Consider the following 144,179-nt stretch of genomic DNA (forward strand, 5'->3'; position numbering starts at 1 on the left):
TTTTGCCTGGGGGAAGTCAGTGTTACAAAAGGGAAGGGTGCACCTAGTGAAGGGGGACCGTGAACCTGTATGTTTTTATTGTGAACATACTCTTTTTGTGCTTTATGTGGGTCGCCGTGACAACAGCGTTTGTTTGTAGTGGCGCGCGCAGTGCAGCGGGCCTGTTGACAATAATGAAATCTCCAGCCGCCTGAGTAGGACAGGGAGCTGTGAGAAGTGTCTCGTGAAAAAAAAAAAAAAAAATTCAGCGAAGCCGAGAATCCGAACTCGGGTCTCTGTAGCGAGAATCTCAGAATCCACCACTGACCACAGGGGGGATTGACAGAGAAGAGCTCTTATATCTTTTGCAGTGAGAGATAACAGTTTCAGCGTGGTTGATTCCTGGCATGAAAACTTCGCTGTTGTTTCTGAATCACGGAGAAGGTTCTGCGTGATGAACAGAATGTAAGTGAGCGGTAGCTCTCTTGTGTCGTAAAGAGAGATAGCCGCGCAAACATCCACCCGCGCGCTTCTTCTGTCGAAGCTCGACGAGGGGAGAACACGTGGGAGCGCGAGAGGCGGTTTGCCGTCCAAAAGGGCAGGCCCAGGCCTATGACGCACTTTGAGTCCCCGTGCATCCGCACGTGGCACAAGATGAATGAGGTATTTGAAACAACGCCTCGTACACTTTAACAAAGAATATACAATAGAAAGGATATAGCGTCGTCGTCGGATAGCCACAAATGAGACGGCGTCAGGAGAAAACGGCTGAGAAGGCGTAGTCTGCTGAGATGATGCTCGCTAAGGCTGAAGGGCTTGTTCAACGGTGAAAGGCTTAGTAAAACAGTCAGAGACATGAAGTTGTCGCTGAAGGAGTAAAATCTGCTATAATGGCGAGTTTGGGGGAATATTATAGGTTATGGCCACACCCCCCTTGGCGTGCTCTGACGTGTAATGACACAGGGCTAGCTCATTGGTCGCACGTCAGAGGCGCCCGCGCCATTGGATGTGCAATTGCCGCAGCACAGCCTATGAGTGAGCCAGACGCTCAATGTGCTAGCTGTGCAGCTGCAAGTGCGTTTTACACAAAAGCTTCAGTAAATCGAGGAAAAGGAGTTTCCCCCCACTGCGTATTGCTACGCAATACGAAGTGACCGTTCGAAAGGGAACACAAATGAACCAACCTGACTACATGAAGTTAGACCAGTGAGAGTAATGTTAGTGGTTACATCAAGTAGAAATTTTGACTTTTTTTCCCACATTAATAGTGTATTTTACGTCTAGAGGGACGCATGTGTCACAGTCACCTGTCAGTCACTCTCTGCACTACATGTCCCATCATCCTCTCCGGCTCACACCTGCACTCACTCCACCATTACCCGCACCTGCCAGCGATCATCATCGTCAACACTGTTCAGCTGTTGTCACCCAATTCTTCCCCAATTCATCTGTATATTTAAGTTCCTCTCTGTCAAGTGTTCATCGTCGGTTATTGTTTGTATTTGATACACACTTTCGTATGTTGGCTAATAATCGTGTTCGGAATAAATCCTCTTATTATTTGTATCTTCGTTGCATTCTTCGGCCTTTTGCGAACCAAGCATTACAGCATGCAAATCTGAAATTTTGCTTGGAAAATTTTATTTATCGTGCAATTTATACGCAAAAAATAGTTTTTACAGGCATGATACACAGTTTTCACATGCATATGCACTTTATGTTGTGTAATACGCACGTACCCCAAACCACTAATCATACCCAAGAGGTTTACAGTGCGTACAGTTACAGTCACGTAAAAACTATTTTTTGCGTATAAAATGCACGCATTTTCATGAGATCGTGTTGGCTAGTCATACAATACAGAAAAAGCTGACACACTAAAATAACATAATCATAATAATAATGCTATAAAATGTACTTACCTCACTGTATTTAATGATCATGCTGAACTTGCATAATTTTAACCCTTTGGCCACCAAAACTTAAAACTATATTGCTGATTTTCTAATTTTTTTAATGTGCAAGTTATTTGTAATTCCTTTGCAATTCAAGAAAGGATATTTACATGTCAAAATACAGTGAAAATCAGTATTAACACAATGTATTAGATGCAATACATCACCTGAGGGATTATGCGCTGCTTGTGTGATGTAGTTTATCAGCTTTTTCAATCCCAGTTCATTTCTGTTTATGTTAAAAAATAGGTTTATTTGCTCCTATGATCTATGCTGTTAAGAATCACATGGTATTTTCATCTGGCTATATGATTCAGAACATTTTCATTTAGTTTTTTTAATAAATCCAGCATTGTTGATTTGTGAGTATGAGTTGCACTGATCACCTTACGAGATCGAGTTTAAAGTATATGTTGAGATGGTGGGATGATATCACAATCATTATTCAGGTAACCAACCATTTCTAGGAGATTATTAATACTGTAGAAAACAGTGCAATTTAATTAATTAATTTATTTATTTTTGTCCAGGACAAAAAAAAGACAGTTGCACAATGAACATCTCGAAGGAAGCTGCAACACTTCTCACACATGAAGAGTGTAACTTAATTGAACAGCCTGAACATAAAATTCCAACCTGTAACCTTGCAATAAATACTATCAATGTCCTGTTTGGTCTTCCTACACACTCCTGTATTTTGTGGCTTATTGCCATACGAGCAGAAGAGGAATTGCATCCGAAATGGTAACCTTCCTCTGATTGGGTAAGAAAAATATTCCTCCATCTCGCCTTGAAAAACTCTCCTTTCATATTTATAATTTTTTACCAACATTTTGATAAAAAAAAAAGATGAAAAATCTTTTAAAGATGGCGCCGGTGTGTGTGGCTAGCCGTCTACTACCTGTTCTGTTTGTCTTTATTTTGTTCGTCTCACTCCTGGTCCAGGATGTTACTGCTATCTTGGTTTACGAACGACAAATTCTCATAAATATCAAAATTACTGTGGATATACTGGCGGGTAAAGAACGGGGAGAATCGTTTTCATACCGTCCTCCAGACCTGTCTGCTGTACCATTGTCGCTGCATCGGCTCCCCTGTGCTCTTCCATTGAAGAAGCGTAGAAGAAGACGTGGGAAACGAGGCGGGCTTTCTGTCAAACTTAAGGCAAAACTGTTGATGGTGTCTAGGACCAATTTCGACCGTCATGACTTAAATGGCGCGTGGGACGATCATCTTTTCATTCATAGGCGCTCATTGGAGCCAGCATATATATCGCTTCGGCAGATTGTTCTGAAAATCTTCACCAAACAACAACTTGTACAAAAGATGCCATATAGTAGGGGTGTAGATCTCCGTAACCTTCGACTATTGTGTCGTGCATTACAACCGGCAGGCGACTCTATATTAATCAAAATGGCACTGGTTAATGCGAGATCGCTTTGCAATAAGACGTTTATCCTGAAAGATTTCTTTACATCGAAACTCAACGTATCTCCTCAGTCTAGGGGTAGGAAGGATTAAAACAGAAAATAATAGGAAAAGACGAAAGCGTTCCTTTCATTTTCTTTATTACTCCTTCCTACATCTAGACTGGAGAGTAACGTAATAAAATGGGGGCTCGACCGGGATCACCAACTGATTGAATGCCATCTCATAGTCCTTAGCAGAGCCTGAGAAAAAGAAAAACGGGAAAAAAGCAGAGCAAAATAATATAAAAAAACACCCCCAACTTTATATACTTGTCCGATCACTGCGGTTTTGCTAAGTAAGGCATGCTCCTGGATCAACATATTTTGTTGATCCTGGATCAACATTCTTGTCCAAAAATGTAGTGCACTGTAAAAAAAAATATGCCTCTCCAACATAAACATTTCTAGTGACCCGTTGCACCCAAAATTTTTAGTTGGCCCAATTTAAGTTGCGGAAAACAACTTTTTTGTGTTGTGCTGACTACCCCTGCATGTAGACTGAACTTGAAATAGAATGTTGTATCAATTAAATATTTTCTGTTGACTAAACATAGCTTGTTGGGTTCGGCCAACTAAAGTTAAGTTTCTAAACTACATCCAATAAGTTCAGCCAACTAAAGTGGTGTTTTGAAAATCAAAATTTTAAGCCACCATTATGGTGATCGGTGTTTGCTTTAGTTGGGCTCATCACCCTTAAACTGTTAACATTAAATTTTGTTTGGCAGTTGTATCTGAGTTATAACTGCCAGATGATCAAAGAGAAAAGATGATCTGACGGTCTTGGTTATGTTAACAGTTTAAGGGTCACGAGCAGCATGATAGTTCGAAACAAGTACCTGAAATATCTACACATACTTAACTCTAGGTACTCCACAGTTAAATGCAATTGCTAACATCATCAACACTAGAATTGCCATGACGGTCATTTTGACCATTTTGAATTTTATATCTGCAATAACTTTGTTGAAAAAATAAATAAAATCCTGCTGGTACCTGACTTTTCCTAAAAGTGTCTGTATTTTCATTTAAAATGTTTTTCATATAAATTACACATAAGGCAAAAAAAAAAAATTAAAATATTTACCTATTTCGGCCATAGACGGTCATATTGACCACACTGAATTTTGCAACATTCGTTTTGTTACATTTCCAGCGGTTGACCTTTGTCTCTCTCACTGTCAACAGAATATCTAAATAAGATACTTTTAGTTGTTATTATCTTGTTCTGAGTTATGTTGAATGGATATGAAAATATAGCCTATCTGTTGTGAATATGCGATAATTACGGTAGGCTACTAATGAAATTATTATTTATAAATGTATAATTAAACTTGTTTAAATGAACAGTTTGGTGTTGTTTTGTTTTTAAAATATATCATAATACAATAAATGCATTAATCTCTCAATTGGGTATTTATAGAGTTATAGAGTTTGGAATCTAGTGGTCAAAATGACCGCTTGTGGCAGTTCTAGTAGTTATAGAATTCTGGCACTTCTAGTGTTAATATTATCTTAAAAACATTTATCACCGCTTATCAAGCAAACAAAAATACTAACTTACACAAACAAACACTTACTCTTTGTAGTGCTTCAAACACAGACAAGTGGAGTATTTTGCAATGAAAAGTGAACAAAAGAAGTAGAAAAGTTAAAATTAAGATAGTACTTGTCTGCAGGCTACAATTTGTATCTAATGCTTAGAAAAAACAAATACCATTACATCATATTCCCCAGCAGTTACAAGTATATATTTTAATGAAACATGGTGCATTCTGGTGTTTCCATAAATGTATTTGAATGGAAAATATGGATTAGATTACATGCCAATTATTTGCATACAATATGAGGACAATTTGCATTGATTTATACACAAATATTTTGATTCTTACCAAGAGATGGCTATCTCATATTTGCGTATTAGGTTTTTATGTGTATTAATACAAAAACGTGTCTTCAGATGTCGAAACATGTATTTATAATATGAAAAATATGGATTACACAATGACTTAAATTGAATGCCAATTATTTGTATGCACGAATATGAAACAATATGAGGACGATTTGCATTGTTTTGTATACAAATTATATGATTGTTACTAAGAGAGGGCTATCTCATATTTAATCTCATATTTGCATTTTAGGTTTTTTACATGTCATGTCTTTTTTTAAGTCATACATATATATTCGATGTGACAGTTGTGAAATCAGTCAACAAATCAACACAGGGATTGAGGCTGATCCAGACAGAGTATTCAATCTTCAGGTGACACTCTTTTTTTCCCCTGAACAATATATTATAATGTCACTGTGATTACTAGACTGAAAGATTTGAAGATGAATGAGTATGTAAAATAAGTTGTGACTACGGGGTAGCTCAATTTGTTTCGAAGGGATGAATCCGAATGAAATATGACAGAAAATAATTTGTTTTACTATGCAAACAAAGTCTAACGTGCACTATTAAAAATAAATGTTCCAAAAATGATGCCATAGAATAATTAGGATAATTAATAATTAGATGCCAATAGAATTTTTTTACTCAAAGAAAATTTCTCTTTGTGTGAAGAAAATTTTAAAAATCTAAAGAACATTTTTCCAAAATAAAGTACCTCTTTTTGGTTCCATGGATGTTAAAGGTTTTTCATGGAACCATCAATGCCCATAAAGAAGCTTTATTATTAAGAGTGCAGAATCCCAGTTTTAAGTAATTTACTATTGAGATGTAGACTTATGTTGTTTGCAGTACAAAATAGTTAATGTACAATAATGTTCTCTTCCCATAGGTCACAGTTTTATTTCTGATGTTATACAAGCTTCTAATCTGAGAAAATAAACGAAAGGAGATGAATAACTTGACAGTGAACTTCACATCTGCAGCATCTATGAACTCCACAACTCAACAATCACTTAACATTATGGAAATTGTTTTGTACAGTTTTAATTTCCTGGTTGGTCTTCCTACACACTCCTGCATTATATGGCTCATCGTCACAGGAAAAGGAAGTGGAGTTGCGTCAGAGTTCTTCAACCTCAGTCTCTCTGTTTGTGAGATTGGTACCTGTCTGAATTGTTTGTTCTTCATACTGTCAAACTGGTTTCCAAGTATTTCGCCATTAGCAATATTTTTTGTAGGACTAGGCATCACTGGTCGACCTCTGTTTCAGTGTATGATCTCTTTTGAGCGTTACCTGGCAGTGGTTCGTCCTGTAACCTTTCTGAAGTTCAAACCTCTCAGATATAAAGTGGTTTGCTCCTTTGCTGTTTGGATAGTCACTTTTGGCTCCTGTTCAGTCTGCATGATCACAATGTTATCTAACTTGTATACATACACGTGGTTCTTCTTGATGCAGCTTCTATTATATATCTCCATCCAGTTGTTCTGCTGTTTGACTGTTCTCAGAGCTCTGAAGCAGTCAGGACCAGGAGAGAAAGGGAGAGAAAAAGAGGAGGAAAATCAAGTTAAAAGACGAGCATTTTATCTCATTCTAATAATTACTCTGAACATGTTTGTAATTTATCTCCCATTTGTTATCGCTGGCTTATTTACCCTTGTGGCCCAAATGTTTATTCAAATACTATGGAATATTGGTTTCTTTTTTTTTGCACTGGCTGGTTTTTTACAGCCTGTTCTTTATCTTTACCGGTTTGGAAAACTATCCTGCCTTTGTTCTCCATAAAGCCATAATTATGATATTTTTTGTTACTAAATATTATTTTAAATATTATGAACAAGCACGTTTGTTATGATCTGCAGTCAGGCCTATGTTTTATTTAAAGGTTATAACAATGTGTGCAGCGCCTATATACATAAAATAGAGAAGAGAATTTATTAAGAGAAGCAGTTTATGTCATTTAATTATAGTTTGTGATGTTATTTGTTTGGTGGTCTATTTCATTTATAATTTCTGACACTAACTTTTTTTTATTTCAAGTTCTTCCATATGCATTAATAAAACTAAATGTTAACCACTTATTAATGTTATGTGGGAATTATGTGTGTGGAAATTTAAACCCAACATTAAAATAGTTTTTTGTTTAACCATAAGCCAAATGCAGAGTGAGGACAAGATTGAAATCATTCTTAACAGCCAGTATGCATTTTGGTTTTGTTATTACGACAATATTCTGATTCAAAAATTAATATAGCAGTGATAAATGGCAACATATAAGACTGTATTTCCCCACACCCCCAAAGTGCCCTTCTTAGCGAGTATAGGCCATAGAGATCCTCAATAAAAAAAAAATTGTTCCTTTATAAGTAACCACTTCGATTTAAAACAATGTAAGGGAATATAAGACGACGGAATGTTTTACTCGCGTAAAGATGTGATGATGTAAAAATAAAAGCTGATCTCGACTGCGATGCTGAATAACTCAACTCAATATTTATCGGTGTCCCTCATATCTGCCAGGTTGAGCCAAATGTGGACATCACCTGACCAACGGAACGTGCGGTTTCCTTTGTTGCCCGAGGTCAGTTGCCGCACGGAGCTCCCGGGTCAGAACCACCCTCGTGCATGTCCAGGAGCGCCTGAGCCTGGTGGACCTGCAGAAGCGCCATGGCATGGAGGGCAGAAGCAGCCTGTCCACAGGCTCTGTAAGCCTTCGCCGTGAGACTGGAAAAAAACTTACATGCCTTGGACTGGAGTCGTGGATTGCACCGCCAGGAGGAAGCGGACGCTGGACACAGTTGCATCGCAATGGCACGCTTCACTGGCGGGACATCCACATACCCCTTAGCCGCTCCGCCATCAAGGGTGGCAAGGAGGATGGAGCCACAAGGACGGCTTCTGGCACTATACGGTGCAGTCCATGTCCTATTGAGCTCCTCATGCACCTCCAGGAAGAATGGCACCGGGGCGGCGCGCTGAGAACCAGCACGGCCAGAGCCGGATTATCCATAAGGGCACTTGGCCCAGTGCCCAGGGGCACCCACCATTCACAACCACTAGGGGGGCCTCACATGACACAAGCCTTAAACATATTTTTCGTAAAATGTTGTATTATTAACTTGAAATTCTTAAAAGACCACACATGTCTCGTTTATGAACACTAATTTAACAATAATAATAATAATACATTATAAATAAATAAAGATTACATGACCACTATCACTCCCCCCTCCCCAATCTGTCAGAGTTGAGTTGGTCCACAAAAAGTACGCAAGTGTCATTTTTTAACAGCTACAGAAAATGAATCTAAATCCAAAATGGACAGACTCAATTGAGTGGTTTTGCAAAAAGAAAGTTAAAGAAAGACAAGGATGCAAGACGTTTAGTTACAATTCAAAATGTTCCAGGGATCGAAAGTTTTGTTTGTGAGAACATCACAATTTTTTTGTGCGAACATCACAGGAATTGCGATCACTAGCAGCGCTGAGTCTGACGAAGCCGGAGCTAACTGTGGAGACGGTAACAAAGAAATTGACTTTTGGGATGTAGTTGACACCTTTGCTTGCGCAAAATCAAGGAAGAAGGAGTTCTGCTAAACTTCATACATGAAAACGTTTTACCAGATTTAGTGCTACACTTATTGTCTCTTATTTGTTTCCCACTAAATAATGTTTTTTTCACAAAATGTTCAGATTTTATACAATTATTATGCACTTGTGATTTTTCTAAATTTTACTGCTGAGTTACCCTCTAATCTAGTTTACAATAGAAGTTGTCATAGATTATGATTATATATTTTTTTTGATTTGTTGTTTTTCTTTATAATGAAGTTGTCTGTAGTATGTAGATTGTGTTTAAAACACAAAAGAGTGATTATCAGTTCAACACGCAGAGTTATAGAAATTCGACTTAATTTTTTTTTTTAAACTGCACAGGTAAAATTATTAGCTATAACACTACGGAGGCCATAATATGTCTGACTCATGGCTGAATTTAAGTTTCTCCAGCTCTTTGGAGGGGTCCTTTTGAGGTATAGTGTATAGGCACCACACTGTCTTAATACGGCCCTGAGCACGGCTGCCCCGAGAAACCAGTCATCCTACTGAGAAGGTTCGGAAGATGATGGAGGATTAGCGGCCCGGGAAAGCATAGCCGCCACTTTCTGGATCGGACTTGGGCAGCACTACACTCCCCGAAGGCAGTAACGCAGCCGAATCCTCATCTCCAGAGGACAGAAGCTCCCCCTTCGACTGTGACTGACATCTGATAGTCAGGAAGAGCCCCAAAAGACATGACTGGTCATCAATGAGAAGGACCAGCATGCTCCTTTGGAGGCTCCGCCGGTGGCAGCGTTTGTGAGGCGTGAGGGGTCCACGGAGATTGCCTCAGAGGGGGAGCCCTCACGGTAAACCTCAGATCACCCTGGCTAAGTGCCGAAGTAGGCCTATTCTGAGGTCCAGAATAAGCACTAGATCGGGGCATAGGCGAGGGGACTGTACCTCCCTTGAGGTAAGTGAGTCTTGATCTTAACAGTGCCATAGTCACATTCCCGCAAGGGGAACATGAACTATTCACAAAAGCTGCCTCTGCGCACTGAATGCCCAAACACGAGAGGCAACTATTGTGGCCATCGGCTGGCGCCAGGGAACGACCCCATCCAGAAACGCACAAGTGGAATGACATCCTGAAAAGGACGCAAAAAAGTTGAAAACAAAAAAGAGAAAATAAAACTCTTTCCGCGCTTAGGCACCCAGGGGAAGCCGCGGCTATAATGAGTATAAACTCAGGAACGCCCACCGAACCGACACACATACACAGTGTAATGCTGTGAAAACAGCAGTTGTGAGCTGTAATACTCGTGGCCACCGCTGATCTTGCCCTCAAACCAACGATGGAACAGAGTTGAGATGAGTTTTACAACCTGCAGAGTCTCTTCTTGCAGCACTCGGGAAGTCAAATAACCTCTCGGCTCCGAAGTGAAAGACAATGTGTGCGTGCGCCCGCTTCCTGTTTATACCCACGCTGCAGGGGCGGGGTGCGTGACGCGATTCACGCACGCCAATGTTCATTGGCTAGTTCTGTAGGCACTCAAAGATAGGGCTCCCTGAAGTGATCCCAATTACGTTGTCACGTTGACATAACGTTGAGCGTGAGCAACTGATAGGGAACTATATCTAAGTATCTAACTATATCTATATCTAACTATAACTAAGAAAGACTATATCCCTATCAGTAAATAAGCATAGCATCGGCACAGTATCAAAAAACATTTTCAATTTCATTTAAATAAAAATGCATAGGCATGACATTATGTATGCCTTTTTTAACCTTCTGTAAAAGTAAAGGTAACACCTTTTTTTCCAGTGTCATTGTTACATAGAGTATGTTACATGTATGGTTACTATAGTAATAATGGTAACACTTTATTTTACAGTGTCCTTGTTACATATGTTACATGTAATTACCATAGTAATAACAGTAAATTATGCCTAATTACATGCAATTTAACTATAAATTATAACTCTTATTTGTTTCATTCTGGCTGGTTTTGTGCAACCTGTTCTTTATCTGCACAGGGTTGGGAAACTCTTCTGCCTCTGTTCTTGTCAAAGCAGATGTTTCAGACACATTCAGTCACTGAATCTATTAGTAATTTATATACACACTAATGTGCTGCTGTGTATACTGTATATGTAGAGCCAGCTGATCATAACAGAAAAATAACCTCATAAAAGGTGATCAGAACAAATACATGAATTATGAAATTTGTAGAATCTAAATGTATTCAACACTGTGGTGTTCAAGCTTTCTTAAAAGAAATGTGTAAAGTCTGTCATTGCAGATAAATTAAGGTGGTTTATGATTTATGGGTATTGGGTTGCATTTGTTATAATTTAAAATTATTTTTGTTTGTGTAAACTTCTTTTCTGTTTTATTATTTATTATTACTTAATGTATGAACCTTTAGTGAGGCAGCTGTTTATGAACTTTTTGAATTGGTATTCTCATATTTTGTAATTTAATGTAATATTTTGGTGTACTTGTTTAAGTTAAAGATAAATCACATTAAAGTGAAGTCAGTTTTTGTTGTTTTTGTATTGATTCAGTCCCGTTTTTACATTTATTTGCATAATGTCTGAAACCTTTTTTTTTATTTATCATCCTATCCCACAAGATGATTTGCATTAATGTAAATAGGCTCTGCCCTTCGGAATGTGGGCATAGGCCTTGTCCCAAATGGAAACATAAGCCCTCACTATCTTCCTCCAAGTCCACACTTTCGTGATGCAATGCCACTTTGACTGTTGGGCAGAAGTCTGCTGTGGAATTCGCTTCAGTATGGGCACTTCTGAAACCTAAAATGGGACAAATGGGACAACTTACAGTCTTGTGGAATTAAGGTTGTAAGTCCACAAGACTGCAATAGTGATCCTCACCTTTGAATGAACTCTCCTAATGCCAGGAAGTTAGAATTGCTTTGATATGTGATGATGTAAAAATACTGAGTTTTATGAACCGGTTCTTTAAAGCATTTGAATGAACTAAATGAATCAGACTTCCCATCACTGCGGATGCATCTGAAATTGCATAATCTCTGAGTATGTAGGCTTACAAAATATGTATTATATGTCAGCAAAAAAATATAAGTTGTATGGCTGCATTCGAAATTGCATACCTCTATTAATACCCACACAATGTTCAAGACAAGAAATAAGGATATCATGATTAGCCGTAAAGGCTGCACTCAAATCCAATAGCAGAAGTACTAGTTCCCAGTATCAACAGATAATAAAATGTAATTTGATCCTCTTAAAAGAGCCTAATAAGATTTCTTCTTGTATAAAAATTTGGTAAATATATACATACAAATATAAATAAACAATTTCAGTGGTTTGGTGTGGCATAGTGAAGTACGTCACTACCCTGAAGGAGGGAACGGAGGACGTAGTCGACGTCGACTGAATTGGGATCACGCTAGGGAGCCTATCATATTCGATTACTATTGAACGAGCCAATGGAATTTGGCGTGCGTGATTTGCATCACACACTCCGCCCCGCGGCGCGGGTATAAATATGGAAGTGGATGCACGCAGTAGTTGCTTTTCGCTGAGGAGCCGAGAGTAACCCGGGGTCAGCGGTGGTCCAGCGGTAGTGGCAAGGGGACTACGTCCACCGTTCCCTCCTTCAGGGAACGGTGGGTTGCATACGCAACCAGGACGTTCCCTTTCAGTCGATAACGTCAGACGTAGTCGACGTCGACTGAATTGGGATCACCCTTTGAACACGCCACTAACGCTGCCACCTTCCAGTGCCTAAACCAAAGCCTCCTGATGCCCCCGCAAATTCAAGGCGGGGAAGGACAGGGCTTAGGCCAGGGAAGTCACTGCTGTTCCTACAGGACCACTGGGAAAGCGTTCCCTGTACATTGGAAGGAAGGGACGCTGCGGAAGCCACATCCAACCCAGAGGGAGGTAACGTGGAGAATACACATATGAACTGGGCGGAAACCGGGCAGTCTAACATATGGAATGTCACTGGGGTGGCTCCAGCCTAAGACGGGGGAGACACACACCGGACAGTGACGGCAGAGAGACTCTGCTGAGGGAAGACACGGGCTCGCCGCAGGGAGCCGTATCGTGGAAGAATACACATATGGGGTCGCCGTAGGGACCGCAACATATGGACCCAGCCTAACACAGGTTCCACACTGCTTTCGAGTGGTAGGCCTAACACCAGACGTTCCGCACGTCCGACGTCGGAGGGGTGTGGAGGAACTCAACAGGGTTCAATTTAAGGGAACTCAACTGGAGTAGAAAGGCGCACGTATCCAGTCCATAGGAGGGGAATGGCGCAGCAAGCCGACACTTGAACCGGGCTCACGGTGAAACTGGCTTCATGAGAAGGGAGCCCACGGGAAGCAGCGGTTCAACTAGGTGTCGTCCAGCCCCCAACTCTAGAATCTGTTTAGCAAAGCATATCGTCAACGCCCAGGCGGAGCACTTTACACTCATCATAGAGGAGCTCAGCACCTAAGTGGACATGTTGCATCTCGGATGTTTACCGAAATGAAGGCAAGCACTAAGTGCAACTTTGCATGGAAACAGCCTTCCCTCTCTGCTGAATTCCAACAGATATTTGAAGAGCTGGTCTGAGGTCTATGGCTTGCGTTCTGTACACGTCCAAGCGAACGGACAGAGAAGCCAGGGCTGGATCTGCCTCCTCCAGGGCAGCGCTTGCAGGCTCACCACCTGCTCTTATTACGGGAGAGGTAGGAACCTTGGGCACAATCCGAGCCGGGGTCTCAGCTTGTGAGAGTTAGCCGGCCCAGACTCCAGGCACAATACGTTGACCGAAAGCGAGCAAGTCCCTACCCTCTAGTAGAGACCACGCGAGCAGGAGAACTGATATAACAGAATTTTTAACTCACTGCCTGCAGTGGCTCAGGGGCGGTCTCTGCAGTGCAGTCGCACCAGGGACAAGGCCCAAGAGGATAAAGAGGGACACAAGGATTTACAAGACCTTGCTCCTCAGGAACCTGACGATCAGAACGTGCTTCTGCACACTTCTGCAACACGATGAGCGTCGTTTAAACACCGAGGCAACATCATTTTGAGGGTGAAGGAAAACAGCCTACTGCAACCCATTTTGCAAGAAAGAGAGCACTGAAGTGATCGAAAGCTTTCAGGATCTCCTCTGGAGAGAAGACGCACTCAACGACTAGGTTCCACTTCTAAAGGCGTAAGCACGCTACCCATTTCTAGGGGGTGCTCGCAGAAGTGATGGTAACTATCACATGTCCCTGTGATAGCCACCTGAACCTCCGCGTTCAGATGTAAGACCGCCCGGACTTTCCAGGGGGAAGAACGCGGGTGCCATCGTGCCCTGTCCCTGAAAGAGTTTTCAGGGGAAGTCAGGAAGGCTGTCAATGGGAACCAGGTCTAGTTGGGCCAAAAGGGGCAACTATGAAGACCTGTTCCTCTCCTGACTTAGCACGTAGGTGCAAGCGACGGGCGCAAAAAGACAGGAACGTTGCTCAACACAACATGTGAAGATCACTGGGCTTCAGGAGCATCTTCTGCTCAGCACTTGAGTGTGACAAGTTCACTGAGCTTCAGGAGCATTCCTGCTCAACACCTGAGTGTGATAAACTCACTGAGCTTCAGGAGCATTTCTGCTCAACACTTGAGTGCGAAGAACTTCACTGAGCACCAGGAGCATTTCTGCTCAGCACTTGAGTGTTTCAAGTTCACTGAGCTTCAGGAGCATTCCTGCTCAACACCGGAGTGTGATAGACTCACTGAGCTTCAGGAGCATTTCTGCTCAACACTTGAGTGTGAAGAACTTCACTGAGCACCAGGAGCATTTCTGCTCAGCACTGCGTGTGACGAATTCACTGAGCTACAGGAGCATTTCTGCTCAACACCTGAGTGTGATGAACTCACTGAGCTACAGGAGCATTGCTGCTCAACACCTGAGTGAGATGAACTTCACTGAGTTTCATGAGCAGTTCTGCTCAACATGAAGTGTGATGATTTCACTGACTTGAGCAGGCGCAAGGCGACCATGAGTCGCAGTCACTTTTAGAAGGCTCACTGGGGTTAAACGCATTTCTGCGGGCCCCTGGGGCAGCTGAGACCCAGTGTTTGTCCAAGGGTAGTCCGCTCGGTTTAGACAAACACTGGCGGAAAGATGAAACCGGGGGGCAACTGAGCGGCCCCGGAATGCTCATGACCCAGCTGGACCCAGGGGATGGAGTCTCCACTTGCCCTGGCTATAACTGTCGTGAGGCTCGATGGCGGCACGATTGAGTAAAGCAGGAGGAGTGGAACAAAGCGTCCTCAGAAGCTTCTGACTCCAAGGAGGAGGTGACGGGTGAGTTGTGACATGCAGGGGAAGCTTGCACAACGGTCGCAATGTCTAACAACTCGAGGCACGAATGCCCGTGTAGTCGGGGGTCGCCCAGGCCCCCGTTAGAACACACCCTTTGTACATGGCCCCTCTGTTGAAGAGGGTTTGGCAGCAGACCGGTATGAACTATAGTCACACAGGGTGAGCTGCTCTGCCACGGTCACCTCGGGACTCGAACATGAAGCTAGCGCTGAAGCGGTCACATATGGAGGAAGCCAAACGCTGCGACTACCATATACCCCAGGAGCCTCTGAAAGTTCTTTCAGTGGGACCCTTTCTCACTTCAACACCAGCTGAACACATTCTCATTGGAGAGACGTGTTAGACCGAGTCCCTCTCCAAAACTGAAAAAGAGATACTCAGCCCGTGGGCGAGATTACTCTCTTCCAGTTGACCTGAAGACCCCACGGGCTCTGGAACACTCGAGGGGAAGGACACTGTACTGATACTCCACCCTTTTTTTCTTACACGCCACACACAGGATGGCCTGCGGTGCGGAAGGTAGAGATCTAAAGCACATGTCTTTCAGGTCGGAGCTGCAGACCAATCTTGGGCCAAGATGGTCACGACCCACACCTAGTAGCACGAAGAACAAGTTCCCAACTGGCCCTCGTACCGGCTGGAGGAGCGGCTATATCAAATCCTTCGCCAGCAGGATAAGATAAGCACGCACAAGTCAGGAGCACTGCTCCACACTCGGTGCGATGAATATCACTGAATTTTCAGGAGCACGTCTGCTCAACACCTAATGTGATGATTATCACTGACTTGAGCGGGGTAGCCGAGCCTGGGGTGGGGCAGCAAAGTAGAGATAGTGGTGTTAGTGTGCAGTGCAACACTTACCTGTCTCCACTAGCGGCAGGGGGACGTGAGAAGGCGGATGACCGGGTCCTCGAACGCCCCAAGCTGCCTGTTGGCGACCAAGGGAAGCTGGGGGATGTAAGGCTATTACAGGGTCACACCGCCAGACTGGTCCACTTGGGACTCAGGAACATAAAATTTGCTCTTTTTCTGAATATGTGGGTACCGCTGACCCCATTTTTATAGGGGCCAGCGGCGGAACAGACACACACATAACAAAAAACTCCAGCCGGCCCTCCAACCAGCCAGAGGGAGTGGATCAGCGACCACTCCACGAGCAACTCCTCCATCCCTGAGAGCCCGTCCAGGTTCAGCGTTTCCTTTTGCGCTGATGCTTACCACCTGGCTTGGCAGCGCCTGGAGCAGGCTGGGCGCCCCTTCCGCGGCCGGCTCCACGCCGGTACCTGGGTGAAGGCTGCTGCGATGGTCCGGCGGGAGCTGAGGCGGCTGCGGGCGGACGCCCTCGGCGACGAACAGGCGGAGGATCTGACCTCGGCGGGCGGGTGAAGGCAGCAGCGTCCCTCCGAGGCAGGATGTGCCGGATGGCCTCCGTCTGTTTCTGAGCTGTAGAGAACTGTTGGGCAAAGTTCTCCACAGCGTCGCTGAATAACCCAACCTGGGAAATGGGAGAGTCCAGGAACCGAACCTTGTCCGCTTCGCTCATATTGGCCAGGTTGAGCCAGAGATGGCGCTCCTGGACCACAAGTGTGGACATCGCCGAACCGAAGCGGCTTGCCCACTAGCTTTGTAAGCCTTGCCCGTAAGAGCGGACGAGAACTTACAGGCTTTAGAGGGGTGACGAGGATCACCTCTCCAGGAAGCGGCCGCCGTTGGGCATAACTGCATCGCAACGGCCCGCTCCACCGGAGGGATAGCCTCGTAACCCTTCACCGCTCCCCCATCAAGGGTAGTGAGGGGGGAGGAGCTACTCAGGCGGTTTCTGGCAGAGATAGGTGCCGTCCATGCCCTCGTAAGCTCCTCATGCACTTCAGGAAAGAAAGGAACCGGGGCGGCGGACTGAGAACCAGTACGGCCCGCCCCGATATACCAATCATCCAACCGAGACGGCTCGGGACACGGTGGAGGGTTCCACACGAGCCCTACCGCCTCGGCGGCCTTTTTCAGCATAGCTGACATTTCTGGATCTGGCTCGGGCAACACTGGTCTCCCGGAGGGAGGCAGTGCAGCCGAGTCGTCATCTCCAGAGTTCAGCTCCCCCTCCGATGCCGCGATCGACATCGTATCCCCTGGAGGGGCCCCAAATGACACGGCTGGCCTGTCCATTACAGAGGGACCAGCGGGATCAATGGGGAGCTCCACCGGTTGCAGTGTGAAAGAGGAGTGAGGGACCCACGGGGCCTGGCCGGGCAGATTACCCCTCACTGTGATCCTCAGATCACCCAGCTTGGACGGCACCCCAGTCTTTCTCTGGGAAGGTAACCCAGAGGAAGAACAAGGGCGGGGCCCAGAGGTGGGGACTGCACCAACGCTTTTGACGAAAGCGAGTCTAGATCTCAACACCGAGATGGTCATGTTCCCGCAGTGAGAACATGACTCATCCACGAAAGCTGCCTCGGCATGCTGTAAGCCCAAACATGCGACACAACTTTCGTGACCGTCAGAGGGGGATAGTGCCAGACCGCAACCAGAAACGCACGGATGGAATGGCATCTTGAAAAAGACGCACTCACACCCGTGTTGCTCTTTTAGGAAATGGGACCGTCACCAGTGCCGGAGCACACAGGGAATGACCGCGGCAAACACTGAATAGTCTTTCAACCAACAGTGAAAGCACTCACTTCTCGCCCTCTAACCAAACGTCAACACACAAACAAACAATAGAAATTTGATGCTGTTAAAACAGCAGTTGAGAGCTGAGAAGCTCGCGATCACCGCTGCACCACGCTGTAGAACACCAACACTGGAGAGGTCTTCCCGTAAGAACACCGACACACTCGCTCGTTGAATACATCAGCACTCTTCAGAGACATCAAAGACGAACGGCTCCAAAGCGAAAGGCAACTACTGCGTGCATCCACTTCCGTATTTATACCCGCGCCGCGGGGGCGGAGTGTGTGATGCAAATCACGCATGCCAAATTCCATTGGCTCGTTCAATAGTAATCGAAGATGATAGGCTCCCTAGCGTGATCCCAATTCAGTCGACGTCGACTACGTCTGACGTTATCGACTGAAAGGGAACCCCAAAAGGTTCCTCCAGGCACATTTTATTTTTACAGTGTATACCTGTTGCTCCTTTGCATCCCACACTGTAAAAATAAAAGGTGCCTGGAGGAACCTTTTGGGGTTCTTCACTTTGCCACACTGGCGGAACCGTCTATAGATCCTCTAGGCACCCTTTAAAAAGGGGCGGTTTTCTGAGGAAAGGTACTGTGTGGACCGCTTTGGGTGCCTCCAGGAACCCAATTTCAATTTGTTTTATTTAATTTCATGTTGTTACTATGGTTACCATTAACTTCTATTATATTAAACAAACAGAACCAAATACAAAATAAGAATTGTTTATTACATAGTTTAGATCCATTTTAATACATACACTTTCATGCACTTGGGAAAGAAAAGCTAATAGATTAATATCAATGAATACACAAAACAAAAACAGTATAATACATAAGCAACATGAATTATCAACCATGTACTGTATATACAATTAGGCTATACAAGAAAAGACATCTCAACAAAATGCATAGAAACACATGTGTTCCATGTAATAAATCTTTTTTTTCTAATCTAATTTTGACTAATTAAAAATGTCCATCTTCACTTAACTTTAAAACATTTGTGTTTCAGTCCGCTTGTTACATCTGACGTCACTGTTTCCAAGTCCAAAAGCTCTATCAGATACCAAAAACAAACAGTGCTATACACTGATTGTGCTGTAATATTCTTGAAAATTATGATCCTAACTTTTATCTCTATACCGAAATCTCAGATGGTTAGTTATTCAGCTATTTTGAATTATAAAATGTTGAAGTCTGGGATGCCGTGAGACTGGAGACTGTAATATACACTATGGCTTTTGAAAAGCTTAAATGTGTGACTTGAATCAACAGTGTTAAAGGGATAGTTCACCCAAAAATAAAAATTCTGTCAGTAATTACTCACCCTCATGTTGTTCTAACCCCGTAAGACCTTCGTTCATCTTCGGAACACTTAAGATATTTTTGATTAAATGAGAGCTGGATCACTCCTCCATTGGCTTATAAGGGAATGAAACTTGCCGGCCCGAAAAGTTATTAAAGACATGGTTAAAATAGTCCATAACTAGTGACTACAGTGGCTCAATCTTAAATTTAGCAAGCGAAGAGAATACTTTTTGTGCGCAAAAATAACCAAAATAACGCCTTTATTCCAACTATTCATTTCCTTCTCTGTGGGCATCTAGTCAGTCCATGTAGTGTATTAGCGTAGTGCTACGTGACACGTAGGTTCACTATTGGCCGACACTGGTCATGTGTGTGATGCGTGTGACGTACAACACAGAAGTATTACGCTATTACACTAGTGAACTGACTCGAGGCCCACAGAGAAGGAAATTGATAGTTGAAATAAAGTTAATTTTTGTTATTTTTGTTATTTTTGTTATTTTTGCACACAAAAAGTATTCTCGTCGCTTGATAAACTTAAGATTGAGCCACTGTAGTCAATTGGACTATTTTAACAATGTATTTAATAACTGTTCGGGGCCGGCAAGTTTCAATCCCTTAGAAGCCTATGGACTAGTATGGAGGAGTGATCCAGCTCTCAGATTTAATCAAAAATATCTTAATTCGTGTTCCGAAGATGAACGAAAGTCTTACGGGGTTGGAACAATAAGAGGGTGAGTAATTACTGACAGAATTTTCATTTTTGGGTGAACTATCCCTTTAACAGTCCAAATTCTACAAATACACGAACATTCATGGGCTGAACATTTATTCTGACCATTTTGTTGTGGGTTTATTTAGCTAAACTGACCAACTCACTAAAGCCTATATGAATTAATAACAGGTTTAACTTTAGTTACTGTATGTCCTGTCTAAAACGTTCATTTTATGAAAAACAGAGGCAGAAGAGTTTGCCAACCCTGTGCAGATAAAGAACAGGTTGCACAAATCCAGCCAGAATGAAACAACTAAGACTAAGAAACCAGATCAGTGAAACTCCTTGCTGTTTTTGCTGTTGCAGAATAGTGAGGAAACCAGTGAAAATAAAAGGTGCAAACATGACAACCAAGGTAACAGTAGTTATTAGAATGAGATGAAATGCTTTTCTCTTCATGTGGTTTTCCTCCTCTCTCCCCCCCCCTTTCCCTCCTGGTCCTGACTGTTTCAGAGCTCTGAGAACAGTTACAAGACAAAACAACTGGATGGAGATATAGATTAGGAACTGCAGCGAGAAGAACCATGTAAATGCCTTCAGATTAGATAATGTTAGTATGATCAGGGAGACCAAACAGGATCCAAGTGTGGTTATCCAGACCGCAGTGCAGCAGATCACTCTATATCTGAGAGGTTTGAACTTCAGAAAGGTTACAGGATGAACCACTGCAAGGTAGCGCTCCATACACATTAGACACTGAAACAGAGGACGACCAGTGATGCCTATTCCTTGCAAAAAATGTTGTACTATCTCTACATTTAGGAATATTTGAAAAATATAAATTAAAAAAATCAGACAATAAATGATCTCACAAACTGTGAGATTGACATTGAAGATTTCTAAAGGAATTCTTTTTCCTCGTGCAATAAGCCACAAAACATAGGAGTGAGTAGGAACCCCGAACAGTAGACAAAAACATAGCAAACCAGTCCTGAAACCCATCAGTATCAAAGGTCCTTGTATTATGGTGGAAGGATGAACCTCAGTTGAGTTGAAATTCTCAGTGGAGATGTTCATGCTCAGTGCCTCTCTAATCAATAAATAATCATGCAATTGCAATCTACAGAGGAGACACAGAGAAAACTATAATAGTTCTGTTACTATCAAACTAACTATAAACTATAACTATATAGATGAGATGATAAAGGGTGTGACTGAATGAATCATATCACAGTAATTCAATCACACCCATCATCATGAGTTTGTGTATACAATTAGTGTACAAGAAGATTACAATATCAGTACATTTTATTTAAGAAATATCTCTATTCCCAATATTAATGCATTAATGAAGGCATTTCAATAATGTGTTAATTCTGAATGGTGAAACAAATCACCAAACCAAGCAAATCAAGCAGACACATCTTAACTAGTCCAAATCTAAACTACCTTAAAACTCTTGGATAACCACAATGTATACTAAAATATTTACCATAGATAATGACAAACCAAAAGGAGTTTGTTACCTGAAGTCGTCACCCCAGACATCCACGCCTGCACATCTGTTCTGTAGAATGACTGAAGATATAATAGCATGGTTACATAAACACCTCACATGTGGCATGCAAATAATCAAGATATATAAACAAAATACTCAAAAAGACTAATAGCATTCTGAAAACAGACTCTCCTGGAAAACCTTTAAAAAACAATGCCCTGGTTTCGGGGCTAAGATTAAGCCAGGTTAGGCCTTAGTATTATTAGGACATTAGCTTTTAAAAACGTGTCTTAGAAAAGAAAAAAAACATTACTGGTGTGAGACAAAACAATGGCGCTGACATATGTTTAGAAATGTCAATACAAGTTGATTTCAGTTAACCTCAGTTAACCAAGTTATCTGCAACCTCTGGGGTCTAAGGTGTTTTGGGGGTCTTGAGATGTTTTGACATACCCTGACATTTGTGATTTTTTTCAGTAGCTTATAAACATATTAATGGCCAAGTTTTAATTTCACTCTATTCAGCACAAACAGGGCTGCCATAATATGTGAGCAACATGTATGTACATGTTTGTATTTTTGAGAGAATAATGTTTATTCATTGTATTTGAAAAAACTAAAAATTAAAGTTTCTGAAATAAGGCCACAAAACACATACTAAATATGTGTCCACAAGACTTTTGACTAATGGATGTTGTCGCCTAGAGTTGTTGCTTCAAATTTATGTGAAAATCAGTTCCTGTTCAAATAGGCTTTATCGGACCATCTACAGAATTGGTTCAAAGTTAGAGTTGGAAACACCTTGAAAAAAATTGTCTTTTTCCACAAATTTTGTATACATGCATTCAAATTCTCATACTGTATTTTCAGAAAGTTTTGGAATATTTATATATTTAGACTTCTCACTGGCACATGTAAAAATGAGCACATCCTCACCCAGTCTTGCTCTCTTTGCTTTTGTGGCCGGTGTGTTTTAGAAAAGAGTTTAAGATTTTACTCTTTGTTTTTAAGGTTTTAAATGGGTTGGCGCCTTCTTATTTATCTGAAAATGTGACTGTTAACATTTCTGCTAGATGTTCAAGGTCATCAAATCAGAATATGTTGAAGGTTCCCAGATCACGGTTAAAAAGAAAGGGAGGCCGGGCTTTTGGCCATAGTTGGCCCCAAATTGTGGAATAGTCATTCTTTATCTATAAGGGTAATTGCTACAGAATCTCTGTTTAAGACAAAACTCAAAACATACATTTTAGAGAAGGCTTATAATATGAGTCTTTTTGAGCTTGTTTTTTTTCTGTATGCAAATGTCTTTGTATGTTATTTTATTGTTTTGATTGATGTTGTTTTTACAACTTTTGTTCAACAAATATGGTTAGCGACAGTTGTTTAATTGTGCTATATAAATAAACGTTTTTAAAAAAAACTACATTACCAGAAAGGAAAAAAACACTTTAAATGTTGGAATGGCTTTTCTGGAATTCTAATATATTTATGTTTGTGCCTTATGCTAATTTGCATGTCACATGTGAAGTGTTTATATAACCATGCTCTTATATCTTTAATCACTGTGCAGAGCTGTCTTGAGTGACTTCACACTGCAGGTAACACACTCTTTAAATCTCGATTCACGAGTTCACACTTACATATAATTTTAAGGGAGTAAGATTTAATGTGTATTTGGCGTGCTGTCCGGAGGGAGGGCTCCGAGCTTGGAATTCAGCCCGAACCCAGAGTACTCCCCCCGCATGTAAGTGTTTTAGAACTAGGAGTGTGGAGAAGGGGTGGTGGGGGGATGCTGCAAACTGTCAATGGATTGAGGTAAGACTGGTGAGTCTGTATGTACCCTCTTATCATTGATTGCTGAGTGCTGTCCAGTCGTGTTAATTATCTGAACGTGCTCCTCCCGAACTTAGTTAATAAAACTTCATTTAGTTTAGATTGATGAGAAAATGTGTCTGAGTCTGATTTGTTTGACCATTCAGATTTAACAGTGAAATTCATTAATAGAAGTAAAATAAAAATAAAATTATGAGGGTTTTTAAGAACCTGAGCCTCTAACACATAATCATAGCCCTTGACATCTTTCTTGAATAAAATGTGCTGACATATACTCTCAAATGAACACATTATATACACAATGTAGATGGGTGTGACTGAATGAGTGTGATATTATTCATTCAATATCGCCCTTTATCATCTCGTCTGACACTTTTCTCTCTGTCTCCTTTGTAGATTACAAATGCACAATCATTTATTGATTAGAGAGGCACTGAGCATGAACATCTCCACTGAGAACTTCAACTCAACTGAGGTTCATCCTTCCACCATAATACAAGAATCTTTGATACTGACGGGTTTCAGGATTGGTTTGCTTGGCTTTAATCTACTGTTCGGGGTTCCTACTCACTCCTATGTTTTGTTGCTTATTGCACGGAGAAGAAGAATTCCTTCAGAAATCTTCAATGTCAATCTCACAGTTTGCGAGATAATTTACTCTTTTGTTTTTCTTAAACAAATATTACCAAGTCTAGAGTTAATATATCCGTTTTTACAAGGACTAGGTATCACTGGTCGTCCTCTGTTTCATTGTCTGATGTGTGTTGAGCGTTACCTGGCAGTGGTTCATCCTGTTACCTTTCTGAAGTACAAACCTCTCAGATATAGAGTGATCTGCTGCACTGCGGTCTGGATAACCACACTTGGATCCTGTTCGGCTGCTACGACCATACAAATATTATCTAATCAGAAGACATATATATGGTTCTTCTCGCTGCAGTTCCTCCTCTTCCTTTCCATCCAGTTGTTTTGTCTTGTGGCTGTTCTCAGAGCTCTGAAACAGTCAGGACCAGGAGAGAGAGGCAGAGAGAGAGAGGAGGAAAACCACATGAAGAAAAGAGCATTTCATCTCATTCTAATAACTACTGTTACCTTGGTTGTCATGTTTGTACCTTTTGTTATCACTGGATTCCTGACTGTTCTGCAACAACAAGAACCGCAAAGAGTTTCACTGATCTGGTTTCTTGGTCCTTGTTGTTTCATTCTGGCTGGTTTTGTGCAACCTGTTCTTTATCTGCACAGGGTTGGGGAGCTCTTCTGTCTCTGTTCTTCATAAAGTGAAAAAATTTATGTTTTATACAGAACATTCTGTCATTGAACCTATTATTAATTAATATATTATAGTGAGTTGGTCATTTTAGCTAAATTAACCCAAAACAAAATGGTCAGAATTAATGTTCAGCTTTTGAATGTTCATCTATTTGTACAATTTGGACTGTTAAGTATATGCACTTTTAAAACCTGAGGGTGTCCAAGCCTTAATTTACACTCTGTCTGTGTGAAAATAAAATTGTGACAATATAATCTGTTACTGAGAATAAGTGAAGTCATCCATTGGTTTATAGAATTAAGTTTGCATGTTTTGTTTTAAAATCAAGGTTTGTGTAAAACTTTTTTTAATGTTTTTTTTTAATCAGAAAATACATATACAAACAAACTGTGTTGTTCATATTACATATTACAATACTTTTGTGTAATGGCAGTTTAGTGATAGCCTTAGTTGTTCTGTCCAATCTATCATATGTTGCTGCTTCATTAAAAAGTTGCGCTTAAAATTTTAAAATAAATGTCTTTTAATTATATAGTATATATTTTGTCTGTATATTGTTTTACAAAGTGAGGAAAATAATGTTTAAAGGGTCATTCCACCAGTGGAGAAATGAATATGTATTGAAAGTGGGTCATATATGTAGTAGAATAGTATCATAAATTTCTAATTTGGGACCTTCTTGGCCGATAAAAGGCAGAAAATGACTTTTTAGTGCTTGTGGATTGTAGACAACAATCCCCATAGTGCATTGCAATGCTCAGCTCCGCAGACCACTCCCACTACAGTAGCTAGCTTAACTGCAAGATATTTGTGCAATGAACCTGCCACGTTAGCGTGTTAACAAAATGAAAATAAACTTACTTTACAGAAAGACGACCATTTGACCCTGTAGGCTTTGGCTGACGTTGCCAGTTGACGTTAGGTATTCTAAAGTAGGTCTCCAGGACGCCGCTATCCATATGGGGTGCGAAACTCGGGTGAGCAACAACACACACGTCCGTGTCATCCTCCGATTCCGTAGCACCGCTGGAATTCTCGGCAGCAGACAGACTCTTGTTCTGTGTCCATTGGCGCACAGTGAGAGCACAGGCACCTCCAATCTGCCCCAGCTCGAGCCATTGCGGGCTCCTCGTCCTCGTCTCGTCAGCTGTGGTGACAGCAGCTTCAGTCGCCCCCTGTTCCTCCATAGACCTCAGCTGCTCGTCGCTATACTGTGGCTCATAAAGGCAGCCACGAACATCCGTTTCTACCATAACTTCGTCAAAATCCAGATCCTCCATAATGCATCCGTCTGCGTATTCAGTACCTTCGTCCATATTTTCAAAAAGTTTCTGCCGGTGAAATCAAACGCACCGGCACTGATCTGTGATAGGTCTGTTAGCGCATTAGGTCCAACCCCCTATGGGCGGGTTTGAAAGGGTGGGAACTAGTGCTTGTAGTCTTCACAGAAATCCACCCCTTTTACACTTCCTCCTACAATGACGTAAAATGACGATTTTTGCGTCATTGTAGGAGGAAGTGAAAAAGGTAAATAGAGGATTTCTCTCGTCTCAGGGGAAAATGAAAGAGTGTTGCACGACCATTCAATAGTATGACTGGATTTCTAACAATGGAAATCTTAATGCAAATGGGTGGAGTGACCCTTTAAGTCAGGCTTGATGCCTTTAACAAAATAATAATCACAGTCTCTTCCCCACAGTGAGGCATACAGATACAGTTTATTAGGTAATTCGGCACTGCCTTCATCTGGTGAAGAAAGTTTCCCAAGTTGAACGTGCCCACCTGGGTGGTGAGCTCCTCCTAAGTGAGTGTATTGCTCCCTCCTAGGCATTGACACAGAGTGCCTGGCTGAACAGATGACAAATAGAGTTGGGGGCTGGGCGACACTTATCATGATCACTAGAGGAAAACTAGCCTATATATGCCGAACTGCTGCTTCCCGTGGGCTCCCTTCACATGAAGCCAGTTTCACTGTAAGCCCGGTTCGAACTGTCAGCTTGCTGCGCTATTCCCCTCGGGAATGGATACGTGCACAATTCTTGCTCCAGTGAGTTCCCCTTATTAGCCGAACCCTGTCGAGTTCCTCCATACTGAAGGCTTGGGGTCAGAATGCCTTGTCTCTTCAATTATATCTATATATTCTTTTGAGTTTGCCTTCTTTAGTAAAGTTATGAATCAAGTATATGCATGATCATATAATCAATTTTACCTTCTTTGAATACTGAAACATACTTTGAATCATATGTTTGATGTAAATGTTTAACCATTTTCTTTTAGGTACATTCCAATGTCTCTATTTGCCTGCACACAGGCTGGAATTCTTTGGGGATATCTTATCTTGTGAGATTCAAAGCATAAGTGTCCTCGAGTATAAGCACCTCGAGTATATGTTCCAGATGTGCCCCAGGCTGTGCCCCTGCCTTCGTCTTCGGGCAGGAAATACAGAATCCACTACCCTCGGTTCACTTTATAAATATTTGCTTGCTGGGCTGTTAATAAATACATGCTTTGGTTACATAATTTTATCTCCCGAGACTTTCTGGTAGAAATGTATGTTCTGTGTTTTGTAGATGGATTTCAAAGCTGTATTTCACATAAAACACCAAATATGTAGCAATGTCATCATATATTGCTTCATATTAATTCAAAAATTTTCTTTTTTGTCTAAATGCAGTTTATTAACCACATTCATTTCTGAAAAGAAGACCAATTATAGAACATAAACTAAATACGGATTCATATTTATTAAACATTTGTTCTATTTTATTTCTATATTTTTAAAATATATATATTTCAAGGTAATCTTTGTTGTATGGTGAGGTTAATTTACTGGTGTTGTGAAACTGCTGCTATGAGGTGAACTTTACAGTATGAAAAAAAATATTGTGTGCTGCTCAAGCGCTAGTTGAAAATAAATTAAATTTTTGTAGGTTCATCTTTATTGTTTGACATTCAGCTCATACATGTTTTACATGTCCGAAAAGAACCTTGGACCGATTTCATTTCATTTCATGCCACAAGATGATTTTCATTTATGTAAATATGTAACAGAAACTTTCAAATGTGAATTTTCCACATTTACAGTATGTAAACTGTATAGGTTTGTCTATTCTATACAAATATTTTAACTATTTGTTTTTTTATGTAATATGTAGCACATAATATCCTCGTGACAGCATGTATAAATATCCAAGGCAGTTTAGAGATTTATGACGATCCAGAAAGACAAGAATCACTCTTCAGGTGAAATCCTTTTTAAAGGATTAAAATTTAATATTTTAATATATATTTATATTATTTATATTGTTTTTCCTACATGAATAATATGGGCCTATAAGTGTATCTGTGTTTAGCAGTCAGACTATTATAATTGTATGCAAGATTGGATTAGCTATTAAAATGGGTTTAAGATTTATTTGTTACAGAACATTTATCATTGTTTTATCCACAAATTATGTTGTTATTATATTTGACATCCAAGGCACTGCCATTATTTGGAGAGTGAGCTTTATATTTGTTTGAGAATTATAATAATTTGAACTCAGCTGAAAATGCCATGCTTTTCCATGAAACTAAGCAATGAATCTTATAATTGTATTATATTTCAAATAGTGGAGTTTTTTTTTTTTTTATCATACTTCATGGTATTTACTATCTAATTTTTTTTAAATGTGAGATACGTTCATGCACACTATAGTTTGTTTCTTTCATTGATGGCTGTGATTTGGCTGATATTTTGATTGTTTCATCCAGTTGTCAGAGCAGATGAATGACTCCAATGGAAACTCCACCTCACCTGAGGTTCAATACAGCAACATCACAACACAAACATCCTCATCAATGGATGGTCTGAGGATTATTGTGCTATGCTTTAATCTATTCACCGGTGTTCCTATATACTCCTATGTTATATGGCTTATTATCAGGGGAAGAAATGGAGTTGCATCAGAATTTTTCAACTTCAATCTCAATGTTTGTGAGATATTTTTCTCTCTGTCTTCTTTGGCCTTTCTGCTGTCAGAAAAAAATATTTTTTTTCTGACAATACAGAGACTTTCACTTGGACTAGCCATCACCATTCGCCCTCTGTTTCAGTGTCTGATCTGTGTTGAGCGTTACCTGGCAGTGGTTCATCCTGTAACCTTTCTGAAGTACAAGTCATTTAGATATACATTTGTCTGTTCTGTTGTTGTCTGGCTTTTGGGTGTTGGCTCCTGTTTGTCCTCTATGTTTATCTTTCTCTCAAACAACGTTTATACATTTACATGGTTTGTCCTTTTGCAGTTCCTCCTCTTTCTCTTTATCCAGTTGTTCTGCTGTTTGGCTGTTCTCAGAGCTCTGAAGCAGTCAGGACCAGGAGAGAGAGTGAGAGAGAGAGAAGAGGAAAACCACACGAAGAGAAGAGCGTTTTATCTTATTTTGATAACTACTGTGACAATGGTAATCATATATGCCCCTTTCATCATCTCATCAATCCTCTGTATTCTGATGCAAGAAGATTTTTTAGTTGTCTCGCCCATTAGTTTTGCTTTTTTTATTCTGGGTGGTTTTGTGCTGCCTATTCTGTATCTGCACCGTTCTGGGAAACTCTCCCACCTCTGTTAATCGCATGCAACAGTTTGTATTTTGCATTTATTGTATTTGCTTATTTATTGTTGTTAACCTTTATTTCTGGATATTAAATAGGTATGCTTATTTCAATCTGAATAATGGAGCCTTTAATCCCAGATTGGTTGTCATTCCATTAGAACAAAGCCCATACATTTGAATTAGATTGAATTAATGAGTTTAAAAGACAAGAGGTATTGATGTAAAGCTCCAAAACAGCATTATACGTTTACAAAGTAGCAGATAACAGTTTTCAGATTCCGGTTGTCTTAATGGTGACTTTCACAAAAGTTACAACTGCAGAGTCAGATATATGGACTGTGGCCCTGTTTACACCTGGTATTAAAATGTGTTTTGGTCGATTGTATCACATGACGAGGGAGACACATTCCTGTTTACACATGGTATTTCAATCCGTCTATTTTGTCCACTTTTAACCTGAATGTTGTTTCAACTCCAAAATACATCCTGAAACAACTGCACTAGATTTTCATGGGCTTTACTCCGTGTAGCTATTACAAGGTGTGTGTAAAGGTGATTAAAGCAAGTGCAAGATCAGTACGTCTTGTTGGTTTCATGCTATGGTGATTCAGCAGATATATCAAGAACAGAAAAGTTAAAAAAATCACCTTAGTCTACTAATAAAGTATTAACATTGAAGGTGTGAATGAAAAAAAAAGTGAGTGCATTCAGACAGTTGCCTTTGTAGTGTTTGATGTTTAAAAATAATTAGAAAATTAGCAATCTGGCAATTTACCAATTTAATAATAAATTAAAAAGGAGTTTATACTTACATAATATTATGCTGTACCCATATAATTGGACAAGCGGTTTGGAAAATGGAATGATTCAGCTGTGTAAATCATTTTCTGGCAAAATGCTGGAATTCATTTGGAGCGACGTCACAGTGCATTATGGATATTCTCCAAGCTGCATTCCGATTTTTTTTGTAGGCCTACTTTTCAATCAGAAGGTTGCGTCCTAGTGAATCCAACTCAGTCCTTCTCAGCTTTAATAGCTTGAATGAGACGTATAATGCGCATGGCTACAGTTAACTAATTTATTAGTTTCTCATTTTCACACAATCAGTTCTCTAATATAATATGACACTCAAACAAACCATCACAAGTCTTTTTAACTGGATGTCCGCTCATGCATAATATTTGCCTATTTATTGCTGCATTCATTGCCAACACATTCAGTATGGTGGAATCTGGACTCTGAACTGCATTGTTCATCTTACAAGGCAGAGTTTGAAGATTTGATCCATGAAAACTCAGGTAACTATTTTGATGAATTAAATGTTTTGAAAACATGTCTTAAATGTGTAGATGCTGTTTATTATATCTTATTACAAGGTGGTAAAAGCAAAATCCTGACAGTATGTTTATAAATATATAGTCGATTGCTTTTCAGGAGTTTTTGAAAGAGACTCGTGTTATAATGGTAATCGCAGGTACAGATGGGAAAGCCACTAAAATGAACATATTTAAGATCTTGTTTGTTTATTATTTATTGAACATGGCGATATTAACAATAGAGGAGGTTCAAACTGCTTGATCAGGGTATATTTTAATATGCATAACCCTACTTTATTGCAAGTCCATCATCTCTGTTAATTGTGGTTTATTGCTAACTTGCACTCCCAGGATACATATTGTAATAACCCAGTGTTGGTTTGCGTTACTATGCGACTTATGTTCCTATGTGCATCAGACATGTTTTTACAGAAAATAGTAATGTACATTGTGAGAATAACTGCTCTACAGTATATGATTATTTTCTTTCGTTAATTCATTTTTTCACCACATCACATGAATCTGAACCTGTCTCTGAAAGAAAAGGTTTGATGAACATGACTGTGACTATTCTTGACAGTCCAAGTTTATGTTTTGTGCAGGTTCAAACGCAATCAGTAACAAGATGAACATCACAATGGAAACCGAAGAAACTCCACCATGTAACACAACAAGTATGCAGGGAGCTAAATTGCTGACCTATGACGCTGTGATATATGCCATCCAATTTCTGTTTGGTCTTCCTACACACTCCTACATTGTATGGCTCATTGTCACAGGAAAAGGAACAGGAATAGCATCTGAATTCTTCACTCTGAACATCTCCGTTTGTGAGATTATGTTATGTCTGCGCTCATTGTCTGCTTCAATGCTCAAAATATTTCCAAGTCTCTGGAACTTTGTGGTGTTCTTATCAGGATTTGTCATCACCGGTCGTTTCTTTCATTGTATGATGTGTGTTGAGCGTTACCTGGCAGTGGTTCATCCTGTAACCTTTCTGAAGTTCAAACCTCTCAGATACAAAGTTGCATGTTCCATTTTGACCTGGCTTATGATTGCTATCTATTGTGTGTTTTCTCTGCTTATACGCAACTGTTTTATGCAGATTTTTACATACCTTTAAATAATACAGTTCTTCTTCTTCATCTCCATAAACCTGTTCTGCTGTGTGGCTGTTCTCAGAGCTCTGAAGCAGTCAGGACCAGGAGAGAGAGGGAGAGAGAGAGAGGAGGACAACCACATGAAGAGAAGAGCATTTCATCTCATTCTAATAACTACTGGGATTTTATTACTCATGCATGTTCCGAGTTTATTTGTGGCTTTACAACATATCCTGCCAATACAGAGAATTCCAGAACTGGATTCATTGAGTCTCACATCTTTCTTGCTCCCTGGTTTGGTGCATCCTTTTCTCTACATTCACAGAGTTGGCAAACTGCCCTTCTGTAGGTCTCTGTAATTGACATAACCCTGGTCATTTATTACGTTACTTATTTAAACAGAACTGCACAAAATGTGGTTGGTGGGTAACAGATGTAATGTCATGTTCATAGTTTGTTCTTCTCAATAAAACAAAAGTCCTATGCACGGATTTCCATGGAGCTGCCATGAATGTCAATCTTCCTTCTATGATATAAATGCTGAAATGAATATGCAAAAACACAAACAAACAGAAAATATGAGAAGCAAGTTTTAATTTATAAGATTTTTTTTTTTGCACTGAAAGACATGCATAGATTTCTTTAATACACAACCATATCAGGACACTATAGCTTTTTATAAAGTAAACAAATAGATGAATAAGCGAGTACACTCTTAGAAAAAAAAAAAAAACGTTTCAGTGGGGTTCTATATAAATGAAACACCCATACTTGGGATTTGTCCTATGCATATAACCCATCTAACACACATTAGGAGCAGTGAACACACACAAACTGCAAACCATGGACACACATACCAAGAGAGTCAGTATTTAGAATCGAACCCGCAACCGGGTTGTTAGTCTGACTCTCTAACCATTAGGCCACGACTGCCCACAAAGTGACGGCCCTTCGCCCAAACAGGGACTTGAACCCTGGATCCTCAAAATAAGCACAACCTTATCCTGTGGCATGCACTGCTGGGATATGAACCCAGCAGTGAACCCTAGGGTTCTCTACTTATTTTTAAACAAATCTTTTATGCCAAAAAGGTTCTATAATAATGCTTCATATTTTTTTTTCTAGTGATGCAGTTTATTTATGAGCTGCTTAATTCATAAAAATGTAATTAAAATAAAAAATTATAATAAAAAAAATATTATTTCAAACTAAATCCATAAAATGACTCCATTATGGTAACCCCTTTAAAGTTCTACATAGAACGTCCTGGTTGCGTATGCAACCCACCGTTCCCTGAAGGAGGGAACGGAGGACGTAGTCGACGCGACTGAAATGGGATCACGCTAGGGAGCCTATCATCTTCGATTACTATTGAACGAGCCAATGGAATTTGGCGTGCGTGATTTGCATAACACACTCCGCCCCCGCGGCGCGGGTATAAATACGGAAGTGGATGCACGCACCAGTTGCTTTTCGCTGAGGAGCCGAGAGTAACCCGGGGTCAGCGGTGGTCCAGCGGTAGTGGCAAGGGGACTACGTCCTCCGTTCCCTCCTTCAGGGAACGGTGGGTTGCATACGCAACCAGGACGTTCCCTTTCAGTCGATAACGTCGGACGTAGTCGACGCGACTGAAATGGGATAAACCATTGAACACGCCACTAACGCTGCCACCTTCCAGTGCCTAAACCAAAGCCTCCTGATGCCCCCGCAAACTTAAGGCGGGGAAGGACAGGGCTTAGGCCAGGGAAGTCACTGCTGTTCCTACAGGACCACTGGGAAAGCGTTCCCCGTACGTTGGAAGGAAGGGACGCTGCGGAAGCCACATCCAACCCGAGGGAGGTAACGTGGAGAATACACATATGAACTGGGCGGAAACCGGGCAGTCTAACATATGGAATGTCACTGGGGTGGCTCCAGCCTAAGACGGGGGGAGACACACCGGACAGTGACGGCAGAGAGACTCTGCCGAGGGAAGACACGGGCTCACCGCAGGGAGCCGTATCGTGGAAGAATACACATATGGGGTCACCGAAGGGACCGCAACATATGGACCCAGCCTAACACAGGTTCCACACTGCTTACGAGTGGTAGGCCTAACACCAGACGTTCCGCACGTCCGACGTCGGAGGGGTGTGGAGGAACTCAACAGGGTTCAATTTTAAGGGAACTCAACTGGAGTAGAAAGGCGCACGTATCCAGTCCATAGGAGGGGAATGGCGCAGCAAGCCGACACTTGAACCGGGCTCACGGTGAAACTGGCTTCATGAGAAGGGAGCCCACGGGAAGCAGCGGTTCAACCAGGTGTCGTCCAGCCCCCAACTCTAGAATCTGTTTAGCAAAGTATATCGTCAACGCCCAGGCGGAGCACTTTACACTCATCATAGAGGAGCTCAACACCTAAGTGGACATGTTGCATCTCGGATCTTTGCCGAAATGAAGGCAAGCACTAAATGCAACTTTGCATGGAAACAGCCTTCCCTCTCTGCTGAATTCCAACAGATATTTGAAGAGCTGGTCTGAGGTCTATGACTTGCATTCTGTACACGTCCAAGCGAACGGACAGAGAAGCCAGGGCTGGATCTGCCTCCTCCAGGGCAGCGCTTGCAGGCTCACCACCTGCTCCTATTACGGGAGAGGTAGGAACCTTGGGCACAATCCGAGCCGGGGTCTCAGCTTGTGAGAGTTAGCCGGCCCAGACTCCAGGCACAATACGTTGACCGAAAGCGAGCAAGTCCCTACCCTCTAGTAGAGACCACGCAAGCAGGAGAACTGATATAACAGAATTTTTAACTCACTACCTGCAGTGGCTCAGGGGCGGTCTCTGCAGTGCAGTCGCACCAGGGACAAGGCCCAAGAGGATAAAGAGGGACACAAGGATTTACAAGACCTTGCTCCTCAGGAACCTGACGATCAGAACGTGCTTCTGCATACTTCTGCAACCCGATGAGCGTCGTTTAAGCACCGAGGCAACATCATTTTGAGGGTGATTTAGGAAAACAGCCTACTGCAACCCATTTTGCAGGAAAGAGAGCACTGAAGTGATCGAACGCTTTCAGGATCTCCTCTGGAGAGAAGACGCACTCAACGACTAGGTTCCACTTCTAAAGGCGTAAGCACGCTACCCCATTCTAGGGGGTGCTCGCAGAAGTGATGGTAACTATCACACATTCTTGTGATAGCCACCTGAACCTCCGCGTTCAGATGTAAGACCGCCCGGAATCCCCGGGGGAAGAACGCGTGTGCCATCGTGCCCCGCCCCTGAAGAGTTTTCCGGGGAAGTCAGGAAGGCTGTTGATGGGAGCCAGGTCTAGTTGGGCCAATAAGGGGCAACTATGAAGACCTGTTCCTCTCCTGACTTGGCACGTAGGTGCAAGTGACGGGCGCAAAAGACAGGAGCATTGCTCAACACAACATGTGAAGATCACTGGGCTTCAGGAGCATTTTCTGCTCAGCACTTGGGTGTGACAAGTTCACTGAGCTTCAGGAGCATTCCTGCTCAACACCTGAGTGTGATAAACTCACCGAGCTTCAGGAGCATTTCTGCTCAACACTTGAGTACGAAGAACCTCACTGAGCGACAGGAGCATTTCTGCTCAGCACTTGAGTGTGACAAGTTCACTGAACTTCAGGAGCATTCCCTCACTGAGCTTCAGGAGCATTTCTGCTCAACACTTGAGTGCGAAGAATTTCACTGAACGACAGGAGCATTTCTGCTCAGCACTTGAGTGTGACAAGTTCACTGAGCTTCAGGAGCATTACTGCTCAACACCTGAGTGTGATAAACTCACTGAGCTTCAGGAGCATTACTGCTCAACACTTGAGTGTGAGGAACTTCACTGAGCACCAGGAGCATTTCTGCTCAGCACTGCGTGTGATGAATTCACTGCGCTACCTGTGATGGACTCACTGAGCTACAGGAGCATTGCTGCTCAACACCTGAGTGTGATGAATTTCACTGAGTTTCAGGAGCAACTCTGCTCAACATGAAGTGTGATGATCTCACTGACTTGAGCAGCGCAAGGCGACCCTGAGTCGCCGTCACTTCTTAGAAGGCTCACTGGGGTTAAACGTATTCTGCGGGCCCCTGGGACAGCTGGGACCCAGTGTTTGTCCAAGGGTAGTCCGCTCGGTTTACCCAAACACTGGCGGAAAAATAAAACCGGGGGGGCAATTGAGCGGCCCCGGAATGGTCAAGACCCCACGGACCCAGGGGATGGAGTCTCCACTTGCCCTGGCTATAACTGTCGTGAGGCTCGATGGCGGCACGATTGAGTAAGCGGGAGGGGTGGAACAAGGCGCCCTCAGAAGCGTCTGACTCCAAGGAGGAGGTGACGGGAGAGTTTGTGACACCCGCAATGTCTAACAACTCGAGGCACGAATGCCCGTGTAGTCGGGGGTCGCCCAGGCCCCCGTTAAAACACGCCCTTTGTACATGGCCCCTCTGCTGAGGAAGGTTTGGCAGCAGACCGGGATGAACTATAGTCACACAGGGTGAGCTGCTCTGCCACGGTCACCTCGGGACTCGATCGTAAAGCTAGCGCTGAAGCGGTCACATACGGAGGAAGCCAACTTAGGCTGCGCTAACGTATACCCCAGGAGCCTCTGAATCTTTTCAGTGGGACCCTTTCTCACTTCAACACCAGCTGAACACATTCTCACTGGAGAGACGTGTTGGACCGAGTACCTCTCCAAAACTGAAAAAGAGATACTCAGCCCGTGGGCGAGATTACTCTCTTCCAGTTGACCTGAAGACCCAATGGGCTCTGGAGCACTCGAGGGGAAGGACACCACGTGTCCTTCAGGTCAAAGCTGCAGACCAATCTTGGGCCAAGATGGTCACGACCCACCACCTAGTAGCACGAAGAACGAGTTTACAACTGGCCTTCGTACCGGCTGGAGGAGCGGCTATATCAAATCCTTCGGCAGCAGGATAAGATAAGCACGCACAAGTCAGGAGCACTGCTCAACACTTGGTGTGAAGAATATCACTGAATTTTCAGGAGCACGTCTGCTCAACACCTAATGTGATGTTACTATCACTGACTTGAGCGGGGTAGCCGAGCCTGAGGTGGGGCAGCAAAGTAGAGATAGTGGTGTTAGTGTGCAGTGCAACACTTACCTGTCTCCACTAGCGGCAGGGGACGCCCTGTTGGCGACCAAGGGAAGCTGGGGGATGTAAGGCTATTATACAGGGTCACATCCGCCATACTGGCCCACTTGGGACTCAGGAATAGAAAAATTGCTCTTTTTCTGAATATGTGGGTACCGCTGACCCCGTTTTTATAAGGGCCAGCGGCGGAACAGACACACACATAACAAAAAACTCCAGCCGGCCCTCCAACCAGCCAGAGGGAGTGGATCGGCGACCACTCCACAAGCAACTCTTCCATCCCTGAGAGCCCGTCCAGGTTCAGCGTTTTCTTTTGCGCTGGAGCTTACCACCTGGCTTGGCAGCGCCTGGAGCGGGCTGGGCGCCCCTTCCGCGGCCGGCTCCGCGCCGGAACCTGGGTGAAGGCTGCTGCGGTGGTCCGGCGGGAGCTGAGGCGGCTGCAGGCGGACGCCCTCGGCGACGAGCAGGCGGAGGATCTGACCTCGGGGGGCGGGTGAAGGCAGCAGCGTCCCTCCGAGGCAGGATGTGCCGGATGGCCTCCGTCTGCTTCTGAGCTGTAGAGAACTGTTGGGCAAAGTTCTCCACAGCGTCGCCGAATAACCCAACCTGGGAAATGGGAGAGTCCAGGAACCGAACCTTGTCCGCATCTCTCATTTCGGCCAGGTTGAGCCAGAGATGGCGCTCCTGGACCACTAGTGTGGACATCGCCGAACCCACCGCGCGAGCTGCAACCTTCGCCGCCCGGAGGGCAAGGTCAGTTGCAGTGCGGAGCTCACCCATGAGCTCAGGGTCCGAACTACCCTCGTGCATGTTCATGAGTGCCTGGGCCTGGTGGACCTGGAGCAACGCCATGGCATGCAAGGAGGAAGCGGCTTGCCCACAAGCTTTGTAAGCCTTGCCCGTAAGAGCGGACGAGAACTTACAGGCTTTAGAGGGGTGACGAGGATCACCTCTCCAGGAAGCGGCCGCCGTTGGGCATAACTGCATCGCAACGGCCCGCTCCACCGGAGGGATAGCCTCGTAACCCTTCACCGCTCCCCCATCAAGGGTAGTGAGGGGGGAGGAGCTACTCAGGCGGTTTCTGGCAGAGAAAGGTGCCATCCATGCCCTCGTAAGCTCCTCATGCACTTCAGGAAAGAAAGGAACCGGGGCGGCGGACTGAGAACCAGTACGGCCCGCCCCGATATACCAATCATCCAACCGAGACGGCTCGGGACACGGTGGAGGGTTCCACACGAGCCCTACCGCCTCGGCGGCCTTTTTCAGCATAGCTGACATCTCTGGATCTGGCTCGGGCAACACTGGTCTCCCGGAGGGAGGCAGTGCAGCCGAGTCATCATCTCCAGAGTTCAGCTCCCCCTCCGATGCTGCGATTGACAACGTATCCCCTGGAGGGGCCCCAAATGACACGGCTGGCCCGTCCATTACAGAGGGACCAGCGGGATCAATGGGGAGCTCCACCGGTTGCGGTGTGAAAGAGGAGTGAGGGACCCACGGGGCGTGGCCGGGCGGATTACCCCTCACTGTGATCCTCAGATCACCCAGCTTGGACGGCACCCCAGTCCTCCTCTGGGAAGGTAACCCAGAGGAAGAACAGGGGCGGGGCCCAGAGGTGGGGACTGCACCAACACTTTTAACGAAGGCGAGTCTAGATCTCAACACCGAGATGGACATGTTCCCGCAGTGAGAACATGCCTCATCCACGAAAGCTGCCTCAGCATGCTGTAAGCCCAAACATGCGACACAACTTTCGTGACCGTCAGAAGGGGATAGTGCCAGACCGCACCCAGAAACGCACGGATGGAATGGCATCTTGAAAAACCGCGGCAAACCGCGGCAAACACTGAATAGTCTTTCAACTAACAGTGAAGCACTCACTTCTCGCCCTCTAACCAACCGTCAACACACAAACAAACAGTAGAAATTTGATGCTGTTAAAACAGCAGTTGAGAGCTGAGAAGCTCGCGATCACCGCTGCACCACGCTGTAGAACACCAACACTGGAGAGGTCTTCCCGCAAGAACCCCGACACACTCGCTCGTTGAACACAACAGCACTCTTCAGAGACATCAAAGACGAACGGCTCCGAAGCGAAAGGCAACTAGTGCGTGCATCCACTTCCGTATTTACACCCGCGCCGCGGGGGGGGAGTGTGTGATGCAAATCACGCACGCCAAATTCCATTGGCTCGTTCAATAGTAATCGAAGATGATAGGCTCCCTAGCGTGATCCCATTTCAGTCGCGTCGACTACGTCCGACGTTATCGACTGAAAGGGAACCTTTTCTTCTAAGAGTGTATATTTAAATATGTTAAAATAAAGTTATATAAATTAAATATAACATCTATCGTTCTATCTAAATATGTCTGTTCACATCTATTGGCAAAAACATTTTCATAAAGCTTATACTTCTGCCTATATCTCCTGACTTAGGTCTGACATCTTCCAAAGTCATGTGATCACAGCATCAAATAGTTCTATCTTCACAGTTCTATGATCTATGATGTTAACACTCATAAATCACTATATGCATATTGAAATTTGCATACAGTAATAAAAATAGCATATGCAGCATTGTAGATTCAGAGTGAGAACTGCACTGATCACCTTCCTGGACAGCCGAAATTTTCATTTGAGAGAGTGGAGAGATTTGACTATTACTATTCCGGTAATCAACTATCTTTCTTCAAAATTTTATTTCTATAATCACAGCATTTACAAACAAAATATGATATGATAAAATTGCAAAACATAGTTAGATTATCTTAAGACTTAATATGATCAAATGCTAGATCTGCTAGAGGTCTATATATAATATAATATAATATAATATAATATAATATAATATAATATTATATAATATAATATAATATAATATAATATAATATAATATAATATAATATAATATAATATAATATAATAATATGCATTGTTTATAAAAAAATATTAAACTAATACTTAATATATATATATATATATATATATATATATATATATATATACATATATATATATATATATATATATATATATATATATATATATATATATATATATATATTCTGATTAATGAAACCTTAATATCAGATGCTGGGTCAAGATAGGTGTTTACAACATTTGTCATTTTTGTAAATTAAAAGTTAATTGTTTACATTCTAGAATACTAGAATTTTACATTCTTGTTTTCTGCAGTCTGATTTTATTACTTATTTTTTGTTCAGGTGAATGCAAAGACAGTTACACGTTGAACATCTCGAATGAAGCACCTCCGACAAACGGGGCATGTAACATAACCGATTTTTACATATATTATCACATTTCACCCTATGATATTGTATTACATATCATCAGTATCCTGTTTGGTCTTCCTACACACTCCTATATTCTGTGGCTCATTGCCACAGGGACAGGAAGAGGAATTGCATCTGAATTCTTCACTCTGAACATCTCTGTTTGTGAGATTATGTTATGTCTGCGCTCACTGAACACTGTGCTTGGCAATGTATTTACAAGGCCATGGACTGTTAAGATGTTTTTATCAGGATTTACCTTCACTGGCCGTTTCTTTCAGTGTCTGATGTGTGTTGAGCGTTACCTGGCAGTGGTTCATCCTTTAACCTTTCTGAAGTACAAACCTCTCAGATACAAAGTCGCATGCTCTGTTGTTACCTGGATAATGATCACTATATGTTGTGTGTTGTCTCTGGAACTTGTAAACCCGTGTTTAATGCCCATTTTTAAATGCTTGTACCTGTCACACTTCATAATCTTCCTCTCCATAAACCTGTTCTGCTGTGTGGCTGTTCTCAGGGCTCTGAAGCAGTCCGGACCTGGAGAGAGAGGGAGAGAGAGAGAGGAGGAAAACCACATGAAGAGAAGAGCGTTTTATCTCATTCTAATAACTACTGTGACTTTAGTAATCACTTATGTTCCCAGTTCAATCACAGCATTACACTATATGCTGTCAACTCCTGCCAGCGAGGAACTGGAATCAATGAGTCTTACATGTTTCTTTCTGTCTGGTTTTGTGCAGCCACTTCTCTTCATTCACAGGCTTGGCAAACTGCCCTTTTGTAGGTCTCCATAGTTGATAGTCATTTTTAACCCAATTTTTGACTGCTGGGTAAAGAATGTCATAACATGTTGTGTTCGCTGTTTGTGTAGTGCACTAAAAACAAGTGCCCTCTGTTCTGATTTCCACAAAGCTGCCATAAAGATGCCAATATTCTCTGTATGTTATTCAGATACATCTTATTAAAATGTGTTGGTGTGTAAATGTGTCGCTGTTTGTATTCTGTTCATGTTCATAAATGTTATTGTAAGAACCATCACTAAATGACAACCAAACTTAAATGTTATTTACTTACCATTTCTCATTATTGTGTCTACTTTTCATTTTTTTCCTAAATTTCAGAGCAGAAGAAGTTAAAATGACCATTTACATTCTGTTTTCAAAAGGATAATTGTGGTTATTCTATTCTATCCACATCCTATTCTAACAAAAATAAATAAAAACAAATCTGCAATAGAATAAATATGTATTTTATGAATATGTATGACAATATAACTTACGATTTACCTGTAATCAACTGAAACCAAGGTCTTCATAAATTTCAACACCTGGTTCAGCTTGTAATCTATAGTGCAAGAAAAAACATGATTGATTAATTGATATTAATACATTAGGTCAAATGTTTACCGCAGTATTATTTAATATACTAGGCTATTTGTCTACCTGAAAACTAATGCTTTGTTTTTCTCATTTTCATCTTTATTAATAGAGTAATCTGCAATAGGCTATACTTTATAGGCTAAACATAGAAAAATAAAGCTAGAGAGAAAATAAAGGCATAAAAACTTTGCTTTTATTATTTATAAATCAAACAGACATGCAAACATAGTGATGGGTAATGATTAATGTCAAATGAATGAATTGTTTTCCGAATAAAAACAATTAATTGCACTTTGTTTTCCATACAGGTGGTACCATAAATATTCTCTAAAAGATATCAAAAGTAGGAAAATATAATGGTGTACCTCTGCCAAAAGAAGACAAACACTGGAAAGATCAAGTGGAATCGCCTTTTGATTTGAATTAATTTGTCTCGAGCACGCTCACGCGCACGCCAACATTCATGATTCACACCCTTTTTTTTTTACACCTATGTTCACGACACAAAATAGTTACAAATCTGCTATAGCCTACGGATTTTTATTTCCAAAAATAATGTCTCAGTTGGTCGAATCAGAAAATATTAATAGGACTTGAATGAAATGAATAAATTGCGATCAAAAAGCTTCACAATAAAGTTGAAGATTGTCATGCCAGTCCACACACAGTAGGCCTACGTTATTACCGGAGAACATGAAGACGTCCACTTTGAAAAATGCGACGTGAACGGTGAGAAGTGTTTTTACTCTACAAGCATTTTGTATTCTATATTCTGTAGGTCTAAATGTTATGAATTTAAATCATGCGTATGTTTTAAGCATTTAAAAGCATTTTTAATTTTACAACAGCTTTTATTTGTCGAATCTGCAAACGAGGCCTACTTATAAACTTCAAAGACTTGTGCATTTGTGTCAAGAAAAATAAAATATTTTAATAAGAACAGTACTGTAATGTATTTTTAATAAAGAGTTCATTACATTTACTGGAAAAATAAGTGACTTTTTCTAAAGTAGCCTATACTTAACTCAGTTTAGTAACAGTTATTTTGTTTGTTTGTTTGTTTGTTGAGTTTTCCTAACAACTCCTATGTGATGGCTAATAGTAACAGGAACAGGCAATGACTTTCAGCAGAGTTCTTCAGTCTGAACCTCTCTGTTTGTAAGATGCTTTTCTGTCTGTACTGTCTCATCTTTCTTCTCAGGTATAAATTTGAAATTTCCTTGATAGTGTGGTCTATTCTTACAGGACTTATCATCACTGGTCGTCCTCTGTTTCAGAGTCTGATGTGTGTTGAGCGTTACCTGGCAGTGGTTCATCCTGTAACCTTTCTGAAGTACAAACCTCTCAGATATAGAGTGGCGTGTTCTGTTATTGCCTGGATGGCAACTTTTGGAGCCTGTGTGGTTCTTATTATAACTTGGTTCTCCTTGATTGAGCTTTACTTCTATTACATGTTGGCACAGCAGATCCTTTTCCCCTCCATCCAGTTGTTTTGTCTTGTGGCTGTTCACAGAGCTCTGAAGCAGTCAGGACCAGGAGAGAGAGAAAGGAAACCACATGAAAAGAAGAGCGTTTGTCTTATTCTAATAACTACTGTGACCATGGTTATCATGTATGCTCCTTATATTATTTTATGGTTCCTTGATGGGTTTTATCAGGCAATGATGACACTCTTTCTATTGCTTATACTTGTTATGATTTACCTGGTTTTGTTTTGCCTTTTCTCTTTCTCCACCGGGTGGGAAAACTACCCTTCATCAAGTGTCAATAATTCTACTTTACTTGACCTTAATCAAAAGTTGTCTTTCACTTTTAGTTATTCCAACTAAAAGACATATGGGTATTTCTTTAGTGCAGATACTTTAATGTGTCATTGCTTGATTTCTTTTAAAGCTAACAGGCCTCTTTTCTTATATTCTCAAGGTCACATAAAACTTTATTATTTATTTTTACCATGCAAATCACGTGCCTTTTATGTATAGATTTCATTGTTTCACCATTATCCCAGAGTCAGACTTACAAACTTTTCCTATGACAAAATATTGTCTCTATAAACAGTAATTATATTTTAAAGACTATGATAAGAATAATCCATAAAAGAGTGAAATATACATAAATCTAGCATATGTCATCAGATATTCACTTAGCTTTTATGAATAATGTTATCTTTTGGTTGGCACCCATTTTTATTTGGAAAGAAACAAGAGAACGAAAAAAAACAAATGAATGAAGTTCATCCTGAATTATTTAATTCACTGCATGTACTTTAATTGTTTTTCAGATCTGCCTTCTTGTACATCATTTGATTAACATATTAATAATGAAGTGTATTTGCATATGAGGACTAACATATTAATAAAGTGCTGCCTCTCCTTGCGAATCACATCACTGACTTGCTGCCAGTGATTGAAAATTATTATTTTTTTATTTATATTATTTCTTTTTCTTCTCTGCCACATGAAGATAAAAGTCCTTGGTCAGTCTGGAGGCAAAACATGGCATTTGTCTCTTTATGTGTGTATCCAGATCTGTGGTGTGAGACTGGAAGTGAAAAGCCACACGATGATTTACTCTTGTGAGAATCTGAATAATCTCTAGATTACAGTCCTTTAACATCTTGCAAAGTTCGCCGATAAATACAGAGCCTGTTTCTGGATTTCTCCACGAGTAATACCCTGCGGAGAAACAAATATGTTTTCAAATGCATTTGCTGAAAGTGTAAAAAAATTCACTGAAACCAATCAACTATGCCAGTGTCTCTCAGTGCAATGCAAACCTTCCACTGTGGAATAACAGAAGAGAAAATCCGCCTCGGGAACATCGGATATTCCCAGAAATTCGCCCGGTGCTTCTTCACTGTCTGCCTCGACACCATCGTCAAATTGCAGTCCCCTGCAGGCCTGAATATGGAATCAAACCAATCACAAATTAGTTAGTCACAGACAAAATTTTATGAAATGCTTCTCTCTCTCTTTTGTAGACGGCTGTTACCTGTAGGAAGAAAAGTTTCGGCTTGTCCCGCAGACTAGGGCAGAGGTCAGAAGTCATGAGAGAGGTCAGAGTTTTGACATGGATCCAGCACTCATCCGATCCAAGGATTTTTCCTTTCTCTCCATGGCTCATCAGTACACACACAAAGCAGGAATTGTCTGCGTGGTTCTCCTTGGATACTAGGGCACATTTATAAATTAATACAGGCATTATGAGCCATCCTGAACACTGAAAATGACGTTGTACTGTACCTTTTCTCAGCACTTGAATCATTTCATTTGCTGACAGGTTCTTCTCCACCTGTACTTGAAAACCGAGGGACTTGAACGTGCTCGACAGTAAGCGTTCATCTACTGAACAGCCATTCCTATGCAAACCTGGTGAGTCTGGAACAAGAAGGCATAAATAATGAATCGATGTATGGGGAATTTAATGTTTCTGGTTTAAGTTTCATTTCCACCAAATATATTGATTCTTTTAGAGAATGTTGGAGAAAGTTGAAAATGGCTTAAAAGAATAGGTGTGTTTGAATTAAAACAGCAAAGCACAGACCGATCGGTCTATGACATCAAAGTACTGCAAGAATGATTCATCTGATGATACTGAGCCGTCTGCTCTCTTGCGGTACTTTCATGTCATCGGCGATGTCATCGTGGTTACTTTGATGTCATCGGTCTGCGAACGCACCTTGTGACTTCAAATTCAATAAATTAGTCAAATTAATGAATCACTCACTGAATCAGTGTGTGATTCATTAGACTGATTCAAACCCAATAACTCAGAGACTGCTTTTTTTGACTGAAACAGGATCACTGAATCATTTAAACTCATCACTATTTATTTATTTCATATGTACCAGTGTATGGAGTTATAATTTACAATCAACCATTCATTATCACAAAACAGTTTTTAGAAAAATCTAGAGGGTTTTTTTCAGGAACGGATACTTTGTGAAATGCCACAAAGCAGGACTAGCGTGATAAAAAAAAAAAATCACATGAATATAAACTCAAGACTGTAAACCACTGTGGGATTAGAACTCAATACAGAAGAGCTGGAGTCAGCCAAAATCAAGGTTAGAGGCAAAGTTAACACTTAAGTTGACATTCAGATTAGTTACACTACGAGTATTGGGTTCTTGAATCAATCTTAAAGAACACTTTATGCCAAAAAGTTTCAATATAAAATACTTTTTGTGCTTAAGAGGTTTTTCTTTGTAGTGATAAAGTGTGTTTATTCGATTTTTAATTCAGAAAATTTAACCAAAATTAAAAAATAAATTTGAACAAAAATTAAATAAAACATAATCCATAAAATGATCCCATGATGGGAACCTTAAAAGGTTCTATAGCCTTTATGAAGTGGATAGCATTAGGTTCAACTTTAAAATTATGATAGCCATTCAAAAGGGCAGATACGTATCAAAGAACTGTTCCAAATAGCCTACTGTAAGCAGGTCAGAGATTATACAACTTTATTGTTCAGTGGAGATACAGGCTGATAACACTCACCAGGGAAGTGCTCATTACTGATTATTAGACATTTGCCTATGTTTTTATGCTTCCTGTATGGCTCAAATACACAAGACTTCTTGACAGCACTGTGAAGTTAAAACATCATGCGTTAAGATGCGAGTTAAAACATCTTAACAAAAGTAAAATGAAGAAATTCACTTAAACATGCTTGGCTTGACAATGATCTAAACATTCTGTTTTAACCAGTCTTACCTGTGATCTTCAGAAACATGCAAATTCATTCTGAGACTTCATTCATTACACCACCGCGTCTTCTTGAAAGTGACGAATAGCTTCCTACAATCTCACTTCTTTCATTCTAAATTTCCTCCTCCTTTTACTTTCATTTTACAGCGAAAGATTTCAAAGTCCACTGCCTCCCAGGTGGGGTGTTGCACTTGATCTGTGACTAGCTTCCTACAGAACAAGGTTCACACAAAACATTCATATCATTTTATTAACAAGAAAATGTTTTTATAACGTCATATTCATGCACTCTATAGTTTATGTTTTTTTTTTTTACTTCAAAATACAATGGTTGTGGACCGTGGTGCTTTGCAATATAGTTCCCTCTGCTGGGAATTTGCAGTATCTACTCCAAAAGGCCACTACATTGTGGTGATGAGAGAGAGAGAGAGAGAGAGAGAGAGAGAGAGAGAGAGAGAGAGAGAGAGAGAGAGAGAGAGAGAGAGAGAGAGAGAGAGAGAGAGAGAGAGAGAGAGAGAGAGAGAGAGAAGAAGAAGAGAGAGAGAGAGAGATTGATTGATTGATTGAGATTGAGAGAGAGAGAGAGAGAGAGAGAGAGAGAGACAGAGAGAGAGAGACAGAGAGAGAGACATAGAGAGAGACAGAGAGAGAGAGAGAGAGAGAGAGAGAGAGAGAGAGAGAGAGAGAGAGAGAGGAGAGAGAGAGAGAGATGTAAATATACATTACACTGATCACAATCACTTTAATATTGTTTGCATTTATTTCAACATGCCACTATAAATGTATTCAAATCAAAGATGCTTCATAGTTATATGGTGCATTAAAAGGATATAAATTCAGCTGTATAAGACTATCTGTATGAAGAGTTTGAGAGAGAGAGAGAGAGAGAGAGAGAGAGAGAGAGAGAGAGAGAGAGAGAGAGAGAGACGTAAATATACATTACACTGATCACAATCACTTTAATATTGTTTGCATTTATTTCAACATGCCACTATAAATGTATTCAAATCAAATATGCTTCATAGTTATATGGTGCATTAAAAGGATATAAATTCAGCTGTATAAGACTATCTGTATGAAGAGTTTGAGGTCATTACATTGTGACAGTGCAGTTAAGTGTTGATGGTCTGTGTGCTGTCAAAAAGATTTACGACTCATAATCCAATCACAGTCATTCTTCTGTACTAAGTCTCGCGGTTATAAGCGTGATGTGCATGTGTCACTCTTATGCAGACAGCTACAGATTACTGCTTATTAGTGTACTTAGCGTTACATCTCGGGGGTCTTACAGCAATGAGTGTAGGACTCTTGAGCCAGCCATATGTGCCGATTTTGAAGACCCCATGGTTGTTTAGGGGGTGTTGATTAGGTTTCTGCTGGGGGCGAATGAGCAGTCTGACTATCATTGTCATTTTAGTGAATCTTAATCTTATTAAAGTTCCATATGGGGAAGCTGCAGCTGAGCTCACGAGTAACTGTAATTAAACAAATGAAATGCATCTTTTCAGTTAGGTTACTGCACCATATTTACATATAGGCCATCATACAAATATATCAGCAAACAGTGATCAAGTGTGAGAAATATTATATTTATAGTATGTTAAATATTTTTCTAAAATATTTTTATTTTTTATTATGTAGGTAACAATACGTTCCCTTTCGTAGTCACTCCGAGTTACGTCGGATGACGATGAATGGGGGTTTCGCTTAGAACACCTATCGCCTTTGAGTATTACAAAACGAGCCAATGGCGATGAAATGCCATGGGTCTATGGAATTTGCATAGCGTATCTCCGCCCCACCGTGTGGGTATAAAGGAGAGACGCCAGCAAAGGCAGATCATGTTTTCGCTTCGGAGCCAAGAGTATTTCTTCACTCCACAGCCATCTCTGACTTCGCTCTACGAGACGAGCTTCTCTCTCCGGTGTTGGTGTGACGGCGATCTGCAGCGAGCTCACAGTGCCTGCTGATCTGTGCAGTGATCTGCCAGTGTGTGTGTGTCTCCCTGTGCGCTTCAACATCGCAGAGTTTTTTCTCTTCTCTTAAAAGAGCTCGCACGCGGCACGTCTTTTTAAAGACGGCTCGCCCGTGCATTTCTGGTTGCAGCGGACTGGTATCGGACTCTGATGGGCACGAGCGCTGTCTAGTGTGTTTGGGCTTTGATCATGCTTGAACAGCACTCGTGGATGACTCATGTTCTCTCTGGGAACGTGATCATCGCGTCATATATAGGTCGAGACTCGGTGAACTCGCAAGAGTGAGAGTCCCCTCATCCACCACCCGATCTTCGGCTGGTGGCCAGGATGACCTGAGGGTGTTGGTCTGGAACAAGGCGCCGACTCTGTGTGCACGCCCCAGCCCCCCCTCTTTAATGACGGTGTCCACTAGCGAACTGATGATTCCACGAGTCTACCCTCGGGTGGCCCGTGCGTTTTCATTTGAAGCTACAGAGGACGATGCTGTGTCTGTAGCAGAATCACTAGGTGGGCTTGATTCTTCTGGAAATGACGACTCGTCACAGCTGCTACCCTCTGGTGTGCATACGGCTGTGCTTGAGTCTGATCCGGAGATGACGGCCATGCTTTCCCGGGACGATTGGTTTTGGGTAAGGCCGCCGACGCGTCCACGGCAAACCCCAATATCTTTCCTACCGGACGTGCATGATGAGATCACGGATCCTCTCGTCGGTCTCATCCGCCTTTCCTCCGCTCAGGGGCCGCTGCCCATGGGTACACTGGGATCCCCCCGGTTGAACGCTCTGTTGCCATGCTACTATGTCCTCAGAGTGCTTCCCGGCGCAATCCTAGGCACCCTTCCAAAGCCTGTAGTTCTTTTCGTCTACACTAATCTGTGGCGAAATCCTATAGTGCCACAGGACAGGCAGCTTCCTCACTGCATCCCATGACCGTTCTGCTGGTCTACCTGACCCAGATGCTCATGGACATGCAGGAGGGCGGGACTGACCCGAGGCTCTTCAGTGTCAGGGTGCGGTATGACCTTGCCCCCACACCGGGCCGCTATGCCGTCCACGTCTGGGCCGGTCATTCCGCTCCGCTGCACCACCGGGGGGACGTCTGTGGTTCTTGATGCCGCTGGCACAGTTGGGAGCCTGCCTAGAGCTTCCCTATCTGTTCCGCTGGGTCGTGCGAACCACCTCGGCTATGCGATTCAGTTCGCACGGTCTCCTCCCCGCTTCAGGGGAGTCCGCTCCACTTTGGTCGGTGGCTATGCCCCTATCATGAGAGCGGAGGTTGCTACCCTACTGGCGAAGGATGCGATTGAGACTGTCCCTCCAGCCGAAATGAGGTCCGGTTTACAGCCCCTACCTCATTGTCCCGGAGAAGTCTGGTGGGTTACGGCCGATCCTGGACCTTCGCATCTGAACCGCTCCCTTCACATGCTGCCGTTCAAGATGCTCCTGACAAAACGCATTTCTGGATGTGTGCGGCCACAGGATTGGTCTGCAGCGATCGACCTGAAGGACGCCTACTTTTATGTCTCCGTTCTCCTTCGACTCAGACCATACCTACGGTTTGCTGTCAGGGCGCGCGCATATCAGTAAACTGTTCTCCCATTCGGGCTAGCCCTGTCTCCTCGCGCCTTCACAAAGGTTCTTGAGGCAGCCCTTGTTCCTCCATGGGAACACGGGGTTCGCATCCTGAACTATCTCGGTGACTGGCTGTCTTAAGCTCACTCCTGAGACCAGGTTTGCGAATACAGGGACCCATTGTCTGGCACCTAGCTCGTCTGGGCCTTCGGGTCAACTGGGAAAGGAGTAAATTTTGCCCCGTGCAGAGGAGCTTTTTTCTCGGTATGGACTTGGTCGCCTTCTCCACTCAGCCATTGCTGACTTGCCTGAGACTATCAAGCGCAAGAGTGCGGTTCCACTGAAGCCTGGGGCATATGGCATTTGCAGCCGTGGTACGCCGCTCAGATTGCTTCATATGAGACCGCTTCAGCTTTGGCTTCGGGACCGAGTCCCGAGGTGGGCATGGCAACACGGCACCCTCCGAGTACCAGTTACTCCGACCTGCTGTCAGTCCTCACCCCGTGGTCGAACCTCAGCTTTCTACGGGCCCGAGTGCCCCTGGAACGAGCTTCCCGGCATGCTGTTCCCCTTAACAGATGCCTCCACGGGCTGGGGTGCCATTCGCAATGGACATGCTGTCAGAGCAGTATGGCATGTCTATTGCCTCGAGTTGCTGGTAGTACGCCTTGCCCTGCACCGCTTCCGGGCGTTGCTCTGGGGTCAACACGTACTAGTCCGATCAGACAATACCGCCACAGTAGCGTACATCAACCGTCAGGGTGGTCTACGCTCCCGCCGTATGTCGCAACTCGCACGCCACTTCTTCTTCTGGAGTCAGAAGCACCTGAGGTCCCTTCGTGCTATCTACTTTCCGGGAGATCGGAACTTTGCAGCCGACGAGCTGTCACGGGTTCGGCCCATCTCCGGCGAATGGCGACTCCATCCCCAGTCGGTCCAGCTGGTTTGGGACCAGTTCGGGGATGCACAGATAGACCTGTTTGCCTCCCACAACTCATCCCATTGCGCCCTGTATTACTCCCTGTCCGAGGGCACCCTCGGCACGGATGCACTGGCGCACAGCTGGCCGCGGGGCCTACGCAAATTTGCGTTTCCCCCAGTGAGCCTTCTCGCACGGACATTGTGCAAGATCAGGGAGGACGAGGAGCAGGTCATTCTGGTTGCGCCGTACTGGCCCACCCGGTCCTGGTTCTCCGAACTGATACTCCTGGAGACAGCACCTCCTTGGCCAAATCCTCTGAGGAAGGATCTCCTTTCTCAGAGACGGGCACCCTCTGGCACCCTCGACCCGATCCTGGAGGCTCCACGTGTGGCTCCTGGACGGGACGAGGCAGGTTTGAGTACCCTGCCACCAGCGGTGGCGGCTACCATCACTTCCGCTAGAGCATCGTCCACGAGACATGTCTATGCGTTGAAGTGGAACCTCTTCGTCAACTGGTGCTCTTCTCGCCGAGAAGACCCCAGGAGATGCTCGATCAGTGTCTTGCTTTCCTTCCTGCAAGATGGGCTGGAGCGAAGGCTGTCTCCCTCCACCCTGAAGGTGTATGTGGCCGCTATCGCCGCATATCACTAAGCAGTTGAAGGTAAGTCTCTGGGGAAGCATGACCTGATTGTCAGGTTCCTGAGAGGAGCGAGGATATTGAATCCTCCTCGCCCTTCTCTCGTTCCCTCTTGGGACCTCACAGTGGTGTTAAATGCCTTGCAGAGGGCTCCCTTTGAGCCTCTGCAATCAGTTGAGCTTAAGTTCCTGTCTATGAAGACAGCGCTCCTGGTTGCATTGGCCTCCATCAAGAGGGTAGGGGACCTGCACGCGTTCTCCGTTGACGAAGCGTGCCTGGAATTCGAGGCCGGTCATTCTCACGTGATCTTGAGACCCCGCTTGGATATGTGCCCAAGGTTCCCACCACTCCCTTCCGGGACCAGGTGGTGAACCTGCAAGCGCTGCCCCTGGAGGAGGCAGACCCAGCCTTGGCACTGCTCTGTCCAGTATGCGCTCTCCGTGCTTACGTAGACAGGGCGCAGTGTTTCAGGACCTCAGACCAGCTCTTTGTCTGTTTTGGTGGGAGACTGAAGGGAAAGGCTCTCTCAAAGCAGAGATTGTCCCACTGGATAGTGGACGCCATTGCTTTGGCTTACCAACAGCAAGGCCGACCGTGCCCCCTTGGTGTGACAGCCCACTCCACCCGGAGTGTGGCTTCCTCTTGGGCTCTAGCGCATGGTGCCTCGCTAACAGACATCTGTAGAGCTGCAGGCTGGGCGACACCCAACACATTCGCCAGATTTTATAATCTCCGAGTGGAGCCTGTGTCCTCTCGTGTACTCGCTTCAGTTAGCTAGTACTGGACCCGCTCAGGTGTCTTCGCTTGCTCGCCATTCCACTCCACGGACTGGATACGTGCGATATTCCGCAGGTGAGCTTTCCTCTCTGAAGCCCTGAGTTTCTCCAGCACTGTTGACGCTGGCGCCAGTGTCTATTGCCTGTGCGTCGGCTAGGTGCCTCCGTGTGCATGGTTCCTCCCCTGAGTAACCCCCACATTTTTATTTCCACTGTAAGCCTCCTTGAGCATGTGTCTTTCCCTCGGCAAGCCACCTTGCCACTCCTGGAGTTGAAAGTTGCCACCCCTCGGGCTGGTCACTCCAGCGTTCCTCCATATGAAGCCCTCCGGTCATATGTGTGTTCTTAAGTCCTCCCTACGGGTAGGCATGCTGCGGCATATTTCCTCTAAGATATGCTTCCCAGTGTACGTTGGTATTCCTGTGTTAAGTAGGACTCCTTCGTCCGTGCCAGTATCACGACAGGGGGATCAGACTTTCGCAGGGCACTGGAAGACAGCTGTGAAGGTGGCGTGATTTCACAGGGACCCCCATTCGTCGTCATCCGACGTAACTCGGAGTGACTACGAAAGGGAACGTCTCGGTTACGTATGTAACCCTCGTTCCCTGAGCAGGTAACGGAGACGTTACGTCTCCCTGCCACTTCCGCTGTACCGCTGGGTAGACTCCTGAGTTCAGTCTCGGCTCCTCAGCGAAGACATGATCTGCCTTTGCCGGCGTCTCTCCTTTATAGCCACGCGGTGGGGCGGAGATACGCTATGCAAATTCCGCAGCCCCATGGCATTTCATCGCCATTGGCTCGTTTTGTAAAACTCGAAGTCGATAGGTGTTCTAAGCGAAACCCCTATTCGTTGTCATCCGACATAACGTCTCCGTTCCCTACTCAGGGAACGAGGGTTACATACGTAACCGAGACGGTTTCAAACAACACATTTCTAGTAATGCTTTTCGAAAGTTTTTTCTGGTAACACTTTACAATAAGGTTCATTAGTTAACATTAGTTCATGTATTAACATGAACTAACAATGAGCAAAACATTTGTTACAGTATGTATTAATCTTTGTTAATTTTAGTTAATAAAAATATAGCAGTTAATTGTTTGTTCATGTTAGTTCACAGTGCATTAACTAATGTTAACAAATGCAACCTTTGATTAAAATAACGTAGAAGTAAATGTTGAAAATGAACTAAGATTAATAAATGCTGAAGAAGTATTGTTCATTTTTAGTTCATTCATGTTAACTAATGAACCTTATTGTAAAGGGTTACCGTTTTCTTTATGTTTGTCTCGTAATAAGGCTGGCAGGCTCAATGACAATGCATGATGTCTACAATCTTGTTTTCTCAAACCTGCCTGGCATAAAGATCCAATTTGCTGAGCCACTTAAATCCAGTTCATGCCTACATCCAGTATAGCTGCTAACCAATCAGATCACTGGACCCTTGACCATTTTATCCACTTAAATCATACTTTGTATTTGGGGAACTGAAGATTATGTTATGTTTAGTGTTATTGAATAACTTTTACATCCACATGCATTAACCTGCTCTACATTGTACTTTGGGGCTTTGGGACTTACGGCTAAACAGGGAAAGGAAACAATGGGAAGACGGGCAGTAGTGGGATCAAGAAATGACACAAGGCATACTTGAACCCGGGTCACCCACAACACCTCGTAGCACATGCGCTAGTGCAGAGTCCGCCAGATCATGTCAAACTCAAATTTATCTACAATAAGTTGTTTTGATTAATTTCTTTCTGTTGAAATAACAGTTGGCTTTAGATCTGAAAGTTATACTACAAAGAAAAGAATGCTGTTGATAAAATCACAAATCTCACTAGTATCTCAAGTATCAATGGGAGCACAGATTGGATAAATGTATTATGAGTGTGCATAAAATGTGTGCCATAGTTTTCTTAAACCATAAAGATTGAGTGAGATCCTAAATCAGCACGATGCTCAATATGATTTCATTAACACCATTTATGGATTTGCCACGACTTCCTCTTGTAGCACAGAGATGATGTTCTAAGCTTATGATGCTGCATGTCATTCCAAACCTCTAAGATTACTTTATATGATCACATGTATGAGGTTTGTTCTTATGCATCGAGCAAGCATTCTTGAGCTTCTGTTTACCATATTTGAGTACTGGATATGATGAGTTTTGGGTGAAAACATTTTCAATGGAGGGACAGAAATCGCTCGGATTTCATAAAAAAAAAAAATCTTGATTTGGATTTCGAAGACGGACTAAATGTTTAGAACGATATGAGAATGAGTAAATGATGACTCACCCTTTAAGCTTTGTAAAAGATGTTTAGATGTATGTGAATGAGTGTGAGAAGCCTCTGTCCGTATCTCAAGGCCAGCAGTGACACACTGTCACAGGCTTTAAAGCAAAAGTCAGCATCCGGTGAGATGTGCACACGCACTCAGAGATAAGACACCTCATGCTATTCCTGGATCACAGAACAAAACAATATGGAAATCTCCTCTTGTAAACAAAATGTGTGGTGAGTCACAGATAAATAAAAATGAGTGTGAGAGGAACAGAATCAGTGTTTTTATTATTAGTAAATATAGTTTTCTAGGTTAGAATGAACATTACAAGAACTTGTGCAGACAGAGACACATGATATTTTATGTAATATCATGAAAATAAGGATTATAACAAACGGCTTAAGGTATTTTATTGCAGATTCATTTAGTAAGCAGTCATGTAGTACTGTAAGTGGGATAATATTGCAGTCATTATTGCAGAATAAACACCAACATGGTGATACAAGACAATTTCACTTCGCACCAGGGTCCTGATCACTCTGTGGTGTTTATATTTTGCGATAATGATCGGCTGTAATGTTTACATATTTAATATAGTGCTTTTTATGGCAGATTTTTTTTAAATCCCTGCATTGAATTTTCCTAAACTAAATCTTAAGGCAAAGAAGCTTAGTGGAGTTTGTTTTAAAAAAAAAAATTAAATTCTCACAGCACACACCAATAACAATTTACATCACAGTGACAGTTTACTAGAAAATGAACCCAAACAACACCATGCTAATCTGCACGTGTGTGTGTGTGTGTGTGTGTGTGTGTGTGTGTGTGTGTGTGTGTGTGTGTGTGTGTGTGTGTGTGTGTGTGTGTGTGTGTGTGTGTGTGTGTGTGTGTGTGTGTGTGTGTGTGTGTGTGTGTGTGTGTGTTGTTTTTTCATTAATTGGGTTTAATTTATTTTAATTTATTAAAAAGTCAAACTCTTCAAACAACCATTAAGGAGACGTTCAATCCAAATATAGTGCTGGATCAACAAGTTGCGTAGTTCATAAAAACAGGTAGTTGTGGGTTTAGTAAGTATAAAGAAATGCAGCCTTGAATGACTAATACAAATGTGATAGCTGAACTCAGCAGGATATAAGACCTTAGCAGCTCATTATACACTGTTGGGAAAAATCAGCAGGGAATCTCTTAGGAAAGCTTTGTGATTGTCTTGATTTGTGATAGAAAATATCCAGCTGGTCTCAGTGTTTTCTTACAAAACAAATCCAAATTTCCAACTTCACATTAGTGTTGTTAGTGTAGTATGTTTTTCTAACACAAAACCTCACCTGACCCAATGTTGTTATTGCCAATACCTTGAAATATCAGTAATTGTTAACAATATAAGTAACTGAAATAAAGCTCAAATAAAATAAAATATAGATATTAGATAAAAGGCTAAAAGAAAACGTTTTTGTCTTAGAAAATGTTGCAACTAAATGAAATAAGTTAAATTTGATGTAAATAAATAACTAAAACTGAAATAAAAATAATTTATAGCTATTTAGATTTCTTTTTTTTAAATAGGAAAAACTTTACAACATTTATTAATGTGTTTTAATGTTAATTGGTTAAAAAACAACTGTTAGCATTTATTGTTAGTTACTATTATCAGGGCCATTAAACAGTATTCATTATACAATTATACAATATTTAAAATGTATTAATAAATGTTGACATTAACTAAGAGTAATAGATGTGTTAGACGTATTTTTCATTGCTAGTTTATGTTAAGTAACATAGTTGTACCTTATTGTAACATAAGAAACTTATTGTAACATGTTACCAAAAAATGATTTTTTATAAACATCAATTCAAAATATTAATACATACTATAATAATATATTAATAGTACTAAAATAACACTGACCTGAGCCGTCTGCTGTCCACCTGCAAAAGTGTAGAAAAGTTAACTAATAAAAGACATACATAAATCATAGCAAACTTAGGCCCTACTTTTACAATAAATTAGAAACCACACAGAATAGAAACATTTTATTTTGTTGGCTTTATGTTTCATCACACACAAACACACACACACACACACACACACACACACACACACACACACACACACACACACACACAAAATGACTCGCCAACAAACATACACTCATTTTCTTAAATGACTTTTAGTTTTTATATTAAGTAAATTATATTTTGTCTATATGATAACCCTACAGAGAAACATTTTGTAGACATAATTTTGTCATTATAATAAAGGGATAGTTCACCCAAAAATGAAAATTCTGTCAACATTTACTCACCCTCAAGATGTTCAAAACCTGTATGAGTTTCTGTCTTCTCCTAAACACAAAAGAAGATATTTTGAAGAATATGGGTAACCATTGTTGATGGTTGATGGAGCCCATTGACTTCCATAGTGTGGAGAGAAAAAATGGGGCACGTCAACTGTTTGGTTACTGACATTCTTCAAAATATCTTATTTTGTGTTGAGCAGAAGAAAGAAATTCATTCAGGCTTGGAACAACTTGAGGGTGAGTAAATGATGACAGAATTACAATTTTTGGGTGAACTATCCCTTTAAGCTCTTACCATGGTTAAACTTTATTTTACAGTACATGTACTTACAGTGTAGTTACACAAGAAAGTTCTGGTAATATAAGATAACTACATGGGTTAAGGTTAGGTTTTAGGGTAGGTTCAGGGTTAGTATCTAGTTATAACCCAGTTATTGTAACGGAACAGGACTGTAAAATAAAGTGCTACTGTTATCATTGTTATTAAAACATTTTTAACTTTATGAATCACATTTATCCTTGAGGACATCCCTGAATGTCCCTATGTCCTGTTTTGTCTGAATTAGTTCCATTCTGTTCCCAAAGTGTAGCTAAGCAAACCCATCACACACACACAGGAGTCCTGGTGCTGAAGTCCACTTCTGGTTTTCCGGCCCCTCCCCTCTCAGGGTGATTAGTGTAGTAAGCCGCAGTGGGATTGGGTAAAAGAGTTAGTCTCATTACTATAAGTACAATGTGCCACTGCTCTCAGCCTGACCGTTCTGATGCTGGACAGGGGAACTTTATATGAACTACACACCCTGACGCTTATAGGAATTAAGAGACCAAAGAGAATTTCAACAGAGCAGACTTTCAGCTTCAGGATCATGCGGGAACTCAGAAGTTTGATGTTCCCCAAGACGGTTTAATTTGAAGGTTGCTCCACTATGAAGGACTCAAAGAGACATTAAGCTAGTTTGGTATGTTTGGATTGTCTCATGTCACCATGGAGATCAGGAAAGTGCATCTGAAATCCCCCGGGACATTTTTACTGACCATGATGATGTTCAAATGGGGTAAGTTCTCTCTCTCTCCTTCTGTCTCAATGCTTAGAAAACAAGATATAATATTCTATGAACATATATATTCATAAATACATATTTATAGAACATTAAGTTAACTTTAACTGAGCGACCCTGAACAATGAAAGAAGGAACTTCTTACAAGAGGCAAAAACTGAGATACTGAACATTAAAAGCTGTTGAGAACATCTTTCATATAAAATCAGGGATAGAAATAGAGTGTGATGTTTTGCTAATATTTGATTACTTCAGTGTGTTTTATTCTAAGAAAGACCAAGTTTAATTGTAGGCTTTATATCTGCTAGAGTCAAAAGCAGCAGGTAGGATGTGGCTCTACTGGTACTTTGATTTTTTTTGGGAAAACTTTACTTTTTAAAAAGGTAGATGAAAGCAAGTAAATATAATTTCATCCACAATTTAAAAAAACAAATGTATTAGTAATAAGTGTTTAGTAATGATGATAGGAGACAAAAGCGTGAGGGGGGGGGGGGGGGGGGATTTCTCTTTTGACTTGTACCTGTAAGCAGCCACCTAGCAAACACTCACAAAACTCGAGCATCATGGTAGTTTAAAAAAACTGCATGATAAGCTCTTGGTATTCATTATGTTATTTATTAGATATCATATCTTCTACACTTTAAAAAAATCCTGGGTTGTTTCAAACCCATTAGTTTAAATTTTTATTTTGAAACCCAACAGTTGGGTTTGTCTATATTTGACCCAAATATGGGTTGAAACAACTCATTGGGTTGATTTTTTTTTTCCTTTCTTCTGTTTTTTACTGACACAGAATTCCTGGCTCTGTTTCTCGCATTAGCGTTGTGATCATTTTCTGTTATTTGGGACTCCCAAAGATGTGCACTGGAGTGTAACTCGCGTCCCTCCTCCTGTCTGGAGTGGATATGACTGGTGCATGGTAGACGGTTGTATGGGGGAGGTTGCCCATCTATTTTCCCTCCCTCCCTCCATCCAGTCTGATTCTGCCCCGCTCTCAGGCCTCTGTCTGAAACAAAAAAACTTGGGGGGGTTTCCATTGTTTCCCGTTGCCATGACACCAGGGCTGAGTCATTTGGACGTTGTGTGCGGGTGGAATCTGCGTTAAGCACTTTTAACAAGCTCTGTTTACTTTTGCGTCCTGTAGGCTTAACGCTCTTTCATCTGCACGGTCAAGCTGCCTGAGTATTTAACTCTATGATGATCATATCCAGGATAATAACAAATCTAAAGTTTTGAGTTTAAAGTATTAATGATTAAAAGCAAGTATACATTTCAGTACTGAGTAATAATAATTAACGACATGTGTGTACTACAGGATTAGGATTGGGTTTTGGTTTAGGGTTTGTTGTATGTAATTATGCATAATTTATAGTTATTACTACAGTACCTACATGTGTAACAGGGACACTAAAATAAATAAAGATTATATTAAATTAATTTCTTTCTTTTTTTTTCATCTTACAGTAATAGCAATACCTGTAATAACTTATTGCTTTGGTCAATGTTGGTTTTGGTTCTAAGTGTTGTATAAAATTGAAATGCAAGGTTGGCACTTACATTAGATACACTTTGCTTAGTCAAAACTCATTGTTCTGACTCACAGATCCTGCTGTTTAGGTGTCAAATGTTGTACACAATTACAACACTGCTTCTGTAGTGTATTTACATAGTGGGAGTCAATGGGGAAATTCAGCGAGATCAACAGTGAAACTGCTCTAATGTCCTGACTGAGCTGATAGTTCATGTCAAATCACGCATGCAAATGTAACATCAAGCGTTTAGGGAAACGAGGGGGATCCTGGAATTCACATGACTTTTTCAATGAAAATGTCTACAATGGACCCTGCCCCCAACCCTAATCCTAACAAGAACACTGAGAGGGAAGAATAGATTCACATGACAAAGTCCACTGCATTCTCACAGTCAAGATTCTGCTAATAAAAGTGAGACTATACTAGCTAGAGGAGCTTGCGTTGATGCTAACATTAACAAATAACATATTTCTGTTGATCAGTGCTCAAAAATATCACCTATATAGAAGGTTCAATGAATATTTTGGGTAATAGAGTGTAACATACACTGCACGTCCAAAAAAAAAAAAAGTCACTGTTTGGATTTAGAAAGGCAAATACATAAGAGTCTATGATTGGATCATTATTGCAGTGATTATTATGCTTCTAGCATGTTATATGTTTGGCAACAGTTCTTCTAACCCTAGTTGATGGAGTATGCTTTTCATTTCTTAAACATCCATGTAGGAAGACACATCATGGCGATATTCCAGCATGAAGAAGGCACGCGCCAAAACGCGTCCGTGCAAATAAAATAAAAAGAATATATGCATAGTGCGGCCTCTCTCCTATTTTTTGTTTGTTAATCATCCAGGCCAGCACTCTTAAAGTTTATAAATATGTGCATTGAGTGAAGCCTGCTCCTATCCTCACTTACTTGATATTCCAGGATGACAATATCAGGCTCAAATTGTGAAAGAATGGTTGGGAGGGAGCATGAAGAATAGTTTCAACACATGAATTGGCACCTCTAAGTCCAGACCTTAAATTCAGTGAAAGTTTTTGCTGGAGGAGACTTTACAGAGCGCTGGACTCTTGTATTGATAATACAAGATCTTGACCAAACATTGATCCACCTCTTGATGGAAATAAATGTTGTGATGTTATTTCCATCAAGAGGTGCATACATTTTTGGTCAAGATCTAGTATATTATAGTAAATAACTAATATTATTAATAATAGTATAAACATACTTTTACTAGCTAGAGGAGGTGTTGATGCTAACATTGACATGCTTTTGTGTATTATATATATCAAATCAATTAATCATGATTAATTGCATCTAACATAAAAAAAGGACAATTTAGACAATTTACTTGTAAATAATAGCTGCTTAATAAAAAGGTTTTTACAAAATAATTTGCATATGTGCTCTTACAATAAAATCAAGCTTCACATTTCTGCATTTAAACTCTCCAGATGCTGACCATTTTTACTTAAGCAGTATCTACTACTTAACACATATTATGCCACAAATTTGGTTGATAAATCTAAAATCTTTTAAATTATAATATTATGTTTTGTTTTTTGATTTACTTGACAGAATAAAGCTAAATTATCCTTCAGAACTAATGCCAAAAGCCTTGTGTTGATGCTCATGAGGCGTAACAATCAAAAGCATCACCTATAATGTCTTAAAGGTTAAACATTTGTGTCTAGGTTTAGATTCAGGAGGGAATAAAGCTAATTAGCCAATTAGAGTCTAGAGCTAATGACAGAAATGTGCTAAGTCTGAGTTCATATTGATGCTAAGAACAACTATTTATACTCTAATATTCACAATGAGTCAAAACTATATAATTAGTCTGAAAAGTTTGATTCTTAATGTTAGAACTCCTAATTTTAGGTTCACATGAGATAATTAAGCATGCATAAGTACAAATAAACTTGCACACACCTCTCCAGGGCCTGTGAAAATAACCAGACCACAGGTTATCACAAAGTCCTGTCACACATCACACACACACGTCCCAGCTGCCCTCATTCTCTCTGTAACCCATCCGTTCCCACTCATATCTCTGGACAGATACATATTAAGGGAGTGTAATCTCATTCAGATGATCTCTCCATCTGACTGGGCCACTAACCCTGACAAATTTCACAGCCATTGTATAGACAGTTGATATCTTACCTCCAAGATCCATACAGTGTGTTACAGGGTTAACTGAAACTAAAAATACCATTAAACTAACAATTAAAACAAAAACAAAAAAACTTCTTACTTGAAATAAGATAAACATAAACTGAAATACTGTATATATGTATATATACGACAAATGACAAAAACACACAACAAAATAACAAAAACTTGACCTGGATTTCAAATATAAAAAAATAAAAACTAATTCAAAATAGTAATAGAAACTACAATAGTATCTTAATATAACTAGAATAACACTGGTGTTACACACACATACAGCTGCCATTTCCCCCACCTGACCCCTCTTAAACAATCTGTATCCCCTAAAATTGTAAAACTAACCAATCCCGCCCCTCACAGCAGGAAGTAAGACAAACAGGGATGATTGACAGTGATGTAAACAAAAGGGGAGGAGTTCTCCTTGAATGACAGTCAGTATCAGTGTTAGCAGTTTAACTCTTAGAACCTGCATGGCTAACATTCTTCCAGCGGCCTCACACAGATAACCTTAAACACTGACACAAGTAAGCCGTAGTGCTCAAGACAGATGTCAGGAGAAGGTCTCCGTCTGCCATAGGATGCCAAAGACTTCCAGATCTCTGTGAAACCTCAATGTTAAAGTCTGTATAATCAGAACCACTACACCCTGTCTCCACCTCGAACCAAAACGCGTCACATCTGGATGCTGTCCACATTCCAGCGAGATCACATTTAAGAGAATACAAATACTGAATATGAATATGAATGGAACATGGCAAGAACAAAAGGTGTTAAGCTCACATTGGTAGCAGACAGATATTGTTGCAGTATTGCAGTGGGTAAAGGCTGCATATAATTGATCAAAAGTACAGTAATATTCTGAAATATTATTAGAAATTAAAATAACTGTTTTCTATTTAAATATATTTTAAAATGTAATTCATTTCTGTGATGCAAAGCTGAATTTTCAGCATCAATAGATAGACAGATAGATAAAAATAATTACTCTCTAGAATCTCTTGCTGGCACAAGGTGTCAGAGAACTGGATTCTAAGGTTACAAATGCTGTCTGGCTTAGCAGTGTAGACTAACCTAAAGCTGTCCTGTTTTACACACACCACTCTGAGAGGATTACATTCAGCTCAGGACGTGAAGACTTTGGCCTACTCGCACCGTCTAATGAACTTTAAATTGAGTCTTTCACTGCATATGACAGAAGGTACAAATATTTCAACTGAAATTATGATGAAATTCAAGGTCTAACATGTGAGCAGACAACACAAATATTGTGAATTAAAGGTTCAGTCAGTGAGAGTGTTTAAGCACACGTGTTTGTGTGAGAGTACATACAGTACGCTAAATGAGGTACAGACTGTTTAATCCACTTTAATTTTCTGTAAACGGTACAACACAGGTTAGCAGAGGCCAAAACAGAAAGCAGATAATCAGTGTCCTTCAGTGACAGGAAGGAGTAAGTAAAAAAAGAAAACTAGAAGAGGCACTTCATGTATGTCTGCCGTCAGTGGACTGGACACTTCTGACGGGCATCATTATGCACCATCTGGCTTAGTGACCCTTCATGGCAGCGTGAGCTGGGAAATCTTCTTTACTTATCACACGATACTGACAGGAAATTACATAAGCTTTAAAAAGATCTAAGATGGTGAGAAAGACTGAAAATAAAAGGAGAGGAGAGAAGGGAGGTGGATCTGAGGTCACAGAGGTCAGAATCTCTTCGTCTCAGGGCCAAATTAGCTTAGCAGGAACTATGGAAACTGAACACTTGCTGGGTCAGTCTGAGTGGAGCTCGTTTTCCTGGGCCGGGGGTGGGGAATGAGTGCTTGTGTGGGCGTCAGACGGATCTGCATCCTACACAGTGAAACATGCTAAAATCAAAGTGTTCTTAAAATTATTTTTTGGGAACATAATCTGTGCATGGCAATTACTCCTAAAAATATCCACTCGTTTGTTTTGTTTTCTTTAGGATCGTTGTATAAGCCACATTTTAAGATAAATGTGAGTGTGTCTTACACGCTGAACTAAGATCAGTGTCTAAGCTCTCAGTTGTGTTGTGTAAGAACAGTCTGTGTGTTCTGAAACTGATAAGATGTTTCTGTTCTAAAAGTAACACTTCCATGTTGATTAAAGTGTCTGGCCAAATACATTGCAGTGGGTCCAAATGTCTGGAACTGACAATCCTGATTCAAAATCAAATTTATATCTGGAAAGAAACAAAGATTCGGGATTATGAACAATTTAGAGTAAAGGAACATTATGATGTTCTATCTTACACTAAAATTGTTATGCTGATATAGTACATGTAGTTATGCTATGTAATTTATTATGTAAATTAGGAAGTATTACATTCGAAAAATAGAAGCATTTTCGCTTGTAGTATCAGACTTTGGGAACCTATTGTCACTGCTTTTATGATCTGTACTCTGGTTGCTCCACAAATCAATACAAGTTAAGTCATGTTTATTAATTCACTGATTTAAACAATACAGATTGTTTCAAAGCAGCTTCACAATAATAGGAAAATAAGAGAATCAATAATGCAAACTTACAAAAATGTATCATTTCGCTTCAGAGGGCCTTTTTTAACCCCTGGTGCCGAATGGATTACTTTTATGATAGATGGATGCGCTTTTTGGAGCTTCAACAACTATTCACTCCCATTATAAAGCATCGAAGAGCCAGGATATTTTTTTATATAACTCCAAATGTGTTTGGCTGAAAGAAGAAAGTAATATACACTTAGGATGGCTTGAGTAAATTATGGGATCATCGTAATTCTGGGTGAACTAACCCTTTAATGTGACCTTAAAAATGTATAAGAATCAAGTTTTACCCTTGTGGGGACATTTGATTTCCACAAACATATCAAAAGTTGACACACACATACACACTTCTGAACTATATAGACCCCTTCACGCTTCACCTCATTTTCACAAAACGCTGCCCCATTCCTGCTACGCTGCCTTGCTACACACACAATGCTCAACATGTGCATACAGACACACACGCACAACACCTCATTCCTTTTGCCCATTCATTAATATCTTCCGCCTGAATTAATATTTGGGATGAAGGTCTGATCAAAGCGACATTGAGGGGGCCATTGAGGGGGCCAGGGCAGCAAAGTGGTTGAGAGAAGTTGGGGGAGTGTTTAGGGGGACGAGGGGCCCCACAAGGGTTAAGGATGGGTGGGCCACACTAATGGATCTGAATTGGATGCGCAGTGGGGGTTGAGGGTCGAGGTCATGCAGATAACAGGAATTTGGAACGACTCAAAGAGCTTTAATGCGATTGGTCGATTTGCACGAGAAAATCCACATGAATGCGTCACACCACATTCTGATCTAAAAAATACACACTCATATGCACAAGCAAAATATGCAATTTACAATACACACAAGGTCACAAATTACAGCGGATCTCTCAAATTGTAAGATTGTTTGTTATGACTAAGAAATGTTAAAAGAAAAAAAATATTCTAAATGATCAACCTCACAGATGGGCTTGGTATTTACAATGCTGACTTTCAAGAGATTCTCTCACTTTATTCCTTGGGCTCAGTCGGTCTTACCCAGGATTAAGGTTTGTGATCAACAGCCTGTTATTAACTGATGTCAGTATTACCTTTGTCTTAAATGGTATTTGTCTGTTTTTCATTTTTCAACTAAATCTTTCAAGTTTTCTGAAGAAAATGCACATGCAAAATGAATCATCACTATGTTAGTATTCTGGTATTCTTTGATGTTTGCTAAGTAGTTGCTAGATGGTTGCTTACCAGCCTAATCAAATGACCCCACCTCCAACTTTCTATGACATTATGGGCCCTAGATATCATATGTTTCTTATACAAGGTCTATGGGATTTATTTCCCAATTTTATTGACAAGACATGGACATCTATCATAAATCTGATAGCTTACAAAGTTTCAGGACATCGCTCCACTCATGTCTCTTTTATTCCATGTCTATTGGAAAAAATGGTGTAGGCCACTTCATACTTAGGCATAGGGATCTGAACAAACCCCAAGTATGATCAGTGGTAAATGGTTTCCCGTTGGTCATATGCATCAGTTAGAGGTACCATATTAAATCCTGTCTTTCTTTCTCTAGGTATATTCTGTTCCGGGTCATCTGATTTGTGTGCATCTTCTCCGTGTCAGAATGGGGCGACATGCGTAGATACAATGGATGATTACGTGTGTTTGTGTTCACGGGAAGGAGTGCGGTACATGGGGAGGGACTGTGCGGAGCTGTACAACGGTTGTGTGTTTGCCGAATGTGAAGGGTGTGTCAGTGAACTTGGCACAGAGCACTACACCTGTCCAGAGGACATCAATAAGTGTGAAAGTGGGCCGTGTCTCGGTGCCCTCTCTGAGTGTGTGGAGGAGCTGAATGGCTTCAAATGCTTGTGCCCACCTGGTTTTGGAGGAGAGGACTGCAGTCATCGCATCACAGACTGTGTTGATGAACCCTGCCTCAACAATGGCACTTGTAGACGTATAGTGGATGGATTTGAATGCACTTGTTCAGACGGTTTTCGTGGTGAGACCTGCGAAGAGGACCTGGATGAGTGTGATTCACATCCCTGTCAGAACGGTGCAATCTGTCTGGATGGGGCCAACAAGTATCACTGCTTCTGTGTACCTGGATACCAAGGACACAACTGTGAGATTGACATTAATGAGTGTGCATCAAGACCTTGTAGGAACAATGGAACATGTATTAATGGGAAAGACCGGTACCTGTGTGAATGCCTGCTGGGATATACAGGTAATCTGTGGGTGTGGGTGAACATATTATTTGCTTGATTGAAAACCTTAAGTTTCCACATTTTGTAACTGTATGCTTGGTAATAGTCTAAAGCAGGGGTGCCCAATCCTAATGCTGACAGGCAAAGGTCCTGCAAAAATTAGTTCCAACACACTAATTTTCAGGTAATCCTAGTAGATTTTAATGGCGGATTCAGATTTGTTTTATTAGGGTTGGAACTAAACTCTGCAGGACTATGACCCTCCAGAAGTATGATTGAGCACTCCTGGTCTACATGGATGTTGGCAGCAATTAATAACTGGTACGCAAGCTGTTCTTTATAGGGCATCTGATTTTTTAAGTCATGTATTGTTTTTTGTATCTCTGCAGGAGTGAACTGTGAGATGGAGATTGATGAATGCGAGTCAAATCCCTGTCAAAATGGAGCCACCTGTCATGACCTAGTGGGGTTGTACACCTGTGACTGTCTGCAGGGGTTTGAAGGTTCCGACTGTGAAACCAATATCGATGAATGTGAGAGTGATCCATGTCAGAATGGAGGAATCTGCCACGACCTTATTGATAGGTAACGGAATGCCTGACAGAGTCATGCAGATGGCATGTCCATGCACTGCACATTATTTTTTCACTTACTTACTGTGAGTAAAACAAATGTTACATGTTAGTCAGACAGTCTCTTCCTATCTAAGTGGTTGGTTATTGGCCAGAAAAAACTGTAATGCAGAGCAGATTTGTTGCTGATAGTTAAATAGCCTGATTTGGTGTGTTTGTATGCAGTTATGAGTGTGAATGTGAAGGCACTGGTTTTATGGGGGACCACTGTGAGGAGGATATTCCGGAGTGTGCATCTCATCCTTGCCAACATGGAGCTACTTGCCTAGAAGGCATTAACCACTACAACTGCACCTGTTGGCCAGGTAGATCTCCTTTATCCAAAACCGCACTCAATTCTTTCAAGTCTTTATATCCCTAACCCTAACTCTGCAACAAACTGAAACAATGTTAATGTGTGTATAGGTTTTGAAGGAGATAACTGTGAGGTGGATATAGATGAATGTGCTGATACTCCCTGTGAGAACGATGGTGAATGTTTTGAGAAGTCAAATCCAGAACTCTGGGAAACGGACTGGGAGTTCACCTACGCCACAGCCGTGGGTTACGTCTGTCAGTGCCAACCAGGATACACAGGTACCAAAAACATAAAAACAGATGTAAATGTGAAACATTACAGTAAAACAATACACAGACATTGCAACCGCTTTCATTTTAAGAAATTGTTCCAGAGTTGAACCTAACTATTTTGTGACCCAATATGTGATTAAATGGGTGGTGAAGGTTACTCAAGTAATGACACATTGTTTTACCTGAAAAGAGTTTTGTCATGCTGTTTATTTGTTTTGTTTGTTTATTTCCCCAGGAGAGAACTGTTCCGTGAACATAAACGAGTGTGTATCTGAGCCCTGTCACAATGGAGGAAGCTGTAAGGATTTGGTTAATGGATACACGTGTCTATGCCCGGAAGGGTTTGCAGGTTAGTGTTTGCATATGGGAAACTGTTCCCATGTGTATTTGTCTGTATTTTTAATTTTGTTCTGTCTTTCTCAGGCGTGGAGTGTGAGGTTAATATAGATGAGTGTGAGAGTGCCCCCTGCCTGAATAAAGGTGTATGTGAAGATGGAGTAGCTGAATACAAGTGCCAATGTGCAGAAGCTGAGGAAGGTCACCTGCCATGGGGGGGTCCCCAATGCACTGTGCAGCTGCTTGGATGCATTGAGCATGCCTGCCAAAATGGCGCCACCTGCTTGCCGTGGTTAGATGAAGAGACACATGGACATACTTGCCTTTGTCCTCCTGGTTTCTATGATGACGTATGTTCTACACCAACCACATTTTCCTTCTCGTCACCGAGGTTCTTTCTGATTGAGGTTCCACCACTCGAGCGCAGAAGGAGAGACACAGAACACAAGCACCCTCTGGGGGTTCGTATGCGCTTCCGAACCACTCTGCCGGATATGCTGCTGTTCTTTCGTGGCAATGCTGAGCTCTTCTTATCCCTAGAGATTGTTGGGGGTGAGCTGTGTGCTAAGGCAATATCTAAGGAGGGAGGGTCACTGGAGGCACAATTACCAGGGCTTGTAAGTGACGGAGGTTGGCATGAGGCAATGGTGACCATTGATGAACAGGATATCAAACTTGTGCTTCAGGTCAAAGGTCCAGACTGTGACAATCAAGTATGCAGAGCTGAAGACAAGCAACCAAATGATAATGAAACTTTCTTGCACCACGAGACGCTCACAAAGGTATATGTGGGTGGAGTACCAGAGGAGTACATGGAGCATACATTGAGTGGCCATGGCTTTTTGGGCTGTATGGAGGACCTACAGATTGATGGCCATACTGTCCTGCCCCATGATCTGGATGAGGAGGAGGAAAGTGTAGAGTTAGGCTGTATAAAGATGGAATGGTGCCAGGTGGAGCCACATCCTTGCTCTCAACAAGGGCTCTGTGTTGATCTCTGGACGAGCTACCGTTGTGACTGTTATAGACCACACTATGGACATGACTGCAGCCAAGGTGTGCATAAGCATATCCTCATACACTCAAACATTGATCTTGTAGTAATGTGTAGAGCTGGGATACTCAGCTCTGGTGCTGAAGGGCATCTGTTCTGCCAGGTTTAGCTCTAACCCTACAAAAACACACCTGAACAATCGGTAACACTTTATAATAACTGCACGCTATTAATCATTAGTTAAGCATGAGTAAACAGTTAATTCATAATTTATAAAGCATTAATAGATGTTAATAAGCAGTTTATAAATACAGCTATAAATGCTTTTTTTCTTGATTTATAAGCATATCTATAATGTGTTTAATAATTGTATTTTCATACTTTGTTAATGATTAATTAATAATTTCTAAATTAAGTATAGCATTATTTATAAAGCAGTTATTTAAGAGTCGTCAGATGTTCATAAGATCACTTAGAAAAAGTGTAAGTAAATGCAGTAAATTCAGGTAGTTATAAAGCATTTAGTAGTGGTCAGTTAACTATTTTTGTGAGCTCATCTAAAGTGAGGACTAGTTATGCCTTGTAAAGCATTTATAAAGGAGATTTAAAGACTCAGTTATCTTCTAAACAAAAATGAAACAAACACAACACAGTGATACAGAACATAGAAATATTTAACAGCCTTTAAATCTCCTTTATTAATGCTTTACAAGGCATAACTAGTCCTCACTTTAGATGAGCTCACAAAAATAGTTAACTGACCATTACTAAATGCTTTATAACTTCCCAAATTAACCCTGAATTACAGTATAAATACATGTTAATAAAGCATTTATGAACACACTAAGTAACTATTACTATATGTCTGAATAATAAGATGTATGAATGTACATTTAAATAGTTTATTAATCATTTACTTACACTTTCTTAGTAATCTTATGGACCACTGAAAACTCTTAAATAAATTGTTTAAATAATGCAATACTTCATTTAGAAATGATAAATTGATCATTAATAAAGTATGAAAATACAATTATTAAACACATTATAAATATGCTTTTAAATCAAGAATAAAGCATTTATAGCTGTATTTATAAACTGCTTATTAATGTCTATCAATGCTTCATAAATGATTAATTAACTGTTTACTAATGCTTAACTAATGATTAACAGTGTGCAGTTATTATAAAGTGTTACCCAACAAGGTAAACAAGAGGATTACTTGGAATATACAGACAAGTGTGTTTGATTCTGGTGGTACTGAAAGTCTGCAGGACAGTGGGCCTCCAGGACTGCAGTTGAATAGTTTTAAAACATTGGCACATTATCATACTTGATTTTTGTCTTTATTTCTCTTTATTTTCCAGATTTTTCCTCCTGGACATTTGGTCATGAGGACTCAAAAAGCTTTCTTCCATTTGCGCTGCTGTCTGATTTTGGCAGGAACTTTAGTGTCTCATTCTTCCTACGATCACTTAAATCAAGTGGATTATTATTTCAGCTACAAAGGGCAGGCCTTCAGGAGACAGAGGGAGATGATCCTTATTTTACCATGTACCTGGAAATGGGACGAGTACAGGTGACCTCTGTTGTGGAGTCACCCACCCTATCATCACCAGTGTTTGTCTGTAATGGAGAGAAGTCACTGCTTAAGTTGGACATACAGGAGGGTCAGGTATTCTTTAGCCATGGAGGATTGCGCTATAGGCTTGGCTCACTGCCTGACATCGAAGTTCTGAAGGGTGACATGGTGTATGTTGGTGGAGTTCCAGATGAAGAGGGTGCAACAGTTTGGGGTGGGCACTTTAAGGGATGCCTGCAGGACCTGAGACTAGACGATGTGCATCTGGAAGTGGAACCCTGGAATACTACCCTCAGTGAGACTATATATTTCTCCAGTGATGCAGAAAATGTGCTTCCTGGATGCATGAGTGATGACACATGCAAGGTATGTAAACTTCCTGTTTGAAACTTTCATTTCATCAGAACTGTTTGCAATGATAATTACATTTGGAAATAGCTGTCGTTGTGCAACTGGTTTGCAGGTGGAGCCTTGCTTGAATGGTGGAGAGTGTACAGTCACATGGAATGACTTTACTTGTTCCTGTCCACGGGATTTCACTGGAAAGACATGTGAAACCAGAGTTTGGTGTGTCAGCGACCCATGCGCAAATGGTGGACGCTGCGTGGATCTGTTGGATGGTTTTGAGTGTATGCTTATCTTGAACACCTAGCTGATATTTTTAAGTTTCTTGTTTGCTTCCTAAACATCCTATTGACAAAATATTAAAAATATTATTAATGTATAAATGTTTATAATCCGAGTAGTAAATATAAATGTATGTAAAAAATAAATAAATAAAATGTTTTTTTTTTTCTTACCAGGCATTGCTAATGCAACTTTTGACAACACACCCTTACACTACAGTGCTAAGGGATCTGTAGTTTACCCAGTGACCAATGTTACCATGGAGCTCCGTACAAGGCAGGAAAATGGTGTGCTACTTCGTGCATGGAGAGGGGTGGAACTTCTACTGGTTGGTCTGTTGGATTCAACCATTTATGTGGTGCTTCATACAGAGAACAGTGTGGAACCAGTAAAATTCACTGGACAGAGACACATTGCAGATGGAAACTGGCATCGCCTGCTCATTGCCATGGCCAACCCAGAGCATGATGCATCACAGTGGTTGGTTTTGGTGGATGGCATCATTGATGGTAGCAGTGCCCCAGTGCTTGCTGGTAGCTTAAGTTTTCTTAAAGACTTATCAAGTGAGGTTACACTGGCAGAGACGTACACAGGATGTCTAGGTGCTGTCAGAGTAGGTAAGGTGTATCTTCCATTTGTAGACAATGCTAAATCACCCCAAACATCTCGGTTTTGGCGGAGACAAGATGAGCGTGTACACATAGGGTGCTTCGGGGCTCCAGTGTGCCACTCTCATCCTTGCAGGCGTGGTGGTACATGTGTGGATCTCTTCAATTCATTTGGCTGCCAGTGCTCACCCGGCTGGGAAGGGATCACCTGCGAGAAAGAAACAGATGAGTGTGTCTCAGGACCCTGTCTCCATGGCAAATGCAAGGACAAGTTTAATGGGTTTGACTGCTTGTGTCACCCAGGATATGCTGGACCTACATGTTCGGAAAACATAAACGACTGCAAAGGATCGAAGTGTAAGAACGGGGGAACCTGTGTGGATGGAGTAAATGACTACACCTGTATCTGTCCCCCTAAGTACAGCGGAACACTTTGTCAGTGAGTTCCTACTGATCACACATTGATGCCTAGACTTGAGTCAGCCATAACTTTGACTCAATTTACAATACATACGCCCTTCCACTCTGCTGAACAGAGAACAGGGTAATAATGTGGCCTTCACATTACAACCAAATGCAAAACTGCTTGCAATTGTAAATACTAATGAACGCCAGTGGAAAAAAATTAAATAGTTCACTATCCATTTTTCCATTTTATACAGTTATTTCTTGTTTCCCCAGTTTGAATGAACCAGTGAGGCTACATCCTTATCTGTTTGGTTCTGTTTTGATCTGTTGAGAGTTTGAGCATTTGTTTGTTTGTGTTCTTGTGCATCAGGTATAACTACCCTCCTCTTAAATGTCAACTGGATTTTGAATGTGAAAATGATGGCATTTGTCATGACACTCAGTGGGGGGCAAACTGCACCTGCCTTCCAGGATTCACAGGAGACAGGTGGAATTAACACTTACATCCTTGTCCAATAGAAATAAATTGAATATACAAATACTGATATAGATGACTAAGTGTTCACGTTTTCCCCCCCACAGATGTGAGAGAGAAATGGATGAGTGTGCATCTAGCCCATGTCTAAACGGTGGATCGTGTCTGGATCGGCTGAACCAGTTTAAATGTTTGTGTCCAGCAGGATTCAGTGGCCAGTTCTGTGAAACAAATGTAAGTAAACACGGGGTATAATAATAAGCATACAATTTAGGAGTGAAAATAAGAATGCAAACTAGTTCAGTAGTGTTGATTGTTAATTTGAAAATAAGAATGCAAACTAGTTCAGTAGTGTTGATTGTTAATTGTATACCTGCCAACAACAACAATTTGAATCTCTCTCTGCAGAAGCAGGCTCAACAAGATCATATACCATGGCTGGCGATTGCAGTACCATTGGTATGTGGCTGTATCCTCTTGGTGGCTATTGGTCTCATTTTCATGTTGATGACAGCACGCAGGAAACGGCAATCAGAAGGAACTTATTCCCCAAGCCATCAGGAAGTTGCAGGTGCACGCCTGGAGATGGATAGCATGCTGAAAGTACCACCTGAAGAGCGTCTAATTTGAGACACGTAGATAAGGTGACAAAAACAGATGTAGACAAGGGGGCTCTTATATGATCGGAGTGACTTTATAAAACTAAACTCAACCTTTCCAAGACCATGTAGTATTATGGAGCTACAATAATAAGCAAGTTCTACATCAAACAAGCAATCTAAAAATGTACTGTCATACAAATAAAGAGAAAATTTAAAATGAGAAGTCATTAAATATGGTTGATCTTTCACCATAGATTTTGTCAAGACCAACAACTCTGGAATTTAACCAGCAACTCTCTCAAGTCTAGTTGAACTTGAACGTTATAATTCTTTACCTCACGTCATAATATGCCTGAACGACTTTGACAAAGTGTCAAACAGGCAAAAATATGAGTTAACATTCTCCCCACACTGCCCCAGCATTTAAAATCTTTAACAAATCCCTCTCAAAGATAAACGCTGCAACTAGTGCTAATGATGGAGAGAGCACCATTTTGAAAATATTTTTTTCCACAGCATTTGAATGTACAAGGTATGATATTTGTAGCAAGACTGTTGTGTTAACTAGCTACTATTTCTGCTGTAGGCAACACTGGATATGATAATTGACACTAAGGAATGTGGCTTCATATTCATAGGGGAACAACAAACTTACCCTTTTAGGCCCTGTTTACACCTGGTATTAAGATGTGTTTTGGTCGATCGGATCACAAGTAGACAAGGGAGACACATTCCTGTTTACACCTGGTGTTTTAATCCATCTCTTTTGTCCACTTTCAACCACTTCTGTCCTGACCTTTTTTTTTTTATGGGGGGTCTATGGGTGGGTAAATATATGGGCTTTTTCAGATCTTTCAGATCTTATAAACGAAATAAGCTTGTGCACTTTACAAATGAACATAAAAGGGGATGGCAGAAAAACAATGGAGAGCATCAGCTTTCTTTTTTGATCTGATAGCTGCAAGACCACACCAAACGCTGTGAATGTGTGTTAAAAATCAGGAGGGAACAATGAGTTTGGTACGTTTATCGTCTTCAAACCAAAATGAAGTCTTCTTCAGCTGACAAAGTTTAAATCCTTTTGTGGTTGTTCAAACACATTTGATAACATGAGTGTTTACACTACGAAAAGCAATCCGCAAGAATGCGTTTTCAAATACCTCTGGAAGTGTTCAAAAGTAAACAAGCGCAAAATGTTTTAGACCCGGTTTACACCTGTATTTAGCATCGTCCACTTGTGATCGGATTGATGAAAATGCTTAATACAAGGTGTAAACAGGGCCTTAAAGTAATAAAATGTATTTATATTTTGCTTTGGGGCATAACTTTTTAAGCATTGTTGCGTTCACATCGTGTCAGAATTACTCTAATTACGCATTTGATAACAAAAAACTATCCACTTTGTCTTTGTTGAGCACATTTCTGTCATAAACCAAAAAGATTACAGTTAATGCGAGTTAGTTTATATTTGATATGCCATTTTATTTTAGCCAATAACCTGCACTTTCACTATTCAATATTTGAGACAACAAAGAGAAATAAATTAATGTAGTGATTACATGTTTTTGCTATCATTGACAAAGCTGCATATGGAGTCACAAGAAAAATAACTAAGTAGAATCTGAGCAGTAATCTTGTAATTATGGTAATTCCAGCAAAACTGTGAATGCAGCATAATCTGATTGAGACCGTTATTGGAAAAACTGTGAACCTTTTACTGTTTGACAATCACCGCACTTCACTTTTTTTTGGGGGGGGCGTTTATACACATACCAGTGTGAGACTACTAAAGATACAAACACCAAACTTAATGTTTATACATGCTTACCTCTGAAATACACATGCAAACATGACGCCGTGAGTGGTAAAATACAATTCTGCCTGTGTATGAAGATAAAAAAGAGAGATGAGATGAACATAAGAACAATGCTGTATGCTGACATTTGCTAATGCCTAAATGCTGTAAAAACTGAGGGAATGCAAGTTGCATTAATTTTACAAGTTGTATGTATATGTTGTAAATTGTGGCTATAATTTGTGTTTTCTTGTCTGTTGTATATCAATCTGGCTTCCTTCATGCTTAGGAATTACTAAAACTAAAAAAGTACAGTGTGAACTGTAACATCAACATAGGAATATATTTTTTGTAATTTGTAAATGTGCAAAAACTGTTTAATAAAGGTGTTTGAGATTAAATGTGTAAATGGAGTAAAGGTAAGATCCATAATTGTTTGTGCTTGACTAAGATTTCATAACTTTTGCTTATAATTAGCAGCACTTAACATGTTAAACACCCCTAAAATATTATACATATCAATGTATATTTATTTATTTAATATACATTCTACAGGGAATGAGAATGATTAAAAATAAATAAATGGGAGCAAAACAAATGTCAAGCTCACAACTTTCACAGGAATATACTGTGCTTTTTAATTATGGCAAACACAAAAAATAACATCCAAATAAAAATTAAAAAAGTGCAAAATGATAAACAGGATATGAGTTCACATTAGGATACATTCCAAGAGAAAAATGTATTTTACACATCAGAAATGCATTTTGATCATTTCATCTTGCTGAGAGCCGCTCTCTCCTACCATTCAATCTGAGATATCACAGGATCCTGTCAAAAATACAATAGGTTGTATAATGGTTGTTAAATCCATGCTAAGTCAAACTTTCAAAAGCTGTTTTATGTTAGATTATAGTTTGAATTTTTTTTGCTCTCAGAATACATGGTCACATTCAGGGATGTGCCTCTTTGTCTGTTGTACAGTGATGTGCAACACTTTACCCAGTACAACATTTAACACTTAACACACTTTAATGACTTGCCAGTTAAATATTGCCTTTTAAACCACTGTGTATATACCACAGATTCATCACATCTGACAGTTGCTGAAAAAATAACAAAGATACTGTATCTGCTTCAGCCACAATTGTAAAGGTACTTTTCAGCGAACACACTTTTTTTTTGATATTTCAACTTAAAGTCTACTTTTGCCATTTTAAATTAACACTTGATATGCGAACACACATTTTGATGTAAATAATGTGAAGTTTTGCATTTATCAAACATTACAGTCAGTGTATTATTTAAGGGTGACTCGTAAATTTCCAATTGTGTTTTAGCATCCATTTCTGCTAAACATTTTCTATAAAACTTTCCGTATTAATTATTTACTAAGGAGAGTGTTTGCTGTACCAATCATCAATCTTACAGCCCAAGTGAACATGTGGAAATCATCTTATGACAAAGACAATATTTGAACCAAAATGTCTGAACAACCCATGCTGTAAGACTAAGTATACACAACAAACCTCTCAGCAAAAACAGCTCTGAACTCGAACTCACACACACACACACACACACACACACACACACACACACACACACACACACACACACACACACACACACACACACACACACACACACACACACACACACACACACACACACACACACAAACACACACAAACAAACACAAACAAACACACACAAACAAACACACACTTGCTTGCAAGGACCAAATAAACTCACTCTTTAAGGCCAAAAATAAAAGGTGGTCCAATCGAATCAACTAACAGAAAATGTGATTTTCTAACAACCCTACAGGGTGGATACAGATGTTCAAGAACACTTTAATAACACAAATAACATTATTTCATATATTTAAATACAATAAAACCAGAGAAGAAGAGACACCATTTCACTCCCTGATGTTCCCTGACATGGACAAAATAACATGTTTCTTTTGGATTTGAGCATTTGGTTGTACACAATTCTTTTCCATGTCAAGATCTGCACAAACAGTGTTCTCCTACTTGCAAGTCTCAGTCAGAAATATAGCCAAAAATGGCATGAAACAATGATCCTCCAAAACAGATTGTGTATCGTGCTAAACTAAACCCAATAAACAGGCACAGTCTATAACAAGAAAAACAGCTTTTAGAGTTAGGATTAATTTTAACACACTTTATAGCAGTATGTATGTTTAAAAAGCGCAAAACAGATCCATTCAAATAAATACCCATAATGCAGAGTGCATGGCAGTAGCAGATTAGATGGAACGGGTAGTGCTAAAAAGAAAGGTCTGATTGGTGGCTTTATGAAAGCTATAAGACTATTATATGATGCTCAGAATAAAAGATGATTTCAAACTTCGACATCAAATCAAAGCAAGTGGACAATTAGCCTCTAAACTAAACTATTTTGAAACTGAACAGAACCCAGTTCCAGGAGACCCATTTTAACACTTTTGGACTGACACGCGGGCAAGCGGAAGAGGTAAAGCCTGTACCAGTACGGGGTTTACCACATATTGAATCTAAAAAAAAAAAAAAAAAAAAAAACGCACTCAGTTTACCTTATTTAATGACACTTTTTTGGTCAAGAGGTAATGCATCAAATGCATCCTGCATTTTGACCTCTAAAAAAACCTCTAATGACCTCTAGGGGCAGTGTTGTGTTCTGAAGGGCTATTAATTCTGACCCGTTCTGAGTGCTAACATTGTGCTGCACACATAATGCTCTATGCAGTGAGTAGTATATAGTTTGTACTAGGGCACAATATGTAGTGCAGTATGTATTGTAGTATAACGTATGCAATGTAGTGCAAATATGAAGTACACTGCAGGTACAGCAGCCACAACATGTCATATGCTCTTGTATCATGTAGAAGGTAGTGTGGAATGTGTAGTATGCAATTTACTATGGATTCACAATATTTGTATTCAAGTGTGTTATAAATGTCAATTTAACAATTGTTTGTATACGTATGAACAAGAATGTGGATGTTAGGGTATGATGATTTAAATTAATATATGTGTATGGATAAAAAATAAGCTTCTTATTAAAACAGCACTAACTGTTAAGAGGATGTGCAGTTTACTGCCATAAAAGCAATGTCAGTCTAATCGCTAATGTTAGGATGTGGGTCATTATTGTATGGTATCTTTAATATTGTAGTCTGATCCCTATGGGAACTACACTGCTAGCTACAGAAAATACAGTGTTATTCTGCTAATATGTCTTTCAGTGTTAAAATTGGTGCTATTGGAGCAACACGGTTTATCCAGTTGTTATGGGAAATACAACATTAGCATCAGTGTGCATAAGGCTAAGTGAGTGAGCTAGGCGCAAAAAAAGCACAACACACTCTGGAGGAAAATGTTCAACAGTGCTTTCAGGCCACTAGGAGGCGCAGTCTTAAATACCCACTGGCTCTAAATTTGCAGTCTCTCACTGGTTGGTAGCAGCAGTAGAGGAAATGTGTGGGCAGAGCTAGTCGAAAGTTTCCCACCTTCTCCTTAAGTCCTCCAACTTTTTTGGGGGGGGCGTGGCCATTACTGTTGGTGTGGTTGCCATGGTAAGAAGGTCACTAAATGGGTCATGGGGTGCGTCTGTGGAGACTTGCGGAGGCTGGGCAAAAGTAGACGGAGCAGGCGAGTCTAAGAGGCTTGAGAGAGAGCCACTACTGCTGGAGGACGGAGGAACGCACCCAGTTGACCACGCCCCGCCTGTTGGGGTCACAACCACAGCAGATGCCTGACCATATACTGAGAACGGGCGAGCAGAGGTGGGGAAATAGTTGGCACCTGGGGAAGACATGTAGGCTGGGGTGAAAGGGTTACCTGGGGCAACAGGACTATAGTGCCTTTGTGGCGGGTACTGGGACGGTTGGGTGAAGGGGTTCAGTGACACTGGAGGGGGGAAGGCGGGCAGGCTTGGAGGGTTGGGTCGAGGAGGTATAGGGGGTTTAGAGAGAGATGGGGCAGCCTCGTTCTTCATTGTTCCGCACAGAGGGTCCAACAAGCTGAGCAAGTCCAGCCCCTGTTCCTCGTTTGGCTTCAACAAGTCTGCCTGAGTTTGTGCTTGGGAGTGAGGAGACATGTTCAGCGCTTGCCGAAACTCCTGCCCTCCAACGGACCCCCCTCCCTCCTTCTCGCAGACTTGCTTCACCCCACGCAGCAGGGTCACAGCTGGTGCCAGCACTGCACCCGGTTCGGGTGTTTTCCGACCTTGGGGACGAGGGATTGTGATACAAGCCCCCTCAGTCTTCTCTCCACTGGGATTTGAACTGTCTCTGCTGGGTGGGCGTGCCTCAGGGGGTTCCAAGGGTGGCACGGACAGAGGTCTCTCCCAGGATAGTGACTCTTGGCCAAGCAACATAGATGGGTCCTCCAGTTGGGTCCAGAGCTTGCTGTACGGATTGGTGGTTTTAAGACCTGGGAGAGTACGTGTGCGCTCGCCAGAACTAAGATCCATCCGCTGGAGAAAAAACAATTAGAACAAGTTTTTAGATAGATAGAGGCAATGCACACAGATAAATATAATTGCTTTGGAGTGTTTCACGGTTTAGAGTGTTTACAGGAGTGAAAACCGCAATCCAATCCTAAAACAATCAAGTAGTGACCAGCAAAAGTTTATTAAATGCTTCTTGTTTACCGCCGTGAGATGACAAAGCATTGCTATGGTTGTCATCATCAATTATTGTGATTTGGGGAGTGTCTTCTGTATTCTTTGCAAGAGGAACAATAATTTAGGACAGCGTTTCTCAAACCTGATCCTGGAAACACAACAGCAGTACACATTTTGGATGTATCTCTTATCTGACCCATCCATTTCAGGTCTTGAAGCCTACCAACAAGCTGATGAGTTGGATCAGGTGTGTTTGTATACAAGAAGTTGTATTGCAACTCAAAACACATCTGTTCATCTCACTTGATATCAATTGCTCTGCCTCTTTTTTTTTTATTTTTATGTTGTTTATTTTTTCTGGTGCTTTTAAATGCCTTATGTATCCCTGTACGGTGTCCTTGAGTGCCGAGAAAGGCGCCTTTAAATAAAATGTATTATTATTATTATTATTGCCTCCAGGAACAAGGTTGGGTATACAGCGATTTAGGTGATTCTCTCGTGCATTAAATTGTGGCTGTCAATCCAAAATAATTTCAGTGCTTACATAGTCTAACCTGGTAGTTGAAGTTGGCATGTTGTGGGTCTGCCCGAAGCTCCTCCAAACTCCGTGCAGAACTGATTGTAGAGTGTGTGCAGAGAGATGGTTTTGTGGTATTTGTAGTTTCTGTACATTCTGGTTCCCCCTGCTGACGGAAGGCATCCTGCAACAGGCTCAGGTCAGAGAACTTGTGTAGCACAGGGCTGGACGGAGCAGTGTTACCTTGGAACCGCTCCCCAACCTCCTCACCTTCTTCCACAAGCTCCGCCTCTTTTAGAGACCTGTATGGCTGGGGCCTAAGTCACATACGTAAACGAAAACATATGTGCACAACATCCACGCCACAAAACACAAACAAGCACACGCAACGCACAACACATGCACAGACAAGTACAGACACACATTGTAATTTTCATGTTAGATGAAAAGCTGTTGAAATGGGCAGATATAGTCAACATACAGTAATAATCAAAATCACTTGACGTAAATAAGCTGTTGCATGCCACAGGCATAACATTTATTAAATCTAGCCATGTAATAAAACTGATTTAAGCCAGCATTTAAGTGAACAGTGGCCCCAAAAAACATGTGGACAATTAAAACACACTTAAAAGTATAGTAGTCATTGCATTAGATAACAACAGGCTCTCACAACAGGCTAACATGCTCTCATGTCCTGATTGAAGACCAAATACTCTGACCTATATTTTAGATTACTTGCAGACCTTTAATAACATATGCATTAAGGCTGGCTAGAGGAGCACTTCGGTAGTCTAAACAAGTTTAGAGATAACAAGAGTTTGGACAAGGAGCTGTGTGACATGCTCAGATCCAAAAGGTTTGATCTTTCTGTTGCTGTATTGAGAAATCTGCATGACTGAGAGGTCTTCATAATATGGTCTACAAAATAGAGCTGGTCTCCAAACACTCCAAGGTTTGACTATCAAAAATATTTCAAAAACTTTGTCATTTGAGACCAAACACACCACCTAATCCTTGGTATCATGTAGACCTTTAATAACTTATGCAGGGAGGCTAGTGAGAAGAACACTGGAGAAAAGGAGGGGCCAAGCACCAAACCCTGAGGTACCCCTGTGTGTAGTTGATACAATTCATACTTACAAATCTCTAACTTGAATGTGATTTGAACAGTATCAGTATATCAAATGCTTCAACATGGTTTGATATTTTCTAATCTAAGCAATGACATCCAAACATTTTTAGTGTGTCCAAATACTTTTTGGGGGCACAGTAGGTAAAAAGGCCATCAAATATTCACTTTAAGACTAATAGACATTAGAGAAATCAACAATGAAAAACACTTAAACAGAGACCATTCAAAAGGAGCAGAAAGCATCAAGTGTTCAGGAAAAGCAGCAATGGAGTCGTCATCTTGAGACAGTTCATCACCCGAAGAATCCTCACACAGAAACACTGTATAGTGACGAGTTGGACGCACATAACTACAGCGTCAACACGCACACATACAGAGATGCACAGCAGCAACAACAAAAAAGAAAGCATGAACACAAATTGGCAGAGACAGAGAGCCAAGTATCAGGTGTAACCACACACAAATACACAGATCACAAACAACCATCCCAGTGTGAAAGAGAACACAAAGAGTGAGAGAGAGAAGGAAAGAGCAAGTGAGACATGCAATCACACAATCAAGGCCACAACATTTTTGCTGTGCTAATTTGTCTTTGAGGGATAATGTACAGCCTGCCAGCCACCAGTGTTTTCGCTAACTAAAAATATTAAAAACATATTTGTCAATTGAAATAAAATGTAAATTTTGAGTAAAAAAACTTTGAATTGAACATTTTGAAATAAAAACAAAACAGAAATAAAAATAATTTAAAACAATATTTTTTTATTTATTTTTAATAAAAAAACGAAAGTGACAAAAGTACATACAATTACTAAACATTCAAATTAAAAAGAAAACTGAAAATTTAAAAGTACAAGCTAAATCAAAATTTTTAAACAAAATTATAATAGTATATAAATTATACTAAAATAACACTTCCAGCCACTATTGCAAAATAAAAGGAAATCAGGACCCAGATGCAAAGCAGAGGCATCTTGTATTAAACCAAATGAGTTTATTTAGCATAATGATCAGTTGGCTGTACATTATCCCACTTATTACATGGATACTAGTCAAATAAAATAAGAGGGGGGAAAAGTAATGAGTTTTAATTATTTCATTATTTTTAATAATGGCTTAATGACTGGAACTTCTGCTAAAAAGTTCATTACAAATAAAAACAATTGGCCAAACAACAACATATTGTTACAATATTCCATTATATATTATTACCAATCTGCAACTCAAGTTACTTTTTCCTAAGCATTGCTACAATATAGCATGTCTTCTATTTTAAGTTCTCATTCATCCAGCTCTTTGTGTTTCCTACCAGTTCATTGTTCTTCTGAACAGATAAATAGCTATACAGTTTAGAGATCATTAAACAAACAAATCTGACCACTCAATGCCATGTTTGTGGAGCAAAATATTCCATATAGCCGTGCAATAAAAACCAACAGAAGCAAAAAGACCATTGTCTATTTGTTTATGTTTTGCAAAAGCATATGTGAGAAAGGGTTAAGCAGTTAAGTCTTACTGTTCAGGGCTTCCCTCTACCCCAATGTTACTGCGTGGTCTCTTTGCCACCAGAGGACGAGGAGGTCGAGCCTGCAAACACACGCAAATACACGTTTTAAACAGCATCCTAATGTCTAAAAAAGTTCAGGACTTGTTAAATCACTGTCAGGTCAGAGGTCAAAATCCTGTCAAATGTAAACAAAATTGCCTGAGTGGCAGCCCGAGTATAGCACCTTTTAAACCATCCCAAATTGGTAGAGGTTTCCACATTCATTCGGCTCACAATTTTTTCTATACTGATAGTAAAAGTAAAACTGATTCAGAGGCAAAAATGAGCTGAAAAGCTTTTTAAATACACCATCTCTAGCTCTTAAAGTCCAGAATCAGGCCTCGACTGTGAGCATTTCACTTGCATTTGTGACTAAAAATAGATGTGTGCAAACTGTAAAATGTATTTAGAAGTATACGTACGAATAAACGGTCCCCATGGGTGGTGTCAAATTTAAAGTAAAAAAACAATTCCTTTATATTTTAAAAGTCCCAATTGTCATTTTAGGAGGTCTTAAATTTGAGGATGGAAAACATGAATAGCAATATGGCTTAATGTGATTATTGCCGATTATTTATTTGTGAGCGCTGCAAGTACAAAGTCATAACGTGGCCGTGTTACACATTCTGGAGGCCCGAGGTTTCAGAGCAGATTGCACTCAATGTATTTATTTCAAACGATTGTAAGAGCTGATTGAGCAGCTGGAAGCAGTAAAAACATTTCAAGTCCCGGAGTATTTTGATTAAAAGTCCTTCAACATTTTTTTTCTGGTTATTATTGACATTTCATTACAAAATAAACTATCTTTACTTTGATTAAATGCTTAGAATATACATAATTATTAAAGTCCCCATGAAATCAAAGTTTTTTGGCTTTTAGTATGAATATTTTAGCCTTAAGGTTGTCTATATGTTCTCCAAAACAATGACAAAATTCACATTTAGAGGATATAAGCTTTCAAAACCTACAGTCTCTCACTTCCGCCAATATGGATCAATGATTTTGATGACATCACTCTGCACTTCAGCTTCTCATCAGATTTTCTGTCCAATCAAATGCTCTCTAGAATCTAAAGTGTCCTGCCCCCTACATTATAAATAGACGTTGAAGCTGCGGCTTAAATCAGTCACTCGTTCACAAATTTACTACTTTCTATTTAGAGAATGGCACATAGAGCACTATATAGGGTATAGTGCTAGACAGTGTATAAATGCTCAGACAGTGTATAAATGCTTTCCATTGGGGTGAATGAAGTCTGGTTTCACATTAGTGTCTCGCAAACCACAGCCGTGCGCACACAGTCTCCTCCGGTCCGGAGACACAGTAGCACAGAGCGGATCACATGCTCAAGTCGCCGCAAGCCAGAAAACCTATCGGACCCATTTGAATTCTACACAGAATGCTATATTTTAAAGCAAAATTGAGGAGATTAGGAGGAACAGCACTGACGAGTAGTAGAGATAGCATTGGTGCCATACACCAACAAAAATTACACACTTTTCAAAATTCACATCCTCAGCATGATTGTTCAGTTTTTCTTTAGTAAAAGTATCATATTAAATCTAAAAGTGGAATCTACTGTGGCTATCATAAGCTGTCAAATTTTGCTGGGATATAAACAAAACACTATTGGCCATTTTTAAAAAGGGGAGGAGCTGCACTATGTCCCACCCTGTCTTCCTGCTTCAGTGGAAATTACATCAACACATTGAATAACACTGAGCGTTTCAAGACACTTCAGTGACCCTTTAAATAAATACAGTTTGAAGCAGAAAAAAAAAGTAAGTGTCAAACCCTGAGAAGAGATTGAAACCAGAGAAAAAAAGTTTGTGCGGTGGGAAAGTAAGTGCAAACACACATGATAAACTCTTTCATGTGTGTGAGCGTGCATTTATCTGTTGAATAAGAACTGAAGTTAGATCACACAGACAAATACACACGCATGCACACAAACAGTGTCCTGCAGAACACAAATATAACAAACTCCAGTGCAGACGCCAGGTCAGAGGGGAATATTTGAGCTCAGGGTGACAGGTCAGAGGTCAGCGGCATGTACTCACTGGTCGTGTGCTGCGCTGCAGTTTGGAGGGATGGGGGGGAGGGGGGCGTTGTGGCCGCGGGGGCCGTGCCTGATCAGTCTGCTCCAAACATACAAACATGCACACACTTTTATCTATAAAAAAATATGGTTTCTCTTACACGCTTTCTAAAAATGAACAATCCAACATCGACTGAATGGACTGAATCCTAATTACTATGTCCATGTTAACTGAAATAACTTAAATAATTCCCCACACCCACCTGTCCAAAATGAACTGTGATTGGACGTCTCTGGTCCCAGGTGAGGGAGTCTTTGCTGTGTGTGGAGGGTAAGTTGGTTGAGCCAGGCTCTTCTGAGTAGCCATTCTCTGCAAGCTCCTGGAAGTGAACGAGTTTGAATGACAATGCATGCACATTTGTTTATGCAAAAACAATGAATAATTGTGTTTTTGTTTGTGAGAGTGAATGTTTAAACACCTTTTGTTTGAGTCTACTCTTGACTTCTTTGATGCCCATCTTGGCATGGTCTTTGGCCTGTAGAGGAAAAATCAGAAGATCTCTTACACACAGACATCACAGATAAATCTCTCATAATGAAAAGAAAGAAAAAGTATGAAATTATATATATCTTATATAAAAGAGAATAAAAAAAATATAGAGAAAATCATAGAGAAACCCCTCTCAGGGAGAAAACAATATTTCACTCACACAGAGACTGCTGAGAAAGAAGTAGCAAATGTTTACACATGGATACATACAAATTTGTAAACTGTCTTCATTGCAGGATTTGCCTTTGTCTTCACCGTGTTTAAGATGGCCCCACTGCCCTTCTGTAAGCAAACGATGAAAAAAGACACCATCAGATATGAGCAACTATACACATTCACTCCAAAATAAATATTAGAATCAGTACAGTTCTACCTCTTCAGCACAAAATAAAAAAAATAAGAAATTTCACCTTCACTGTGAAAAGCCACTGATAGGTCTTATCACTGCCTGTAACCAAAATACACAGAGACAAACAAATTTAAAACCAATAACATAGAATAACATGAATTTATTAGCTGTACAGTGACCATACAGACAAAGTGAGTCTCTTACCAGCATACTCTCCAATGTTGATCTCCTCCTCAAACTGATCGCTGAACCCTTCACCAGAGTTCAATAGCTCCAGACGGCCGTCTATAAACTGCAAACACACACACAAAATAAAGCAATGATCTCTATGCAGGCGTCTCGCACTGCGAGAAGAACCAATATGACACTTTATAAAAAACAAACACATTTTTTTTTATCCATTTAAAACAAGTGAAGAAAGAACTCACAAATAGCTTGAACTGATTATGACTAATAACATGTTAACATGTTATGACTAATAATCAGTGTTGGAACCCATTACAAGTAACGTGAGTAACATAATCAGGTTACTTTTACAAGTAACTAGTAAGGTACCGCATTACTTTAAATTTAAAACAAAATATGAGTTACTTTTTCAATCAAGTAACTTAAGTTACTTTGTTTTCCCATTTATGTACTGAGTGCTCTCCAGTCCCCATGTTGAGAGAAATAGTGAGTAAGTGCCGAGGCTTTGTATGTGCTGTGTGAACATGATGGATATTATATAGTTATAGACTAAATGTGAGCATGCATTTACTCAATTGCACAAAAACAGCATTTCTCAAAATGAAGAAAAACAGTAAATGCAAACTTGGAATATTACGCAAACCTGCAATAATTAAATAATGTTAAATTACACAATTATACTTCATGTATTTAGTCTCACTTTATGAAACAATGTCTTTGTTGCTGACCTTCGATGATCCAATTCAAACATACCAATAGGCAAAAATTACTTTAGCTGAACATCAAATTTTTTTAATTTGTTGTTTTTATTGCTAAAGGAAGAGTGTTGAACTTTCTTCTTCTGCATCCTATTCCTGCATGCCAGTACAGCTGCAAGGTTTGTTTGAGCTACTGTACAGACGTGAATTTGCACGTGAAATTAGCTATTTATACAGAGCATGAAAAGCATTCACAATTTTGTTATGTACATTTGCCATTTATATTTGGTTTGGGTTTTTTATATTTCTATTAATAAAGCTTTAATTAAATGTTATTTCAGTTTTAGTAATTTTTGAACTAAAAACAAAAACAGCTGTTGTTTTATAATACAAAATATAAACTTATAAGCTTATAGAATAAATGGAGCAATATTCATAATTAGCTAGTTTTATATGAGTGTAAATGTCTATTGCATGCTCTCATTCAAATGGCTAGGTAAACGTGTGTAATACCTGTTTAAAGAACTGTAGTTGGATAGCGTTCTGGAGAAACTGTCTCATTGTGCTGGATCTGTGTGTGATGAACGTTTCCTCACTGAACGTGATTGGCTCCTCCTGAACATATGGACACATGGGAAGGAAAAACATGGCGCTTTATACCTGAGCATTCATATTCAGAGAGCTACATGCATTGTCCACTAGAGGACAATGTCTCACAGCTAGCCTGAATCTTCTTGCACATTCAACTGCACAAATACCTCATACCTCAAATGCTCAGAGCCAACATTTATAACCATTTCTGAACTTCACTCAGAACCATAACAACATCCAGGGCTGGACTGGCCATCGGGCATACCGGGCACTTTCTCGGTGGGCCAACGTGCTATTTGGGCCGTTACAGATCATTATTTTAAAAAATAAAATAAAATTGTTTTTGTCTAAACTGCCCATAATACTTGTACATCGGCGGTCTACATAGCATTAGTGGCGTTAATAGGAGTTAGTATACATATTCCAGTGTTTCCCCTAGGATTCTTTTTTAGGGGGGGGGGGGGGGGGGGTGTACTGCTAGTGTTGCGGAGCGGGCGTGTTACGGATACGTGGTGTAATTTTTTTGCAATCAAAAAGCATGTCTAATTAATTGAAATCATGTATTATGAATCATTAAACAATACTTTTTTTTTAAATATATGAAAAAAAATGTCACACTAATTAATTCTGCGCTAATTCACACTAACACTAATTCTGTGTTGTGTTTTTTCTGGTAATAAAATGAAGACATAAAACAAAAATTGTATCACTTATCATCAATTTTAATCATGTGAAATTAAATAAACTTTTTGTCAAATAACTTGCTGCACAATGAGCTTTACTGTTAAAATTAAAACATGGATTATTCCTTAAAAATTTCAGTTTTGATGATAATTTATTTGGATTAGTGTTAGTGTATTATTACATTGGGACATATCTAAATTCTAATGTACAACAGTAATATATTTCTGTCAAGTTAAACCGAACTTTTATTTTGACGGGTTGCCGTGAAGACCTTTTGAGTTTCTGTGTGTTTATGTCATGATGATAGTTGTTCTCAAATGAAGCGGTTAAATGATCACGAAGTAGGGTTGGGAACATACTGTCTATGGTTGGGAATCGTAAGAAATTTTTCGGTTCCGATTCCGGTTCCGCCAAACGATTCCGGTTCCGGTTCCCATTCAATAAAAATTATTAAAACTAATACAAATAGTAGTACGGGGAAAATACACAATCCTTTTTGTGTTTTATTTCTGATAGGCCCTACTTGTCAAATGAGTTTAACAGACTGGCAATGTCAACAAATGCAACATATTATTTAGCAATATTTTTTTCTGAAGGAAAATAAAAAATGTTGCATTCTCAAGGATAATTTGGGACCTCTCCTATATCTTATTGTATATCCAGCAGTGGAATACCCTCTCAGAAGGGGTAGAATATGCTTGAACACACATGTAAGATCCAGACAGGTGAAACATAATATTTTTTAAATCGGTTTGAATGATTGATTTCTGTGAAACTTCACTTGTTTCCTTACTGGATTAAAGTGCTCTAGCAGTTAATAAACAGAAATGCATGCGTCTTGCGGAAGAACATTGTAGCCGGAGCTACTTCTCTATGTTTATGTCAATGACGCGAGTGAGTCACGCAGGCACTGGGCTACTCCGCAGCAGTGCCGAACCGACCAGTGTAAAGTAGTCTGAGTCTAAACGCTTATTACAGCCTTACCGTAGTGATTCAGGATAAGACAAAAACACGTTTTGAAAAAAGGCATTCATGATGTAATCGCTCATTATATACATTTTGTAAATTCTGAAGCGAATTTTCGTTATTTGAAGCGACTTTCAAAAGGTGATTAACTGTTTTAACATCAGTGTTTATTCTCGAACTATAAACTTTTATCTCAGTACTTCTGTGATCATTTGAATATTTTTAACACAGAAATATCGATACTGTGTTGTTGAAAAGACAGAAAGTAAAGCTAACGTTAGATGTTTCATGTCAGCGACAGCGCAAACAGATTTGAATGTCCCGGTGTGAAGTTTTTGTCATTTAGGAATAAGATCGCGTGGGTGTTTGAATCGAGATCGTTTAAAGATTAATGGTGCAGCTCTACTGTCTTATTCTCTCTCTCTGCGTTGATATCTGACGCAATTTTTTTTAACTTGTTATATAGCGCGAGGGACAGTGCATTCATTACAATTTTAATATTTATGTGGTGAGACGTCGCTATTAAAGGATAAGCTCCCAGCACTTCGTCCACACATCGCATCAGAACCAAAAACACTACCGGTTCTGCATAAGAACCGGTTCTCGGTTCCCAACCCTATTACGAAGTGACTTTCAGAGTGGATCTAGAGCCTGGAGAGGAAGTTCATGCGTTTGTGTCTTCATATAGGCCAAAAAATAGCGCAAGCGTCACACGTGCTTCAGTGTGTGTGTGTGTGTGTGTGTGTGTGTGTGGTAAATGAAACTGCGCGTCGGCGGCACCATTCATTCACACAGAACATGCAGGATTCGTATTTAAATAGTCTTTGTGTTTTAATATTCATTCACACTAGTCTACATCGCGATTTGATTTCAAGTGTACTGAACTGCTTTCTATTTTTTCCTCAAATTTACAAATTCCGTGAAATTCCGCGTTATACACTAAATTCCTTTTTTATGACTGGATTTCGTCAGCATTTTAGGGGGGGCGGGGGGTCGTTTTGGGGGGGCGGGGCGCCCCCCCAAAACAATGGTAGGGGAAACACTGTATTCAGGGGCGTGAAAAGATCGGTTGTGTTTATGATTATATGTAGTGGGCCAGTCTGGGCCAAAATGCCCGGGCCGATTTTTAGTCCCAGTTCAGCCCTGAGCCCATTAATACTACTAACTTTCTCTCTCACCGGTTCAATGTGTAGCGCGTTCCTGTAACTACCGAACAGAGCTGCCTGTGCCTTCAGAAACGCCCTGGCCACCCCGTCTCCTGTCGTTGATGAAACTTTTCTTAGGCGGTTCTTTAATGAAGATACCTACAACACACACACGTATATCACGTATATCACTTATATCATCATTATAAATATATTTCGTTAACACTTTACAATATGGTCTCATATGTTGTTAACCGTAACTATGAAACAAACATTAAGCAATATATTTTTACAGCAGTTATTTAGGTGCCCCTATTATGCAAGGCTTGAAATTGCGACCATTTTGGCTGATATAGTGACCCATGTTACAATATATTCGGCTACTGTTATGCTATTTTAAAGGTTCCTAATTTTGCTTTAGAGGTATATTACAATAGGTTTGCATGCAACCAAAAAATACACATTTCAATAAACTAATGTTAACAGATACAACTTTTGATTTATAAAAATGTATTCGTAAATGTTGTAAAAATTAACATTAACTAAGATTAATAAATGCTGTAGAAGTATTGGTCATTGTTAGTTCATGTAGTTAACTAATGTAACAAATGAAACCTTATAGTAAAGTACCTATATTTCTATATCAGATCATCCCGTCATATCAAAATAAACACTTACAACTTTTGTGGAGATCTGAGCAGTTTGTGCTTATGCTTATTTACTTACCACATCATTAGGAAGGTTTTGCAGGTCATCAAACGGCGTTTCAAGAGTGTTTGTGTCTACATTGAGAAGTACCACATCATCTAAAGCCATACCTCGCACCTTCTGTTACGACAACAAACACAGATACACACAAAACTTTCTAAATACAGCCTAGAATTTAGCTACACTAAAACCAATAACCGCAAGATGGAGAAATATGAATATGCAGTTATGGTAAAATAAGGTTAAATAAGGTCAATATACCTCCATGAGACTGGAGTGCACACCGATGAGGTATGGCATTGGAGCGCTAACAAAGAAAAACACACCACACATCAGTATACTTTATGCTGTTTAAAATGTATTAAATATATGATTATATACAAACATATTTAAACATTTTATTTTACATTTATTTTACATTATTACAAAAGATTTCTATTTTAAACTGTCTATTCATTAAAAAATTAAAAGTTCAGCTTTGCATCACAGGAATAAATCACGTTTTAAATTGTAATAATATTTTACAATATTACTGTTTTTACTGTGTTTTTGATCAAATAAATGCAGCCTTGGTGAGCTTCATAAGTGACTTCTTATCTTACCGACTATCTTACCGTTAATGTATTGTATGTAATTATTAAAATATTTTCATCTTAAAATATATAAGATATATTTATTAAAATTAATTTAATAAAACCTTAAAATATATAACCTTGTACATCTTGTGAGGAAAGTCTCATGGAGAAAAAAGTTAATAACTGAGCCAAATAATGCCCTTATTGATATATAAAAATTGAGGTGAGGTACTAAGCAGCTTAATTTAAAAACAATAGAAATAGGAGGCCCTTTGTAAGTATACATGAATAGATGTGAGTGTACTCACCAGCAGTAGTCTATTAAATGCTGTGGAAGGACTGGAATGTAAACATGCTGCCAGAACATGGGATATAACATGGCTGCTGCACCATGAACACATGCGGTTAACTGAGAGAGAAAGAGTGAGGGGGGTTATTAATACTCCTAAAACGAGTAAAGAAGCAACCAATGATAGAAAGATATGGTGGTAGAGATGTTGCTCACAGTACTCAGCTTGCTGCAGCTAATAAGGATTCGTCTTTCGTACAGCATGCTGGCGTACAGATGCAGCATGTTGTTCACATCCACTGCTACGAAATACTCGGTCAGATTTCTCTGCAAATAAAGAAAAGCAGTTAAAACATTTTGCATGAGTTTTAATGTGTTGGACATGTTATATGGATTAATGACAACTAGTTAGAATACGTCAGATAAATTTAATTTTCAGACAAACTTTATAATTGTAAACGTGTGTATTCTCAGACATCCTTTACTATTTGTAAAAAGTCCCATCCAAATTGTAATTAGTCACCATTGTGACTAATAGGGTTAAGATATCTTGGTCAAGGTAATAAGTCAGACTTACATTTTCAGGTATACTGGGTAATTCCCTAGGATCAGGCACTGTGAAAAACAAATGCTAGAGAGGGAAAGAGAAATGTATAATCTAATTAGAAATGTAATTAGATTTATACAAGAGATTAATATAATATGAACATCTTATCTGAAGAAAGCATGTGTATTTCTGTATATTAGAGGTCTTCACGGGGCCACTTGGATCTGAAAACCCGAGGTTTCGGGTCCAAAACTTTGACGAGTGCCTTGGACACGGGTCAGGTCTGGTAATAGTAGCTTCGGGTCTCAGGTAATTTAAAATAAATGTGCTTTTATCAAAAGGACCTGAGAAGATCCATATAAAATATGCCAGCTTTCTATTTGTTTCAGGTTTTTAACTATTTTTATTTAAAACAAATAGATATAAAATAATTATATGACAATATTATCTTTCTTCCTTCTCTGTCAATAAGCACTTCTATAGGTAAATTACCAAACACTGTAATTATATCAGCTTTTGCTTTAAAAAAAAAAAAGTATTTATACACGTCGGGTCGGGTAAGAAGTGATTTGGGCCGATTCAGGTCGAGGGACCCGAGAAGACCTCTTCTATATATTACCACACTCAAATGCACAGGCACTCCAGGGACAGGGATGTTTAACACATGTAGAGACTCTAACAATTCTCTCCATTGACTGTCCTGAAACACAAATACACACAGATTTAAAAACAATTATTTTTTTTGCTATATAAATAAGATGTTGAATCACTTTAACTAAGCATTGCTACATCAGTTTTACATGCATGCATGTTCGACTTTGCTACACTTCTGGGGTCAAACAGCTGAAAATATCCTCCTAAATGATTTACACTACCATTCAAAAGTTTTACACTAATACTATTCAAAACAGTAATATTGTCAACTATTATTACAATTTAAAATATTTTTGATATAATATTTAATAATAAATGTAATTTATTCCTGTGATTTAAAGCTGAATTTTCAGCATTATTACTCCAGTCTTCAGTGCCACAAGATCCTTTAGAAATCATTCTAATATGCTGATTTTCTGCTCATGAAAAACCTATAATTTTTTTTTGATTTTATTTATTTAACCTTTATTTAACCAGGAAAAGTCCCATTGAGTTACAGTAACTCTTCTCCCAGGGAGTCCTGGCCAAGACTGGCAGTCAAAAGTTTCAAAAATACATAAAAGACAGGACAATGGTTATATACTACACCACAAATCTCTATATATACATTATAAATATTAAAAGACAAACAAGACATTATACTTAACGTAAGCAAATACAGACATACAACTTGAAGATCAGGGTTACAGTTTTTTAAGGGAATTGTAATTAAGGCCTTAATGTAAAGTAGGAAATCAGTGAGAAATCCTCATTTACATTGCTAATTAAATGTGTACATTTGTGCATATAAGACCCAGTGACATATGATATACGACATATATTGTCATATGTGCACCACTTACCTGTCCTTTGGTTGAATAGTCTGCCAGGATATTCAACAGCTTGTAAAACACCTCAAACCAGGGCAGGTAGCTGAACAGAGACAGAGAGTCTACAATTAGATCAACTTGATCTGCAGGAGGTGGATGACAAAAATAGCTTATTTTAAATGAAAATGTAAACTTGTACTCTCAAAACCAACGATTTGTACCTGAGGATGCAGTGACAGCTGTGAGCTCCCGATGAGAGGCGACAGAAACCAAAGCGCTGTTTACTCTCGATATCCGTCAGAACAAAGGTGAAGTTCTGCCCCACGTGGCCCACTGACATACTGACAGACAAGACAGGGTCAAAGACAAAATTAGAGTCAAAACGTATAAAGAAGGATTAAGAGAAGCTGGAATTAGTCAAAGACAGTGAGGCTGGAGGCCCTTTAAAAGAGAGTGTAAAAATGAGGTTCCTCAATAACTAAACAGATTAAAGATTGCATGTAACATTACCTGTCCATATTGAAGGGGAAACAAAACTTTGGGATAGTCTGTAGCGTTTCCTGAAAACAGATTGAAAGAAAAAAAAGAATTTATACACTACCAGTCAAAAGTTGAGTAATTAAAAACTATTTTATGTTTTTGAAAGAAGTCTCTTATGCTCACCAATATTGCATTTATTTGATCAAAAATAAAGTGTTTTAAATTTGAATATATTTTAAAATGTAATTTATTCCTGTGGTGGTAAAGCTGTATTTTCAGCATCATTACTGTAGTCTTCAGTGTCACATGATCCTTTTAAATGCTGATTTTGCTGTGAATTATCATCAATTATTATTGGTGCTCAATTATTAATAATAGTTCTTCTTATCAATGTTGAAAACTGTTTTTGCTGCTTAAAATGTTTGTGGAAACTGATAAAAAAAATTTAATAATTCTTTGATGATTTGAAAGAACAACATTTATTTGAAATGGATAATCAATTTTTTGTAACATTATAAATGTCTTTACTGTCATATTCATTTCTTTAAATATTACTTAAAACTTTTGAATGGTAGTGCATCACAGTTTCCCAAAAAATACTACTCCAGTTTTCAACATTGTTAATTAAGAAATGTTTTCTGAGCATCAAATCAGCATATTAGAATGATTTCTGAAAGATCATGTGACACTGAAGAAAACTCAGCTTTGTCTTACAGGAATAAATCATATTTTGAAAATTTAAAATCGAAAACAGTTATTTTAAATTGAAATAATACTTCACAATATATTATTGCTGTATTTTTGATCAAATAAATGAGCATAAGAGACTTCTTTCAAAGACATTAATAAATCATAATTATTCTAAATATTTGACCGGTATAGTACACTGAAATATAATTATCAACTTTGTTCACACAAAAGGCCAAAATGTACAGATGGCACTGTGTGTGGGACTCCCATAGTATCCAAACCCTTGTGTGCGAGCGGTCGCTCTGGTACCCCTCCATATGGACTTAAGCCCCCAGGGGTGGGTGGGTGTGTGTGTGTGTGTGTGTGTGTGTGTGTGTGTGTGTGTGTGTGTGTGTGTGTGTGTGTGTGTGTGTGTGTGTGTGTGTGTGTGTGTGTGTGTGTGTGTGTGTGTGTGTGTGTGTGTGTGTGTGTGTGTGTGTGTGTCTTTCCTGCCCTCATCTGTGTCAGGAGTTAGGGATTATCCCTGGAACAATAGCAAGGGAGGGGACACGGCCCAGATTACAGAGCTTCACCGCTGGTTTCTGACACCCAGATCGTCCTCTGGGACCACTGGACCCAACAATCAGGGTGAGTGTGCTGACACACTGTGAAATTGCAAACAACTGGCACACACTTCAGTTCCAGTTATACGCACACACCAGCTTTAGTAGGTGATATCGTCATGACAATGCATCATTAACATTTAAAACCAGTTGCCTGGTCTGAAATTGCTTCCCATTCCCCATTTAATGCATTATAGATTCCTTAATTCCTCAAATCTTTATTTCACTATTTTTACAAGTCATGATCAGTTGAATTAAAAAATGTTATAAACTATAATATGGGGGCAGTAAGATTTTTTTTTTTAAAAAGTAGTTCGGCAAGGACGCACATTTATAACTTTACAAAATATTTAAATTTCAAATAAATGCTGTTCTTTCTATTTATCAAAAATCTTGGAAAAAAATTCATCACTGTTTCCACTAAAATATTAAGTTGAACTTGACTAAACGGTTTTCAGCATTAAGATGAAGAAAAAGAAGAAGAAATGTTTTTTGATCATGCAAATCAGTATATTAGAATGATTTCTGAAGGATCATGTGACACTGAAGACTGGAGTAATGATGCTGAAAATTTAGCTTTGAATCACAGGAATAAAATCTAAATAAATTATTTAAAAAAAATATTCAGTTGTGTACAATTATAAATTAATTAATAAAAAAATATATAATTAGAAAATAACTATTCTAATTATAAACAAATAATTGTTCGCTATTAATTTGTTGGTAACGCTATTGTTAAGATTTAATTCAAATGACCAAATAAAAGTTATCACCTGAAGGTAACATGTTTGTCAACTATAGTGAATGTTATTGATGTCTTTATTATAGAACTATACAGTAGTATGTTCTACTAGTCTATCTTATCCAGGTACAAAAATCTGCTTAGTACAGAAACTGAGCACTCTCAGGCACACAGTATTTACATCAGCATATTGCTTACTTAGTCCCCTTATATAGTGTGACATTCACTATATATGGAGTAAGCAGATTTTGCATTCAGCAAACGCATCTTTTCTTTCATTTCCTCTTTATTAGCCTGCGTCTGAATCCTATGCAAGTTTGATAAAACTGCATAAAGATGATGTTTGGTACCATGGCATGATCAGAGAATTACACCCAATCTCTAGTGGTTTAAACTCCATCTGCCAGAACAGGTGCTCATTGCATTATCACTGAGGTGAACAGCAATTATGAGATCCCCACCCCAACGTCCCCAGAGAGAGAGAGAGAGAGAGAGAGAGAGCGAGAGAGAGAGAGAGAGAGAGCGAGAGAGAGAGAGAGAGAGAAGAGAGAGAGAGAGAGAGAGAGAGAGAGAGAGAGAGAGAGAGAGAGAGAGAGAGAGAGAGAGAGAGAGAGAGAGAGAGAGAAAGCAAATAATGAAGTGCAAACCTGGTCAGCGTATGTGTCGGGGAAACTCCTTCGCACCTCTGGTCCTGAGAAGAACACACAAGTCATATTATTAACAATATATAGACAAATACACAGATAAAAATGTCTGTTTTCTATACAAGCATGGTTTCCACATATTGCCAGCCAACCTTATCACTATTATCAGACAGTTTCAGATGCAGAATTCAAAACTCAATGATTTAATTTCTTTGGTTTAATATGTAAAAACGATGTACCGTACAAAATAAGAACAGGAACATGACAATTTATAGAAAGTAAATGTCATCAATTTTGATTGCATCCTGATTTTAAGATACTTTCAGCCAAACTGCATCTTTGAGTACCGTACATGTTATTGTCAGACTAAGATGAAAAAAACCCTGCATAGTGACATATTTAGGTTATCTTAAGTTTCACTGTCAATTATAAATAAGGGTTGAGTATACTGACACAAAACTTCTGGGCTGATCTGAAAGAGTTTCCACTGATTTGTGACTGTGTGGTTGTGTGCATCATGGGAGGGCTTGTCTCAGCAGAAAACACCCTAGATGCTTTGCTCCTGCTGCCCTCATCAAACCATACGGTCACTAAGCAACAGTCGCCTAGAGGTCTGCATTGGGGAAGTTCTCAAACAGCTCATGTACATATTACCAAAGACTTTAGATATAAAAAGATGCTGCACTCATATTACTATGAATGGGAGAAAGTGCAATGCACAGAATAAATAAAAGAGCCAATTGGCACTGCAGCTGCAGGTAGAAGCTCTGGTTGCTTTAGAAACAGTCAGTGTTCTGAGACGGGCACTTATGACTGTGCATGCACACTGCTAAAAAAAATGTATTTTTTTGTCATGATTTGAGCATTTACAAACAAAATGTATGACACAGTTAGATATCATTGGTGATTTCATTGGATATTTCAAAATATTCTAAAGTTGAAAGTGCACGATAAATAAAGTTATTGTCTCCCAAAGAAACAATCGACTCTGAACCACCCATACTAGTCGTTTGTAATTCGAATCCTACTGCGGTACTGTTCTATGTCACTAGATAAGACATTTGCATAATGCATTGCCCACCTATGTTGTCCCTCTGCGAACAACTTGACCAGCCCTCAAACACATACTTTTACTGACGATACTGACGACTGCTTCAACGCAAGTTCAACACGGGATTCGCAAAACGCTTGCTCTTGAAGTATGGGTCAGTACCCAGTTTATTTAGACCACCTTGCTCCTCAGAATCACAACCTGTAAGTATGAATATTTATTGATGTATTTATTTTCTACCGGGTGTTCAAAAAACGTACTTTTGTGTTTTATATTGTGTAAATTTCTGGCTAACTCACGTTATTACTGTCTTACTGAAATACGTTTGCTAAGCAGGCCCACCCCTATTACTTAAAACTGTCTATTAATGCAGATTGTCTGTCGTTCTTACTACTTTGAGTTAGGGCTGGACAATAATTCAATATCAATATATATCGCGATATTTTTTTTCCGATAACGATGATATGATTTTTAAACACATTTTCGATATTTCAATATAACTGACGTTAGGCGCGCAGCCGTCAGAAAGAGCAGAACACAATTAGCTACTTTCATGATGACGTACACCACAGAAACGCAGCCAGTGCTCAGCTCAGCACGGCTGATCTCCAACGCGGCAAGTTTCAGCTACAGAATGAGTGCCCCTGAACGCAATACAAATGTGACTTAACGAGCTTCCACAAGTGAGGAGAAAGCAGACAAAATAGTTGATAAGAGAGGAAAGACTAATTCAGTGGTATAAATTCAGTGGTGTTTCGGTGTTTCAGCATGCTTTAAAATGTGCCGGAAAGTGGTGCCGACTAGCAGCGGGAACACATCAAAACTGTTCCACTATCTGAAGCAGTGCTACCCGACCCGATAGAAGCAGCACAAACACAACTTTAATCGGCACAAACGAAGCACAAACAAACAAGACTTTTTGCGTGAATTTGGAGCATGTGGGGATGCTGAGTGACCTCAGAATGACCAATATATATGATTGTAATATCTAAGAAACCGAAACTTCACGAAGTGATTGACAGGGCGCGAGGGGGCGTGATCGGCTCGGAATGCATTGAATTTTGCTACATTCATTGCGGGACATTTAATGAAAATGCAATCGCAAGTGTATTAACTGAGAGTGTAAATGCAATTGAGAAAAATAACATTTAAATGATCATTTTGCTATAGTTTTTGCTTGAACATGTTAAACATATCTAGTCATATCTGTAATACATTTTAATTTTGCAACTTATAAAACGTTAAAATATGTATTCAATTTACAAATTAAAACTAGTGTATGAAATGGCAATTGTAAATTATATAATTGAATTTTAATTTTGCACCAAACGTTGCAGAATTGTAATGGCAAATGTAAATTTAAAAACAGAAATGTTTTACAACATTTTACATATTGCATTGTCATTTTGCATATTACATTTCAAATTGAATATTGCTACCCATATGCTTTCAAAGTCTTGTAGCAGGTATTGAGAAGAGAATATTATTGTTATGATGGGTTATTTCATTGGTTCATGTAGTTTGTTATGGTGCAGTACCAAAAGACTCCAGCAGGTTTCATAGACTTGGCCAATTCATTTTTCAAAAGATTGTATGTACAGACATCTGTTGTGGGCGTTCTTTGCACTTTTTCTGAGGCTTTTATATTGTTCATATCGATATCGGAATTATATCGTATCGACCGAAATTAAGAAATATATCGTGATATAAAATTTGGCCATATCGTCCAGCTCTACTTTGAGTAAAGATAAAAGATGGAGCAAGATTTGTTTTACAAACGTTTGTTACATCAGTCATTCACGTAGTGCTGGGTGAACATATGCACCGTTATTGATACAGCTCCCACATGTGCACAGCAATAAATTAGAAACATACACATCCGTTTATTGATGAACATATTTTTGTTAATGCTGATGGTGAGGAATTACAGTTGCAACATCTCATAATGTACCTCAAAATGAGTAGTGTTTGAGTGAGAAATGTCCTTCTCGAGTCGTCCTTGCGATGGAGGTTCGGGTTGAATAACTAGTTCTTCCAAGGTTTCATCATCGGACTAGCGCTCGGATTGATATCGTAAAATCGACGTCATCATTACTGTCTTTACAGTGTGTACAATCACTGAGTTTTAGGAAGCCTCTGGACGGAACTAAAGTTCAGTTACAATAATCGGAGTTTAGCTTCCAACACGCGCTGTACGCGGTAGACCAATCACAACAGACAGGGCCATCTGGCCAATCAGACCAGAATAGTTTCGCAGAAAAGAGGGATTTAGAGAGACAGATTATGAGACTGATCGAGTCGTTTGAGAATCATTGAAATGTAGTGATGTGCAATGTATATTATGAGAAAATGAAACTGTTTTTTGACCGTTGATGCATGTAAACCTGTTGTATAAGACCTCCCAAACAAAATTTGGAGCCTGTAAAATAGCATAATAGGGGCACTTTAACTGTAGTGGCCGGTTCTTCCTCAGAAGTGCTCACCATAGCAGCCTGTTTACTTGTAAACAGGTTTCCTGGTGGACTGATAATACACACCAGGATCTTTTGTTCATTTAAGTGCTTTAACCCACACACTCCCAATGCACTAAATCACTCAGCAGGCCTTTGACTGCATTCCTGATCACACACCAGGAAATGTTGTGAGTTACACATTGAGTTCACTTTAATATTTGTTTTTTTAGATTCACTCATTGAACCACTACAAACTTAAATCACACCAGGCTAACAGTCAGGCTAATCTTGTAGATGTATCATATATCAAACCAAATTTTCTTATCTTGCTCTTCCTTACTAGATACTGAGAATCCTATTTAAAAAAAAAATACAACATATCATTCTGAGGAAGTACAGTATGTGTGGGCGACATGAATATTATTAGAAGTATATCACATTTCTGAAACAGAGTGAGAGGACACACCAGAGCCAGCCGTCCCAGAATGCACCACCTCCATGTACACCTCAAAGGTTGAGCCGGGGCTCTCCCTGAAACAAAAATAGCACAGGAAGGGTCAGAGGTCAAATAAGGATATACTCTAAGGAATGTGAAGACTAACTAAGGCTTTTAAAAGAAAATCAACATTTAAATGTTGCATTAAAAATCTGCCCTTGAGATATTACAACAAATTCCCCATTTGAACCCAAAAAGTACAGTTCCACTGACTTGAGATGTAACAACAACATAGCTGACCACATTACTAAATATCTTGCCCACAAAGATACACACTGTCTGCAACATAGTAAAAACATCTTACTTGTAGTTTTAATAAAAGGTTTTAACATTAATATGAGCACTATGACCGATATAAAGTCAGCCAACAAATAAAAAACAAATACAAAAAATAGCCTAACTAAATTGATCTTGTTGTATAGCTAATACTAAAGACGTGTGGGACCATGATCTGATGTTAGATTAATAGGGTCACATTCACCACGTTACAGAAATTAGGCTTGTCTACTGTAGTGAAAAGAGGATCTTATCTGACTATTGACTACCATAACAGAAACCACAAAATAATCTTAACTAATAATAAAACACTAACAGCCATTAGCGCGGATTCTTTAATGTTTGCAAATATTTTACAAGTATTGCAGAAACTATGTTATGGCATAATTAAAATTAAGATGGTGGTCAGAATGTGAATTAAATATAATAGACACTAATGCATAAGGATACTGAATATTTTCAACAACTTCACTATATATAACTTAAATACGTTCTGGAAATGATTGTTTAATTTAGGATATCTAATACCTCTACTATCAACTACGAAGATAAAGACTATAACTTCACAAACTGAATGACTGTCTTTTCCATGTGTACAAGAAAAGCTTTTTAGTGAGCGAAAATATGTTTACATCTGACTTCGTTCTGTCCTTCATGCTGTTTCCAAAACATCTTATCGTGGGCCAATTTTAAACCCTGAAAAACACTGTTACCACAGACTGCTCTGTATCATGTCTTATTCATTCAATGCATTGGCTTACCAAAGCAAGTAAGCTTCACTGAGCTGGAAACAATGTAATAGACTCCAGAACCTCCATTGAAATACATGTGTCTGCTTTATTTAATATAGATATGCATTTATTTTATCAAGCTGTGAAAATTATTTCTTATTAACATAAAAAAATGAACAGTAATTCATCCCTGCAGGACATGTAAACAATCAGTCTCATGGACTTCATGTATCTCCAGTAACTTACTGTAAAAATGCACAACCCTCCAGGTAATATAATACATGAAAACATAATTAAGTGCTGCATTTATTATACAAATAACTAAACAAACACCCAAATCCGCAAAGCAAAGTCTCTCTCTCTGTCGCAACAAGTCTAAACAGGCCTTTTAGGGAGGTCAGTACTCGCATTTATAACAACACTGTCTGTCACACAAAAGGGGATAGAGACATTGACGCTTACTTGATACGAGAGCCCATTGTATCCTTTATTCAAATCCAATCCTTTCCTCTGAATTATGTGGCAATAACCCGCTGTCGGAGTTATATTTCCCGTTACCCCCGTCACATACTGCACAGGAACGCCATGGTCTCCACGCGCGGATCACGGTACTACGGCCTTGGTGAACTATGGGAGTTGTAGTTTTCTGGGCGTCTCTGGAGTTGTCAGTCGATATGCGCCAAACTACATTTCCCACAGAGCCGTGACGTACGAGTCGTCTGACACAGAAGGGAGTATGATGCCTGGGCATTGCAACAATGAATTGCAATAACAACTGTTACAGCTGTGTGACAGATGGTCAGTGTAGATGTTTTTGTTGTTAGGAGTGCAGTGACTGAGTCAGAGTCTAAAAATACTGTGGTAAACTTTATGAAAGGAGAATGTATCCTAGGTATTTAGATGATGGTGTTGCCAAACTGAGCCTCTTGATGTGAATTCAATAAACTTCAGATCAGGTTGCTTGTGGTGTTTATGATATTGTTCTTTCTTTATTTAGACTTCTCATAAACAAATATTTTCATCCTAAATTTATGGCATGCTATTTACCATATCCTATGGTATTTACCATATCCTACAGCCTAACCCACACAAACAGTGTTTCAGAATGTTGTGATTTTTTTTAAGATTAAATCATGTCTGCAGTAGGCTATCCTCCAAAAAAATCGCCAGAATATACATTAGTTAGCCTAATTTTGTATCCAAAATTTCCATTAGCCTAAATAGCCACAATAAAAATTTAGCTCCGATTGGATGACAGCCTATTTCTATAGCCTACAGTGATTCTGAGATTCAGTTTGAAGAAATTATATTTTTCATGGAGTTGCACTGCATAGGCTATGTTCCTGTTTCAAAATAGAATAGAATAGAATAGAATAGAAAATAACAGAATAGAATAGAATAGAATAGAATAGAATAGCTATCACACAAGGAACATATGGCTACACATTGTTTAACGTGAAGGAGTTATATAACTGATTTTTAAAATGACTTTCATTATAAACAGTCAGGTAAGATGAGTTGCACGCGGGAAAACAGCGATAACAAAAGCTGCTGTCTCTAAGCGCGCAGGACTAGCCTATTATTTAAAAGTCTATTTAAGGCGACAGATCTTCACAAGCCCTGATACTGCGCGCATGCAACTACACCCCGTCCACTCTTATACCGAAAGGAAACGGACAACTAAAGACGGCAAGACTACAATCAAAAACAACTGGACTTCCATGACCGGGATATCAATGAAGACAGACACGCGCACAGGTGACAACCCGCAGCTTCTACCTGCATCTCCCTGCAACATCCTCCTTCGATTCGGGAATCTGTTGTCGCAAACAAAGTTTCTGATTGCAGTTTATTTAGACTCTGATTTGTTAGTTTGTTTTGGACAAGTTATAGAGCCGGTTTCACTTGGACCACAAGTGTGGAGCATACATTTTTGTTCTTTATTTGTTGCATTTTAAATGTAGCCTATAGTGAAATATGAGAGATTGTTTTATTTATTTCACACACACCTAAACCTGGGATAGATAGATAGATAGATAGATAGATAGATAGATAGATAGATAGATAGATAGATAGATAGATAGATAGATAGATAGATAGATAGATAGATAGATAGATAGATAGATCTGTTAATCTTATAATTTCCCACTCAAATGAGGTAAAATATTCATATTGTGCTGCAGGAGAGGAGCTATCAGCTGCTACTATCAACATGGAAAACAAATCAGTAAGCTATTAATTTTATTCTCTTGTGATACATACATAAACACAACTTTTTTTATTATTTTAATTTGCAGCAATGTAATGAGTTTATAAAACCTGTTATTTTTGTACATTTTTATTTTATTAGATACATTGTTTACAGTTTTGTACAATAAGTCAATATATAATGTTTAGACAATTCATTAATATTAAAGTGGCAATTCTATTTTATAACAGGTCTATATATTAAAAGTAAAATTCATTATTATTAAAGTTACCGATATTGATATTTAACTGTAGGTTATTGGTTTGTGTAGGACAAATCCTAAATAATGTTTTAAATATCCTACACAAGGTTTGAATGGCAGTGTGCGGACAGTAAACCACTAATAGACTTTAAATTCATGGTAAAGAAAGCTTCAAAACATTATTTATTCATATAAATAAATACATTTAATTTAATTCACATTTATTTGTATAGCGCTTTTCACAATACATACCATTTCAAAGCAGCTTTACAGAAAATGTTTCTACATTACAATTTTTATCATCTGATGTGACTATCCAAGTAATGTCCATCAGAAATGTACAGTTCTAAGATAATATAAATCATGCAGTTTGCTAATTAACATCATGTATTAATTTAGGCAGAGACAATGATCTCATTAAAGTATTATTACAAGTTGTGATCGTGATTACAATATATAGAAAATTTGAACCTTAGGTCAGAAGCAATACATAATAATAATAATTAATAATAATACTTAATAATGTAATCGATACAGAACTTAATAGCTAACCAGAGATGATCAAATTGGTGTTATATGATCATATTTTCTTGACCTGATAAAAATTCTAGCGGCTGCATTTTGGACTATAACTTGTTTATTGAAAATGCAGGACAATCACCTGCATTACAGTAATCTATATAGAGGTCATGAATGCATGAGCTTTTCTGCATCAGAAACAGATGAGCTGGAATAAGGCTGTTTTTGAAACATTAAATATATGGTTTACGAAAGACAATTAAGTTGCTGTCTAATCTAACACCAGGTATTTGGATGAACAGTAGCCTAGCCTAATTCTAGATGCAAAATGTATTTGAAGAGATTCTGCAGGTTTTTGGTCCAATAAGTCATTAAAATATTAGTCTTTTTTTCAAATATCCATGAATTCACATTGCCTATGCCTAATATTAAAAAGACTCTGACAATCAAATATATCTGTTTATGTGTGCAAAAACCTTGCACACATTTCTTTATGAACAGATTTCTGTAAAATATGTGGCAAATGAGATTTAGGATGTTTGATAACGATGGTAAATGTTTAATGGTGTTCAAGGACCCGTGCTGTGAGTCACCAGTGTGCGCGGGCTGTGGCGCGCGGATCTCGGATCGCTTCTACCTGCTCGCGGCAGACAGACGGTGGCACGAGCGCTGTTTGAAATGTAGCGCGTGCCACGCTGACCTGGAGTCAGAGCTCACGTGCTTTAGTAAACACGGAGACATTTACTGTAAGGAGGACTATTACAGGTAAAATAAATGTATACTTAGCTGAAGGTTGTTATATAGCCTATTCAACATCTAAATTAGATCAAACTGTTACTCACGGCATTGCTATTATTGCTACGCTATCAGACCGCGTTTAGTTGTCACGATTTTACCCTAGCAAAGGTTTATTTGTGATCATTTTTTCAAAAAGTTGTTGAAAAGGATGCAGTTAATTTAACAAACGTTGACCTTTCACCCCAAAGGCGGTTTTTTTTTGGCGGGGGTAATGTAGCCTAAACCCGCTGTTTATTGACACTAATTTGAGTAGAACAACATTTAATATGAAATCATCTGAAATAAAAAAATAAAAAAAGGGTTTCTGAGGGTCTTAAAAAAGTCTTAATTCATCCTTACACAAATTAAGGCCTTAAATCAGTGCAGAAAGTCTTAAATTAATAAAGTAAGAGAATTAATGTTGCATGCATTGTAAACATGATTATCTTCCTCAGCATTTTTGTCCTGTTTTCCAATAAAATATCGAAACCTCCTTAAATCAATATATTTACTTGAGATGCAAATGTAAAATGAAATTGTGAGTTCATGCTTAAAACAAGAACAAATATCTGTCAATAAGTTATGAAAACTTCCTGTTGTTTTAAATATAAATTAACTTCATATTGACAAAAAACAAGACACATTTTGACAATATTTTATGTCATTTTGCATCTCAAGTAAATGTGTACTGATTTATGAATCTTTTTTGTAAAATGAATTAAAAAGTTATGGATATCTGTTGTATTTTCAAACTCTGAAGTGTTGCTGATACAACTTGTTTTTCTCTCTAGACATTTGGAGAACATATGTATTGTGTTCCCTTCATTCCTTAAATTTCTTTACTTGGTCTTTAAAAGTCTTACATTTACCTTCATAAAACCTGCAGAAACCCTGAAAAAGTCTACAACATCTTCAAAATTATTTTAGAAGATAGCCTAATTATAAAATAATGAATCAACAAAAATGCAAAATATGCTAAATACCAAACCATTGTTCTGTGACAACTTGCCCCAACACCCCTTTCCTGATTTTTCACAGTTCACACATGTGAAAAGCTTCTTAATAAAGCCAAACAATGATGTCTTCTCTTATGTAGTAGATTTTATGCTCAAAGATGTGCACGGTGTCACCTGGGAATCTCTGCTGCAGAGGTAGTGATGCGCGCCAGGGATCTGGTGTACCACTTGAGCTGTTTTTCCTGTGCCACCTGCGACAAAGTGCTATTCACTGGAGATCACTACGGGATGAGAGAGACGTCAGTGTACTGTCGGGTACATTTCGAGATGATGCTACAGAAGGAATGCCTTAAGGATTTGTATTATTCAGACGTGTCTCCAATAGAGCTAAACTCTGAGAGCAGCACATACAATGAAGGGACACCTGTGCGCAGAGGACGGGCCCGGAAGAGGAAACATTTTGATGCCGTTGACCATGGTTTTTATAATTCAGGTAATGCATTTTAGAGATTAGCATAATTGTAGCATAATTTCATATTTTTTCTTTTGCTGTCAAATCGATGAATCACGATTAATTGCATCTAACATAAAAGTTTGTGTTTACATAATATAGGCTATGTGTGTGTGTGTATATATATTCATATATTTATAATTAGGCTATTATATATGTCTGTGTGTGTGTCCGTTATACATACATACATACATACAGTGTATATACATAGTTCTGTCATGAAACTGGAGATGGCGCAGGCTGATGTGTCCTTAACGTAAGCTTACATTATATTTATATTTACAACATTAACTACTGGCACAAGCTGATTGGTTCATGTCGCATCTGCAGCCAGTGAGCATGCTGATCAGCATTTAAATGGCTTGTTACCATTCGCTATAGCAGTTTGCAGCGCACTTTCAGAGCTCGTCTAAAACCCTCCACCTTCCCTAGCTCCACCTGTAAATATCTGCTATGGGTAAATGATATATCCTATTTGTGCAGCAGCAGTATACATATATATACATAATTACACTATATATATGTATATGTGTGTGTGTGTGTGTGTGTGTGTGTGTGTGTGTGTGTGTGTGTGTATAGTATATACACATATATGTACACACACACAGACATATATAGTATACACTGTATGTATTAATTATGATTAATCGATTTGACAGCACTGATATTTTCATCAATTTACAGATTATAAAAGTTTATTGTAGCTATGTGGATGCTCAGTTTTTCCTGTTTTTTAATACATTTGGCCAAAATCTTGTGTTATAAAAGATGTTGCTTACACAGGCTGTATTGGCTATGATTAGGGCAAATACCAGACTAGGACACTCTTCTCGGCTCCTCAAATACATAAAACATTAGCCTTCAAACACATTGTGTAAAGATTTTTGAATAATGAAAAGAGGACTTACCCTTACACTGAATTTTCATCATTATATGTATATATAGATATAAACTTTGTATATAGATAAACAAAATAAACTTTTGACCTGTAGTGTATATATTTAATTTTGGGATTATCAAATTAAAAATATTAATAGTTCAAACAATATCAACAATATGTTAGCATTACAAAAAGACACAAAGTAATATAATTGACATATAAAATACAATTGTTATTTTAATATGAACACAATTTAAAAATAATTAATTATTACTATATAAATATTATAAAATGACTTCAGTAAATCATGTTCTACACAAAACGGTTCTTAAAAAATTCTTTAAGAGTAAATCGTCATGGTTGTGAAACTTTGTTCTCAAGTAAATGTGTGCAGAAGTTGAAACTGAGAAGACACTGTTTGCCATTGTTGACTATAATGCCCGGGCCTTTAGTGTTTCAGTGAGTCATATATCAGTGATGATTAACTGTGTGTGCATGTGCTCTAGATGTGAACGATACGGGTGTGGACCTGTCGGAGAGAGTGAGCTGTCAAAAGTCCAAACGCATGAGAACGTCTTTCAAGCATCACCAGCTGCGGAGCATGCAGTCCTTCTTCACCCACAACCACAATCCAGATGCCAAAGACCTCAAAGAGCTCTCCCAGAAGACCGGCCTCACCAAACGTGTGCTCCAGGTCAGAAAAACATCACTGGGAGTTGAAGATATAAGATATACAGTGGGATCCAAAAGTCTGAGACCACGTTGAAAATGTGGCATTAAAAATCAAATGTAACACTTTAAAAAAAATGATGATGATAAATGCAAGAGAAATATTCAAGATTTGGCATTATTTGTAGATCACTAATCAAAGTAAATTTGCAACATGGGTCATGTGACTCCTTTGTACAGATCGTCAGATTTTCTTGTTTTCTTGTTCGATTTCATGCACAGACCGATCGGCATTTATGGAAGCTTGTTTACTTGCAATTTGCTGCAGGAGCTCTGATGATGGCACAGTTGTTTCATGTTTGGCCGGACATGCGGACATGTTTCACGAGTTCACACTTACATCAAATTAAACAGAGTAAAGATTATGCGTATTTGGCGTGCTGTCCAGGGGGGAGGGATCCGAGCTCGGATTTTTTTGCTCGAACCCAGAGTACTCCCCCAGGTTGTTGTAAGAATAGTTTGAACTAGAAGTGAGGAGATGGTGGAGGGATGCTGTTAAACTGTTGTTGAACGGAGGTAAGTATATGCTGTATATACAGTATACCTCTTAATTCGTTGATTGGGTTGATTAACTCAATGTGCTCCACTCGTGGTTTAATTAGCTTTGATTATCTGAATGCGTTCCACAGGTGTTTAATTAGGTTTAATTATCTGAATGTGCTTCTCCCAAACTTTGTTAATAAAACCTCATTTATTCTGACGCCTTAAGTTCGGCTAATGATAATTATGTTTTTACTGGCATTGATAGTTCTATGAAGAATCTTTAACATCCATGGAAACATTTCATTGCAGGAAATGTTCTTTTTATTAGTTTAGATTATTATAATGTTCTTTACACTGAGAAAAAATGGTCCTTTTAAGAACTTTGTTTTGACTGAAAGGTTATTTGAGGATGGAATACACGACTTTATTGGTATTTAAAGGTAGGGTAGGCAATTTTCGGAATGGCTAGCAATAGCAAGCTAGCTTTGAAAGCATGAGATCCCACCCTCCTTTCAGAGGATCTTCAAAGCCACGCCTCCTTGCCTCCTAGAGTTTGAAAAATGTCACGAGACAAAAGACAGCAGCATTAAACTACCTCCTGTCTCAAAGCACCTAACATTACAGTAATAATGAACATAAACAACTTAAAGAGCACTGACCTGTACCACCTGACTGCTGCAGGTTAATTTCGCTGTTGATAGTGTTGCCATTGAAACGCATACATTCGAGTCACAAACCGCTCCGTGTATAACGTCACAGGTTTCCATCTCTTCCAAATGACAGTAGATATGGCCTGAAGACAGCATAAGCTCGTTGTTATGGTTCAGGAGGAACTGTAAAACGCGGCTGCTGTTTCGGTTGCACTACTCGGTGACTGTCGTCTGTCTAATTCTGTATAACATGAAACACACTGATGATGTGTGATGTCTGCGTGAGCAGGTGCGCGGAGGTAAGAAATACATACGCTCACAGGCGGTTCATAAAAATCCATTTAGACCACTTAACGTAGTGATTGCTATCAGGATGTGAAAAGACTTTCAACCAGCATAACAAAAAAAATTCTGAAACAAATCACCTACCCTGCCTTTAAATAGTATAGGCTTGTGTTGAACGTTATTCTTGTACATACAGGCGCTGTATTTACAAGAATAAAGCAGCTTACAAGTATAAGCAGTACATGAAGTATTAAATGAAAAGTCTATTGTTACATTTAAACATTTGAAAGGTCTTGTGCATCTCTTAATCTGTGATAAGGAACGCAAATGAGTGACACAACGGGAAGCAAAAAGTGGCCAACTTGACACTAAGTTTTCAACTCCCTCCACTTACTGCAAGCAGCAAATCTCACCGATCAGTTCAATCGAGCCACAGCCAATGTCAAACACACCTAAAAACCTCTCATTCCCTCCCTCACTGATTTGTAAATAAGCCTATGGAGTCAATCCTCATTGTGTCTTTATTTTCTGCAGGTTTGGTTCCAGAATGCCCGAGCAAAATTCAGGAGAAACTGTCTATATCAGGAGAGCCTGGGAGTGGACAATGTTTCTGACAATTCCACCATCACGTCCCCATCGGTGCCTTCACCTGAGCTTTCTCACGGATCCTTGAGCCCATCAAGCCCCAACACCGGCACCTCTCCATCTCAACACACACACACACAAGCAACACAAAACACAACAGCATTAGCCATTCACAATGTATACTCCCCAATTTCTTCAGAGTTCCTCTACCAGTAGTTTTTGATTGTTGTAATACTATTATTATCTTTAAAGTTAGTGTATTTGTTAGGTATTATTCATTAACCAAAGGAAAGTGAATGCCTGTTGGAGTCTTTGAAGTACCAGCACACGTAAAAGAAAAGCCACCTCCAACATTATGTCTATTGTTGTCATGCCATTTCAATATGGATATGTTTCGGGATGGAATACTTGCTAAGTATGTACAGCATTTCTGCATGTAATATATGGTATACAGTCTGTTGCATTTTAAAAATAGTTTAAAATGCAATATCATATGCAAGCATGAATGTTTCAAACAGTCTTATGTTAAATTGTTGTCACATGAAATCATTGTTTTGTATGTCGGCAAATTGCATCCACATATCACCATTTTTTATTTAGTTGTATATAGAAATGTCTCATTGTCATTAGTAAGATGTATTGGAATGATTTATTAAATTGATCAAAAGGGACAACATTTTTAATGTTACAAAAGTGTTCTGTTTCAAATCAATGTTGTTCTTATGAACATTCTATTCATCAAAGAATCCTGGAAAAAAGTATTATGGTTTCCATAAAAATATGAAGCAGCACTACCATTTTTAACATTAAGACTAGTAATAAGATGAAATGGTTCCTGAGCAGCAAATCAGCATATTAGAATGATTTCTGAAGGATCATGTGACTGGAGTAATGATGCTGTATATGTAAAATAGAAAACAAGCACAAACACATTTACATAGCAGTTCACCCATATGCACACAGAGAAAATCTGATGTGGTAACTTTGATTTGAACTCTGAACAAGATTAACAATAAAGAATCCACAATGGGGTGGGGGTATATGTTTATTTATTCATCACTGGAGTGTGTGGTGTTTGATTAAATGTATAAGTGGCGTGTGTATACTCATGTGTTTGCTTGTGTGTGTGAGAGTTTATGAATGTAAAGTTTGTCCACGGTAATTATCCTGATCCCTGCTGAGGTGATTGTGGTTTGCATTGTGCAGTTACGAGCTGAGACTGAAGTCTGCCAGTGCTGGCGAGTTACACTCTCACAACATCAGAAAGAGAAAGAGATTCGCTGCTGTCTTTCTTCCATGACCGCACTCTTTTATTAGCTGCTAATTAAGTAAATATATATATATATTCCGGAATTTCTCTTCGTTAAGATGTCTGTAAAATTATGGATAGTCATCGCATAAATATTTTTTGCATACTGCACATTTCATGCTTGTTGTGGTTTCCCGCAACCAAGTGTGTGTTTGTGTGAGTGAGTGAGTGTGTGGTTTGTGTTTACGCATGTGTGCCTTTATGGATGGCAGATTATAATTGCACACGCACGCACATACACACACACACACACAGTGACTTTGGGGTCGGTAAGGTTTTAAAATACAATAAAATGACAGTAAAATGGCAAGTAATAGTTTCGTCCTGGCGCAATATGGCTGGCGTCGCATCATCCAAAATCCGCAGTGTTAACTCTCCTGGTGTAGGGGAGCGCGGGGCACAACCTAACGCGGGGTTAAATGTAACGCGGACCTTTTACATAGTTAGTCAGGATCAAGCGGGGTGTGTTTCCGCTCTTTTTCTCCTGCTGCCAGAAGACGCTCTCCCGCGAATTTGTGGAACGTTTTGCTAAGATTTCGTGAAGATACCGGACAAAGAGTGTTTTGACACCATGCAACTACATTTTTACATCATAGTTTTTTTTTCGGTTTCTGTGTGTACGTCACCAAATCTAACTTTATCTGACATTAATCACTGTCTTGTTGGCTAAAACATAGCACCGTTTTGAAACATGTCAGCAACTCCTGTTAGCTAGGCTTAAAATATTTTTTACACCGCGGGGTTAGTTGTAGCACAGTGTTACAACTAAGCCGCCAAGTGTACAATGATAATCAAATGAAAACGGGAGCAACACAACGTTTAAGGTTTGAGTATTTATTTATATATTTAACTTTGTTGGACTTTCACAAACAATGTTGGAATTATTATTATTTTTTAAGTTTACTATGCAATGATCACTTGTTTAGCCTGTTTTTAATGCAATAAACCCTTTAAAATTTTATTTTAAGCTCGTTTTTATTATTTTTACTGTTATTATTATTAATAATACTAATTTTACATCCAGCTGCCACACACAAATGTAATTCAATTGCAATTACAATATTTGATGATTTTATTTATTTTTTTATTTATTGCAAAACTGTGCAGCCCTTTCCTATATCTCTATCCATGATATTGATCCATAACAGAATGATGATTGGATGAGGGATGGATGTATGGATATCTATCTATATAGATGCACAAACAATGTCAAACTATACAGATACAATAGTACTGAATGATGTGTGTTTCACACAAGTGTTACAACTAACCCCTCTGTCTGTTACAATTAACCCCGCATATTGGGTAAGTTGTAACATTTAGACTTCTGTCACTTTCAGTGCAACTGTACGAAAATGGAAGGTCCTAGAAAATGTTCATTTGTAGCAGAGATGTGCAGAGATGTGTATGTTACTTGTGTAAAAAGAAAGATGAATCTAACTTAATAATTTTTTAAAAAATTGAGCCAAAACCAAAATGTGTTAGGTTGTGCCCCGCTCTCCCCTACATATAGGTCCACGTGGATCTATATGTAGCTACACCAGGAGAGTTCATTTAACACTGGGGATTTTGCAGGTGGATGCTGCACATTGGTGGTGGTTGAGGTGATGTAAAGATGTTAAGCACTTTGAGAGCTAAGAAAAGCGCTATAAAAATTTAACAAATTATTATTATATTATGAAAATGTTTATGACCATTTAAAATAAAAATTTCTCTTTTAATATGTTTTGAAATGTAATGTATTACTGTGATGAAAAACTGAATTTTCAGCATCATTACAGTCTTCTGTTTTTTGTTACTGTCTGGGACCTCGAGGGGGCGCTACTGAATTTCAAATGACTGAAATGCCTGATGATTGCTTAAGAAAGAATCATAAAAAGCCATAGTAAAAAGCACACATCCATCCATTCATAGTTCATCTATGGACAGACACACACACACACACACACACACACACACACACACACACACACACACACACACACACACACACACACACACACACACACACACACACACACACACACACACACACACACACACACACACACACACACACACACACACACACACACACACACACACACACACACACACACACACACACACACACACACACACACTTAGAATGAAAAAGCAGAAGTCCTCCACACTCTCTACAGTTTTATGTCACTTTTTTAATGCCACTAAAAATATATATTTTCCACTTCCTCCAGCAAAATACGTGCCAAACACAACTGTGTCTGCAACAGCAAACCTTTGACATGGTGCCTGTGAGTGTGTTAAGGCAGACACGTGTCTGAAAGGTATTTGTTCATAATTTCCCCACAAGAATGACAACTATTCAGGTTGAAAATGAGTGTGTTTGTGCGTGTGAGAGACAGAGAGAGGTGGGAGATACAGCAAACTCTGCTCAGCTTTCCATTAACCATAGCAAGCCACATGAAAAGTCTGGGGGTTTTGCTGTCATACTGTTTTTGCACATGGGGTTATACTGAAACAATGTTATCATGACACTATCATGAATATGAACTTGTCTAAATTATCCATCTTTATAAGGTCAGGTTTGGGATATATTTGGCTTTAGAGCTCCAACAAATGTTTAAAAGTCACATATGTGCAATCTGTTCCATAAATATAAATCCTGGACATTCAATACCCAGCATACATATGTGGTATCATCCTAAGGACAATCCATTTTTCTCCATTACAGTGAATTCTGTCAATATTTCATGAATGTAATCTTCCTAGGATCCCGCTTTTATATATAATTTTGATTCATTTTTGTCTATTAAAATCTATTGTTATTCATTTTAAAGACAACATCTTTATGTAAAAAATAAAAAATTAGAAATATAAATATTCAACATTTCTTATTTGTATTATTATTATATTAGGTGGTGGAAGAATTTTCATATTTAATTAACATATATAATATACCAATAAAACAAGGATTGGACTAATTATTATTTATTAGGTAGTATTGGTTGTATTATTATGTCATATTTAAATAAAATATATAATATAAAAATAATTATTGCATTTATTATTATTATTATTATTATAAGGTGTGCTGATATTATTGTCACATTTACATAAATATATAATATAACAATAAAATAAATATTGGACTAATTATTATTATCCTTATTACTATTATTATGTATTAGGTAGCAGTGCTTGCATTATTATATCATATTTAAATAATATACATAATACATACAAATAATTATTGCTATTATTATTAGTGGTGATGATAGGATTGTCACATTTAATATAATATAAACAGAATTATTTTATTTATTATTATTATAATCATAATTATTATTATTGTAGTAGGCTATTGTCACATTTAAAATAAAACATTGTAAAAAAAAATATTATATTATGAAATAAAATGTTCACATTTAAAATAACATATAACATGTAACAATTAAATCATTATTGGTCCACTTGTTATTCTTAAAAGACTGAATGACATTTCCCCCCCCCCCCCCATTGCAGGGTCTAATGCAGAAAGTGGTTTACTGCAGTCACAGATCACAGCCATGTGATGCGCGGGGTGTGACTCAAACTTGCGTGGCCCGTGACATTAGTGAGTCTGGAAACTGACCAAAGGGGCTTCGCAACATTTTTCAGTCCTGTAAATGTGTCAGGCACCGCTCTGGAGAGGTAAGTGGAACTCCTACGTGACTTTTAACCCGATTAGTTAAAAATACGATGCTCCTCGCGATAATAACCAGTTGCACAACGTGTTCATGTAGAAGAGAAAGAGTGAACCAAATTATTATTGGGGACATAATGTCGCTGTCAAGCTGTAAAAAGAGGAGAGACAATCTAAATGAACACAAGGCTGTTTTGGATTAAACTTACATGGAACGTGCAAATATAGCATATGCTTTAGTTCACGTCTACTGCTCTTGCGCGGAAAATAGATCTGTTTTGAAAGTTCATACATCTGTTTTTCTTCATATTAAGGCCCCTTCATATACTTCCAGAAGCAATAATGAGAATAAATAAACACAAAACAATCGTATCGCACTGTAAATCATGTGTAAGTGAAATTAACAAGTATAAAGGAAACATTGAAATGCTCTAGTTTAACGGGAACACCCACCTTCATACTGTAACTTCGATTAAATGTGGAAATATTACTAAATGTAGCCTTGATCACGCGATCACGACTAATTTATGAAGGTAATAAGTCGCTTTTAATGTTCAGTTATTTGTATGATGGTATTGCATTTGCATAGCGCTTGATTTTTATAAGGAAAAGCTGCAGTTTGACTCCGCCCACACACGCGGTTTGTTTGTATCCATTCACGTGTTTTTGGACACAAAGTAGCGTTTTTCTCCCTATTTATTAAGATGACTCATACAATATGGCACTTGCAGAAAACATGTTAAACTAAACAAAAACAAAAAACCCCACTGCATGCTAGCTATGAGCAGAAATTAAATATTTATGTAATAAAACCATACATATTTTTAAATAGATAAATAAAACTGAGGCATTCAATTACTGATTCTTACAATAAAAACAAAACAGTTTTTTTTTTATACTTTTTACATGTTCAGAATGATAAATCACATATATTTTAAAAGGGGGTATAAAGTAACTGTATCTGACATTTTGTCATAAGATTTTAGGTTAAAATTATTACACAGCCAATTTACAATATGATGAACTATAGGGTGTCACACTGCACATCAGGTCAACCACCAAGTTTTTGCAGTGTTTCCTCTTAATGTCAAGATGTTTAGATTATACAAATTTATTAGTTAAGGTTGTTTTGAATATGCATGTGATTAATGACTTCAAAAACTAACTGTACATTTGGTTGTTTTCACCGAGGCATAGAAGATCATTGCCAAACAAGTCAAACGTGTTGGTTCTTGTGACAGATCACCATGCAGTGGCAATGTGTGATTCTTTTACAAAACCAAATGACATTATCATGCAGGTCTCTCTCCATTTGACGTGTGTGTTTGTGGGTTTCTGTGCGTGCTCAGGGTTTTTTGGAAGTAAGATTGTGGATATGACGGGGTTTTTTGCATTTGAGACAGTGGAGTTCTTTGATCTGAAGCATTTGATCGAGCGGAAACACAAGCGCATGAGTCATAAGAGTTAGCGGAAGATAGAAAGCTCAAACTCGCCCAGGTCACTTCCTCCACACCACCACTAATCTTAAATCTGTTATCCTTAAAAAAATCCTGTTAGTTTTATTTTTTTTTAAAAGCCCACAGTGACGATGGTTCAAGTCTTATAAAACTGTTTGTTTATTTTGTATGAATCATATCCAGAGAGAAAAGTGACACTCATTAGATAACTATGTATAAAGGGTAGGCATAATAAGCATAAGCTTCAGCCGACACCTTTTTCGGTTATTATGTATATTATTTTTCTTTACTATGGAAAATTATCTGTGAGTACAGAAATACATGTTTGTTGAATTGACTTGAATTGAAAGTATAACAAGATTGCATATTGGTGCCTGTATATTTTACAACTTATAGATTTAATGAAAAAAACATGAGATTGTGTTGGGTGTCAAAAAACCATCAGTGTAACACACATGACATGACACTAAAATAATGCAATAAACATTAACTAAAGTGAAACAGCTTCTCTAGCAAGAATAAATGTAGGAGGAGACTTGCTTTTGTCCGTTGGGAATTGATTGGATCGTTGGATGGTTGTGGTTTGCTATTGGTGGATCTCATGTGACTGACAGGTTGCCCCGCCCTCACGCCAGTAAACGCATCATCAGAGAAGAAAAGAGATGCTCCAAGAGGGAGGGGAAGTTATTGATCGTGTATTGATTGTAGTGTATACTAAACAATTTCTGATACAGTAAAGTCACAAACTAGACACAGTATATATCCTATACATTTATGAAAGCGTATGTGTTGTAGTATGCCACTTTAAACATAGCAATTGTGATGTAATTCCTGATTAGATAGATATAGGAAGATGATGCTTGTCGGGTTTCTAAGTATTGTAGTGTTTCTAAGAAAAATGTGAATTACCTCTAACTCATCTGAAAATACAAACCGAAAGCACACATGTGCAAATGTGGTGTGTGGTGCACATCCAGATGTGTGTCTTTGTTCAAGTGTGTGCGCGCGTGTGTGTGTGTGAAGAGTGGTACTGTTGAAGGCGGTAGGATAGCTTTTTTTCTTTTGCATTTTTCTTCACATGAATTGAAGGAAATGGTACAGGACCTCCGTCTCCTTCCCCTCCACACAATCTCTCTTTCATTGTTTTTATTTTATGGGAGCAGGAAATAACTTTAGTTTTTTTAGAAAGATATGTGCTCTGTGTAGTGTGACTTATTTCAATAAATTATTAGCTAGATTATAGTTTTCAGCAATACTACTCTACTCACAAAGATTGACTGAGTTACTGTGCTGTGTCTTTTCTAACTGATTTGCATAATGTGGATGATGAAAAAAAACCTGTCTGCTTCAAGGATCAACATGATGTGATTCAGAGATGCTCTTCTGCAGACCTCGGTTGTAACGAGATATGCAGAACTAGTCTGGCCATTCTTCTCTGACCTCTGGCTCAAATAAGGCATTTTTGCCCACAGAAATGCTACTCACTTGATGTTTTCTCTTTTTCTGCCCATTCTCTGCAAATCCCAGTAGATCAGCAGTTTCTGAAATACTCAGACCAGCCCGTCTGGCACCAACAACCATGAAACATTCATAGTCACTTTTTTTTGGCATTCTGATGCTCAGTTTGGACTTCAGCAGATTGTTCTGATGTCTACATGCCTACTGCACTGAGTTGCTGCCATGTGATTGGCTGATTAGATATTGGTGTTAACAGGCAGTTGAACAGGTGTACTCCATATACATACATATATATACTGTGTGTGTGTGTGTGTGTGTGTGTGTGTGTGTGTGTGTGTGTGTGTGTGTGTGTGTGTGTGTGTGTGTGTGTGTGTGTGTGTGTGTGTGTGTGTGTGTGTGTGTGTGTGTGTGTGTGTGTGTGTGTGTGTGTGTGTGTGACCCTGGACCACAAAACCAGTCACATGGGTAAATTTTCTGAAATTGAGATTTATACATCATCTGAAATTTGAATAAATAAGCTTTCCATTGACGTATGGTTTGTTAGGATAGGACAATATTTGGCCGAGATACAACTATGAAAATCTGGATCCTGAGGGTGCAAAAACATCTAAACATTGAGAAAATCGCCTTTAAAGTTGTCCATTTATGTTAGCGATTGTGCTGCATTCCCTCACAAAAATAAATGTTTTATATATTTACGGTAGGAAATTTACAAAATATCTTCATGGAACATAATCTTTAATTAATATCCTAATGATTTTTGGCATAAAAGAAAAATCAATAATTTTGACCCATATAATGTATTGTTGGCTATTGCCACATATACCCGTGCGACTTGCGACGGGTTTTGTGATCCAAGGTCACACATATATAGGTTGTTCATAACATTGAAGTAGATGCCCTCACACGCTTAAAATCATGCATGCTCATTCATTAACATGCTTATTCTGCTAATTATTTTTTATTATGGCTTGTAGGCACAGAATATGTTACAGGCACCACAATCTGTGTTTGTTTGCATTTGTGAATGTGGGTCAGTAGGTTTGTCTGGAGTTTGTTTAAAATAAAACAGGACTTGTTTGTACATGTCATGTCGTACAGTGTGGAAGAAAACACCCTCATGCAGAAAATCCTATGCCTCTGCAGCATACTTGCAATGTATTATTTTCTCACTTTTCTCATGTTACACTAATCTGATACCTGGATCAGTTCTGAGACCAAAACTCTCCTTTTTTTAATATATCAGTTATCAGGTACACGAGACTGGTCCAGTCTGTTGTGTTTTGGCATGGTTGCATGGCATGGTTGTTAGAACAAGATGCAATTGAATCAGGTATCAGAAACACTATCAGGATAAAAAGGGGAATGTGTATCTCTGCAGATCTCTAGAAGTCAAACACTACATGCCTCAGTGTACACGTTAGACACTTTATTTCCACTTTTCAAATATTTTCTTAATTTTTATTGAAAATAAATGCATTTCCAATCTGATATGTGATTGGGAAAAGGGAGTAGATCGAGTTCAGGCCAAGACGGATTCGAACTCGGATCAATTTGTTTCAAAACAATTTGTGTCACACACCTTATTCCTACGCTATTGCTAACAATCCAGAGTCTTCCTTCAGTGGGCGGAGTTAGTGTAAATAGCCTCTGCCAACAAGCCGGGCTATTTGCACTTAGTGCACATATTATTGATGGCATTGCTGGGGATATAAAAGCAAGCAAGAATCTCTTCCTTGTGTTCATTTAGTAAAAAAGAATCTTTTGTACTGCATTTTACTTACAGTAAACATTTTGAGTCTACATATTTTTAATAACAGTTCGCTGTATGATTGAAATGGAAATCACTCTGATTAAAAAACAAGACCATACTGTTCAATCGTTTTGGGGTTAGTATGTTTTTTTTTAATTATTAAGAAATTAATCATTGTATTTTGCAAGGATGCATTAAATTGATCAAAGGTGACAGTAAAACCGTCTGTGTTACAAAAGATTTCTATTTCAAATTAGATTAATTTCTTTTGAACTTTCTATTCATCAAAGAATCGTGGAAAAACAAATCGCTGTTTCCACAATAATATTAAGCAGCACAACTGTTTTCAACATTATTCTGAGCAGCAAATCAGCATATTAGAATGATTTCTGAAGGATCATGTGAAACTGAGGACACATGATGCTTAAAATTTAGCTTTGCATCACAGGAATAAATTACATTTTAAAATATAGTCAAATGGAAAATGGTTATGTTAAATTGTAATAATATTTGATTTCACTATATTCCTGTGTTTACTGTATTTCTGATCAAATAAACAAAGCTTTGGTGAGCATGTGATACTTCTTTCAAAAGCATAAAAAAATTCTTACCAACCCCAAACCTCTGGACTGTATATTGTGTAAATGCATAAATAAAATATCTGTTGAATGTTATCAAAAGTCTAATATGGCTCAGCTTGTGTTTTTCACCTGTTTTTCCTTTGCTGGGCTATAATTGTAATTGTAAATGTCTAAACATTTGAGTTTAGGTATCAGTCATCTCCATAGCAAAAAAAAAAAAAAAAAAATCGTCCACAGCTCAGGATGATTTATACCACAGAATTCCATACTTAGTGTTCAGGGTTTCTTCAAATCCCTTTAAGTATGAGCAGATGTAATAGTGATGCTTGTCTTAGCAAACGCCTCAAATTAGCATTAATCCACTGCTGTGAAGCACTGACAGATGCTCGTCTGATCTCTGCCTTTGTTGACTTTGAACGGTTCAAAATTGTTTTTCATCATTACTGAAAAACTACAATTAAACAAAGCAGCCATCTGGAAAGGAAACAACCTATTTGATAAAGCAGACGTTGCAAATGCCTGTCTTTTGATTGACTCCATGTCCTTTTTGTTTGCCTGTAGGTCTGGAATGTCATTATGGAGCAAAACAGCCTTCAAGATCTGAATAAAAATTACACGGTGCCAGTACAGAATGATCAGGTCTGACCACACACACAGACACACACCGCTGGCACAGGCCTGGCATGCTCTGTAAATACACTCGTCAACGGCAAACAGAAGTTTTTATGAATCATCAATCCGATAATGCTGACATTATCACGCTGCTCTGACTCTCACTTACACTGTCTCTTTCTGTTCCTCTGTCTGACTCTCAGAGCCAGAGGAACATGGTATTACATTGTACATGTACATTTATGCATTTGGCAGATGCTTTTATGCAAAGTGACATACATTGGTACACATTTGATCAGTTCTTGATTCAAACCCATGATTTTAGCGTTGCTAGCGTCATGCTCTACTGTTTGTGCTACAGGAAGACTGCGGATATGGATATGAATACTATTCGGATCTGTCCAACTTCCTCATTGAGAAAATGATTGGCCGTGGTCAGTTCAGCGAGGTTTATAGAGCCACATGTCTACTGGACAACCGGCAAGTGGCACTAAAGAAAGTACAGGTGAACATTTACATTAATTGAAATTGCATTTTAGCATATCACTAGTTTTTTTTGTTTTGTATACTAAATCTTCTGTATAAATAATAATATACTCCAATGATCTATTAAATTTGACAAAATGTGCAATGTATAACCTGTGTGGAATAACCTTTGAAAACTGTGTGGAATAGAGAATCCCATATTTGCAATGCTCTCGACTTAAACCTTATAATGCCAGTGTGACTGATGAACCAATAATTTTTATCATTTATTACTGAACATTTAATCAGATGTTTATGCAAAATCTCACCAATGAATCACCAAAAGTTAACAAAACTGGATTAAAATATAATATTATATAATAACGCGAATAAATATAAATATTTATAAATTAAATTAAATATGCAATGTGGTGAGTTCATGTGACCGGATGAATCAGCATGATTTTTGACATCTGTTCCTTGACTCAAATGAATCACCAAAAGTTTCACACAAAATTGGATTAAAATGCAATATATATATATATATATATATATATATATATATATATATATATATATATATAATATAAATTATTATTTAAATTATTATATTATTATATAAATATATAATAATTATAAAGAATATAAATTATATTTATAAATTAAATTAAACATGCAATGAAGTGGTAGTGTGACCAATGAACCAAGTATTATTTGTATCTTTTTTTAAATACACCATTTAATCACTTGAAGTGTTTTTTTTTTACACGAAATTGATTTAAAATTAATAAAAATGTATGTCACATATTAAATAAAACATGCAATGTAAGTGATGTCTTGTGACAGTGTGGCATTGTACTTTTATCTTTACATTGTGTATACTATTTTCATTTAGTATTTTTAAGAAATAGCAGCCAGTAAACCAGTATATGCTAGCATTCCATTGCGACCACAGACTTGATCTCCAAAATCTTGTGCAAATAAGCAATCTTAAGTGAACTTCTATGAAATCTTGCTTTCATCTAGTAGTGGAATCTCTTTTCAAAATGGATGAATGAACCGTGATTTAAGATGTTGATGGATTTAACTGTCTGTCAATCTGTCAACATCTTAAATCACGGTTCATTGAACCATTTTGAAAACAGATTCCACTACTAAAGAAAGACAAGATTTTTTCAGAAGTGCTCTGCAAGCGTTTTTAATAAACCAGTGCAGATTTAGCTGTATTGTATTTCAGATCCTGGTCTTGGTGTATATTGTAATATTATGATGTTTCCTCAGATCTTTGAAATGATGGATGCTAAAGCCCGGCAGGACTGCATTAAAGAGATCGACTTGTTAAGGGTTAGTAGCATGTGTTTTGAACTTATGCATGCGTCTCCATATGTGACAGTTTGTGATATTTTATATTCATTCTGTAATTGCAGCAACTGAACCATCCAAATGTCATAAAGTATCTGGCCTCATTTATTGAAGACAACGAGCTGAATATTGTTCTGGAATTAGCAGGCGCTGGTGACCTGTCCCAGATGATTAAGGTCAGTCTTACCTGACACATTAAATGCCCAAATATTTTTTGGGATCCTATTACTTGGGTTAAAAATGTTATGTGCATGTGTCAGTGTTATTTTAAAGGGGTCCTATTGTGTTTTTTTTTTAAGCTCAACTTTCTTTAGTGTTGCTGTTTAAGCATGAAAAAGGTCTGCAAAGTTACACAGCACAAAGTCACTCCAGTGGGAGTTATTCTCTATATCAGTGTCACTGTTTCTGAACTCCCTGAAATGCCTCCATTGTATTCTTGAGTTTCTTCCGGGAACGAACACGGCACAATATATTCCTCACTGAAATAATAAAGTGTACGTAAAAATTTGTAGACTAACAATGGCTGTCATGTGCGTGTGTCTGTTAATTCTACAAGACTGTAGGTTATCCCATTTGACATTTTAGGTTTCAGAAATGCGCCTTTGATGCGCACTTTTGCTCAGCCCGAAAAGAAGTGAGCACCATGGCAGACTTATACCCGCGTTCCGTCATGAAAGTGTGGACTCGGAGGAAGAGGTTCAAATCTTAGGGTTCCATTTGGGACAGGGCCTTAGTAGTGTGTTGAAACTCTGGGTAGTGGTAAGGGGCGTGACATTTCCGAAACGCTCGAAAACGGTTGACCAATCACAACACACTAATCCAGCCAACCAGTCAAAGTAAATTGAGCTTTTCAGAACGAGGGACAGGAACTAAACAGAGTGTTACTGATAGATTGGGAAGAGAGGAGTTGCAATAATGTAAAATAATGGTTTTTGAACATTCAAGCTTTAAAACCTATTCAAGTAGACCCCAAAAACTAAATTTAAAAAAAGTCCATAAATAGGCCCCCTCTAATACCATTTATGCACTATTATAGTTTTTGTTAATATTTTTAATTAATTTAATTTTTACATTTTCTGTTTTCATTTGAATTTTAGTTGAAATTTTATTGTTTTAGTGTGTTTTTGACATTTGTTTATTTAGTAGGGATGCACTGAAATGAAAATTCTGGGCCGAAAACCGTAACCGAAAATGCTTTTAAAAATTGTTTATTTATTATTTTACATTAGGTTTTTTCATATGATTGAATTATTATTAGACTGTATTTTTTAAATTCAGCATCATTAAAATGATTGAATTTCATTAAAATCCAATAAAATAACCACACTTTTATTGAAAGTAACAATACAATTTGACAGAAAATATATTAATATTGAATATCAACATATTATTCTTTATTAAATTTAGTGAAACCTGAGTTTCGTTCCGATCATTCAAGCCGATCATTTCCAGCGGCCGAAATTTCAGTGTATCCCTATTATTTAGTTTTACTTATTTTAGTACTTCAACTTAAATTTAGGCAACATTAAATGCATTTTTTTTTATGCTTAATTTTATTTCAGTTAATGAAAATGTCAAAAAGCTTTAGGTAACGATAATAACCCTGGAATGTGTGTAGTATTTTATGAAGAAGCGGAGGTTGATTCCCGAACGGACAATATGGAAGTTTTTCGTGCAGCTCTGCAGCGCACTGGAACACATGCACTCCCGCAGAGTCATGCATCGAGGTAAACACACAAACTCTCTTTCTAAAAGAGACACGCATGCTTTCTTTCATTCATGTGCCCCTATTTCTTTTGTAATCCTGTTAATGTTTGTGTTTCAGATATAAAACCAGCCAATGTCTTCATCACAGCTACTGGAGAGGTCAAACTCGGTGACCTTGGACTAGGCCGATACTTCAGCTCCAAAACCACTGCTGCACATTCTCTTGGTACCACTGACCATCCACAGAAACACTCACATAGACACATTCAATCTGAATGAAATAACAGAACCAGTCCAGACAATACAATATACTCCAAATACACAAATGTGATTATTGTGTATCTGTGTCGTTCCCAGTTGGAACTCCATATTACATGTCTCCCGAGAGGATCCATGAGAACGGATACAACTTCAAATCAGACATCTGGTCCTTGGGCTGCTTGCTGTATGAGGTACACAAACATCTGCATCCTATACACATATACACACATCACTTATACTCACCCAGGCTGCATTTATTCCATCAAAATGCAGTAACATCAGTAATATTGTGAAATATTATAAAAATTTGAAAGAACTGTATTCTATTTTAATATATTGTAAAATGTACTTTATTCCTGTGATGCAAAGCTGAATTTTCAGCATCATTACTCCAGTCTTCAGTGTCACATGATGCTTCAGAAATCATTCTAATATATTGATTTGCTGATCAAGAAATATTTCTTATTATTATCATCTTGAAAAGAGTATAATATTATTGTGGAAACCATGATACTTTTTTTTTCTGGATTTCTTCAGAATAAAAAATATTTTTTAAATATTGTAAATTTCTATATTTTTACTTTTGATCAATTTAATGCATCCTTGCTGATTAAAAGAATTACTTCCTTTAAAAAAAAAAATGTTTTGTGATGTTGTGATGTGATGCCAATGGGCACGCCATGGGAGAACATCAGCTGATATTTGAACAGAAATTTCTCAATAAATAAATTGCTAAATATTTCTAAATATGGATATCATGTATTTTTGGTGGATTGTTTGCATTGTGCTGTTATTTAAGTTAGTTTATAGTTTCCCAATAAAATCCAGTACAAGCTGTTACATACTGAAAACATTTTTTTACAAATTTGTCCCTAACTAATTTGAATACATTAATAAAACATTGTGTTTTACACTAAAGCACTTGCAATCATTGTCTTATAGCAAGACATTGCACCAGATTAAATGTTGAAATGCACACTCTTTTTTCAAAGTTCAACCACAGTGGTTACGTGAAACCGTGTGATAGTGATAGTCAAATAGAAAGCCTGGCAAGTTTCCAACAATACCAGCAAAGATACAAAGGGTCGTAATTACGTTTTCCTTTAAAGGATGTCATGAATGATATTTCTGTCTCTGTCAGATGGCAGCTCTGCACAGCCCCTTCTACAGCGACAAGATGAACCTGCTCTCATTGTGCCAAAAGATCGAACAGTGTGATTACCCACCTCTCCCTTCAGAGCACTACTCCCAGAAGGTACGACACACACACACACACACACACACACACATTTAGAACACGTTGTTCCATTTCACTGTGCTACTTTTCCATTGTTTTTCAATGTAAACAGATGGATATCTTTTAACCGTAGCGCTCGAGTCTCGCATTTTTCTGCAGCGTCTCGTAAAAATAATATTATTACCATTTAAAGGAACTATTTTATATTTTAAAATCTAATATTTTAAAATGTAATTTATTCCTGTGATCAAAGCTGAATTTTCAGCATAATTACTCCAGTCTTCAGAGTTACATGATTCTTCAGAAATCATTCTAATATAGTGATTTGTTGCTTAAGAAACAGTCTTTGCTGCTTAATTATTAAATATTAATAATATTTATGTGGAAATCCTCATACATAATGCTGTCTAGGTAGTTAGCTCACTAGATTGTGTAACAGCCCATATCAACAATCATAGCATGAAGACACAAAGTCACTGGCTGCATCCGAAATCACATACTGTCTTGACTAGATACTAACTTTGTACTTTGCTAGTATGTTCCATATAGTATGAATGTGTGCAGTATGAATGTAATCTGGACTTCCTACATTTGCCGTGTTTTGTTATCATGTGACCTACCAGTGTCAGTTGCATCACATCACTGCCATTCATAAATCCTCTCCCATGGCCTCATGGGATGGTAAAGTGTCCAGTGGATGCACACTTCAGAATCTTGCCGCAAGTAGTTGGTCATCATTTTTGCCTTTTATGAGTGCTGTATATTCGGACATACTTCTCTCACCAGCTACTGTTTTTCAGCTTCTATATAGTAATTTATGCAGTTTCAGATATGTGAACATCTCTTGTAAACTACACACCTTGTATGTGTTTCAGCTCAGAGATCTGGTCAGCATGTGTATCAACCCAGATCCCGACCAGCGGCCCGACATCAGCTTCGTCCTGCAATTTGCCACACAGATGGAAAGGTGGACGGCCAGCACCTGATACACACACACACACACACACCTGCAGCCAGGAGAACCATTGCGCAAACCTGTGATCTCTGCTCTCTCAATCCAACTGATCAAGCTATAGAAATATCTAGAAATGAGTAAAGAGAGAATGCCATCAGTGATAGTTTCAAGCTGAGCGTTTCTCTAGATTTGTATTGAAAGGAATGCTGATATATTCTGTTGTGCCTTTGAATGATGTTTCACAGTGCTGTATGCTGATTGGTTTAGAGAAAGTTGGTTTGGTCAGGTGACCCAGTGCCTCATGTTGATGATGTCAAAGCAAGGTGGTTCTATTTATACATACTTTTTTCTGTAGGCCTATATTCATAACAACATATAAAGAGCCTTACAGTTGAGTTACTTATCGCTCTTTATGTTTCTGATACACGCATACATACAAACATACGCACACAATTGTTAAGTGTTTTACCAAGGAAACACTCGTTAGTGAGATCTTATTCTCTGGTCAAATATCTCCCATGTGAAAGTTGTTCCAAAGAGATGTTATTTTTAAGGAATTTTGAAACATTTTCTCACGTTAAAATGTGTAATTAACAATAAAAGGTAACCTTTGACTTTGTGACGGCATTGTTTTGAAGAACATCTGAAGTGTTTTAAACACTTTATTAAACACTAAATTAGGAACTGACAACATTATCTAAGGCCCCCTGGTGATAAGCAAATGTATTGTTAACTGCTATCATTTATCAACAAAACATAATACAAAAGGAAACGTGTTCAACTCTAGCTAATTAAAATGTTTTAATAAATCATGAAAATCAAGCTTTTACTCAGACAATACAAGCACTTATTTGCATTTCAACAACCCTGGACTTATTTAAGCTGCTGTGTTTTGAGCAAATCTTTACAACTCAGACTATATTCACAATTTCTGGAGCATGCAGTCTGTACAGTGCCATTCAAAGGCTCAGGTTCAGTACTTTTTTTTATTTTTAGGAAATACTTTTATTCAGCAAAGTCACATTAAATTGATCAAGTGACAGTAGACATTTATAATGTTCCAAAAAATTCCTATGGAATAAATGCTTAACTTTTTGTTCACCAAACGATGATGAAAAATGTATTGGGGTTTAAAAAAAAATATTAGCACAACTGTTTTCAACATTGATAATAATAATAAATGTTTCTTGAGCAGCAAATCAACATATCAGAATGATTTCTAAAGGATCATATGACACGGAAGGTGAAGACTGGAGTAATGCTGCAGAAAATTCAGCTCTGATCACAGGAATAAAATGTATTCAAATAGAAAACAGCTATTTTATAGTTTAATAATATTTCACAATATTACTATTTTTACTGTATTTTTTATCAAATAAATGCCTTGGTGAGCAGAAGAGACTTATTTCAAAAGTATTTAAAAAAATCTTACCTTAACATTTATTGACTAGTTATTTAATTAGACTGCCGTACTATGTAAACATGCAAAATAAGGAGTTATCGGATATAAATGATACCTCAATAAATTGGCATGCTTTTTTAAGAAAACAATGGTACAACAAGAGGCGCATAAAAAGAACACAAACTTCAAATCACAACTTTTATTGGAAACAATGAAAAATGACTAAACCACCACATAATAGTTGGGGGAAACAAACTGATCAAAGCGTGGTGGATTGTGTCTCCTCAGGAGGTGTCCATGGTGTGCACACTTTCCTCTACCAGCTCTAGGTTCAGAGTAGTCACAGCCTTCGTCAGAACTGCGGTAGTCCCATGCTTGTACCTGTAGTTTCCGGTTCTGTGAGGATAACACAAAAAAACACACGAATTAATACAATTAAAGATTCTGCTCCTGCAGAGAAACTAAGCCTAAACACACATCTCTAGAAGATTGTAGGAGAGAAATCAGCAAACAGCTTGTCAGTGTGAACTCAACTACTTCAAACTCACACTTGGTTAGTCAAACACATGCAGGTTACAATTATGTCTAGATGTGGGCAATTCGTTTTAACACACAGTTACTCACACAGGGTGTCCATCAAACTTATCCTCCCTTAAAATGGAACAGTGAAAGCATGAGCCATTCATTTTCTAAATTTTCTGATTAGTATCATGCACACATGTGGTGGCTTTCAACCACAGACTGTTAAGGGATAATTTACCCAAAAATGTTGTTCCAAACTCATAAGACTTTCGTTCATCTTCGGAACACAAATAAAGAGAATTTTAATACAATTTCTGTCCCTCCATTGAAAGTCTAATCAAATAGGAAGCTCGTGGATAATAACCAATGAGGACGCAAGTACGGTTGAGCTGCTTGAAATGTTCACTGATCAATGTTTAAATGTGAATAAAATCCTAAATTAAATCTGTTAAACATATAAAGCGACCAAGTCTCTTCAGAAGACTTGGATTAAACTGCTCAATTCATGTGGATTTACGATCTCTTTATGTGTGCATGTCTTGAATCTTCAGAGTTTTGGGTGAAAAGACTTTCAATGAAGGGACAGAAATCTCTGCGATTTCATTAAAGATAAATTACCTTCATTTGTGTTTGGTTTGGGATAACATGGGAGTTATTAAATTAGCCCTTTTTTTACTCATTTATAAAGGTATTTATGCTGGCTGGCCATTTATGTCAATTTTTTTATTTTTTTTATTTAAAGGGCACACATTTAGATGCCACATGAATTAATTACACAGATTTCATCACTGCCTCAATGCTAGCAATTTGCATGCTGCCGTGCAACAACTGTTACTGCAATAGGTTTAGATGTGTGATGTTGGATGCTCACCTGACACCCTTCTTGTTGGCCACGTCATGAGGTCTCAGGTAGTCTACCTGCCCCTTGGTGATCACACACAGGTCAATGTTGCTTCCTGAGCCCAGGTCATTAAAGATACCAGCCGCTATTGCATCCCGCACCAGAAGCTTGGCCTCATCCTCCTGATCGACACAACCACCATCATTAAAAGGATACAGTGTTCTCACATGTTTTCACCAAATTACATGTGCTTTCCAGTCTTTCATGATTACTGGATAATCATATTACATTCACAAAAAACTATTTACAAATGATATTTCAAATTTCATGTCTATGCCTTTCTAAGATTGATTAAGATTAATTTCCATGAATTTTCCATAATTGTCTGAAATTGACAGTTTGTCAATGACTTTAGGAACCCTGAATATACACACTATTGTCCAAAACGTTTGAGGTTGTTAAGATTTTTGGGGTTGGATGCATTTAAAAGAAACCTGTCATGCTCAACAATACATTCAAAACCATTTAAAATAACTGTTTAGAATATATTTTCAAATGTAATTTATTCCTGTTATGCAAAGCTGAATTTTCAGCATCATTACTCCAGTCTTAATATTTGCTTAATATTTTTGAGGAAACCATGATACATTTTTTTCAGGATTCTTTAATGTATAGAAAGTTCAAAAGAACAGCATCTATTTTGTAATATTATTAACTGTCACTTTTGATTAATTTAATGTGCCTTTTCAAAATAAAAGTAGCATTTATTTATTTTTAAACTCAACTTGAAAATTAGTGTGTGTACACCTCAATACAAAAGAGCGAAAAAGACATGTAAATGCACACGAGAGAGGGTTACCTCCATGTCGGGCCTGTAGCGATCCTCAAAGACTGCCATTGCTGCCAGAGATCCAGAACCTGATGAGACAAAAACATGCTGATGTTACAAGTGAGAAAGTGAATCAAGAGAAGCATCTTCTGCATTAACAGATATTCAGTGAAGGCTGCATGTCATGTTTTCATAGAAGTCACAACTTGCAAAGCCAGTCAGACAGACATCTTTCATATCTTGGCACCAATCAAAGGCTTTTCAGAGACACAATATCTCCCCCTTTTGGTGGAAGACGATGATAATTAATGTAAGATGGGGTTTTTATATTCAGGGTCTATAAACTTTTATATGTCAATAATACACAATCAACAATAGCGAGTGCCAAATACGTGTAAATACGAGTCATCAAATATCAATACAAGTCATCAAACAATTCTCATTAAGCATCCAAGAAATACTATGTCAGAGTGTAATGTTAAAAGATAGCGAGCCCAAAAAGACAGTCTTAAAAATGCTAACAGTAAAAGAAAAGCATACTGCTGTCCTAAAAGTGGCTGCTTCGAAGAAACTGAAAGGCAAGTGTGTCAAGTACATAGCCGAAAAAGAAATTAGGGGCTGCCCATAACCAGAGCCGTCCGTCATCCAGCTGAAGGCAATGGAAATCGCCAAAGAGATGAACAAACACGTCAGCGAGGCACATCATTTCTGATTTCGGCTACGTACTTGCCTGCCAATATCCTCGTCGCAGATACTTTGATGCGGCGTAATGGATTAGCGCTTGCCCTCCAACTTCAGGGTGAAACTAGAGTCTTTTCAAAGCTATGTGATCGCCCTAAGGAAAAATCATTCATATCCCCCTGTATCAGATAGGTAATGCGGATCAAACGTTAGTGTAACTCACCCATAGTGACATAGGGCAGTTTGTCTGTTGAGCCGTGTGGATAGATGCTGTACAAGTGTGGACCGTTGCAGTCAACGCCTCCGAGGACCAACGCAGCACCAATATAACCCTGATACCTACATATGTAAACACATATGGTCACATATGGAGACTGGTCATAAACGCTACCGGTAAATTTATTTAACAATTTTATGTATCCTTAACAAATAAAAGTATTAATTTCGTTAAAAAAAAAAAATCTCCAAAACATTTGAGTTGTAATGTATCATGGTTTCCACAAAAATGTTAAGCTGCACAACTGTTTTCAATATTCTAGAGCATAAATCGGCATATTACAATGATTTTTGAAGGATTGTGTAGACTGGTAGCCTGGAAAAACCCAGATGAACTTCTGGCAAATTTAGATTTGCTCTGCAAGTTAGTCTGGCGAAAAGCCCATTCAAGCTCATTTCCAATCTTTCCAAATCGAGGCACCAATCAAAAATGTTGAGGCAGGCATTACAAGATGACGATCGATCTGATTTGGTTTTAACCAGGCTAGTAGACTGGAGAAATTATGCTGAAAATTCAGCTTTGCATCACAGTAATAAATTACATTTTAAAATAAAAAAACATTTCTTTTGAATTGTATTATTTCACAATTGTATTGTTTTTTTTTTCTGTGTTTTTGATCAAATAAATGCAGCTTTAGTCTGAGCGTAAGAGACTTCATGAAACATGAAATAACCTTAATTATTCTATTTTTTTAGTGGTAGCACATCATATAGCCCTGCGATGATTCATTACCTGAAGAGCATCTGTTTGAGCATGCGGTTTGCGGTGGCGACACGCGGGACACGGCCTGTGGACAGAGCATGGAGCTCCAGATTAGAGGAGATGATCTGTGTGGTCATCTCGGTGTCTGCTGCAGTACCGGCTCCACAACAACTACAGAACGAGAGAGAGAGAGAGAGAGAGAAAGAGAGGACTTCAGAATAATGTCATTTGATATCAGGGATTGCAAATCACACAGATGAGAGTTGTCTGTAATGATGTGTTTGTACTCACTAGATGTTGGGAGAGATGTAGTGAATTTTAGAGCAGTTCTTATCAGCGACAACCATTCCTTCAGTGGCACGAGTGTCCGCACCTAAAACAACACCATCCTGAGAGAGAGATGGATGATTTTAGTAAGGCAATCTTTCTTGTACGTCATCGTTTTTGACAGATATGAGGATATGAAGTCAACCCCTTTATTTTATACAATTAAACTCATCTACGCTCTTTAACTTACCTTGTAAACGATGCCACAAATGGTGGTTCCGGTTTTACGAGCAACAGGAGAGCTGAACCCCAGCTTAGTGATGTCTGCCTCCAGAAGGGCATTTCTAAAACAACAAACACATTAAGTTTTTTTCCCAAACATAATTTTATTTTTCAGCCCTCTATAATTAAACTCAGCTCCCATATGAGATTACATTAGATAGTTGTATTATGGTTTTGATTCATACTGACAGCATATCAATAACATCCTTAAACCTCAGTTCTACTGACGACTAGTGGACATTTTATACACTCTTATAACACCACTCATTTGTGGTTAATAAGCAAGTATTCACATTTATAAAGAAATAACTAAATTAAATCAACTTAACGAGATTTATTAGCGAGTTAACAGAACGTAAAAATGACATTAAAAACAACAATTAACTTAATGGCGTCGTCTTTAATGTTACCAAAATTCTCAGTCACAATGTGTAGCTTAACGTTTTTGTAATTAGTTATCAAAACCAGAACGCAATAATGATTAAACGAATTAAAGTGACTTTTGTTTTTTAAAATGAATAAAGTTCACGCTAATTCAGTTAAAATGTTCATTTTGTATGAACTTACTACATTTACTATAAGTGCAGGCTCGAAGCCCGGCACCAATAACAACAAAATATCAACTATTAAAAAAAACACTGTAACCTTAAAAAAAACACAATTCTAAATGTTATATATAACGTGAAATGCATTATAATGTATGTTTCATTCAATAAACCCGTTATTAAAATGAGTTTGAGTAAATTCTCCTGAGTCATTCACGCAGGCCGTGACTCAACCGATCGGTAAAATGCCTTTAAACCCGCTCAAACTATTTGTTATTTCACCGAATCCATAAAATAAAAAATATCCCACTCCATCGGATTAATTCCTCTTAATATAGAAGGATAAATCTCACCTCTTGCAGTTTTCGAAACTGAAACCTCCAGGATGATACTGACACACTGAGACGGTCGCCATGATTCTGCGGTCCCGCTTCCGGGAAGCGCGAGACTAGTTTCCCCTCTGTGTTACACGCATGAGCTTCCGCGCTCTACGTCATTTCTATAGAATAAGCGCAGTGGGAACCTATAGAGCAGGACCGTATACAATGTAACACGTGTTTCTGCCTCGTAAGCTCCCGACATATCATCGAGATTCAGATTCTAGAAACTGTTCACATTAAAAAAAAGTGTTTACACCCCTAACTCATTATAACACGTAGCTTATATTTATTATATATGTTAGAAATATGAAGTTTGGGAATAGTTGACTTTTCCACAGTGAATATTTTTCAGGGTAGGTTTTACTTTTTCGTGAAAGTCCAAATATTGGCTATAATGTTACAGCGTTACTGACGTTACTTAGCCCTCACAATTATATATAAGTAACTGTATAAGAGAGAAGAGAGAGAGAGGTGATTTTATATGAGTGAGCATGATATATAAATGATGATGATGATATATACTGTGTATATATTTATACAGGTCCTTCTCAAAAAATTAGCATATTGTGATAAAGTTCATTATTTTCCATAATGTAATGATAAAAATTAAACTTTCATATATTTTAGATTCATTGCACACCAACTGAAATATATCAGGTCTTTTATTGTTTTAATACTGATGATTTTGGCATACAGCTCATGAAAACCCCAAATTCCTGTCTCAAAAAATTAGTATATCATGAAAAGGGGCTCTAAACAAGCTATTAACCTAATCATCTGAATCAACTAATTAACTCTAAACACCTGCAAAAGATGCCTGAGGCTTTTAAAAACTCCCAGCCTGTTTCATTAGTCAAAACTGCAATCATGGGTAAGACTGCCGACCTGACTGCTGTCCAGAAGGCCATCATTGACACCCTCAAGCAAGAGGGTAAGACACAAAGAAATTTCTGAACAAATAGGCTGTTCCCAGAGTGCTGTATCAAGGCACCTCAGTGGGAAGTCTGTGGGAAGGAAAAAGTGTGGCAAAAAACACTGCACAACGAGAAGAGATGACGGGACCCTGAGGAAGATTGTGGAGAAGGGCCATTTCCAGACCTTGGGGGACCTGCGGAAGCAGTGGACTGAGTCTGGAGTAGAAACATCCAGAGCCACCGTGCACAGGCGTGTGCAGGAAATGGGCTACAGGTGCCGCATTCCCCAGGTCAAGCCACTTTTAAACCAGAAACAGCGGCAGAAGCACCTGACCTGGGCAACAGAGAAGCAGCACTGGACTGTTGCTCAGTTTTGCATGTCATTCGGAAATCAAGGTGACAGAGTCTGGAGGAAGACTGGGGAGAAGGAAATGCCAAAATGCCTGAAGTCCAGTGTCAAGTACCCACAGTCAGTGATGGTCTGGGGTGCCATGTCAGCTGCTGGTGTTGGTCCACTGTGTTTTATCAAGGGCAGGGTCAATGCAGTTAGCTATCAGGAGATTTTGGAGCACTTCATGCTTCCATCTGCTGAAAAGCTTTATGGAGATGAAGATTTCATTTTTCAGCACGACCTGCCACCTGCTCACAGTGCCAAAACCACTGGTAAATGGTTTACTGACCATGGTATTACTGTGCTCAATTGGCCTGCCAACTCTCCTGACCTGAACCCCATAGAGAATCTGTGGGATATTGAGAAGAGAAAGTTGAGAGACGCAAGACCCAACACTCTGGATGAGCTTAAGGCCGCTATCGGAGCATCCTGGGCCTCCATAACACCTCAGCAGTGCCACAGGCTGATTGCCTCCATGCCACGCCGCATTGAAGCAGTCATTTCTGCAAAAGGATTCCCGACCAAGTATTCACTATTGAGTGCATAACTGAACATAATTATTTGAAGGTTGACTTTTTTTTTTGTATTAAAAACACTTATTTTATTGGTCAGATGAAATATGCTAATTTTTTGAGACAGGAATTTGGGGTTTTCATGAGCTGTATGCCAAAATCATCAGTATTAAAACAATAAAAGACCTGAAATATTTCAGTTGGTGTGCAATGAATCTAAAATATATGAAAGTTTAATTTTTATCATTACATTATGGAAAATAATGAACTTTTTCACAATATGCTAATTTTTTGAGAAGGACCTGTATATATATATATTTATATATACATAATATCAAGATATTAACATATATATATACCTGTTAATATATATATATGTGTATATACTGTTAATATCGTCTCAAATAAATGTCAAACAGCAGGTTCTTATTTTGACAACTTGCTAAATCTGCTATATGCTCTTATATCAGCCTTTACTATCATTTTATTATACATATACATAGGCCTATATTAGTGTATACATTTTAAACTTCATAAAGTATAACAATATAATGAACATGATGGAAATAAAAGCTTTGATATTTCATATTCAAAAGACTATGAAAGAAAAATAAAACTGATGAAAAGAGGAAATACTGATTATCAAATGTTCACAAAATAACAAGCAAAATTCTTAATAAATTCAAGAAAGTTTTTTTTTATTTTATAATCTTGTTCAGCACTCGGTGACATGCAAAAAATACCAACATCTGCAAATGTTGAGTTTAATATTTTGTCTAATATTTTAAGATATGATGATAATAACCTATTACAGGAATGACCCGTATCACAGGGTTTAGGAGGATAAAACACCCGGTTTCACAGACAGGGCTTAGATTTAGCCAGGATTAGAATTTAGTTCAATTAGGACATTTAAGTATAGCTTTTATAAACATGCCTTAAGAAAGCATTACTGGTGTGAATCTTGGCAAACCAATGGCACTGACATTTGTAAGATGACAATGCAAACTGCTTTCAGTTATAACAGCTCAAACATGCATTTTAGTCTGGGACTAGGCTTAAATGTGTTCTTCTGCTGAACACAAAAGAAGATATTTTGAAGAATTTCGGTGACCAAATAGTGGATGGACCTTAAAACTTCCATATGGGGAAAAAATACATCATCTGTTTGGTCACCGACATTCTTCAAAATATCTTCCTTTTTGTTCTGCAGAAGAAAGAAAGTCATACAGGTTTGAAACAACTTGATGGCGAGTAAATGACATATTTTTATTTTTTGGGTGAACTATCCCTTTAAGTCTCGTCTGTGAAACCAGGCATCAGTGTTCAGTTTTAAATCTGGCCACTAGAAGGCAGTATACACTCAGATGTCACTCTTACTGCACCAAACTTTCCCATGCTCTATGGCCTGGTTTCACAGAAAGGGTATAGATTAAGCCAGGATTAGACCTTAGTTCAATTTGGACATTTAAGTACCTTTTATAAACATGCCTTAGAAAAAAATAACATTACTGATGTGAGACAATTAATACATTGGCACTGATATATTTTAAGATATATAAGTGCACGTTGCTTACAGTTAAAACAGCTCAAACATGCATTTTAGTCTGGGACTAGCATAAAGCCTGTGAAACCAGGGGTAGGTTATATATCACTCATTACGCTGGAGATTTGATGCGGAAGTATTCATCCTGACCCCAGTAAAAAAGCCAGTGACATAATAGCCACTTTTTAAAAAATCGTTATATTTCCTTGTTTAAAATGTAGGCCACTGCAAGATGTAGTTTCTTTCCAAACCGCGATAAGCGCCGAACCTATTTAGCCTAAACGCGATTTATCCTCTTGACTAATCAGAATTCGGTGAGCGTTATACGCAATCCAACACGGCGGCGCTCTGAACAGAGGTTTGTTTATGTTCATTCATTACTCAAAATGAGTGCTTTAAACTGTGGTAACACTTTTGATGGCCTTGATGAGCCAGTGAGACCTGGACCTGGGGGTAGAAAACGCCGACTGGACAAAGAAAATCACAACAACAAAAAAAGACCCGTCACTAGGGTGTCAACACAAAGCTGCTGCCAAAAGTCTCTGTCAGGCCCAGAGGCTGTCGCTGGACGATCTGATGATACATTTTTACTATTGTTATGAAAAACCAAACAAGGTTGACCAGGACCAGGCCATAGCCTAGGCTACTTCATCTCCTGGACATCACGCAAGTGACAAGGAAGCGTCCGAAAGTCCAGGACGTAAACAAACAAAAAGACCGGAACGTGTAAGTACAGTCTTTTGTGCAACAGTCATCCGGAGAAGGTTCCCGTTTGCACTCTCTCACTCTCTGTTCTCTCACTACTCAAAAGACATAGCCTATCATAGCCTACACACACACTATGTGATTTGTTTTATGTAAAGCGGACAATGGTACTGACTGTATTTATTACTGACTTGTCTTTTGAATAGGGATGAGTCACGATTTTCGAATATTCGGTTTGTTGATTTTATTATAGAATATCTAATAGGTTGTGTGATTATTGTCTTTAAAAAATCCCCATGTTTTCGGTTCTGATGCGGTGACACGTTCATGTAACCAGAGGGGTGGCGATGCCAATGCATCTAAAAGCTGTCAATCAACTCTCAGACAACAGAAGGAGATGCACATTGTCTCACACCAGAGCATGCGAGCAGAGTGGTAATATTTCCTCCAGAGCGGAGAGCGCATTTCTGGAGATTACGCGCCGCTGGCTCAGAACGCCCTGTGTGACATGCTGGTTAGAAAATATGTGAAATAAGTAGGGCTGCAGTCGACTAGTAGTAGTTCATTTAAGCCATTAGTCTAATCACATATTTCTATTGATTTAATTACTTAAATATATATGGGACAGAAACCATAATGAGCGTTTTAATTGCCTATTCCGCATCTCAACGCAGGCATAAAGCTTGCAACAAAGAACCGGCAAAAGTAATGATTATGCATGAAACATTTGAATTGTTTATTAATAAACTAGTGTTTTCTGTCAGTGTTGGCTGCAAAGATAAAGTTGAGGATACTGACTCGCCATCTTTGCAGTAGTGAACGCGCCTAGAGAGAAATGCACACTTCATATGAATTAGCCTACATAAGCAGAGAGTAGGCCTAATTGTTTTGTTTAAAATTAGACATTTTAAGCTTTCTATAGATATACTTCTCAGGTCTGTGAGGCAAGTATTGCTGTGTTTCTTTAATTTATGAGACAGGCTCCAGTTCACCCGCTGGCTGCCTCGTGTCCTGATTATATTGTCTGCTATATTTGCATCTTATTTATTAATCCATTCAATTTGTCCATGAAACATTGATTAAAATAAAAATACAATTTATACAAAACGAAATTCACTTTAAAGAAAGGCTGTCTACAAAACAAAACTTAATAAGTGGTCAAAATCATGTCTGACTCTTTCCAAATATCATTATTTTTTCCAATATATTGGATCTCTTTTTGTTTTGTTTTGTTTTGTTTTTAAAAGACAAACCATACATTTTTGGGGAAAAAATTATGGATTTATAGCGTTTTGAAAAAGAAATTATGGATTAATAGCGTTTTGAAAAAAAAAATACTTTGAATTGATCATAAACGATATTGTTGTTTGATTTAATAATCATTAAATTACAGACTGAGCCCAAATTACAGACTGAGCCCCCCAAAAAAACATTTTAACAGGATAAATTGAATATTCACAAAATGTGTGGGTCTAGGTAAAAATTTAAATTTTCCTGAAAACTATTGAAATGGATTTATAGCGTTTTGGAAAAGAGCTCCTCAAATATATAGATCCGACTGTATGTATTGTAATGGTCCAGTGGCTGAACTTTTGCCAAGCGTGCAGAGGTTCTGCGTTCTAATCCGCACTCCTTTAGTTTTTTTTTCTCATCAAAACCGATTATGTTTATCAGTGGTTGTATATCAAGCAGGGACACGTTTGTGTGCATTTTGTTTTAACAGGTGGTGTTGTGCCGAATTTTGACTCCCGCCAAATTATTAGCATTGGTAGGTTTAGGATTAGTTGTAGGCAATCAGGTAGGCTACTGACTTCAACGAAGGGGGTAATAATTTGGCAGGGGGTCGAAATTCGGCACAACACCTGTTCGGATTGAAGCGCGCGTCCGAGTGAGTCACTCGCCGCGTGTGCGCGAGCCACAAGAGAACACTGTATCCGCGCCACTGATCGCAGCTGCAATGAGCACTTTGATCACTTGATATAAAAAAACCCAACACATTTCAGCGCTAGATCGCCTCTTATTTAACAAACGAACGAAACGAATGCTCTGCTAGTTAATTGGAGATGTTTTATTTGTATTGGTACATCCGTGCCGCGAGATGTTTCAAAAGTGGTATCGATCGATCCTGGCAAAAAGTGGTGTTGGGGACATGTCCCACCCGCAAATTACGCCTAAGAAGATAGGCTATTTAGTCTTTCATTGAGCTATACACTGCTATTCTCATCTAACTCTTTCGAGAACACAAAATGCAGGGTTTATTCAAAAGAATTGATTTGGTAAATGTTCGTCACTGTATGACTTGCTGCTCAATAGCTAATCATTTCGCCAGCCATTAGATGAGACTTCACCGAATCTTTAGAAACAGTATACGCGCAAAAAAACTTCCCCTCGATAGAGAATTGAATACAATAAAGAGAAATAAGCACAAAAGACTCCATCAATCTAAACGCGCTCTTCTCATCCACTCGAAACTCAAATAGTCCAGCAAACTGCAGAGCCCGTATGCGTGTGTGTGTGTGTGTGTGATCGTCTGTTAGAAAAGAATGATGACAGCTTTTCTTTCATTAGTTTCTTTCGCCGTACATTCTCCTTTTTCAATTTCAATTCCGACTAAAAACATACTTCGAATCGTAATCATGTTTTGAATTTTTAGTCCTCTCAAAGAATGTATGCGAATGCATGTGTTTGTGTGTCAGATCTGGTCAGTAAGGACATGCTTTTGCATGGTTGTCATGGAGACAGTATTCAGTGGGAGGATTCAGAGTTGGCGCTCTCGGCTCGCGCACACACAGGTGGAAGGTGTGCTATCTCACGCTGAGTTTCCTCCCTAATATTCAGACCTAGTCTGTGCATAAATGAGTGAGCCATTCTACAATTGACGGAAATGTTGAAATGTAGGCTACCGTCAATTATATATATATATATTTATATATATAGTGTGTGTGTGTGTGTTCTTCAGAAAATTAATGTCACCATGAAATAGATTTTTTCTTGTTTTGTTTATAACATTATAATTTGATGAGGGGAAAATGCAGCAGGCATTATTTTTGTGCAGCATTATTTTGCTATTATAAAAAAAAGGATATCAGGATATAGGTCGCAAAAGGGAAGAAAAGACTATTACAACTTCTGTTTAATGGAAATGCATATTATAACCCCACACAAATAACTTGTGTTTCACTTTGCTTGATTATGCATGAAATAACAGTTTTTGTTGTGTCCTTTTTTTAAAGTGAGTGGGCTTTGAGTTCAAAATAATGATTAGAAAAATGTTAGTCAACCTTATCTATATTCCATTTATTTCTAACTAGATTTTATTTATCTTTTGGTAATTTTTTATGTTGTCTGCTGCTTTAAATGCTTCTGCTCTTAAAACAGAATGGAAGCACTGATTGGCTGTCAATGCTTTTATTGTTCATCAGCTGAAAACAAAAATCTTTCTGAAAGCGAATCCAAAGATAAAGTTTCTTTGTACCATTGTAATAGTTGTGGACTCGGCTATTCTTTTAAATTTAAAATGATTTTCAGAACTATATCTTTATCATGATAGTTATTATCCTTGGTGTGTCTTTTTTTCTTTCTCTGTAATAAATCAGAATTAATGAGCAGTTTGAGGCAGATCTAATGGATGTCTGAGTTAGATCACTAATTAAACAACACAGGAAATTTCTCTTCATTAGAAAAAAAACACTTGCATGTGCGTGTGTGTGTGTGTGTGTGTGTGTCTGTGTCTGTCTGTGTGTGTGTGTGTGTGTGTGTGTGTGTGTGTGTGTGTGTGTGTGTGTGTGTGTGTGTGTGTGTGTGTGTGTGTGAGTATGGGAGATTTATAGATGGGGGTGACGGGTAAACAGGGATATAACCTTGCTCTGACCCGTCCTCCTGGCACAACATGAAAAACATATACATGAAACAAAAACACTCACACTTGCCCAAATTTTGTCCATATTTCTATTGCATAAACACATAAAAAATTCTATATTATGTTTTAAAAAAAGAAAAAAGGGTTACATTTTAAAGAACGTTTTATGCCAAAAAGCTATGAAAAACATCTTAAATGAATACATTTTTTTTTTATGTTTAACTGGTTATTTCATTTATCTAGCGATAATGTATGTTTACGAGCTATTTAATTCATAACATTTTATGAAAATAAGAATAATTATTTAAAACGAAATCAATTGATCCCATTATGGGAACCCCTATATGTGAAGCGCCTGACAGAAACATTCAAGATTCTATATAGAACATTTTCTTCAGGATTTAAACAAACACATAGGCTATACCAGTAAATCCAGATGTTAGCCTCTTCACACACACAACACAAGAGGAAGACTCGTCTTCCTCAAGGATGTGATGAGCATCTCTCCCACAAGGAGCCACAGGATATGTGGGACAAACTTCAAAAACACACACAGGGTTTGGTGTTCAGACAATAGAAGTAGTGTTGGAAACATTATGCTCTCCTACTGGCCTGATCAGCTCAGGCAGACAGCAGATAAACCTTGTGTACTCCTACAGACTCAGACACTCCGCTCTTTCTATAATTGGAGGTATTTCGCACCAGTAAAATACAAAAACAATATGGTTTTTCAATAAAATTACAGTTGGTTTCAGTTTATATACTTCATCCGGGTAACATATCTACTAGTTTTCAAGCTTAATGTTATATTATAGGCTATATAACTATTTTGATCAAAATTGACAACATAATCAATACATCATAAATCCTTCCGAAATGTGCTTTTGTCTTACCCTGATTCATATGGTAAGCCTATTATAAGTGTTTATATTTTATACATGATAGAATGATTTTAGTGGGAAATTGCGTACGTTAATACTCGCCTATGCGTGTCTCGTCATATCCATAAATAGAGAAAAGTTGCTCGAGCTACTTTACCACTTCTATGTTGTGGGAATGACAGGTTATTTGTCACAACGAGCGATAAAGGTTGACATGGAGCACGTTAAATCTCCAACCTCTGGGGAATCACCTGTTTAAAAAAGAAAAATCTCAGAACAGACAAGAGTTTGCTGGCGAAAAAAAAAAGAATGCAACAAAGCTCGTAATAAAACAAGAATCAACATTGGCTTGGCTTTTCAGAGATGGCCAGACTTGAGGGTATTTTACTGAACAGATAAATTGCCATATGTAGCTCTCTAACAGAGTTGATCGTAAAGCAGTAGCCTATCTATTGTGAGGGTCATATCATTATGGTTGTTGTAGCGCTGTGCAAAATGAAATTATTTTAACCCCTTAACTGTCACCCCCCCCATTGTTAGGAAGTATCGTGTGGTATCAGGTCTCGCGATGTAACGAATTGCTTTACGGCACTGCACGCGTACACGCCCCCATCCAGGATACGGCTAGCTATAAGAACAACTATCGTCCGGCAAAGCTGGCATATAAGAAGCAGAAAGCTAGAAAAGCATTGTCGGAGGAACAGAGAAAGAGAAAATGGCAGACTGAGCGAGCGAGGAGTCAGACACTAGTAAACATCGGACCTGCGTTTTCAGAATGGCGAAAAAAAACGAAGAAAGCGCGGTTGGAAGAGTCTAGAAAAAGGTAACGAGAATCTGACAGGACGAGGAACCGGACAAGAGTCCCACTCGCTCAGTCTTTCACTGTTAAAGTTGATTTCTGCCATTATCATGAGAACAGTTGTCAATATCTCACATAATTATCAGGACATAAATAAGCCTACATGTTGTAAATAGTGTAAATGAGCGCAATTTGCAAACTATTATGATACATTGCAATAATCATGTCTAACAACATCATAATGGACATTGTTAGGAAATCAGGGCTCTCAAGTGTCACGCATTGAGCGTGACAGTCACTCATTTCGGTCTTTTGTCACGCTCTCCCTCCACACATTGTATTTCTCATGCTGAAAACTATTTGTGATATATTTAATATGCCAAAACTCTGGCCGCGCCGCTCTCACTGTGGAACCGGCAGGAATCAAGCGCGTCTCCTCTGGTGTTGTTCGTCGAGCTACACAATAGCCAATCAGAAAATAGTGTATCTGGGTAAGATTTAACGCAACAACCAATGACAAAAATGTATCTGTCGGCTGGATGTCACTCTTGCCTGTCTTCAAAACTTGAGAGCCCTGCGAAATAATGCAACGTAGGCTACATGATACACTTTATTGGTGTCATCTGGCATTTACGCTCAGGTAAGCCTAACGCGGTAGGCTACTTTATTATTATGAAGTGCAGTGAGTGGAGATACGCTCTGCGTGAGTGGTGTTTACGACATTAACGTTAAATACAAGTTCTCTACAGCGACTCTAGGGATCGCTGTTTGACAAAAACAGAAATCCTGCATAGTGCCGCTTTAAAGTATGAAAAAGTTATGG

At 38.9% G+C, this 144,179-nt stretch overlaps 11 protein-coding genes and 2 long non-coding RNA genes across 24 annotated transcripts; 7 read left to right on the forward strand and 6 right to left on the reverse strand.

Annotated features, from left to right (window-relative positions):
- Nucleotides 1-6,246: 6,246 nt before the first annotated feature.
- Nucleotides 6,247-7,080, forward strand: LOC143704246 (leukotriene B4 receptor 1-like). Its single transcript, XM_077197429.1, has one exon. The coding sequence runs from the start codon at nt 6,247-6,249 to the stop codon at nt 7,078-7,080; it is 834 nt and encodes a 277-aa protein (XP_077053544.1).
- A 797-nt stretch (nt 7,081-7,877) lies between these two features.
- LOC143704262 (uncharacterized) lies at nt 7,878-20,963 on the reverse strand. The gene is made up of 3 exons (XM_077197430.1): nt 20,151-20,963; nt 11,553-11,651; nt 7,878-8,270 (listed from the first exon to the last, which is right to left on the reverse strand). The coding sequence occupies exons 1-3, from the start codon at nt 20,961-20,963 to the stop codon at nt 7,878-7,880; spliced, it is 1,305 nt and encodes a 434-aa protein (XP_077053545.1).
- A 2,651-nt stretch (nt 20,964-23,614) lies between these two features.
- Nucleotides 23,615-24,493, forward strand: LOC143698478 (C-C chemokine receptor type 8-like). Its single transcript, XM_077194207.1, has one exon. It carries the CDS (start codon nt 23,621-23,623, stop codon nt 24,491-24,493), a length of 873 nt encoding a protein of 290 aa, XP_077050322.1. The 5' UTR covers nt 23,615-23,620.
- Nucleotides 24,494-28,252: 3,759 nt separating this feature from the next.
- Nucleotides 28,253-29,092, forward strand: LOC143704278 (uncharacterized). The gene has a single exon (XM_077197432.1). The coding sequence runs from the start codon at nt 28,253-28,255 to the stop codon at nt 29,090-29,092; it is 840 nt and encodes a 279-aa protein (XP_077053547.1).
- Nucleotides 29,093-30,538: 1,446 nt separating this feature from the next.
- Nucleotides 30,539-40,690, forward strand: LOC143704294 (uncharacterized). The gene is made up of 3 exons (XM_077197433.1): nt 30,539-30,551; nt 30,996-31,223; nt 39,825-40,690. Exons 1-3 carry the CDS (start codon nt 30,539-30,541, stop codon nt 40,688-40,690), a joined length of 1,107 nt encoding a protein of 368 aa, XP_077053548.1.
- A 2,747-nt stretch (nt 40,691-43,437) lies between these two features.
- On the reverse strand, nt 43,438-56,362 carry casp21 (caspase 21, apoptosis-related cysteine peptidase). The gene is made up of 8 exons (XM_077194209.1): nt 56,057-56,362; nt 47,277-47,462; nt 45,994-46,388; nt 45,778-45,866; nt 44,518-44,652; nt 44,267-44,445; nt 44,052-44,175; nt 43,438-43,950 (listed from the first exon to the last, which is right to left on the reverse strand). The coding sequence occupies exons 3-8, from the start codon at nt 46,020-46,022 to the stop codon at nt 43,709-43,711; spliced, it is 798 nt and encodes a 265-aa protein (XP_077050324.1). The 5' UTR covers nt 46,023-46,388; nt 47,277-47,462; nt 56,057-56,362; the 3' UTR covers nt 43,438-43,708.
- Nucleotides 56,363-57,181: 819 nt separating this feature from the next.
- Nucleotides 57,182-75,000, forward strand: crb2a (crumbs cell polarity complex component 2a). Its single transcript, XM_077194188.1, has 13 exons — nt 57,182-57,502; nt 65,323-65,982; nt 66,352-66,547; nt 66,760-66,899; nt 67,000-67,170; nt 67,400-67,513; nt 67,588-68,556; nt 69,862-70,442; nt 70,540-70,705; nt 70,880-71,750; nt 72,090-72,206; nt 72,302-72,428; nt 72,603-75,000. The coding sequence occupies exons 1-13, from the start codon at nt 57,409-57,411 to the stop codon at nt 72,822-72,824; spliced, it is 4,428 nt and encodes a 1,475-aa protein (XP_077050303.1). The 5' UTR covers nt 57,182-57,408; the 3' UTR covers nt 72,825-75,000.
- LOC143698249 (uncharacterized) lies at nt 63,136-68,689 on the reverse strand. 2 transcript variants are annotated; one of them, XR_013187260.1, is made up of 4 exons: nt 67,707-68,689; nt 65,955-67,144; nt 65,629-65,856; nt 63,136-63,416 (listed from the first exon to the last, which is right to left on the reverse strand). It is a non-coding gene; the product is annotated as an uncharacterized LOC143698249 (long non-coding RNA). The 2 variants fall into 2 exon arrangements; XR_013187254.1 differs by having other exon boundaries at nt 65,955-68,689.
- Nucleotides 69,734-72,811, reverse strand: LOC143698233 (uncharacterized). Of its 2 annotated transcripts, XR_013187243.1 has the most exons (4): nt 72,568-72,811; nt 71,631-72,415; nt 70,877-71,519; nt 69,734-70,766 (listed from the first exon to the last, which is right to left on the reverse strand). It is a non-coding gene; the product is annotated as an uncharacterized LOC143698233 (long non-coding RNA). The 2 variants fall into 2 exon arrangements; XR_013187237.1 differs by having other exon boundaries at nt 70,877-72,415.
- Nucleotides 75,001-75,191: 191 nt separating the features above from the next.
- dennd1a (DENN/MADD domain containing 1A) lies at nt 75,192-101,988 on the reverse strand. 9 transcript variants are annotated; one of them, XM_077194194.1, is made up of 25 exons: nt 101,838-101,978; nt 100,339-100,403; nt 96,372-96,415; nt 93,721-93,770; nt 93,432-93,551; nt 93,244-93,313; nt 92,367-92,447; nt 91,778-91,831; nt 91,417-91,527; nt 91,220-91,320; nt 90,598-90,643; nt 90,355-90,456; nt 89,662-89,787; nt 86,756-86,857; nt 85,563-85,650; nt 85,420-85,457; nt 85,220-85,291; nt 84,939-84,995; nt 84,723-84,839; nt 84,482-84,559; nt 82,392-82,462; nt 81,096-81,224; nt 80,011-80,057; nt 79,778-79,924; nt 75,192-79,073 (listed from the first exon to the last, which is right to left on the reverse strand). In XM_077194194.1, exons 1-25 carry the CDS (start codon nt 101,852-101,854, stop codon nt 79,060-79,062), a joined length of 1,947 nt encoding a protein of 648 aa, XP_077050309.1. In that variant the 5' UTR covers nt 101,855-101,978; the 3' UTR covers nt 75,192-79,059. The 9 variants fall into 9 exon arrangements, with proteins under 9 accessions (XP_077050309.1, XP_077050311.1, XP_077050304.1 ...); XM_077194195.1 differs by having other exon boundaries at nt 78,933-79,073; nt 79,768-79,924; XM_077194196.1 differs by lacking the exon at nt 81,096-81,224 and having other exon boundaries at nt 101,838-101,988.
- A 949-nt stretch (nt 101,989-102,937) lies between these two features.
- Nucleotides 102,938-110,780, forward strand: lhx2a (LIM homeobox 2a). 2 transcript variants are annotated; one of them, XM_077194199.1, is made up of 6 exons: nt 102,938-103,133; nt 103,559-103,602; nt 104,919-105,109; nt 106,221-106,570; nt 107,975-108,162; nt 110,150-110,780. In XM_077194199.1, the coding sequence occupies exons 1-6, from the start codon at nt 103,010-103,012 to the stop codon at nt 110,414-110,416; spliced, it is 1,164 nt and encodes a 387-aa protein (XP_077050314.1). In that variant the 5' UTR covers nt 102,938-103,009; the 3' UTR covers nt 110,417-110,780. The 2 variants fall into 2 exon arrangements, with proteins under 2 accessions (XP_077050314.1, XP_077050313.1); XM_077194198.1 differs by having other exon boundaries at nt 102,942-103,133; nt 106,218-106,570.
- A 4,238-nt stretch (nt 110,781-115,018) lies between these two features.
- On the forward strand, nt 115,019-127,850 carry nek6 (NIMA-related kinase 6). Its single transcript, XM_077194201.1, has 10 exons — nt 115,019-115,181; nt 120,984-121,061; nt 121,396-121,539; nt 122,781-122,843; nt 122,927-123,037; nt 124,480-124,588; nt 124,687-124,794; nt 124,926-125,020; nt 125,971-126,084; nt 126,942-127,850. The coding sequence occupies exons 2-10, from the start codon at nt 120,999-121,001 to the stop codon at nt 127,050-127,052; spliced, it is 918 nt and encodes a 305-aa protein (XP_077050316.1). The 5' UTR covers nt 115,019-115,181; nt 120,984-120,998; the 3' UTR covers nt 127,053-127,850.
- A 757-nt stretch (nt 127,851-128,607) lies between these two features.
- On the reverse strand, nt 128,608-133,987 carry psmb7 (proteasome 20S subunit beta 7). The gene is made up of 8 exons (XM_077194202.1): nt 133,723-133,987; nt 132,793-132,886; nt 132,567-132,664; nt 132,306-132,446; nt 131,520-131,635; nt 130,646-130,704; nt 129,817-129,968; nt 128,608-128,819 (listed from the first exon to the last, which is right to left on the reverse strand). Exons 1-8 carry the CDS (start codon nt 133,782-133,784, stop codon nt 128,708-128,710), a joined length of 834 nt encoding a protein of 277 aa, XP_077050317.1. The 5' UTR covers nt 133,785-133,987; the 3' UTR covers nt 128,608-128,707.
- Nucleotides 133,988-144,179: the final 10,192 nt, after the last annotated feature.

This window comes from Siphateles boraxobius, unplaced genomic scaffold (assembly GCF_051911475.1).
Source record: "Siphateles boraxobius isolate OS27281-9 unplaced genomic scaffold, OSU_SipBor_1 11, whole genome shotgun sequence".
NCBI lineage: Eukaryota > Metazoa > Chordata > Actinopteri > Cypriniformes > Leuciscidae > Siphateles > Siphateles boraxobius.

Excerpts from the sequence above, each read along its gene's own strand:
- LOC143704246 (XM_077197429.1), top strand. The coding sequence starts at position 6,247 with ATGAATAACTTGACAGTGAACTTCACATCTGCAGCATCTATGAACTCC.
- LOC143704262 (XM_077197430.1), bottom strand. The coding sequence starts at position 20,963 with ATGAACATCTCCACTGAGAATTTCAACTCAACTGAGGTTCATCCTTCC. Across the intron at positions 11,652-20,150 it reads CTGTTCTTTATCTGCACAGG|GTTTCAGAAGTGCCCATACT; the intron begins GTTGGCAAACTC and ends GTCCCATTTTAG. Across the intron at positions 8,271-11,552 it reads TGTGGACTTGGAGGAAGATA|CGCGCCGCCCCGGTGCCATT; the intron begins GTGAGGGCTTAT and ends GCTGGTTCTCAG.
- LOC143698478 (XM_077194207.1), top strand. The coding sequence starts at position 23,621 with ATGCACAATCATTTATTGATTAGAGAGGCACTGAGCATGAACATCTCC.
- LOC143704278 (XM_077197432.1), top strand. The coding sequence starts at position 28,253 with ATGAATGACTCCAATGGAAACTCCACCTCACCTGAGGTTCAATACAGC.
- LOC143704294 (XM_077197433.1), top strand. Across the intron at positions 31,224-39,824 it reads CACTCTGAACATCTCCGTTT|GTGAATGCAAAGACAGTTAC; the intron begins GTGAGATTATGT and ends TTTTTTGTTCAG.
- casp21 (XM_077194209.1), bottom strand. The coding sequence starts at position 46,022 with ATGAATTTGCATGTTTCTGAAGATCACAG. Across the intron at positions 45,867-45,993 it reads CATGTTTCTGAAGATCACAG|TGCTGTCAAGAAGTCTTGTG; the intron begins GTAAGACTGGTT and ends TTAACTTCACAG. Across the intron at positions 44,653-45,777 it reads CAGTAATGAGCACTTCCCTG|ACTCACCAGGTTTGCATAGG; the intron begins GTGAGTGTTATC and ends TTCTTGTTCCAG.
- crb2a (XM_077194188.1), top strand. The coding sequence starts at position 57,409 with ATGTTTGGATTGTCTCATGTCACCATGGAGATCAGGAAAGTGCATCTG. Across the intron at positions 66,900-66,999 it reads CAACTGCACCTGTTGGCCAG|GTTTTGAAGGAGATAACTGT; the intron begins GTAGATCTCCTT and ends ATGTGTGTATAG. Across the intron at positions 71,751-72,089 it reads TACAGCGGAACACTTTGTCA|GTATAACTACCCTCCTCTTA; the intron begins GTGAGTTCCTAC and ends CTTGTGCATCAG.
- dennd1a (XM_077194189.1), bottom strand. Across the intron at positions 93,314-93,431 it reads AGCTGTCACTGCATCCTCAG|CTACCTGCCCTGGTTTGAGG; the intron begins GTACAAATCGTT and ends GTCTCTGTTCAG. Across the intron at positions 82,463-84,481 it reads TGCAGCGCAGCACACGACCA|GCTCGACCTCCTCGTCCTCT; the intron begins GTGAGTACATGC and ends GTGTGTTTGCAG.
- lhx2a (XM_077194198.1), top strand. The coding sequence starts at position 103,010 with ATGCAACTACACCCCGTCCACTCTTATACCGAAAGGAAACGGACAACT. Across the intron at positions 105,110-106,217 it reads TGTAAGGAGGACTATTACAG|TAGATTTTATGCTCAAAGAT; the intron begins GTAAAATAAATG and ends TCTCTTATGTAG. Across the intron at positions 108,163-110,149 it reads TCACCAAACGTGTGCTCCAG|GTTTGGTTCCAGAATGCCCG; the intron begins GTCAGAAAAACA and ends TATTTTCTGCAG.
- nek6 (XM_077194201.1), top strand. The coding sequence starts at position 120,999 with ATGGAGCAAAACAGCCTTCAAGATCTGAATAAAAATTACACGGTGCCA. Across the intron at positions 121,540-122,780 it reads TGGCACTAAAGAAAGTACAG|ATCTTTGAAATGATGGATGC; the intron begins GTGAACATTTAC and ends ATGTTTCCTCAG. Across the intron at positions 122,844-122,926 it reads AAGAGATCGACTTGTTAAGG|CAACTGAACCATCCAAATGT; the intron begins GTTAGTAGCATG and ends CTGTAATTGCAG.
- psmb7 (XM_077194202.1), bottom strand. The coding sequence starts at position 133,784 with ATGGCGACCGTCTCAGTGTGTCAGTATCATCCTGGAGGTTTCAGTTTC. Across the intron at positions 131,636-132,305 it reads CTCAAACAGATGCTCTTCAG|GTATCAGGGTTATATTGGTG; the intron begins GTAATGAATCAT and ends TTACATATGTAG. Across the intron at positions 130,705-131,519 it reads ACTGCCCTATGTCACTATGG|GTTCTGGATCTCTGGCAGCA; the intron begins GTGAGTTACACT and ends TTGTCTCATCAG.